The sequence below is a fragment of the Lepidochelys kempii genome, chromosome 6 (genome assembly GCF_965140265.1).
Source record: "Lepidochelys kempii isolate rLepKem1 chromosome 6, rLepKem1.hap2, whole genome shotgun sequence".
NCBI lineage: Eukaryota > Metazoa > Chordata > Testudines > Cheloniidae > Lepidochelys > Lepidochelys kempii.
The window spans coordinates 66,749,080-66,893,258 of record NC_133261.1 but is presented as its reverse complement, the minus strand read 5'-3'; the positions used below and the strand labels follow the sequence as shown (position 1 = coordinate 66,893,258).

General features: G+C 44.1%; 3 protein-coding genes across 3 annotated transcripts; 2 read left to right on the top strand and 1 right to left on the bottom strand.

Moving 5' to 3' along the window:
- The first annotated feature begins 682 nt into the window (after window positions 1-682).
- On the top strand, window positions 683-16,457 carry SYNJ2BP (synaptojanin 2 binding protein). Its single transcript, XM_073348499.1, has 4 exons — window positions 683-894; window positions 8,833-8,969; window positions 13,138-13,233; window positions 14,611-16,457. Exons 1-4 carry the CDS (start codon window positions 831-833, stop codon window positions 14,749-14,751), a joined length of 438 nt encoding a protein of 145 aa, XP_073204600.1. The 5' UTR covers window positions 683-830; the 3' UTR covers window positions 14,752-16,457.
- A 24,120-nt stretch (window positions 16,458-40,577) lies between these two features.
- On the bottom strand, window positions 40,578-44,963 carry LOC140912978 (uncharacterized). Its single transcript, XM_073348496.1, has 2 exons — window positions 43,749-44,963; window positions 40,578-41,957 (listed from the first exon to the last, which is right to left on the bottom strand). Exons 1-2 carry the CDS (start codon window positions 44,472-44,474, stop codon window positions 41,421-41,423), a joined length of 1,263 nt encoding a protein of 420 aa, XP_073204597.1. The 5' UTR covers window positions 44,475-44,963; the 3' UTR covers window positions 40,578-41,420.
- A 15,653-nt stretch (window positions 44,964-60,616) lies between these two features.
- LOC140913860 (deubiquitinase DESI2-like) lies at window positions 60,617-138,995 on the top strand. The gene is made up of 5 exons (XM_073350669.1): window positions 60,617-62,082; window positions 97,871-97,943; window positions 101,700-101,793; window positions 102,884-103,025; window positions 136,441-138,995. Exons 1-5 carry the CDS (start codon window positions 62,044-62,046, stop codon window positions 136,681-136,683), a joined length of 591 nt encoding a protein of 196 aa, XP_073206770.1. The 5' UTR covers window positions 60,617-62,043; the 3' UTR covers window positions 136,684-138,995.
- Window positions 138,996-144,179: the final 5,184 nt, after the last annotated feature.

Below are 144,179 nucleotides of genomic sequence, written 5' to 3'. Positions count from 1 at the left end.
TTTCAGAGTAACAGCCGTGTTAGTCTGTATTCGCAAAAAGAAAAGGAGTACTTGTGGCACCTTAGAGACTAACCAATTTATTTGAGCATGAGCTTTCGTGAGCTACAGCTCACTATGCTCACGAAAGCTTATGCTCAAATAAATTGGTTAGTCTCTAAGGTGCCACAAGTACTCCTTTTCTTTCTCCCTAGTGTTACTCACACCTTTTCAACTGTTTGAAATGGGCCATCCTGATTATCACTACAAAAGCTTTTTTTTTCTCCTGCTGATAACAGCCCACCTTAATTAATTGGTGTCGTTACAGCTGGAATGGCAACACCCATTATTTCATGTTCTCTGTGTAGCTATATCTTCCTACTGTATTTTCCACTGCATACATCCGATGAAGTGGGTTTTAGCCCACGAAAGCTTATGCTCAAATAAATTTGTTAGTCTCTAAGGTGTAGGGTGACCAGACAGCAAGTGTGAAAAATCAGGACAGGGGGTGGGGGGTAATAGGAGCCTATATAAGACAAAGCCCCAAATAGCGGGACTGTCCCTATAAAATTGGGACATCTGGTCACCCTACTAATATGCCCCAAGTACTCCTCTCTTTTTTCCCAGCAAGAATGAAAGTGAGCGGTAATTCCAGATAAGGACTACAAATCCCAGAGATCTTAGCAGGGTCTCCTCCCGCCCCGTTCAGAGGCTGATGAAACTGAAAGTGCCGCAGTAGCGGCGGCTGCTTCAGGCCCGAGAGATTCTTTCACCTTCAGCAGCTGTGCGGAGAGGAGGGGAACCAGCGGGTGGCGGGAGGCAGGCAAAGAGCGTGAGCTTTAAAACGGTGCGACATGAACGGAGGAGTGGATTGTGCCCTCTCGGAGGAAGTGATCGATCTCACCAGAGGACCATCAGGTACAGAGTTAAAGATGGGGGCGGGAGGTTGGTTTGCTGGATGTGTGTACTTGTGATCTGGCGAGGAGCCTGGTCCTGTGTAACTCACTTGGCTTCACAGCTGCCAGGAGAGATCCGGCCTGAGGCCTGTATAATCCTGGCACTAGTTTCTAGTAGCAAAGTCATTTGCAAACACCTTCGGGGTGGAAGAGAAATCCAGGCAGAAGGAATCTGTCTTGTTTGGTTTTAATAATACCCACGAAACTTTGCTTTTTAAAACGTACTTGCAGCTTCTCTGGATGCTCTGGGGGAGGGGCTAATGGTGCATTGCACTTTGATTCATATGCTTATAAAGAGATTTGCTCATTGCTCAGTTATATTAGCCTTGTACAGTGGTGTTGGCTTGTGCTGCAGCTGAAAAGAGTCTATAAATACAGTCCCCACAATTAAAAGGGGCTGGGGCAGGGGAAGAGAATGCAGCTGGATTTTCTTCCATGGAAATACAAGTATGGCTCTGCTTTTTTGAAAGGAAGAACTATGGGGTACTTGAGGTTTAACCAGATACTGACTCTAAACTGCAAAAAGAAAAGGAGTACTAGTGGCACCTTAGAGACTAACCAATTTATTTGAGCATGAGCTTTTGTGAGAAGTGAGCTGTAGCTCACAAAAGCTTTTGCGCAAATAAATTGGTTAGTCTCTAAAGTGCCACTAGTACTCCTTTTCTTTTTGTGAATACAGACTAACATGGCTGTTACAGTTTACAGTCAGGTTTCAGAGTAATAGGGTTCCCCCCCCCCCGGGAGATATATTGTTTGTTTTTATCTCCTAGAAAACAAGGCTGAAAGGGAAGCCCTGGTGTTGAGCAGGCATGTAACTGTGTATTTGTGCTACCAAGCCATTAATGAAGGGGGGAGGAACAATCCTAGAGCTGTAAGATAATGCAGCCAGTAGTGAAGTAGTCCTACCTTGCTTGAAGAGATGGGAGAGATGTTGCTGTTCGTTAATTCTTGGCACTTTGGCCCTGGTTTTTAAAGGTATTTAAGTGTTACTGTACTCAGTGTTATGCCTAACTGATTTAGGAGTCTAAATCTCATTTCCAAAAGGGATTTAGGCACTGTCAATGGGATTCCTGAATGTGTAAGTCATTGGCAAATGAGATTTTAGGCTTCTAAATCAGTTAGCACAACACTGAGTGCAGCAACAGTCAAGTGCGTTTTAAAAATTCAGGCCTTTGGCTTTGTCCAGACAAAGACCTGGTCTATGCTACACAGTTCGGTCAGTGTAAGTTGCCTTGTGTCAATCAAGCTGTGGAAGTGTCTTCACTTAAATTTGGCTCCTGCTGATCTAAGTGTCTCTCTCTGACCATTTAGTAACCCCACCTCCACAAGCAGCGTAAAGTCATGGTCGATGTAGTTAGGTCAATGCAGTGTCAATGCCTATGTCGCTTGTTATTGGCTTTCAGGAGCCATCTCGCAATGCCCCACACTGACAATACAATCGATACAAGCGCTCCTAGTGTGGACGTGCACCGTGGATGCAAGGAGCCAAGTGTGCACACATACAAACAATTTAATAATTGCGGTGGCAATTTTTCCACTCAAAATTGCCCACCAAACTCCTTGTGGTAACCGTACAAAATACCCTCAGACACGCTGACTGTTGGGCTTTTCTTTTTTAAAGCCTTTATTTAAAGAAATTTAATAGTGTGGCTGAAGTGTCAATTGCAGACAAATTCACCCGTAACATACTGGTAGCATAAAGAACGTGGTGAATATTGAAGCAAAACATGACTGACATTCCCACAGCAGACAAGGCCCAGAACTTTCAAAAGTGGCCCCTGCTTTCGGGAAAACAGCACGGGTTTGTCTCTCAGACGTGCGGCGCACCCCCAGCTCCTGTGGAATTCAGCTGGCTGCACAGTTGCTCTGCATTTCTGAAATGGACACACTGGGCACCCAAAATCAGTGGCCACTTCTGAAAAAGTTGGTCAGGGTGACAATGTACCACACTAGCTACTTTGTGTTTACTGTTGCTGTTTGGTGGGTTAACTAAGTAGGTAGCTAACTGTAGTGTGGGTAGTAAGGGAAGGGACAGGGAGTGGGGTGGAGGATACAGAAAAATTAGCTTTTCTATTACAGCCCTGGGTGCTATCACTGGGTCAATCAAACTTTTTTTTTTTTTTTCCCCTTCAGAATGATTTTTTTAATTGCATGATCAAAACTGCAGTTAGCTATGTGCCTGACTCAAACTCCTTAATCCAAAGAGTCACAAATATTGGGGGAGTCTTGACTCTGGAACTGGACTGCATAGCTCAGGGCTCATCTTTAATTAACATAAATATGAATGAAAATCTGCCAGACCTTCAATCCATACCAATGCTGTGTATGGCTAGTGACCGGTTTTGGCTCCAGTCATCCTTTGCAGAGACTGGAACACCCACATCTGTTGCAGGTGTCAGTGTTGTTTTTCATAGTGAATCTAGTTCCAGTGAAAGGTACTGTCTTGACACCCTTGAGAGATGAAGTCTTCTAGCTATCCCTAGAACAGGTACCACATAAGCAGCAGTAGTGAAAACTTCCCTCATCTTGTCCTTCTGGTATGCTGTGATCCAAAACTGAAGTGACTGACTACAGAAGGTGGTACTTCAGTCTCTGCAGTCCTCCCCTCATGAGGGGATCTGAACACTTCAAAATCTTTTTTTCTTGATTTCTCTTGGTGGTACCATCCTACAGCCATAAGAACACTTCATTGTATAGAATTGAAGGGGAACAGAGTTTAGGAAGACTATAGAAAGCAATCATAATTTCTTCATGAATATATCAGAGGGATAAATACGGGAGAGGGAGAGGAATTATTTAAGCTCCGTACCAATGTGGACACAAGAACAAATGGATATAAACTGGCCACCAAGAAGTTTAGACTTGAAATTAGATGAAGGTTTCTAACCATCAGAGGAGTGAAGTTTTGGAATAGCTTTCCAAGGGAGGTAGTGGGGGCAAAAGATCTATCTGGCTTTAAGATTAAACTCGATAAGTTTATGGAGGAGATGGTATGATGGGATAACATGGTTTTGGTAATTAAATATTCATGGTAAATATGTCCAATGGCCTGTGATGGGATATTAGATGGGGTGGGATCTGAGTTACTCCAGAAAATTCTTTCCTGGGTATCTGGCTGGTGAATCTTGCCCATATGCTCAGGGTTTAGCTGATTGGCATATTTGGGGTCGGGAAGGAATTTTCCTCCAGGGCAGATTGGAAGAGGCCCTGGAGGTTTTTTGCCTTCCTCTGTCGCATGGGGCACGGGTCACTTGCTGGAGGATTCTCTGCTCCTTGAAGTCTTTAAACCACAATTTGAGGACTTCAATAGCTCAGGCATAGGTGAGAGATTTTTCGCAGGAGTGGGTGGGTGAGATTCTGTGGCCTGCGTTGTACAGGAGGTCAGACTAGATAATCATAATGGTCCCTTCTGAACTAAATATCTATGAAGTTAGTTCATGAGCACCACTATTTTCTGGATTTCCTTAAAGTAGAGGAGATGTATATGTTTTTTGGGATTTGATTTTTGTGTTTTTTAAATGAGAGAGAGAGAGAGAAAGGGGAAGAGGAAATCTTAGGTTTTTAAACTCCCTACTGAAGGTAGGTATGACCTGAGTCTAACAAGTTTTCACATTGACTTATGGTAACAACTTGTTGTCACTACTAACCTGTCTAATATTTCTGTCCAGGACTTTGTACTCTGCTCATAACATAATATCTAGGTACCTGACCTTGAATATGGGCAATCTGATGGTCAAAAGATGAAAGACACCATATCTCCAGCTCAATTCAAGTGTGTGAGGCTGGTGTACAGTTGTTAGGCTTCTCCTTATCCTGGTTTTGCTTCAGATGTCTTAGCGCTGCTGCTTTGGTGTCAGCATCAGGGCATGATTCAACCTGCTGATCAAATTCTAACTTGCTAGATGTATGCCTTGGGGCTCATGCTGACTTGCAGTTATTCTTGTACATTAGAGAACACTCTGACCTGAATTTATTTGCTAGCACTTGGTGTCTTAGGGCCTCTGGCTCTTAGCTATGATTGTTGATCCACTTATAAGGGATAGATATTTTAGAGTTAAATAGCAAGATAATCTGTAGGGTCCAAGGTGTCTTCATTTCCTCATAATATCAAAGCACTTATCACATAGTTGATCATTCACTTATTTGGCAAAGTTCAGGTGCCTGTACAGTTTAATCCTTCTCTAAGTATGAATGTTGACTGTGCTTGCAGACTGTTAAGATGGGTACAGTTGCATCTCTGGCAAAAGTTTGTTGAATAGGAAGAAGTAGTTAAAATGGCAGAGCAGTATGTTTACACTGCTCAAAAATCACATTTTATGGAATGCCAAATTATATTCTAGATTCATCTGGCAATATTTTGCCATTTGGTGTCTTTCTTAGCCTGTAGATCAATGTCGAATTTCTCTTCTTTGAAAAGGAAGAACTGTGAAACCTGCACCTGTTATGAATACAGTAGATTCTGCTTAATAGCAACCTGGATATTAACAACTTCCAGTTAATAGCAAAATTTTCTTGTGAACCAGTTCTCTTCCGTTGATTATAATGCTGATGGGATTCAGATACAATAACTTCTCACTTAACATCGTCCTGGTTAACGTTGTTTTGTTATGTTGCTGCTTGTTTAAAGTTGCGCAATGCTCCCTTATAACGTACTTTGGCTGCCTGCTTTGTTCACTGCTTGCAGGAGTCTCTGAAAGAGCAGCCCGTCCTCGTGGGGGTTTGGAACCAGGGTGGGCCAGCAGCCCCCCATCAGCTCCTCTAATTTCCCTGTAAGTAGGTGTGTGGCTGGGCAGGCGCCAGCAGGCTATCCATTGCGGGCAGTTCAGGTGTCCCTCCCCCCCCCCCCCCCGCTGCCATGTGCTGCTCCTGCTCTCTATCTTGGAGCAGCTCCCGGGGAGCCTCCTGCTTGCTGTGCAGAGGGGAGAGGGAGGAGGTGCTGATGTCAGGGTGTTTCTCTTCCCCCGCTCCTGTACCCCATCTCCACAGAGCTGGGGGAGGGGCAGGGGACACAACAGGCTGCTGCTTTGTCTGAACATGCTGATCTACTTAAAAGGGCAGCGTACTTAAAGTGGCGTCAGCGTACTTAAAGGGGCAATATGTCTCTGTCTCACACACACAGAAAAACACACATGCACCCACTGGCACTTTAGAAAGTCAGCGCCTAGGCAGCTGTGTATATGCTGCCCAGAGGAGGGAGTGGTGCGCTCCAGCAGGATAGCATGGGTTCATCATCCCTTTCAGTTTCCGCAGGGAAGTGTTTGCAGCCACTGCCATGCATCTATTTGTTTCCTCCCTCCTGCCTGACACCATGCTGCCTTGTAGAGCATAAGGCTACATTAACAACAACGTGTTAAGCCTTGAGGGCTCAGCTGAGAGCTAGTTCATCATTTAGCAGCAAGACATTCCCTGGGAAATATCCCACCCTGTGACTCCTCCAGCTCAACCAAGCTTCACAATCATCATCACTGTGTACAGTATTAAATTGTTTAAAACCTATATAATGTCTTTTGTATGGCGAAAAATATTTCCCTGGAACCTAACTCCCCAATTTATACTAATTCTTATGGGGAAATTGACTTAGCTTAACATTGTTTTGCTTAAAGTAGCACTTTTCAGGAACATAACTACAACGTTAAGTGAGGAGTTACTGTACTGGCAACAGCATTCTACTTATTAGCAATTTTTTTTTTTTTAAGAAAGGCTCCACCTACAGGCAGGTTTGTGGGGCTGAAGGCAGAGAGGGGAGTACAGGGACCACCTGGCTGCCGCCCCACAAACCTGCTTGCTGCTGATGCTCAGCTCATCCCAGCACTTCCTTCTGGGAGAGCAGGCCTGCAAACTTGCCAGCAGATAGCTCTTACCTCCTTTTGTGGTCCCTATGCGTGGGCAGGATTGGGGAAGGGAAGCTGTGGGCAAAGGGGGATAGCTGCAGTCCAGATGCTGGAACTGCATGGTACCTCTTTCTGTCCCTGTGCTCTCCCAACTGCACCCTGCTGTGGGACTCCATAAGGAGGGAAGTACTGGGATGTGCTGAGCTCCCTCATCTAGAGAGTACATGGAGAAGTATCATGCAGCTCCATGGGCCGCCAGTGCTCCCCATTCCCTGGAAAGCCCTGGCGTTTCAGCTGCATCTCTGCTCCCTGCTGCTGTCCTACTCACAAGCAGGTTTGTGGGGCTGCAACCAGGGAAGGCCTGTCCCAGCACTTCCTTCCCTGGCTACTGCCTCACAAACCTGCTTGCCACTTATTGGCAACTGCTGGTTAATAGCAACTTTTTGCTGGCAACTGAGGAGCTGCTAATAAGTTGAATCCACTGCACTTGTTTCTGGTCACCAAAAATATCCCTCCTCCACATTTCCCAAACTGTGTCCTCTGATAAAAATGAGTCTTCTATATTTTGCCTTGATTGCTGAAAACCTACAAAAAATCTCACTTTTTTTTGTTCATTAGTGTTTCTATCACTAGAATGGGATCCTCTGATGTTTCTGGTAAATCTTAATTTCCTCTCAAATTTTCTCAGTCACTGATTTTTCTCTGTTCCCAGATTACTAAGCTTCAAACAAGATGACAAAGCATTTCCCATGGTTTTTGCCACAAAGTGTGCGGTATCTCATTCAAGTATCTTTTAAACCAGACGTTAGTGCATTAGCAACATCATTGCCTCGCTTCTCCCAAACCCTGCTAGCAATTCCATCCTCTCCCCCATTTGTCTGAAGCTGACAGAAAAGGGAACAAAGACTGGGGAATGTCAAGGCTGCCATTAGTGTTGCTGTATTTATCAGCCTGTAAGGGCACTCTCTGAACACTATGGCTCACCCCAGACCCTCTGATCTCCTATAACTGAGCTAAAAAGCCACTTCCAAGGCGGAACAAGCTAGCTTTTATTTGCCATTCTGTTCACCAGTCTCCTGTCTCCTATTCCTCTACCCAGTGCATCGAGGGAGAAAGCATCAGCCTGGTTAAGTGTGCATCTGGGACTTGCTTTCAGACCATGCTTGGAGTAGCTTCTAAGTAACAGGATCATGTCAGAAGGAGACTGTTTTCTCCCTTTCCTCCCTCAGATGTTTGGTATGTCTGCTCCTGACTTCCCAAGTTTCATGCTGCTGGATCGTCTCTCTCCTTATTTATTTACAAATATTTTGTTGCATTGTGGTACAGACTGTGCTCTAGCAGTCTATGGGGCTCCAGCCTTTGAGTTCAGTCTGTTCTTCTGGATTAGACTAAACAACAAGTCTGAATCTTCCGATGCATTTTAATCTACCACCTGGTTACAGCTAGAGTTCTGTAATCAACTCTATTTTTAACAAACAAACAAAACTCCAAACTGCCTCAATCAGGCCATAATTTCCATTTCAATTTTTTGGTGTGGTTTGTTTTGTTTTTTTTAAATCCCCTAGTCCTTTGAATTGATTTCCTGTCCTGTTTCAGATTCCAGGGACAATACAAAGTGCTTGCACAGTTGCTGCTGATGCTTACATAAAATGTGAAGTGGCTAAGAAGTCTGTCAATTCAGTATGTCCTTGGGTAAAACTCTGCACTCCAATACCCTAGGGCCTGATCCAATGACTTGTAAACATTAAATCATGGTTAAATACAGGACTGTAAGTTGAGTGATCTAGGCTCAGGTAACCTCTTGGTGCCTCAGCTTCCCCATCTATAAAATGGGAATAATACTTCCTCCCTCACAAAGGTGTTGGGAGGCTTGATTCATTATTGCTTGAAGCTAGACCTACAGAAGGGTCTATTGTGAAATGTAGAGTCTTTTTGTTGAAAAACAGTTATTGATGAGAAGGTGTCCTGGGAAGTGAGGACTGGAGAAGGTACTGCTGCATTTCCCCCCCCCCCCCCAACTACAAGAATGTCTTATCTACTTGACATTCTCTATTTCCTGTGTGTCTCAGGATTGGGCTTTAACATCGTTGGTGGGACAGATCATCGGTACATTGCTAACGACAGTGGCATCTACGTCAGCCGGATCAAAGAAGATGGGGCTGCAGCCCTTGATGGCCGATTACAGGAGGGAGACAAAATTTTAGCGGTAAGTCACTCCCTGGGAGGCATGTGTTTGAGGGATCAGGGAGAGTTTTGGCCAGCAAGGAGATGAGATGGGACATTCTGTGGATCAGAGACCATCCTCATCCTGTTTTGCCAGAAACATTCCTTGGCCTCTAGGCTTGCATAGCTACGTGATGTGCATCTCAGTGTTTTTTTTTTTTATGGTACTGATGGCCTAATTATTTCCCCCTCTTCCCCCCCCCCCCCCCCCCCATTCTGGTATTTCAGTACTGTAGCTCCACTGACTTTTCTGGAGTTGCTTGTGATTTATATCTGTGTGGATGGAGAATTCATCTTTCAGTTGCTAGGTTTCTCTCCCTGGCATACTAATCAGTGTTGTTTGGATTATTAACCTCCTTTGCTCAGGAGGAGCTGGGCTTCCTATGAAGGGTTTCACTGGCTGCTTTCCTTGCTGGCACCATGGTTAAGGTGGATCAAATGTGGTCTGAAGATTTTCTTCTTCTATTGTCAGTGATACGAGGTGATAGCACTTTAACAAGCAAAGAAGAACAAAGAATTCGGCTAAAATATGATGCATCATTTGTATGTTTAATGGATTTTCATCTTTTTAATTTATGTTCCTGTTTTAGGTTTATATAAATAAACTGAGTGGCTTGTGTAAGTTGGCGCTTGATTGCTGAACCAAAGAGTGATGTATAAGTACTTTATCTTAACAGTGTAATAATTCTGGATAAGCAGTTGAAGATGTAAATTCCGAGAAAGGGGAGGAATAGTTCAGTGAGATCCAATGGGGTATAACTAGGAGTAATGGGATGAAATTTAGCAAAAGAAAAACTTATGCTAAGTATCAGGAAATACTTCATGATGGTAAAATCCACAAGGCTTTGAAACATTCTTCTGTGAGAAGTAGTAGCAGCCTCATTACTGTAATTATTTGAAACTGGACAGGACAAAGCACCATGGAATATATTGTAGGTAGTAATTTTGCATAGATCCCCTGGTTGGGTTGCTTACCCAGTGGGTCTTATCCATTTTTTTTCAAACCTTTTTTCCAATAAAAGTGTTATCTGTGAAAGCCAATAAAAGGGCCAAGGCATTCACTAACTGAAGATGCAGGTTTTTATTTCAGATTGCATGTTGAATTTGTTAATCAATATTCATCCATTAAGCATTAATACATCACATGCCACAGCATTTGACAGTAGATTAAGGTCACTGTATAGGGCATTCAGTGATCCAGCAAGACCACCTGCTCTCAGGCCTCCAGCTTCCTAGACATTGCCTTTCTTAAGAGAGACAGGGGTCTCCATCTCCTTCTGACCTAGGTATTTCCAGACTGCATAGTCCCCTGACTATACTGTGGTGGTCCCAGTACAAACCGGTTTCCCAAGCATTCCTGTTTGCTTTCTCTTCAGAGATGGTGGACAGTGTGACTGCCCACAGTTATAGGTACCCCACAGCTCTCTTTGTGTAAGCCTACTTGATTCTCCGGATAAGAGCACTAGAGAGAGAACCTACACACATACTAATACACTTACCAGAGATCACCCCAACCCTAACATGGGCTTTGGCTGGAGCAGTCCTTCTAAACCCCACCCAAGGGATTTCCTTGTGCTTCCAAGTTCATCTACAACTCTGAACAACCCCCCGTCTTATGTGGCCTCCATAGGCCTAATCCCTCCAACCCTACCCTAAGGACTGGAGCTTTCCATGGGTCCTGTCCATTAGCTGGATCAGGAAAAAGGCCCTGAGCCAGTTTAAAACCAGGCTGTTTATCCAAAAACATTTTCTGTGTCTGTGGGTTCCTGGAGAATCCAGTTTGAACTGGTATGTGTGCATCTCTCCAGGGGTATGGCTTCAAAGGGCTAATTACAGAGGGATTACATTCATATCCCCTTCCTCCTAGAGGAGTTATGTACATTTTTCACAACACATACACAGTTGTATTTTTAATACACAGGACCCCAAAGATATTAAACCCCATTTAATTAGGTTTAACTTTATTGAATTAAGTTCATTCAGGACACTGCAGGAAATTGTCCGTCACAGGTACGCTAAAAGTGTGCACATTCTAAAATTGGCAAATACTAACACATCTAGTCGACTTTCTTTTTAAAACTGCATATTTATCAAATGTTTAGTGTAAATGTGTATCTTTTGTCTATGCACAAATATCCTTAAATATTTAACTCCTTTTTTAAACATGGTCTATCTTGAAGGAAATTTTCCAAGAATGGATCTGTCATAAATATAAAGGGAAAGGTAACCACCTTTCTGTATACAGTGCTATAAAATCCCTCCTTGCCAGATACAAAACCCTTTCACCTGTAAAGGGTTAAGAAGCTGAGGTAACCTTGCTGGCATCTGACCCAAAATGACCAATGAGGGGACAAGATGCTTTCAAATCTGGAGGGGGTGGAAACAAAGGGTTTAGTCTGTCTGCGTGATGCTTTTGCTGGGAACAGATCAGGAGTGCAGCCTTACAACTCCTGTTAAGTTAGTAAGTAATCTAGCTAGAAAATGCGTTAGATTTCCTTTTGTTTAATGGCTTGTAAAATAAGCTGTGCTGGAGGGAATGTATATTCCTGTTTTTTGTGTCTTTTGTAACTTAAGGTTTTGCCTGGAGGGATTCTCTGTTTTGAATCTGATTACCCTGTAAGGTATTTACCCTCCTGATTTTACAGAGGTGATTCTTCTACCTTTTCTTCAATTAAAATTCTTCTTTTAAGAACCTGATTAATTTTTCATTGTTCTTAAGATCCAAGGGTTTGGGTCTGTGCTCACCTGTACCAATTGGTGAGGATTATTATCAAGCCTTCCCCAGGAAAGGAGGGTGTAGGGCTCGGGGGGGGCATATTTTGGGGGAAGACGTCTCCAAGTGGTCTCTTTCCCTGTTTTTGTTTAAAACACTTGGTGGTGGCAGCATACTGTTCAAGGACAAGGCAAAGTTTGTACCTTGGGGAAGCTTTTAACCTAAGCTGGTAGGGACCTGCATGAAAGACCCCCTATCTGTACCCTACAGTTCAGCGTGGGGAAGGAACCCTGACAGGATCAATGAAGGATAAAATGTGAGGATCAGTCTTAGGGTAAATTAACACATTCTGTTCCAGTTCCTCTTTAAAGGTGTGGTGTTCGTGTGGTGTGGGTTTTTTTTTTTTCTCCCCCTTTTTTTTGTCTTAAGACTTTTTAGAATCACAAAAGGGGGGTGTATGTGAGAGAGAGAATATGTAGCTTTAAAATACATAACTTTAAAAAAAAAACAAAAAACCAATGTTAGGCTGTCATTGGATTCATTCCATCATAACCTTCTGTGGTTGGTTTGTTTTTTCTTTTTTCTTTTTTTGCTTCCATATAACTTTTGCCACATCTCTTCTCTTTGGGTTGAAATTTCTCATGCTCCATCTCAAATCTATGTTCAGGTTATTTGCAAAGTTTGAAGAAAACAGGTTGAACTGTTTTTTCGGTTATGCCAATGTGAAGGAATCTATATTTAAAAAAAAAAAAGACTTTGATAACTCAGATTAGCTCTTAAATTTCATACTTGACATGGATTTACTTCTCAGTGTTGACAAGGGTTTGTGAGGAAATTGGAGTTACAGGCAGATTCAGAATGACATAGCCAGTCTGTGTTGTACTTCATTTTCAGTAGATCCAGTTCTATTAGTTCCCCTCCCCCCTCAAAATACCACAATTCCTTTGACATTGCTCTGCTCCTCCAAAAGATTTTTAAAAATCACTTACAGTAGAACCCATTTTATTTCAAGATGTTTCAGACCACTCAGCCTCAAAAACCACTCAAGTAAATACGGGGTTGGATAAGACAGGTAAGCAAATGGCAAGTAACTTTATAGCTGGATTGGATAAATGGAATTCTATTGTATTAAGCCCCTGCCTCAACTGTTCTATATCAGAATTAGAGGTAAACCCAAGCTGCAAAAGTTCAGAACCAACTTTGAACTTAGAAAAGTTTTAGCAATGCTTTGATCTGGGGTTTCGGTTTGGGATCCTCTCTAATTAGAATATACTGAGGACCTGCTTAATTTTCCGGTAACGGAAAGTGACTTTAGTGCCCTCTTGCATTTAGAATAATTCTGACTACCTGAACACATGGCTGTTGTTTTGTTCTGCAGTGCAGAGAGAGAACTTTTGATCTCACAGCTACTAGTTCTCCTTTTTATTCCTGTGTTTAGATTAACGGCAGGGACCTGAAGAACTTGCTGCACAAGGATGCTGTGGAACTATTCAGGAATGCAGGCTACAACGTTTCTCTGAAAGTTCAACACAGGGTGTGTATTGCCAGCTCCTGGTGGTTGTCCCTGAGGCCCTGCTACCATGGCTTGGGTCAAACTGAAGGAGAGTCCTTGTAGATCCCTGTCTGCTTTGAACCTCTGGGAATTCTGCTCTGCTTTCTACAGTGTATATGGTGATGGGGGGTGGGTGGGTTAGAGAGCATTGGTTTTGTATTTATTTAATGAATGCACCTTTCTGCTAGAGTGAACATTCAAGTTAATGAACATCAGCAGTATCCACCCATCATATTTAGTGATGCTCTGGAGGGGGCTGGAAAGTGTAGTATGGTGGAGTCCTGTGATCTTTTCTTTCCCACAAGGAGTTGGAGTGGTATGGTCCTGCCCTCTTAACCAGTCATTTTAACAGGCAAAATATGTCTCACTGGACAGTCAGATGAAGTCCCAAGTTTTCTCCCACCATCTTACATCCCTTCCCCCACAGACAACATGGCACCAGAGATTAAGGTATGGGAGAAGAGGCTGGGGCCTTGTGTGACAAGTCCTGATTCAGAATACAGCTCTATAGGTAAGGAGTAAAATCCCTCTAGAGGAGGGCTGGGTTGCACAGAAATTGGTGGTTGGATACTGAGCCTTTCATGATAGGCCGCTGATTCAAATCTGGCCCAGTCACTGGTGGTGGTGACGCTACAATCCACAGGCTATTTAGTACCTATGTGAAAAGAGTTACTGGACTCAGTGCAGTTCTAGTGGTCAGGTGTCAATGTGATTAAAAGCCCACCATGCTTGACATTCATTGTTTCCCTTGTTGGCAGTCTCGGCTGAGAGGCAAAAGATTCTCCAAAGGGGGGGGGAGAGAGAACGCCCTTCTTATCCCTAGCTGTCCTCTCCAGGGTAGAGGCATATTTGTAGTGTCAGAAAAGAAGCCACTGCTGCTCCTTAACCTGCACTAGTACTAGCTCTGGAGACCGAGGAACCCAAAATCCACTGCTGCCAGACTGGCACCGCTAGCCATCACTAAAGTTGATTAAAGGAAGTGCTGAACCATCACTAGGGCAGCTCTTGTGAAATAGTATGTGAACAGGTCATGCTGAATTGTGGTGTGTGTACCACTACCATCTGCTGCATGGAATCTTACCTGTCCCAAGTGTGTGTTTTCTCTCTAGTGACTGGCTTACAAAGAGGATATGGAAGCATCGATACTACTCCTAGCTAATGGAGGTTTTTCTTTGACTCTAGTTGCAGAGTCACGCCTTTTGGAGCAGAAGGCTTCTGCATTCTAACCCTCCCAGGCCCCAAGTATACAGTATGCTGATGACCATGTGGTTGTGCGTGTTTCTAGAACCACACATTCCTCACATAAGGTTGCTGTCTGTCTTGCCGCAATTACCACTGATTCTCCTCTTTCTGTTTTAGTTGCAGCCACAGAATGGTCCAGCTGGTCACAGAGGAGATGGAGAACCAGGTGGTATTCCCCTAGCTGTCATTTTGGTGCCAGTGTTGGCCATTGCGGTGGCTGCAGCGTGGGCCTTCCTGAGATATCGACAGCGGATGTGAAACATTCCCCTCTGAAGATCTCTGTGCATATATGTATAATATACACCCACACACAGCTACGTTATAATTTAAAGAGAGAATCAACAGTTGTATCGTGGACTAATGCCAGAAAGGATTGTTGCCTCTTATAAAGCTGCTGCTGATGTTCACTATGTTCTGATTTTCTTGTGGGGTTGATAGAGGAAGGAAGTAAATGGGGAGGTGAGATTATCGTGTGTAAACAAATGTGCCATTTTCACTGATCCCATGGCATTTTTGCTATCTCCTTTCTTGCACCATGAACTTTCAAATACTTATTCTGTATTTTAAGATGTGACTTTGGGTGTGTTTTAAGAACAAAACTTTTATTTTGAGAATTTCCTTATTCTCCTCTCATTCCTCTTACAACCAATGATCCACCTCTCTGAATCAAGAATGAAGAGGAGTGTGGGGGATAGCTTATCGTTTGGGTAGGGTCGGTAGCGGGCTGGTTAAATAAATGCCTTTGAGAAATGTATACCATCGGTTCTGGTTTCACAGTTAAAGTTCCCAGAGGAGCTGCTGATGTAAAACAAATTATGCAATATCAGTGAGGTGTTGTACTGGTCCTGGAAAGGCAGGAGGCCACATCAGGGAGAAGGAGAGAGGAGTAAGGATAGAAGGCTCAGGAATGAAGAACCAAAGAATTGTAACAGGAGGCTTTCAACAAAGTGCTAGGATACTGGAGAGAGACACCCAATAGCATCAGAAATGGCCCAATGAGGGGAGAGAGAGGCCTCTAAAGTAGAGGTGAACCAACAGCATGTTTAGTCTATGGAGCTACCAGAAGCCCATCTGTCAGGTTACAGAATAATTTTTGGCGGCAGGGGGTGGGAATAGAACACTCATTTTACCCAGACTTATTGCAGCAGCTGACCTGCTATCTGCAGTGTCGTGCAGCCTGGAAGATCTTAGCATGACTTGATCTGTGGTATGGTCTTGGTCCATCTAAGCCATTGCTTGCTTGCTGAGGCTCTGACATGGCTGCTGGGGAGTTACACCAATGGGCAAACCAGGGGATGGAGGAGGAAGATGCAGGCATTCTGTAGCCACACTAGATTCTTCTTTTGGGGGGCAGAAGGCAGACAGGGAAGGCTTGGTAAGAAAGATGAATTGGCAAAAAGTCATGCCTTGCCACAAAGGAGAAAAACACCCCAGAAGGCTTTGTTGAACAGGCTGCTAGTTCTATAGTAATGCTGCAGGAAAATGAGCAATACCATGCTCCTATGAGAGAGTAAAGCTGGCTGGTTTCTAGACTGAAGGAAGCCAGAGTGTCTCTATTGGGGTAGCAGGGAGGAGAATACACACAGGATGTCAGTGCTTCAAGGCACTTTAATCTTTTTGTTTTTTAAATAGGCTGTAGAACAAGCCACTTCTAGGTATTTGATGTGGCCTCTGAACCGTGCTTGTTAGGCCACAGTGCCTGGAAGAAGCGTATGTGCTAGTGTGTTTAGTGAATAAGACTGTGCAGCAGGAGAGCATCTTTTGAAAAGCTGTGATTGAATTTTATCCGCAGGATTGTAACTCCTCGCTCTGTCTGGTTTTAAACACCTCAGTGGAGTAAGACCTGTTTTTCTTGTCTCACAGAAAGAATGTATTCTTTTGCAAAAAGAAAAGTGATATGTATTATCTGTATAAATGCCAAAAATCACATATGCAATATATGTATACAAACAAGAGAAACTGAATTGATGGCCCTCTCCACTCTTTACTTCTCTCATCCCTAACCTTCTTCTGTTTTTACAGGACACTTTGTTATACAAATGTTTAGAATGCCACAGTATGACTAGCTGGAGATGTTCTCCTATAGTGATTAGATGAAAGCCCATGTGCTGTAGTATTTGACATTCCCATAGCATTGTGAAGGATCCTAGAGTGCTACACCAGCTATATACATTAAGCATCCCTTACTTCCTTGCACTCTCCTCCTTGCTGTGCCTGGAGAACTTTGCCCAAGGTTCCTAAGGCGAACCTCTGCTCTTGCCAAAAGTACTGCGAGATTGATTGATATTTATTTGTTGGCAGCTGTATGTGCAAAGAAGATGGTTTGTGCCCACAGTTCCATGGTTGATGGCTTGATTATGCATGCAAAGCAGATAAATGTGATTATCCACAAGAAGATGCCCAACTAACTCTTTGTGTGCACAATCAAGGCTGTACATTTTGTGAGTCTAGGTCTCTACTCGAACATTTGGCCACCTGTCCATGCAGAGGAAATGGAACCTCTTGTTATAAGGTGACACTTGCTGTCAGAATAACTTGGCCGTTTTGAATTTAACAGTTCTTCAGACAAAAATGTCCACTAGTAACTGGATTGATTTTTATACAGCACCGTTTACAAGTAGAAGCTACCCATGGAAAATGAAACTAGAACATTAAATAAGTTACAAACTCTCACCAGGAAATAGAACCCAACTTTTCATATTAGATTGAAAAAGCGACAGTTTTATGTTTGTGAAACTTGCAGAGAGCATGAATCTATCAACTGGATGCTCAGAAGTTTGGTACTTCCAAGATAGAAATGGAAAAGCAGATGTCAAACCATTGCTGGAACAGAAGAAAATATATGGCCCTGCATCATCTGAAGGTAAGATGGTGTTACAGTCCATCACTTGCAGGAATTGCAAAATAATTCTTAGTTTGACCGGCATTTGTGTCAGCAGTCAATAGCATAACAAGGATCTAGATCACTAAGGAAATAAGCAAATAAGGAGATTATGTAGAGCAAAGGAGCTCAAAGTGTGACACAATGCCCTTCCTTCTCCTCCCTGTGGCCAAATGTGATCTGTGGAGTCTGAAATATGTCCTATGACTACTCTCCAGTTGTGTATCCAATACGTAGACTGGCTTATAGAGAGTAATAGGGCAAGCTGAAGTTACACCAGGCATGAATTGGACCCATGAACAGAGTGCTGTGCACCGCCAGTTCCTGTGGCAGTTGCTCTTTTTCCTTTTGGCTATTTTTAGTGAATTCCACCAAAAAGCAATTTCTGTTCATAAAAGATGAAGCAACTAAAAGCAGGTATGGGGGGGTGGGTCTTTAAATATGTGCCTTTGTCAGTTAGGAGCATCTATCTGGCTCCCAGTTATCTGCTAGGGAGACCTATCCGCTTCTGAATACCCCAGGGGTATATTTACACTGCAATTAACCTGTGGCTGGCCCATGCCAGCTGACTCAGGCTTGTGGGGCTGCTCAGTTGTGGCTCTGGGACCCTGTGAAGTGGGAGGGTCCCAGAACCTGGGCTGCAGCTCAAACATTTACATGGCAATTAAACAGCCCCTTGGCCTGAGCCCTGTGAGGCTGATTCAGCTGGCACGGGCCAGCAATGGGGGTTTGACACCCTGAGAGTCCAAGGTATACATCTTTATGTAGTAGTCAAGAATGCTGACTGACCATCCTGGAGAATAGAATTGCTTGTCTATCCCCCAAAACAATTGCAACATGGATAGTGCTTGTTCAAGCTACACCTCCACTGACCTTTGCCAGTATGTGTCAAGCCAGAACTGTGGGGGAAATCTCTAAAGGGAGCGAGGCCACGAGAGGAAACTGGCTTTATTTTCTGTCAGCCCTTGCCCTCTCTGCTGAGACTGGCTTACAAAAGTCTGAAAGTGGTGTCAGTTGTGTTAGGGGTGTTACAGAGGACTGGGTGGAAACCAGCAACTTCTTCTATGGCTGCTTACAAATTGAAGAGGTGTGGACTACATTTAAACTGAGACTGAACAAGCGAATAGTAGGAGCAGTGAAAAAGCAGGCATGTGAAGGTCGTCTGGTATCCTCCCCTCCCCTCCCCTCCCCTCCCCTCCCCTGCATGCGTGCAAACACACGAGGTGAGCTTCAAGACAGTGAGTGTGTGGGAAAGGGCCATGCAGAGTGAGGCACTGAGGGGAGTGTCAATGCTCATTTGATCTAAGTGAGGCACCCAAGGAGCCGATGCTGAGAGAAGGTGCCCTGTTTATGTAAATTGTAAAGAATTTTTTTTATGCTGTGTACGAGGGACTCTGGCAAACTGTAAAGAAAGTGCTGTGTGTATTGATTCACAGAGTTAAAAGGGGTGACGGAAGAATACTTTCTTAAAATGTTTTTAAAACGCAAGAAAGAGGAATTGATTAGGGGAAATCCAAGGGGGCACATCTAGGAGTAATGCCAAGAAACAAGGCAACAGAAAATCTAAGGTTGACTATCATGACCAACATCTCAGTAAGATATATTCGGCTCTAGAATAATCACTCCAGCTGTGGTGGAAACCTGCTGACTGGAGTCATGTGACTTCTCAGACTGGGAGTCACTTGTTCATTTCCTTTATCAGTGAACAGGAATCTTGCTTCTGCCTACCTGGCTGTCAGCTCTGTCAGCCCCTGAAGCACTCTCTTTGGGGCTAGGCCAGCCTTTACTTTGCCTTGCAGGTTAACAGTAGGTGCACCCATGTCCCAAAGTCTCTTTGAAGCATTCCCCTGTGATAGCCAGCTCCTGGTGCTGGCTTCTCACAGAAGTACCAGACTTCTTGTTCCCAAAGGAACAGTGTACACACCAGCTTCTGAGATTCAGCTGAAGGCTAGCACTTATCTTAACACCACAGCACTGAGTTATATTAATAGTAAAAACACCATTTATTATCAAAGTCTAGAGTCAGGAGATAGTAAAGAGATTGAAAACAAGTGGCTGCCTATAAAACAATCACTCTTTCCAGAGAGTAAACATAACTAACAGGTTAACTTTTTGTATAAAGATTATCTCACCCAAAGTCCTTTTCAGCATTTTCAATCAAGGTTGAGATTCTTTTTTTCATAAAGGTAAATGCACTGCTCATTTACTTCGTAGATGAAGGATAAGGGAGTGTAGTCTTTGTCTCTTATTACCGCCCCCCCCCCCCACAAGTTCATTGTACTCAGACAGGATAACCACCCATAGCTCGTTTGGTTTTTTTTGGGTGGTTTGCTAATATCTGACTTAATATGTAAATTCTTTGGTGAACGAGCATGTGCAGACCAGTATTGGGATGTTCCTGTAACCTCCCTTGCCAGCTGGCATTAAGGGCCTATTGGGTCACGTCATTTAAAATGACTGCACAAAGCACTGGAGCAGGTTGCAGGACCATTTTACCTCTGCCTCTAGTGGAATAACCCCTCTCTCTCTCTGTAGAGTTGCAGCCAGCTTCCTTTAACTTCCCTCCATCCATCCAAGCATGACTGTTACTGAAGCCAGTGGAAGAAGTGACAGAATAATTTTTATCTCCATCCAAACTGGAGACTGCTGCTTTCACAGAAGTGAAAGGAAACACTCTGAGCAGGACAAGTTATTGCTCTACACGCTCTTTGCCCACGTTTCTCCACTGCCTACAGGGAAATTCAGCCCTGTGCCAGCAATAAGGCTGACCACAGGACAGAGGGGAGGTGGCTTGTGCTTCCACCATTTAGGGGCAGTCTCAGCCCCAAGTGGCCTAGAGCAGCCCTCAGGGCTCTCCGAACTGGGCCTGTGCCGCAGTGCGGAAGCACTGGAACGCAGCACTGCTTCAGCCACTCCTCCTCCCACTTACATGCGCCTCCAAAAGCCCTCTGCCCCAGCACACCCTGCAGGAGAGAGGGTGTGGTGCTGGCTCAGGCCTCTTACACTGGGAATTTTCCCTGTGTCTCTGGGTAGCTGTTTTGTGGCCCCTTAGCTGGTGCAAAGGAGCTTCAGGGCCACCATCAATGGGATTCCCTGAAGGAAAATGTGCACAGGTTTATAGTTCAGACTCAAAAAGTTACCCAGGAAGCTTGATGCAGAGCTGGGAACTTATTCTCAAGGATGGTGTAGGCTGGCAGGCTGTTTTACCACCCAGGGAAAGGAAGCAAACTCCATGGCCAAGTCCTCTTTAAAAGCCCTTTCCTCTGAGCCAGGTTTATTTATAACAAAGGAAAGAAACAGCTCAACTGAAAAGATGCTAGTCACAATCCCCAGAAGCTTTTCCTGGTCATAAAGAGCTGAGGAGGGAAGAGGTATCCTCTCCCCTGGACCCAGCTTCCTCTGTTTTATATACCCCACCCAGCCATGTGATAGGCAGGGATCCCTTAACCCTTTCCAGGCTACTGCTTTACTTTGTCTCGTTTATATATTACTCAGAGCATAGAGCTTCTCAGATACCTCAGTTCAAATCTCTACATCATTTACCCAACTCTAGAATGGGGATAGTAATGCTCAAGGTCCTTTGTCAAGTACTTAGATATCTATAAATAAATAACCACTATTGAACTCCAAAGCACTCCAAACTCCATTTTGTTTTTGTTTTGTTTGTTGTATTTTTAGAAGCGGCACTTGGGGTATTAGAGCTGTGTAGTGAAAGCTAATTCTGTCTCATGGAGGATTTTGGAATTAGATTTCACTCTGATTATGAAGGGAACTCTCTAAATTTTGAATTTCTCCATTAAAGGGAATGGAGCCCTGGCTCAGGGATGGTCTGAGTGGCTGGCTGCTCCAGGGCTACGTACCCTTGAAGCCTGGGCTACCAAGGAGGTGGGTGCACAAACTGGCAGCAAACCAGGCAGGGTTCTGTCAGCACTTTTAGCAAAACTAGGAGTGGCTACAAAATGGCCCGAGTAAAACAATGCTCTGTCAGAAATTTTCTGTTCACCTTTAGTAATCAAGGTTCAGAGAGCTTGGAGGGGATGCACTATGGCTTTGGAACCAAGAAATCTGGACTGTAGATTCAGCTCGGAGGTTTACTCGGGGTTTATTTTCTGCACTTTTTACCAGCACTTAAAAGTGAAGCTAGATTGTGCACGTATAGCAAAGTTTTGTGTAGAGACCACATATATTTTTGTCAAGCTGTGCAGGGATCATGATTAGCTTAGGCCCTGCTGCTCATGCCTGTGATTGTTTGTTTGTTACTCTGGTGACCTGTTCATCCAGTGGTGTGTAGGTTGTCCTTTTTTGTTTGTTTGTTTTGTTTAAGTATATGTTTACTGATCCTCACTAAATTAAAAAACAAGATGAACAGATAAACTTTGAAATCCCAACACAAACTTGGCTTCAAAAGCCAGTTAAGGTTGGTAAGGCACTTTTGCCAGGATAGCTTATTCCAATACAGAACCACACAACACTATAAAAGAAACAGAAATGACTTAGACAAATGCAAGTCATACATATAATTGTATTATAAGCTGATGTGTTACACTTTTCCTGTTAAACTACTTGTGATATAACTGAAAGCCCTTGCATGGGTGTAATTTATAAAGTTATATATGGAAAAGTCTAAAAATTGGGCAGTAACAGACTGCAGATCTCAGGGATGACTGAAGCGGTGATATTCTAAACAAAAAGAGCTCTCCACCATGCTCAGGGCTGTTTTCTTCACTTCAGGCTGACTCCATGGATGTTCCAAGCTTCATAGTGACACAGACCAAATCCTGGAATGTTCTTATAGCGTCTCATGAAATAGCAATTGATAAATAGGATATATCAAGGGTTACCATAGTTGCTTAAGACAATATTTAGATAGTATAAAACAAGCCCCATAATTAGTGAGACAGTTGTGCTGTGATAAAATATAAATCTCTTGATGAGCATAAAAGCTAGGAAAGGAATAAATTAAGGACATCAGATTTTAAGTAATTGAGTTTTGTAAATAATGCTTGCGACGGGTTCGGTCAGAGACCCCCTTGGGACTGCCACCTGATGGGCTCAGAGTTAGTCTCAGCACATTTTCTTGGCCAGTTTGGGCCTCCAGAACCCTGCGTTGCTGAGCCAGACACACCAGTCTGCTCCAACACAGACCCAAGGTCTGAATCACACACCCCAAAGCTGCAGACTTAACTGAAAACAGCTTAAGAAGTGCTCCTGTCTCCAGCACCCAGATACCCAGCTCCCAATGGGGTCCAAACCCCAAATAAATCCATTTTACTCTGTATAAAGCTTATACAGGGTAAACTCATAAATTGTCCACCCTCTATAACACTGATAGAGAGATATGCACAACTGTTTGTTCCTCCAGGTATTGATTACTTACTTTGGGTTAATTAATAAGCAAAAAGATTTTATTTAAGTATAAAAAGTAGGATTTAAATGGTTCCAAGTAATAACAGACAGAACAAAGTAAGTTACCAAGCAAAATGAAACAAAACATGCAAGTCTAAGCCTAATACATTAAGAAACTGCATACAGTAAATCTCACCCTCAGATGTTCCAATAGTCTTCTCTCATAGACTAGACTCCTTTCTAGGCTGGGCCCAATCCTTTCCCCTGGAACAGTCCTTGTTCCAGGTCAGGTGGTAGCAAGGGGATTTCCTCAGGACTGCCAGCCCCTTTGTTCTGTACCACCCCCTTATATAGCTTTGGCAGAAGGTGGGAATATTGTCTCTCTGGGTCCCGCCCCACCTAAATAGAAAAGCTTCAAGTTTTAGATGGATTCCAGTACCAGGTGACATGGTCATGTATCCTGTGAGACCCAAAGCCTTCATTCTTCCTGGCCTGAGTCACAGGAAGGCTTGCAAGTAAACAGAGCCATTTGTCATTATGCAAGGCACTGCATTTAGCCGTATGGAGTGGAAATCTATCAACTGCATGAAAAAACTTGTACAGATACAGACAGACATCATCTTCCTTTCCAAATGCAAACAGATGGACATAGTACCAAAAGGACTGAAGGTAAAAAAATCCATTACAATCTACATACCACACAGACTATGCTGACAGCTTGTGCCACACGCTCTCAAAGAAACTGCAGAACGACCTGATCAACATCCTCTACAGCAAACAGGGAAAGATAAAGAATGAGCTCTCAAAAATGGATACTCTCATAAAAAACCAACCTTCCACACAAACTTCCTCGTGGCTGGACTTTACAAAAACTAGACAAGCCATTTACAACACACACTTTTGCTTCTCTACAAAAGAAAAAGGACACTAAACTTTCTAAACTACTACATGCCACAAGGGGCCACAGCAATGGTTCCCTCAACCCACCCAGCAATATTGTTAACCTATCCAACTATACTCTTAGGACAGCTGCTTCTGCTGGGCTATCTTGGGACCTCTCCTTCTGCCCCTCCACCCCCACGAACGTGATACGGTTCTGTGGTGACCTAGAATCCTGTTTTCGACTCAAGGAATATTTCCAAGACACCTCTGAACAACATACTAATCCACAGAGACGTCCCTACCACCACTACAAAAAGAAAGATTCTAGGTGGACTCCTCCTGAAGGTCGAGACAGCAGACCACACTTCTACATAGAGTGCTTCCGCCAACGTACACGGGCTGAAATTGTGGAAAAGCAGCATCACTTGCCCCATAACCTCAGCCGTGCAGAACACAATGCCATCCACAGCCTCAGAAACAACTCTGACATCATAATCAAAAAGGCTGACAAAGGAGGTGCTGTTGTCATCATGAATAGGTCGGAATATGAACAAGAGGCTGCTCGGCAGCTCTCCAACACGAGTTTCTACAGGCCATTACCCTTTGATCCCACTGAGAGTTACCAAAAGAAACTACAGCATTTGCTCAAGAAACTCCCTGAAAAAGCACAAGATCAAATCCGCACAGACACACCCCTGGAACCCCGACCTGGGATATTCTATCTACTACCCAAGATCCATAAACCTGGAAATCCTGGGCGCCCCATCATCTCAGGCATTGGCACCCTGACAGCAGGATTGTCTGGCTATGTAGACTTCCCTCCTCAGGCCCTACGCTACCAGCACTCCCAGCTACCTTCGAGACACCACTGACTTCCTGAGGAAACTACAATCCATCGGTGATCTTCCTGATAACACCATCCTGGCCACTATGGATGTAGAAGCCCTCTACACCAACATTCCACACAAAGATGGACTACAAGCCGTCAAGAACACTATCCCCAATAATGTCACGGCTAACTTGGTGGCTGGACTTTGTCCTTACCCATAACTATTTTACATTTGGGGACAATGTATACCTTCAGATCAGCGGCACTGCTATGGGTACCCACATGGCCCCACAGTATGCCAACATTTTTATGGCTGACTTAGAACAATGCTTCCTCAGCTCTCGTCCCCTAACGCCCCTACTCTACTTGCGCTTTATTGATGACATCATCATCTGGACCCATGGAAAAGAAGCCCTTGAGGAATTCCACCATGATTTCAACAATTTCCATCCCACCATCAACCTTCAGCCTGGTCCAGTCCACACAAGAGATCCACTTCCTGGACACTACAGTGCTAATAAACGATGGTCACATAAACAGGACCCTATACTGGAAACCTACTGACCGCTATTCCTACCTACATGCCTCCAGCTTTCACCCTGACCACACCACATGATCCATGGTCTACAGCCAAGCTCTGCGATACAACCGCATTTGCTCCAACCCCTCAGACAGACAAACACCTACAAGATCTCTATCAAGCATTCTTACAACTACAGTACCCACCTGTGGAAGTGAAGAAACAGATTGACAGAGCCAGAAGAGTACCCAGAAGTCACCTACTGCAGGACAGGCCTAACAAAGAAAATAACAGAAGGCCACTAGCCGTCACCTTCAGCCCCCAACTAAAACCCCTCCAACGCATTATTAAGGATCTACAACCTATCTTGAAGGATGACCCAACACTCTCACAAATCTTGGGAGACAGGCCAGTCCTTGCCTACAGACAGCCCCCCAACCTGAAGCAAATAATCACCAGCAACCACACAACAGAACCACTAACCCAGGAACCTATCCTTGCAAGAAAGCCCGTTGCCAACTGTGCCCACATATCTATTCAGGGGACATCATCACAGGGCCTAATCACATCAGCCACACTATATCAGAGGCTCGTTCACCTGCACATCCACCAATGTGATATATGCCATCATGTGCCAGCAATGCCCCTCTGCCATGTACATTAGTCAAACTGGACAGTCTGTACATAAAAGAATAAATGGACACAAATCAGATGTCAAGAATTATAACAGTCATAAACCAGTCGGAGAACACTTCAATCTCTCTGGTCACACGATTACAGACATGAAAGTTGTGATATTACACCAGAAACTTCAAAACCAGACTCCAGCGAGAGACTGTTGAATTGGAATTCATTTGCAAATTGGATACAATTAACTTAGGTTACCTTGCATAATAACTTGGCCACTCCCAATCTCTATTCAAGCCTATTTCCCCTTGTTTTTTCCTACCCCCCCCCCCCAGACGTTCTTGTTAAACCCTGGATTTGTGCTAGAAATGGCCCAACTTGATTATCATACACATTGTAAGGAGAGTGATCACTTTAGATAAGCTGTTACCAGCAGGAGAGTGGGATGGGGGGAGAGAAACTTTTGTAGTGGTAAACACCCATTTTTTTTTTCATGGTTTGTGTGTATAAAAAGATCTTGTGTACTTTCCACAGTACAGATAAAGTGCATCCGATAAAGAGAGCTGTAGCTCACGAAAGCTTATGCTCAGATAAATTGGTTAGTCTCTAAGGTGCCACAAGTACTCCTTTTTCTATTTGCAACAAATTGTCCCAGTTGATGGGAGCCATCAAGATTCCAAACCACCTTAATGGCCCACACTTTGCATAATTACAATAAGACCTCAGTTATTTCATATTTCTAGTTTGATACAAGAATGATACATTTATACAAATAGGATGAACACACTTAGTAGATTATAAGCTTTGTAATGATACCTTACAAGAGACCTTTTGCATGAAGCATATTCCAGTTATATTATATTCACACTCATTAGCATATTTTAATAAAATCATATGGAATGCAATATCACAATGCTACCTTGTTTTCATTTATCAACTTTACCTGTGTGTGTGTGTGTTTTGTTTTTAATTAAGGTCTATGTTGTGGAAAGAAATCTAGATATGAAAACGCCTCTTAGTTTTCTAGGCAATCCTCTGCTAATTGCACCATTATTCTCTACTGGGAAGGCTAATAGAGAGTATATCTGGCTGTAGGACCCTAAACAATCTGCTCCAGAGGTAGTTTCTATTCTGAGAGAGTGTCAGAAGTTTAACATCAGACCCTGTGGGCAGCTGCTGCTATGTAAGGGCATATCTATACTAAAAAGGGGTGTGGTTCCCAGCTGGAGGAGACATAACCACCCTAGCTCTCATCAAGCTAGTGGACTAAAAATAGGGCAGCCATGGTGGTGTGAGTGACTTGCTGCCCTGAGTACATGACAAGAATGGGGGCGGGTGAGTCTTCCAGCTGTCTGTTACTCTGCTAAACATTCTTTCCCCTGCCTAATGTGTGTGCTTGACCTACATTTTTTCACTATGTTACAAAAGCAGTTGCCTTTGGAAAGCTGCTGCTGTTTTTGTTACTTGTCAGCAGATCATGATTTTCATTCATTCAGCTCTGTTCCCCCAGTGGGTTAGAGGCCGATCAAATGAAGGTGGTGGATTCCCAACCCATACTCTCAATAGGCTGCCAAACTTGTTGTCTCTAGTTTCTTCCTTTTTAGTCTTCCCCTTTGGAATGTACAAATGGGTTTGGCACTCTCTGCTTTCACACGAGCTAGGCTACATTTAGCTTTAATCAGTTATTAAATGACCACTTGAAAGGCATGAGTTCAGTGCAGCTGCACTCTGGGGCTAGGTCTACACTAAAACATTTTGCCAGCACAGCTGTGTCAGGAGGGATGTGGAGAAAAAAAACTGCTTTCCAGCCAACACAGCTATGCTGGCAAAGCCATCGTGGATTTGCTGCTTATACCGGCAAAAGAGCCTTTTGCCAGTATATGCTCAGTCTCCACTAGCATAGCTGTGCTGGTACAGTGTTTGTAGTTTAGATTAGCCCCTAGTCCATTTAGGACCAAGCCTGAGGCTACTTGATCATTATTAGACAATCAGTCTTCTCTGGAAGGCCTCATCCTTATTATAAACTTATACAGGGTGGTGGCAGAGATCCACTTTCCCTGGGCTAGGTGGCTGCCAAGGCATGGAACGTTTTAGGCCACAGCCCCAGAGAAGTCATGGTCATGTGTTTGATGCTGCCTGACTAGTGCTCTGGTGATGGGCCTGGGGCGAGTTCAGTGGCTTTGGGTAAAGATGATGGATCCAAGTAGTATGGAGGAAGTGGGGTTTTAGAAAGGCGACTGCCCTGCTGCTTTCTTCTACCACCTGCAGGACTGCGGTAAGGGCTATCCAGTGTTCTTGGATATTTGCCAGTCCTTATATGTTAGAGGATGAAAACCAAATAGTGAGAACCATGGAATTCAACAGGCTTATAACTGAGCGGAGTTTGAGATATACCAGAAACGATAAAGTGGCAGCTGCTGCTAACTGCCCCTAGGCCTCCTGAGACCAGCCTCCTGATGGTTACTGACCTTGGAGAAATTGGGGAGGAGTATAAGTAGCTCTTATTTGCACCAGCCGTGGCTGCTGGTCCTGGGATTCCTGCGAGTCGCCAACATCTGCTTTGCGAGATGTGGAGAAAGCGGTACCTGTGTCCACTTCTTCCAGCCTAATCATTGAAGTGGAAATGATGTGCAGGAAGTGAGGGTAAGGGGAAATGACAAGTATTTTGAAAAGTTTCAGAGTAGCAGCCGTGTTAGTCTGTATTCGCAAAAAGAAAAGGAGTACCTGTGGCACCTTAGAGACTAACCAATTTATTTGAGCATAAGAAAGGATATCTTTGTAAACATTTGATCCTTCACTTCCTTTCACCTTGAATAATCACTTACAGCAGTGCAGAATGTATAACTCAAGCCAGTCAAAAGGGCAGTATTTTCAAATACACACTTTCAGATGTAAATCAGCATGTAAGGTATAAGGCAATGAAGAGTAGGACTTATACCGGGCAGGTTAGCAACTCTTTTAGGTAGGATAATTGAGATATTAGGAAATCTGACATTCAGCAGTTGTGAGTATTGGGGATTACAAGAAGGAACTGAAGATCACGTTAAAGAAATTCCTATCTTAACTGATTAAAATAGTTATTAAACATATAACTTCAGTACAAAGAATATTTTGGATCCCAAAACAGCAAGATTAATTAGTAGGGTATCAGCAATGCAAAATAATTTTACAGATTAATTATGTCTCGTAATGTTGTAGGGAAGTGTTTCCCCCCCATATGGTGAAAAGAGGGAGAATTAAAAAAATTGTATTTTCAGGGCATTGTGTCCATCTTTCTAAATGTGCAAATGCAACACAAAATAGACTGTTATGGGGAACTCATTGAAAAAGGAATGTAATTTAATTGATATTCCATGACCATAATGGTTGGTGTCTTTTACTATGCAAATTTACACTCAAGCTGTGACAGTAAATGTGATATCTTCTTTGATTTTGATGAAAGAAAGCAATGTTTAGATCTAAGATGCTCTGAGGCTAGATCCTGTGGTTTAGCCAAGATCTGGGCAAAGGAACAATTTGGGATGGGAAAACAAAGGTCCCTAGTGTAATTAGAGCAGCCTTCAGACTGCTCTATTTATGCTGTGCTGCTTCACTGAGATCAGGGGCATACAGTAGCATCCTGGTCCTGCCACTTTTACTAGCCCTACTCCCTGTGGCAGAGGCGGTGATACAGGAGCTGCTAAGGTGGTCCTGCACTTATGCTGCTCAGTTCCATAGGGTATATAGCTGCTTTGCACCAACAAACCTACATAAAACAGTGTGTCTGAGAGTCCGGCCCTTGATGTTCAAGAAGAAGAGGGGAGAGTACCTTTTTACTCTTGCAGAATTAGTACAAAATTCAAATCTGCCACAGCTGAATGATTGTGTCCTTTTTCCTCTCTGAGTTTGTATTTTCTCTAGATGCTATGTCAATCTTGTGATTTAATTAGCAGTGATGGATGAAAATTCTTTGTTTAAATTATTTTAAGGGATATGATCAAATTGTACACTTCTTCCCACTAACTTTAATTAAATTGGAATGGAGTTGAATCTGTTTATAGTGAAATGATATCTTGTGAGGGTCCATGATCTCCCTTGTATCTTTCTTCTAATGTGCAAATATTTTAAAAATCCATTAACATGAGATATGAGAGCACCATACAGTTGAGTTAGATCAAAAACTCAATTCTGAAGTTGCCCCCTGAAACTAGAAGGTAAAAATCATAGACTCACTCTCCCGCAGCACACACACTCTCTCCCCCCAACCCCTGCTCCTTGTCACACACTTGCTCCTCCCTCCACTTCAGTTGAAAAGTGGCTGGCAATCTAGTAGGATGCCCATGGAACAATGGGATTGAGAAACCTGCATCATGTGATGCTATACCTGCCCCATGAGGCATTGCAAACCCTTCGCACCCTGTGGCTAGTTTCATAGTGGGATAGCTACCCACAGCACACTGCTGTCTGTGCCTATGCAAGAGCTGCTAGTGTGGGGGCAGTCTGCCAACACAAGGAGCATAGTGTGGACACGCACCAGCACTTTAAGTAAAACGCTTTAATTTAAATGGCATAACTTTTGGTGACAAAACTCTGCAGTGTAGATTAAACAATCTGAATGAAATTATGTTGCTCAGCCATATTATGATATGCTGATAGCTGTTATTGTTGGAGGAGCCGTTTCCTAAATGCTAGCTAGCACAGGTGCTTGCTTTCTCCCGGCCCCTGGGGTGCTCAACCCCCTGCCCCCCACTTTGTCCCAGGTCTCACCCCCTTTTCCCCAAGTCCCCACCCCGTGGCTTCCTGGCCAGTTTTGCCCCCGCCCCTGAGTGGGCTCCATCCCTGCTCCTCCCTCCCCCTCCCAGTGCCTCCTATATGCCACGGAACAGCTGATGGGAATGGGTGGTAGGTGCTGGGAGGGAGGGGGAAAACTGGCTGCTGGTGAGTGTTAAGCACCCTCTAATTTTTTTCTGTGGCTGCTCCAGGGCTGGAGCACCCATGAAGTCGGTGCCTATGGTGGCTCATGCAATTAAGGGCTATCATTTGAAGGCCCTTTTCTTTAGCCACAGGTTTTCACAATGCAAACTGTTCAGTAGTGGAAGATCATTGCCATTCATTCACAGCTGCCAATACCCATTGCAATGAAAGGGACACAAGTGACTGGTCACTAAGCCAGCATGCAGCGATGAGCTCTGTTGTTTTCTATTGGCCTAGCTGATTCATATGAAGTAATGCAACTCTATCTAAAAGAATGGATAGATGATGCAAGAATAAGTGAGACCGAAGTGTTTGAGTATCTTATCATTCATATATCTGCAGCTTTGCATCAAAATTCTCTTTCCTCTTCTCACCCAGCCTCCACTATGGCAGTTAGGCTGTGTCTATACTGCAGAGAGTATACCAGTCAATATGCTGGAGCTTAGATGCAGCCTGCTCTGACAGAAGGAGTTTTTCCATCAGTGTAGGAACACCACCTCCCCCCTTTCCTCACCCAAATTAGCTATGTTGACGTTCTTCTATACTGGGGTTAATCAACACAGCTGTGTCAGTCAGGGAGGAGGGCTTTTTACACCCATGACTGAAGTAGTTATGTCAACCTAACTTTTAAGTGTAGATCAGCCTAAGATACCATGGTGATGGGCCTATTAGAAATAGCCAGTTGGCAACACTGTGGTGAAAATCCACTGGTCTCTAAGCTATTTTATTTTCAGGGGAGGGAGGATTCCTCTCTGTCCCCCTTCCCTCAGAATTTAAACAAATTTTAAATAAAATTTCTCCCCCTCTGAAGGGCCTGTATTGGGCTGATCAACCTCTCAGGCAGAAGAGGACTAGCTGTGGCAATTCTCTCAGTAGGAACTGGTGGAGAGGACAACTGCAAAATAGAGATTTGGGTTCAAACTCTGCCCAAGTTCAGGTATATTTGGATCCAGGGTTTTGGTCAAACCCATCACTAAACTGAATAAAAACTTTAAAAAACTAAATAATGCTTCCAAACTGTAGCCTGGAAAAAAAATGTTTTTGACCAAAACTATTTGGTAAATTTCTGTCAATTTGCAAATAGTTTGTTGACTTCCAATTGCATTTTTGGCAAATTAATTGTTTGTCCAAAAAATGTCTCCCAACTGATTTGGAGGTTTCTTGTGTCAGGCAGGACACTGGAAACTCTACTTCTGGGCAATCACAATAAAAAGCTGATCAAGTAGCCCTTTAGAAGCTGCACCAAGAGAACCTATGCCCAAGAGGACAGAGATTTAAACGTGTCCTTCTAGAGCCCATCTCTGGGGTGGGAACCCTACCACAATAGCAAGTATTATGTATTGAATCTGGGGAACATCTTCAGGCAAGTTCTACAGTACGAAATTTCTGCTAGATACTTGCAGGTCATTCTCATTAACAACGTAGGCTTTAAGAAGACTCCTGAGGGGCCAAGAACTTATGTTGTCTGCTGAAGCCAAATTATGAAATACATCAGACACCATGAACTTCTCCATTTCATTTCCCCAATGAGGAAAACAAACCCTAGATTTTTCAGGCTTTGGAGGCACAAATTGGCTGTAGAGTCAAACCAGAGTATTGCTACTAGATAGGCTAGCTACAGAGAGCTGTTCTCCAGTGAGACTAACCAATTTATTTGAGCATGAGCTTTTGTGAGCTACAGCTCATCCGATGAAGTGAGCTGTAGCTCACGAAAGCTCATGCTCAAATAAATTGGTTAGTCTCTAAGGTGCCACAAGTACTCCTTTTCTTTTTGCGAATACAGACTAACACGGCTGTTACTCTGAAACCTGTTCTCCAGTGTTTCAGGAAACACAGCCATCCTTCAAAGTGACTCTTGGTTACAGCCCATTGCTATTAAAAATACAAAGCTGTATTGTGTTCAGAAAGTTAAGGGGGAAGCTTATTCAAACCTGTTGGATATTTAAACAGCAGTGTCCCCATTAGAGAGAGTTAGTGGTTGAAATGGCTAAGCAATCATTTCAAGAAGGCTATAGACTTAACAGAAGGGAAAATTAAGTCTTTAACTGGAAAACCTGTTAAGAGACTTGTATATTTTTAGCTTGCCTGCAGTTTGAGTGGTGTAGGTACGTAAGCCAAATTGTTACCTGTCCCTTTCTTGCTGTGCTCCAATTTCTATTGACTTTCAAGTTAACTGATTGCTCAATAATGAAACTGAATGGAACAACTGAGCTGTGGATGCTCATTTTAGAGTTGATGTTTAGCAATACAGAAAATAGTTTTCTGGTGATTGGTGGAGTCGGCTTCTGAATCCTGAACATTAGTTTTGTTTAATAACTAGGCAAAGTCATTGCCAAATTGCTCACTTAAAGCAAGTGTGATGGTGGCGAAAGTTTGTTTCAGGGAGGGGAAAAGCCTTCTCTCTCTCTCTCATTCTAAAACAAATTCTATTTAAAAAAGGGAGACACTGTGGTATATGTTGCTATGACACTGAAAGGAACATAGGATTTGCTATACTGGATGAGACCAGTCGTTCAACAGTGGCTAGTACCTGATGCTTCAGACGAAGATTCAGGGTCCCCTGCTGTAGGTAGCTGTGGGATAATCTTCCTCAGGGATGTTTCCTCCTACTCCCCAAAAGGTAGAGGTTGTTTTATGCTCTGAAGCATGAGGGCCCTACTACAGATCCTCTAAGTCTTTTCCAGGATTGACCTACATAACTTTGTGTCATCTGCAAATTTTGCTACCTCAGTGCTCATCCCCCCTTCCAGATCATTAATTAATACATTAAATGCCACTTGACCTGATGTGGAAAGTTGAGGCACCCCACTATTAGCTTTTTTCCATGATGACAATTAACCATTTATTTCTATTCTTTGTTTTCTGTCCTTAGACGGTTTCTGATCCATGATGATACTTTGCCTCTGGCATCATAACTAACTACTTAGTAACATTAGTAGTCTCTTATGAGGGAATTTGTCCAAGACCTTCTAAAAATCTAAATAAATTATATCAACCAGTTCTCCTTTATTCATTGTTTTTTATTGAGACAGTCAAAGAATTGTAATAGATTAGAGAGGCATGATTTTCCTGTGCAGAAGCTGTGCAGGTTAGACCCTTTTCTATCATGATCTAAGTGTTTTATAAGTCTATTTTTAATTATCAGTTCGACCAGTTTATTAGGAAGATAAGTCAGGCTCATTGGCCTGCAGTTCCCCAAATCACTTCTAGTGCCTTTTTAAAATAATGGGTACATTTTCTACTCTCCAAGCCTCTTGAACAATAGATGATTTTAATGAGATTGCATATTTCTACTAGCAGCTCAGCCACTTCATACTTGAGTTCCTTCTGAAATCTTGGATGTATAAAATCTGGGCCTGCTGACTTTGTTGCTTTTTAAATGATCAGTTCATTCCAGTACCTTCTTTTTTGGTAGCTCAATCTCTGATAGTACTGTCTCTCTGTTGTTGAGCTTGATGTTAGCTAAACTTATCATGTCTCATGAAATGAAATATCTTCTCCTGGTTGAGAGTGCTGGTCTCTCCCCCTATGAAGATCTGCTCCCGCTTGAGATTTGTGATCCCTTCTTCTCTCCCTGAATGCCTCCACTTGCTGGGAATCCTCTTCTGCCTGCTTTTGGTTGAAGTACTGAAGGAGGAGAACCTATAATGTCAGGAACTATATTTTTCATTGACATTTTATTGTATGTCAGGAGTAAGATCAAAAAAGTCCCCCTCTGAAAGTCAGCGTGTTTCTTTTTAAGGGACTCTTTTGAGCGGCTGGCAGTGATCACAGTGGGAGATCACAGATCGGTTTTGTGTGACTCTGTCAGCCTCTTGCAACTGTATTGCAGTCAAAGACATCCTTTTATAATTGACAGTGCCTGCAAAAGCCCAGTAAAATGCAATCTAATAATCTCACAAAGAAGGGAGTGGAATAACTCCCATCCTAATAGCTTGTGCTTTGCCTACATAGGTGTCAAGGTTCCTTTCCCACTCTGAACTCTAGGACACAGATGTGGGGACCTGCATGAAAGACCCCCTAAGCTTATTCTTACCAGTTTAGATTAAAAACTTCCCCAAGGTACAAACTTTGCCTTGTCCTTGAACCATATGCTGCCACCACCAAGCGTTTTAAACAAAAAACAGGGAAAGAGACCACTTGGAGACATCTTCCCCCAAAATATCCCCCCAAGCCCTACACCCCCCTTTCCTGGGGAAGGCTTGATAATAATCCTTACCAATTGGTACAGGTGAGCACAGACCCAAACCTTTGGATCTTAAGAACAATGAAAAATCAATCAGGTTCTTAAAAGAAGAATTTTAATTAAAGAAAAGGTAAAAATCACCTCTGTAAAATCAGGAGGGTAAATACCTTACAGGGTAATCAGATTCAAAACAGAGAATCCCTCCAGGCAAAACCTTAAGTTACAAAAAGACACAAAAACAGGAATATACATTCCCTCCAGCACAGCTTATTTTACAATTTTATTTTATTTTATATATTTTTATTTATTTTATTGGGGCCGGCGATTTAAAAGGGCCCGGGGCTCCGGATGCCGCTGCCACTATGGCAGCAGCGGCGTCCGGAGCCCCGGGCCCTTTAAATCAACATGGGAGCCCTGGGCGGCGTGGGCCAGCCGGACTGGAAGGGCTGGCCGGGGGACGCTGACCCCCCCAGCCCTGCCCCTTCCACCCAAGGCCCCGCCCCTTCCGGGGGCCAGAGCCACCCCGTACCGGTAAGTGGCCTCAGTTACTTTCACCCCTGCCTCTAGGCAAAACCTTAAGTTACAAAAACAGGAATATACATTCCCTTCCGCACATCTTATTTTACCAGCCGTTAAACAAAAGGAAATCTAACGCATTTCTAGCTAGATTACTTACTAACTTAACAGGAGTTGTGAGGCTGCATTTCTGATCTGTTCCCGGCAAAAGCATCACACAGACAGACCAAAGCCTTTGTTCCCCGCCTCCAGATTGGAAAGAAACTTGTCCCCTCATTGGCCATTTTAGGTTAGGTGCCAGTGAGGTTACCTTAGCTTCTTAACCCTTTACAGGTGAAAGGATTTTGCCTCTGGCCAGGAGGGGTTTTATAGCACTGTATACAGAAAGGTGAGGTTACCCTTCCCTTTATATTTATGACAACAGGTAATTTAAAAAAGCCATAATAATACTGTAGCAAAAGGGGTCTGGAACCCATTACAGGTACTGTAATCTGTTATGAACACAGAGCATGAAGTAATTGGGGCCAATCTGGTTATCTGCCCTATCTTAAGATTGTTCCATTATCGTCCCCAGTGCAAGGGAGGAGAGTATTTAAAGATAGTGGCATATAAAATCCTTTTATTCACAGAATGTCCTCTCGTATTCCTTGACTCAATCTATCCCTCTTTCAAATATCAAAAGTCGTGGTCATGGGAAGGCTGGAGGAAAATAAGCAGCTGGTAACCTTCCTAATGGGCAGGAATGCACGCTGAAGTCTCCATTGAATTCAGCAGCGCTGTGGAAGCTTGCACTCGAATGGATAACATTTGTGTAGAGTACAGTTTGAGCTTATAGTGTAGCTGGATTTAATGATGTGAGATATTACTCATGCTAAGTTCTCTATCAGCGCCAAACAGTGTGGTGCATATACACCAGGACTAGTTTTTAAATGGGCTTCACTCATTCTTAAAAAATCATGTCCAAGCAAAGACATTGATAGAGACGGGCCTGAGCTGCAAAATTTAGGCATAAGTACTAATGGGGGTTTGGGGATTCTAGTTGGCTCACACATAAAGTGAGGCCCTAATTGTAAAACTTGGATCTGGATTCAGGTCCAGTTTGTAAAACTTAGATCTGGGTCAGGATTTCAGACTTCCCAAGAACTGAGGGGAATTTGGATATGAATATATTTGTTTCAGGGCTTGGTTGCAAACTCTCCTCCATTTCGGTTGCTTTGGGATTCTGTGTCAAACCCAGGACCCTCTCTAGATATAACAGCTGGTTTTTCAGAAGGCAAGCTGCATTATGTTATAACACATCTGTTAGTGTAACTACTGAGAGCATCTTCGTTTTGGATTGATCACAATTTTGTTGTGTATATATAATGTTTTACAGACAGTAAGCTAATATAGTGGAAATATTTGGTATCCTGTCAAGATGTTTTCAGCCCCAAATTTAGGTTTTGTTAAAATGAACAGGATCTGAGAAAAGTTATTCATGATGTAATTTTACTAACTTTGATAGAAAGAATGAGGCCTTATATGATTTTGTGAGTGTGGCACAATCCAAAAATCTGATCCTAATCCCAATTTTTGCCTGAAATGTAGGGGAAGTTTGGATCTGGATTTGAATCCAAACTCTCTTGTTTGGCTTTATCTGTCTAATAGTCTTGAAGGAGACCCTGAATCCAAATACCTCCACATTTGGGGAATTCCAGTTCTGAACTTCAAGGCCTTCTCTAATTATTGACAAGATTTTAATGAAATAAAAAAAACAAAGCTGCATGACTACAATAACTTGAATTAACTCCTAGACTACTTAGTAGTGATGTTAGTCAGCTGAGATCTATGCTGGACGTGAAATGCTTTGAGTTCTCCGTTTTCATACAGGGTGAGTGGGATGGGAGCCATTTTTTCCCCTTCTTTTTTAGTAAAAGTTAAGTTTGGAGGAATACTAATTAAAGACCACAATTTCAGACTCTGTCTGAAAGCACAGCCTGCAGCAGAGCCAATCTCTGCCTCCGAGCCTGATTGGCTACAGGACCCGAATGACTGGAAGAGTCAGCAGACCAGCTCTTAAGTCCAGCAGCAGAGGCGATTCAGCAGCTGCTTGAAGCATTTGCCCATGACTGGGATAGCGCTGTCTCCTATGCCTGCTTATTCCAACCTCTCCTCTGTGTTGCCTCACTCCAGGTAACCCAGGTCTGACCCTCAGCTGTGAATCCTGACTTTGGCTCTGATGCTGGTTCAGGCTCTAGTACCTGACTACCAACTCCTACTCCAACCATTGGGCATGACTCCTGCTCTAACCAGTGGGCATGACCATCCACATCCTAGTCACGGGCTGATGTTTGCCTTGCCTCTATTTGCATGCACACAATTTACATGTAAAGCTGGCTTGCATCTGCAAAGAGCAGGTGCACACAGTATAAAAATAGTAACACCTCTGTGCACCAGTTGCAATTTGTACCTGCAACCTCCATTTGTCTGAGAATTGTTCCAATCAAGGTATTAGCATGGGCACAATGTGGGAGCAAGAGAGCGTGGGGGTATAGGCATGTGTGCACATAGAGTTTTGCAGTTGCACCAGTGGAAGCTGCAGGACATGGATTTAACCCTAAAGCCATATTCATGCTGCAGTTAGACCCATGATTTGTGTAACTGCTTGTGGACATGACCAGCTTAACTGGCTTCCAGTTATATGGCTTGGTTTGTGTCAACAGAACAGCTCTTCTGCCATCACAACACCTAGTACTCTGCCTAATTGTATTTTTTTAAGAATACATTCTGGGCAGCTTTCCCGGAGTGCCCCAGGAGCTCTTGTCAGCAGTAAGGGCTATGGGCATTTTAGCAGGCTCCTTCTGCCTCTGATCAGAGGACTTCTTACTCCAAACCCATAATCCCCCCTGCTGCAGGAGTCACAGTGGCCATCTGGTATCATGGATCCTTCCTGTCACTGCAGGTTGTCTCCAGCTTATCGATTTTCATGCTTGACAGTCTGGAAGCAGAGCAGGGCAGAAAAGGTAACAGCCTTCAGAGCACTCTGAGGTGAGACCTGAAAAGGAGATTGAAGTTTGTGCCTGATTCAACCTGAACTGTGAGAAGTCCAGACTCTGGGCCTGGCCAAGTTCCCTCCACTCGTGGGACAAAGTTGGGGTTGTCTGGGGACCAGTGTGCAATCAGTGAAGCTTTTACCAAGTGGGGTTTCCTTGGTTTTCTATAGAAAGAGCTGTTACCATACAACAGGGGGGATAAACATTTCAAAATAATTAATAACATTTTTAAATTGCACAAACTGGTCCAAAAAGCTGGGTCAAAGTGCAGCTATGCTGCTTGCCTACAGCTGATGGGTCCCAATTGGTGGTGGTTCTCACTGTGCTCAAAGTACCTACAGGAAGCAGATTTGTGATTTTGGGGCTGGTAAGAGCCACCAGTTTGGGACATGAGGAAATAGAAATCATTGCTATTGCACAGGGGGTGCTGGTGACAGGAGATAGGGCTAGAATGCAGCCTTGCATCTGTGGCCTTGGACCAAATGGTGCCAATGTCTCCAACACCACTTGCATTGTATAAGCTGGGAACAAATGGTCATGCTGCTAACACCCCAGCCAAATTACCTAAATACATTAATTGACTGTATAACAGTGTCCTTATAGATTTTGAATACTCTATTTGTATGAGCCGTAATGAGGAAATGGGTCATATGCATTTGTAGGGTTGAAGGGCCCTAATTTATCATCCTTGTTGGCGGAAAGGTGAAGGATTAAGTGGGTAACAGTGAGAACTCCCTCTTGCTCCTTGGGAGTATTCCTCCAAGTTAAGGTTGAGTCACGTTGTGGTGCTACTGTGGAAGGGAAGCTTGCAGAGTTGTTGCTTGGTCTGTGGACTTCCTTTTATGCAGCTATCACTCCAGCTTCTTTCCTGGCAACTGAATTCACATTTAGTAATTAACACCCAGAAACTTTTAATACGTGAATTATACCCTATTTTCTTGATTTGCAAAGCCTTATTATTACCCATGCCAGAGGTGCTATGAACTTGTACATTACATCAAAGCTTCAGTCTACCAGCAAAACAATCATGTTTTTTTTTTCCACGGCTGTAAATGTGGCACAAAAAATGTCCCTTCAAAAACGAACAAAAAAATAAACAAACAAAACTTGCAAGTGGTCTTCGTTGTAGGTAAGATCGTTTCAGACAAAGTCAGTAAGAAGAATTTACAAAAATATCTTTAAATCCGGCTCCATGCTTCAAAAGGATTTGGTAAGTAACTCCAGAGCTGTTGGTTAACTCAGGGTATACACTCTTTTCCCCCGCGCGTTAAAGGGGTCTGAAAAAGTAGGTGGTTCTGCCGCTTTCGATAGAAATGAAAGCGACCTCAGTTCTGTCCCCAGCTCTGAGATTAGTTCTGCCCCCTCAGCCTTCCCTCCGCTCCACCTGCAGCCCCTAGGGTTCTTCGTTCCCTTTTCCCAGCCCCAGGGTGCTCTGGGAGACACAGAGGTTCTCTGCTGTCTCTGTTCCTCACAGGAGGGGAGGAGGGAGCTGTTGTGCTCTTTCTGCTCCCCCCACCCCTCCTGTGAGAATGGTGTGGGCTCCTAAAGGGATGCGGGGAGAGCTCTGCCTGCCTCCTGCAGCAGCCCTGATTGGCTGCTTTCCCCCACTGCTCCACCTCTTTGGGAAGAGCAGCCAGTTGGGGTTTTCCCTCAGAAAAGGCCAAAATGTGCACCCCTCAGTGACTTGGACTAGAGTCATATAAATGTTACTTGCTGGTCTGTGACCCCTTTTGACCCGGCGCTTTTTGAGCACGACCTTTCCCAATATCCTTTTCCACAAATATACAGGCTGGTGGTGATCCAGCTTTTCATAGTGGGAGCAGTGCCATTGCAATTACCCAGGTGCCATGGAGAGCCGTGGCTGAGACTGGTTAACTGAAGGAGTGTTCAAAGTAATTAAGAGGCACTGAGGACATGACCCTATTTCTGATAACAGGGGGTTTCAGGGAACTGCTGTTTAGAAAATCAAGGTTGTATTAATCAAGTGACATTGATTTGCTTTGATATGATGTTGTGCAATGTACAGTACCATAATTGTAGCCTGAGTAGGATCACTTTATGATTGCAATGAGGAGTTGATTGAGGGAACAGAAGTCTAGAAAAAGCAAATCACGCAAAAACGTTTTAAAAATATGAAATGTGCAGAATACTGTGGATTTTAGGGGTGGAATGTGAATTTGTGTAACCCAACATAACCCAATCTGCTCAGCATCACTCAGCTAACAGATCATCTCCTGGTGTACAAAAATCACATTTGAAAAATAAACACCCTAAGTGAAGTGTTGCGGTTCAGTGATGAGACAGAACACAGCTTTTTGCAAGCAAGCAGGCTGGTCAGCGGAGATGGGCTGTTCTGCCCCCCCTGCCTTCCACCTTCTCCTTTTATTATATTTCTCCCCCTAAGCATTACACACTGCTACACAAAGGAATGTATGACGTTGATTCATATGCTTAGTTACCATCCTCTATCTACTACAATCCTGGTTCTCAGGCCTTGAGCCCAGGCTAAAGAAACCTCCCACAGTTGCTGTCCAAACTATCAAGTTCTCAGGGTTCATATCTAGCCCTTGTCCTTGGATAGAGCAATGTGTGCATTGCTCCTAGGAAACAGTCAGGGTGTGCCCCGCCTGCTTCCAGGTGGAATAGCTAGACATTAACCCTTCATCTCCCCTTTTTTGTTTATTGAAGTTGGCCATCTCATGGTAGCCGCCAATTTGTTTGTCATGCTAATTAACTCCCAGACAGACAAGGACATAACCTGGGGAGCTTTCCAGGGCAAAAATTTTACAAAGTCTTAACAAGAAAGGAATACATTGTACACAGCAGCAACAAAAAATAAGCCCAATAATTACAAACACAAAATAACCAAAAACTTAACATCTGCAATATAATCATCTAAAAGGGGTACACTTCTTTTACTACAATTGTAACCAGCAAAAGGCAATATAAGTATCATTCTACTAAGACAGCAAAGGGTGCCATCACTTAAATTTGCAGGAATATAATTAAAGGTGCATGAACCACAAGTAAAAACCCATCCTGATGGTAGGATGATATGGCCATAATTATATGAAACATTAACAGCATGGGAACAATTTAAAAGGGATTGAGAAATTTTTGACAGCCCAATGGCACCTTTGTACTAGTGCAGTTAACTACACGCGCACAGGTGACATTGTGAGCCCCGGCCGGGTACGGTGTGTGAAGGAATATAGCCGTGCGAGGCAGAGTATAGTTGGCCGGGCCCCAATTAGCCATGCTAAAATACTGGGAGAAAAGATTAGCATAAGCAAAGAGCAGTATCTTATTCTCCTTCGGGCTTGTAACGGGGGAGGCGCTTCCGAGCCAACCCCTACAGAAAATAGCAGGCACAAAAGGCACACAATCATCACAGAATTAGCAGTGATTTGGGCGAGAATCGCCACAAACAAAGTCTTAGGAGTTTCTGGCTGCTGATCTGCTGCCAGTTTTCGTTGAGCCGTGGCGACCAATGCTTTTACTGCTCCCCCTGTCACGGGCTGGCTTGGGACGTTACGCCTCCTCCGTTTCCGTCCCGCCGTTGTCGACTCGGGGGGCAACGCGGTCTCCTCCAAGGTCAGCTGAAACTCTGGTATGGGATTCGACAGCCCCTGGTGCCATGCCATGTTGTTTAAGTGCTGGTCGCACGCACCGGGCTGGAACCCACAACGGTCCTGCAGGGAGAAACACAGCAGCATATCCCCGACCCCAAGTGATTAGAGGTGCTGGGCCCAGCCACTGTGGATCGGGCAGCTGACGGTAAAAGACACGCGGTCTTTCCAGTACCTCAGATTTGTGAAAATGCCGATCCGCAGGGGTCTGCTGATCTGCATTCAGTGTTAAATTATTTAAAGTAAACAAGAGGATATACATTTGTTGTTGAATGTCTCCTAAGGTTCGGAGATGCAGCTCCCCTTGTTTTAATTGTTTATCTAGCAAGGTTTTGAGTGTGCGATTGGCACGTTCAACAATGGCTTGGCCCGTGGAATTATAAGGGATTCCGTGTTTAAGACGGACGTCCCAGTGGGCACAAAAGGTGGAGAGGGCTGCAGAGCAGTAGGCTGGGGCATTATCTGTTTTAATTTGGCAAGGGCGACCCATAACAGAAAAGCAGGCCAGCAAATGGTGAATAACTTTGTTAGTGGCTTCCCCACGTTGTGGGGTTGCCCAAAGGAAGCCTGAATAAGTATCAACGGAAACATGTAAAAATGAATAGGGGCGGAATTGTGGCACATGAGTAACATCCATTTGCCACAGCTGATTTGCTGCGGAACCTCGGGGGTTAACGGCATAAGAAAAAGTAGGAGCAGCAGCAGCACAGTGGGGGCAGGAACGAACAATGGAACGTGCATGATCAGCAGGAATGTGAAACTGCCGGGCCAAAACAGAGGCAGACTGATGAAAAAAGGCATGGCTTTCAATGGGGTCAGAAAAAAGGGAATTTACCTGACCACGCAACGCGTGATCGGCGCGTGCATTGCCCTCAGTGAGTGGCCCAGGCAGAGGGGTATGACTGCGAATATGAGCAACAAAGTAAGGGAAATGACGAGTGGCAAGAAAATGCTGTAAAGACAAAAACAGGTGAAGGAGGTCTGCATCAACCTGAGGGGTAATGAGGGCAAGGGGTAAATGATCAATTACCTGATAAACATAATGGGTATCCACAATTAAATTAAAGGGACAATCAGCAAAAAGTTGAAAGGCCAAAATAACAGCAGCCAATTCTGAACGCTGTGAGACGGCGAGTGAGACAACGTAGATCCAAAGCCTCCTCCGCCCCGAGTTCGATCCTCGGCAGCTGGCACCTGATAGGGGACTAAAATCAATTGTGCAATTGACCGTCCACGCAGGAGCGACTGTGGAAGATGAGTCCACACCTGAACCTTAATAATGCCAGTGTAATCAGCATCAATGACCCCTGGAATGACAAAAAAGCCCTGTTTCCCAGCATGTGAGCGAGGGAGAACAAGACCTACAAAGCCGGCAGGGAGAGGTCCCATCACCTGTGTAGGTATGGCACAGACCTCCCCTGGCAGCTGAAAGTCCGTGTCCTCCTGCAATCTGTTGGTAAAATCCAAAAAGGACTCTAAGGCACCCTGACGGATACTGACAAAGCTTTTGGTAGGCTTGCCTGAATCCGGGACCTTCTTGAAGGCATGCTGGGCACAGGTGGAGATAATGGGGAAGACGGCCTGAGGGAGTTGAGACTGCATCCCAATAGTAGCAAACTGGCCCTCCCCTGCCAAATGCTCATAAATGATACCTTGCTCTCTATATACCTGGGCTTGGCGTTCTGCCATCTGCCGATACTCACTAAGCCAAATAACATACTGACTGGGTGACAACATCATGCGCAGCAGCGTTTTCCAATCCTCAGGGATTAGGGAGTACCCAGCACCCATCCCTTCAATGAGACCACGCACAAAGGTGCTAGTCAGGCCAAATTCACGAATTGCTTCCTTTACCTCTCTAACCACCGAGTATGGCAGAGTGGTCCAGGTGCCCACGGGGTTGCCCTGGTCATCATTCTGCCAGGTCACTGGGCAAACGGAGACCAGATCAGCCAGCTCCTCTGCTGTAAGATCTGATCGAGCTTTCGCTGCGTGAACCATTTGTTGCACCAGCGAAAGCTTCTGAGCAGATGCAGATGACTCTCCGGGGGGCCCCATGGGGGGAGGGTGATCACACACCGGCTCCGGTGGGGAAGGCCAGGGAGGCGGTGGTAATAGAGGCACTGGGGGCGAAGCAGGGGGAGGGATGGCTGCAGGAGCGGACGGGGGTGGCAGGATCGGCAGCTCCTCTGTTGGTGCTGAAGAGGGCCTTTCCAAGGCGACACGCTGTGTCGCATCGCCAGGAGGGGGGATGACTGCAGGGGCGGACGGGGGCGGCGAGAGCACCAGCCTCGCGAGGGAGGGTCTGTCTGAGGCGACACGCTGTACCATGTCGCAGCAGAGGTGCCAGGCATGTAAAGCCTGCACGGGTGCCCGAGGCTCTTTGTGCAATGTCTGGCCCAATCGCTCCCAGTCCGCTAACTTAAGGCTTCCAGCTTCAGGATACCACGGGCACTTGGCACGCACCTCCTGTAGCAGGAGAGTGAGTTCTCGAGCCGGGCAGTCATGCTGAGCCTTACGCAGCAAATACTGCAGCTCATTACGGTGTTGCACTTGCAAAGCAGAGAGGGAGCTTCCCATACTTACCACAATGAAAAATACTCACCGGGATCCACGAAGTGGATGAGTGACGCGTCTGAAACCCTTGCCGGGCGAGGTGAGTGCTGAGGGCCCCACGTTTGGGCGCCAGTTGTTGCGGTTCAGTGATGAGACAGAACACAGCTTTTTGCAAGCAAGCAGGCTGGTCAGCGGAGATGGGCTGTTCTGCCCCCCCTGCCTTCCACCTTCTCCTTTTATTATATTTCTCCCCCTAAGCATTACACACTGCTACACAAAGGAATGTATGACGTTGATTCATATGCTTAGTTACCATCCTCTATCTACTACAATCCTGGTTCTCAGGCCTTGAGCCCAGGCTAAAGAAACCTCCCACAGTTGCTGTCCAAACAATCAAGTTCTCAGGGTTCATATCTAGCCCTTGTCCTTGGATAGAGCAATGTGTGCATTGCTCCTAGGAAACAGTCAGGGTGTGCCCCGCCTGCTTCCAGGTGGAATAGCTAGACATTAACCCTTCAGTGAAGAAAGATGGTGGCATAGGATGCAGTCTTTAGTCTTATGTTTTGCCTCCAAGGGTAGGTATTCAATGATTTCTGGGTGGGGAGTCTTTTGTGAGTTGTTTTAAAAGAAATGTATTAAAGGAGTATATGTGCCCGAGATTTCAGTGATCAGGAGCTTGATGTTGCAAGGTGCTCAGTACCTCCTGACAGATGGTGAGTGTTCTCAGCTCCCTCTGAGGGGTCCTCAGTACTTTGCAGAATTGGACCTCTGAGGCATCTTGGGCCTGATCTTAGACTCATAGACTGTAAGGTCAGAAGGGACCATCATGATCATCTAGTCTGACCTCCTGCACCTTGCAGGCCACAGAACTTCACCCACCCACTCCTGTAATAGACCCCTAACTTTTGTCTGCCCCAAAACATGATTTAAAGACTTGTACCACTGTAGTCAGTGTTGGCTTTGTCATTCACTTTGAGTACTGCAAGATTGGGCCTTTAAATTTAAAAAGAAAATAAAGATCAGGGGCTACAATCAAGTAGAAAAAAGATAGTTAAAAATGTTACTATTTCATAGGGTTGCCAACCCTCCAGGATTGGCATGGAGTCTCCTGGAATTGACATTGATCTCCCAGTGACTATTGAAAGCAATACGAGAAATTTTAATAGGATATTTTAAGAAAATATTATGTCATGTTGGGGGGGGGAGGGATCTCCCGGAACAGCTTCAGTCAGAGTTGGCAACCCTACTATTTTCATTATTAAATACTTTAAAGCTATAGATATAAAAATAAGTATGAATATAATTTTTTTAAAAAAACCCAAAGCATAAGTAAACTAAGCACCTTAACTATAAATAAGTGCTTATGCACTAGAAGCATGCTTCCGTCTGATATGACATTTATTTTTTACTCCTGAGGAGACAGGTGATGAATCACTCATGATTTTTCCCCTTGTGAGGTACGTATAAGTCTCCTCATGAGTGAACGTAAATGTTACAGACTACTGTGTTGGAACAAGATACAAGTATTTTGTCTGGTGGGTATGGCTGATTCAGGAAATAGGCCTGTATGTGGTACACACACACACAAAATCTACTCTGCTCCTTTTAACGCATCAGTTCCTTGGGTCCCAGTCCTACAGGGGGAGTGGCTAAATATCCTCATCTCTCATTGAGATCTAGGGTGTTTACTTGGGGGGTTAGAAGTGGACACCCTACATTTGGCTCTCTGTCAGCAAACTGAGGTAGAAAAACACCTTTCTCGTTTCACCTCCAAAGGTTCAGAGGCACAATGTGAGCTGTTAGAATTCAGCTGCCCCAGGCAAAGGGTTTGTGAATATCCCCTGCTCTAGGACCAAAGGGGAAAGAGATTCTTAAAAGAGATGGCTACAGAAATGAGCATGTATCATTATCACCATAATTAAAACTCTAGGTGTGGAGTGTGGTGGCTTTAGTGTTTCATGATTACAATGGGGAACTGATAGAAATGGTAAGCTTCCCCATGTCTCTTAAGCCATGCAACTCCAGTCTCTTCTTCTGTGTCTGATTTGGCCCTCTGAAGGCTGATTTTTCACCCACAACTTAACACCCACAACTCTAATGAAAGTCAGTGGGAACTGTGGGGGATCAGCATCTCTGAAAAGCAGGCCCATCTTGACTACTCATTTGGGACTGAGCTTTCAAAATCACAAAGTAAATTATGTGAGTAGGCCCACTGATTTTTCAATGGGATTAAGTATGAGAGTAAAGTTACTTGTGGGTGTATGTGTGTGTTTTTTGTAGGATTTGGCATCTTTTGTACCTTTAATGTATCCACTAGTTTTTTGTTAAGAACACCAAACTCACTTCATTCATCCTCATAACAAAAAGCTAGTCCATTAGCCTATAGTGCCATCTAGCCTCCTTGTCTTCTCATCTTTTGGAAATTTCGTAAGTGTGGTATGAATATTTGGGAAGAAACATCTGATGATATTCATGGGGCCATTTCTTTCTTAATGAAAATATATTTATTAGTGCTAGTAAAAAAAATGTTTTATCAATATTTTGAAAAATGTTGACGCTCTATTAGCTGGTTGAAAAACAGGAAAAAAAGTGAGAAATTTACTTCAAAACTTTGAAATTTCTTGAGGAGCTCCTGTAATTCTCAAACTCCACAAATCTGAGCAAACTATAAGGAAGAAAGCGGACAAGGTGTATGACTATTTTATATTTCCAGTATGATTAATTCCTAAGTGCTTTACAAATGTGATAGGAATCACATCAGAAGCATCCATCTCTGGAGTGGAATGGTGCAGTTGTTAGTAGCATACAACCATATTTCATAGCTCTTCATAACAAAAAAAAGCAGAATAATATTATATGTGAGTTAAAGTGAAGGGAGAATGTAGGGTGGGGGGTCCAAGATTAAAACTGTCAGATGACCCAGATTAGCATCCCTACTCTTGGGGGGGGGGGGCGGCAAGTGCCACAAATCTTTTAATAAGTGGCCAGAAAAAAAGTGGGTCAAATATGGTGAAACAATCCACTTCTCTTCAATGCACTTATTTACAGTTCCAACGTGTCAGAATTAACTTTCACGTACCAATTAACAACATGTACATTTAATCAAGGATCCTTAATTTTCTGCAGTCCTGTGGGAACAGACATACACCTTTTCATCTTGTCTTCATTAGCCATAATGCTCCTCCATTCAGAATAGACAGAAATTAGCACACAGCCCTTTTCTGAACAGCTGCAAATGAAGGCTAAACCTGGCAGGGGGGCTGCGTCATATTTTGATGTAAACAAAATAGATAGGAACAGAAATCATGTGTGCACTGCCGCAGGCCCTCTCTGTTCTGTGGACTATCTTCCAATTAGTTTTATATTGCAAAGTAACACTGCAAAATGATCTCATGAAAAACCGGATTGTATGAGACAGTGTTACTAGGACTCTTATACAAATTTCAGCTTCCATTATAGTGGTATCCACTAATGAGTATAGACAAATATGCTATGTACACCTGGGCACACAATTTTAACTTCCTGAGGACAATTCTTCCTTTGTTCCTCATCAGGCTCTTCTGCTGGATCTGTTCCTCCTGTCTAACTCTTCCTCCTGTATTAGTGGTCTTTCTGTATGGAAGCAAATCTAGCTGGTGTACTTTGGGTTGGCAGAGAACATCTATCAGACAATCAATGTATGCATTTGCAAATTATTAGCTATACACCTGTCCACTATCACTGATTATACGTAGGCATCTATTAGAATTTCCATTATAAACCCTAGATGGCTCACTGGATTAATACAAAAGCCATTCAAAATTCTTGTAAAGCCAGACTAGTGCTGTATGCCCTGAGAGATGCTGTGAATCAATTCAAGGAGCTAGAAAATGAATGCATAATCTCATTTGTTGCCCCTAGGGAATGAGCTGCATGCTTTCTGTGGGTAACTAATCAGAAGGTGAGGTACTTGTTTTGGAGGGAGATTAAACGAGGGCTGCCACTTTGTAAATATGGATCAGTATCTCATTCCCTAAAATTAAAGTGGTTTTTGTTTGTTTGTTTGGGGTTTTTTGGGGTAAAATTGGAGGAAATATATGCACCAATTGCCTTTGACACAGGTTTACCAGCAGGTGGTGTTGGATAGGATATTTTAGCAGTCTTTAGTACATTGAAAGGCTTTTCTACAGTTTCTCTGTAGAGTGGCTAGTGCATCAACAGGGGTTCAATACATTATTGACCAGAGTCTGCAGCAGTTCAAAGATTTTTCATGTTATCTGAATGATATAACAGCTTTGTAGAAATCCATGGAAGGGCAATTGCGTAAATTGGAAAATAATCATTCAGACTAGGCTATGGGATGGTGTCACAGGGCTTCTCTGTCATTACCCTGTGTACTTCACTGCCTGGCCAGTTCATGTGGCTGCATGGTCACAAACACAAACCAGTTTGTTATCTTTCACCAAGGTGTGTATTCTTTTCTTACAAAGTAACACAGTATAATGCAGATTTAGGGCAGAGGGCTTCCCTCCAGCCTTTACTTGTCAGCCCAAACTCATTCTCTGAGCTTCCTTCAGAACTATCCCCTTTGCTGCCTATTCCTTTCACTTAGAGTCTCACAATTACCTGGTTAGCCCAGTGATTACCACCCAGGTGCTCATAATACCCCAAGGGAAAAGTTAACTCTGCCATCTGGGACCTGCAGACTTCTTTAGGCTGCAGCAATGTCAGGTGATCAGGGTGCTGCTGATCATGCCCTGTTAAGAAAGGTGAAGTAAATTGTATTATCTTGAAAAAATGAATTTGGACACCAATATGATTGTCAAGAAACTTATTCACTAAAGGGGAAAAAAATGGAGCTAGCATGCTACCTACCAATCTTACTGGACTGCAACATTTCCTTGCAAAATGCTAAAGAAAAAAATCATTTTATGCTTGCCTGTACTGGTAAAACCTCTTTCTCATACGTAAAAAATGAAAGTTAGGAATGGTCATGAGAATGCAAAACAGCATTTAATCCAACTAAAATGTTATCATCTGCACTCATGTTTTATGCAGAGATTGCAAGAGACTTTAGATGTAGTATTTGGACTAATGAAATTCTATTAATACAGCATAATACCTGAACACACATCCTTATATTTCTTGACTCAAGACTTGGTATTTTTTTCTAGAAGCTACTAGACAGTAGCAATAGTGTATGATTTTGTTTCCATATCGCTATGATGTTGATTTAATAAATTAAGTGTCCTGTCTTCTGGAGAAAACACTGGTCTTTAAAATTACAGGGAAGGAGGATAAGGAGGAATTTGCTAATAAAGGAAAGTTTAGCTTGGCCTGATTCTATGCTCAGAAGAAGAAAGTGGGAAACATGTAGAGAGTCAAGTATAGCAGATGCTAGCTAAGCAGGTGGGAGACTGGTAAATCTGCAGAGATCAAAGGGACAGTGTTAATTTGAGAAGCTTCAAACACAAAGTCTCTGAAAAGGGGAAAGGATGGTTTTGTGGGTTTGGCACTGGGCTAGGACTGAAGAGATCTCTGTTAATTTGCTGCCTGTGCCACAGGCTCTGTATGACCTTAGGTGGATTACTTAACCCCTCAGCTCCACATCTGAAAAACAGGAAGAATACTTCCTTTCTCCCAGCCTTTGTTTGTCTTAGACTACCTTTACTTTACTACTTAGCTTTACTAGCAGGAACTGTCTCTTCCTGTGTATTTGTGCAGGGCCCTTTACAATGAGGACCTGATCTTTTCTGGGGCCTCTGGGTGCTTATCCGAAGAAGCAAGTGGTGAAAGACCCTCTAGAAATACTAAAAATATATCTGCTCAGCCCAGGGGTGGGCAAACTTTTTGGCCCGAGGGCCACATCTGGGTGGGGAAATTGTATGCAGGGCCAGGGCAGGGGGTTGGGGTGTGGGAGGGAGTGCAGGGTGTAGGAGGGGGTGTGGTGTGCAGGAAGGGGCTCAGGGCAAGGGATTGGAGCAGAGAAGGGGTGTGGGGTATATGAAGGGGCTCAGGGAAGGGGTTTTGGGTGCAGGAGGGGTGCAGAGTTCAGGAGGAGGCTCAGGGCAGGGTGTGGACTGTGGGAGAGGGCTCAGGGCAGGGGTGCAACAGGGGGCTCGGGGAGCTGGGGTGCAGGAGGGGTGTGGCAGGGGGCTCAGGGCAGGGGGTACAGGGTGTGGCAGGGGGCTCAGGGCAGGGGGCTGGGGTGCAGGAGGGGTGTGGGATGCAGCAGGGGGCTCAGGGCAGGGAGTTTGGATGCTGGAGGGGTGTGGGGTGCAGGAGGGGTTTGGGCTCTGGCCCAGTGCCGCTTACCTAAAGTGGCTCTGGGGTGGCAGTGGCGCTCACCGGGGCCAGGACAGGCTCATTGCATGCCTGCCCTGACCCCACGCCACGCCGCTCACCACGTCCCTGCACGGTGCTCCACACACTGCCCTTGTCAAGCCTCCAGATACCTCCCCTGAAGCTCCCATTGGCCATGGTTCTCCATTCCCAGCCAATGGGAGCTGCGCGGGGCAGTGTTTGGAGGCAAGGGCTCAGCCTCTGTGATATGTAGTGTGAATTATTGTTACCATGCAATCTCTTTATCCATGAATTGTGATGGCTCCTTTGAAACCATTACAGTTTGTGCTGTGAATTCATAATAATTATAATATAAATTATATAAATATACATTATAATAATTCATAATAATAAGCTGTATGTAATTTTGGTGTTCAGGAGTGGGTGTTAATACAAAGGTTCAGCATTTATATGTCTATTTTCAGATTCAAAAAAATCACTGAGACCCCTTTTCATTTGGAGATATATATCTATTGATTTACAGCAACCTTATTACAATGCTGTGTTACAAATGAAAAGATAAAAGCCCAAACCTTGAAATCAGGAACCTGTATCTGGAATTAAAAAACAAAACGGAAACATCAAAGTCTGGAACTACTCAGTGCAGGTTTCAGCCAGTGCTTAAGTTGTGATGAAAGAGGTGCTGGGGCTCAAGCAATTTTTTTACATTGATAACTGACACGGCAAGCCCAGAGGTGCCTGGGCTATGAGCTGCCAAGCTTAGAGGTACCCTGCAAAGCCCTGGCACAAATTAAGCACTGGTTTCAACACAAAATTAATTCTGCCCTCTTATCCTCAACCACTGTCCTTCATTTAACTTTAAGCCACAAAATGTATCCCGGATAAAACCCTGCAAATTGACCCATAAACTGTGAAACCATCCAATAATAAAAGGCTGGGGACCTTTTTGGTATAGACCAGAGGCCACAACGTTTTACATATTGCCTTTCACAATGGTCTAGACAAACCATCCCAGTCCTTGGCTGGATATCCCACTCCCATTCACCCTTCCAATATTGGTCAGAAACCCCATACTCAAGATTCAGGTCAGAGATCAACTAGCTCCGTAAGAGATATATGGTTACACAATGGGAGGTGAATATAAACATCTCTTAAATAATCACAGTGAAGCCTGTAACACTCCAAGGGCCAGTCTACAGAGCTCAAGCACTGATCTATGAGGTGATTTACTACTGTAGATGGAATAAGTGAAACACAACATTTTGCTCCTTCACAAACACTGCAACCTTCCTCAGGAATCTGATGAAATCTTGCCTCCAGTTTTTAAACTCTATTTCATGCTGCTTTTAAAAAAATAGAATCCTGGCTAATGTACTTAGAATGGAATAATAATGACAGTTGTATGTAGGCAAGAGTATTACGTGGAATCCAAAATGACAAGTTGTCAAAAATAGTCATGGACAACTGAGAGGTGCACCTGACATGGTTATAAGACACATTAATGGTGGCTTGGTGGAACAGATGTAGAAAATTACTGAAGGCATCTTTTGCTACTGGTAACTGAGACACTATTATCTTCTCTGGATCTATGCATAAAGTCTCCCACAATGTTATGTTGTCCCTTTAGTTCCCAATGAAATAGCACACAAGTTTTTATAGTGTGCTGTAGTGCCATCTGGAAGGAACCTGAGGAAGACATCAAGTGAGCCAAATATTATTGTTCCTCTTCTCTCATCTACACTGTTAATCAGATTAATAGGTAATTACTGAAGTTCATTGTCTGATTCTTGTTTTTCTAAAGAATTTGTTAGATGTTGAGATTGATTATTGTTTATTAATAACACCTTGGACTTCTTTGATATTCATGAATGGATAGTGCTATAGCAGTTTATAAATACTGTTTCAGTTTCAAGATACAGAAACTGAACCACAAAGTCAAATTGGCAAACTTGGCTGACTAAAGTTAAACACATAAATACAATTTTCCTGTTGGGGTATATCTACACTGCAATAATAGAGTGGAGGCACAGCTGAACTGCCTGGGTCACTTGACTTGGGCTGCAGGGCTATAAAATTGCAGTGTAAAATTGCTGGAGCCCAGCTCTGGGACCCTCCCCTCTCCTGGTGTCTAGGGCCCAAGCCCTAGCCTGAAAGTCTACACTTATTACTGGGAGAATTCTGTGCCACTGCACATATGCAGAATTGATGTCCCCTGCAGATTTTTTCCCCCTGCAGAAAATAGATTCTGACAGGGAGGCACTGCAATTATATCTTTCAACCACCAGGGGCTGCTGTGGCACCAGGACAGAGGGCAGCCAGCCAAGGAGAGGGAGGGGGCAGTGGCTGTCTTCTCACAGTGCCCTGGCACAGGATATGGCATGGGAGGGAAGATGGACAGAGCAGAGTACATGGGGCTGCTGGGAAGTCACCTAGACTGGGATTCAGAAGGGCTAGTGGGGGGACAGACTGGGGCAGGAGCTCAGGAGTTAGTGGGGTGACAGTATTGAGCCAGAGGCTGAATGGGAGTGGGGGTGCAGAGACACATGAGGATGGGGAGAGGAGAGGTGACTGAGTGGGGGTGCAGGGACACATGGGGATGGCTGAGTGTGGGTGAAGGGGCACACGGTGACAGGAACAGATGTGCCTGACTGAATGGGAGAGGCCAGGGTCTGCATGGGGAAGGAACCCCAACTGCCTAACAATCCCTACCCCCCAAAAAAAACTACTCCATATCTCTCCCACACCCAACAACCTCCAGGTTCACTCCCAGGCTCCTTCCCAGCAATTACCCCTCTCCCTCAGCTCCTCTGTTACCCCGACTCTCCTAAGTCTTTGCACTACTTCTGAGGGGTGCAGGAAATATGTTTCTGTATTGTAGTTTAAATGAATTATTACTCAGAGTTCTGTATTAATATGCCTAGTAAGGAATCTATTTATCAAAAAACATTTCCTGAATCTTTTTTGTTGTCTGTATTGTTACAGACATACTTGCTTACAGGCATTTTGAAATAAATTACCAAAATTGAAAATCGTGTGATTATATTGTGTTATTTTAGCCAATAAAATATGCAGAATTTTAAAAGATTGTATACGGATATAGGGGGGCAGCTACCCCATTCCAGTAAAGAGGGGTTAAAAGCAGTCCTGGAGAGGGCTACGGCTGGGAAGAAGAGTGAAAGCAGCTGAGGGAGTGTCTGACCACAGGTGTGGCTGGCCCAATCAGGGCCCAGCTGACCCTGATAAAAGGAGCTGCAGGGCTAGGTTGTAGGAGTTTTACTCTAACTCTAGCGTGAGAAGGGCTAGCTGCCTGGGAGCAAGGTATCTGGAGCAGAGCTGTGCTGTGCTGGGGAAGGGCAAAAGGGAGCTAGGGAGCTCCAGCCTGGTAAAACCCCATTTTGCAGACCTTGTTGAAGGGCTGCAGAGATAGAGCCTGGGGATAGGACTTGCTGCCTTTGCCTAACCCCTTATCAATGATGAGTGGCCATTACACTGCAGTCTGCTGCAGTGAGCGGGGGCTAGATGATGACTGGCGGTAGCCACTGAGGCAAGGTGGGTATAGAGGGTTGGGGGTTCCCCTGGGAGGGGAGACCCAGAGTGTGAGGGTCCTGCTGGGGAAGAACCCCAAGGTAAAGGGCACTGGGGTCAGTGGCAGGTGTGACACCAGCCTGCAGAGGGCATTCTGGGATGGAATCCTGATAATTCTCTGGATAACCAGCAGGAGGTGCTGTACCGGTGAGTCTCAACCTCACTACGACAGAATTTAATGTTTTGGCGGAGAATTTCTTGCAGGAGTACACACGGCAATTTTATAGCCCCACAGCCGAAGTACCATGAGCCCGAATCACCTGACCTTGATCAGCCATGCATTGTTTATTGCAGTGTAGATGTACCCTTCATGTAGTATGGGAACTCTGGCTGCTCGGCAACTCTGAAACTTGGGTATTCTTTATTTGCCTAGGTGCCTAACTATGAATTTATGTATCTAACTTTAGGCACATTTGTTTGAAAATTCTGGTATAAATTATTTGCTTGAGGTCAACGAGGCACAAACCCAGATCTCTTGAGACCCAGTCTCAAAGGTCCTATCCATGAGTTTTACTATCTCTTCATATAATACACACTATTCATCTAAATCTTAATGCATTCAATGGGCCCAAATCAGACTCTGGTTTTAGTGAGCACAATTCTATTGATTTCAGTGTTAATTTGAATTCAACCTGAAGTCAATGGACTTGCATCCATTAATAACTCCTTCTTGGACCAGCTAGTCCTGGAACCCACAAGGGGAGAGGCAATTCTTGATTTAGTTCTAAGTGGCAGGTGAATATCGCTGAACTGCTTGGTAATAATAATGTAATTAAATTTATCTTCCTTGTGAAGGGGAAAATAGCAAAGAAACCCATCCCAGTAACATTTTACTTCAAAAAGGGGAACTACACAAAAAGGAGGAGGCTAGTTAAATGGAAATTAAAAGAAACCGTCATAGGAGTGAGATGATGGCAAGCTGCATAGAAACTTTTAAAAATCACCCTACTAGTCTCAAACTAAATGTATTCCAGAAATAAAGAACAAAACAAACCCCAAAATGCCACCATGTCTAAACAACAGAGTAAAAAATGTGGTTGGAGACAAAAAGACATCCTTTAAAAAATTCAAATCCTGAGGAAAATCCTGAGGAAGTCAAATCCTGAGGAAAATAGAAAGGAGCATAAAGTCTGGCAGGTCAAGTGTAAAAGTATAATTAAGCAGACCTAAAAAGAATTTGAAAAGCAACTAGCAAAAGACAAAAATTAACAGTAAATTATTTTTAAGTACCTCGTTTGGCTGGTTTCCTGCCTCTAAGTAGTGGGGATACTGGATGCTCCAGATGCTAAAGGACTACTCAAGGAAGACAAGAACATAGTGGAGAAGCTAAATAAATTCACTGTAGAAGATGTGAGGGAGATTCCTACATTTGAACCATTCTTTTTAGGTGATGACTGAGGTGCTAATAGAGGAGGTTTTGTAACAAATTGATAAATTAAACAGTAATACATAACCAGGATCAGATGGTATTCACTCAAGAATTCTGAAGGAACTCAAATATGAAATTGCAGAACTACTAACTGTGTTACGTAACCTATTGCTTAAATCACCTCTGTACCAGATGACTGGTGGATAGCTAATGCAACACTATTTAAAACAAACAAACAAAAAAGCTCCAGAAGCAATCCTGGCAATTTATAGGCCAGTAAGCCTAACTTCAGTACCAGACAAATTGGATGAAACTATAGTAAAGAACAGAATTGTGAGACATATAGATGAACATAATTTGTTGGGAAAGAGCCAACATGGTTTTTGCAAAGGGAAATCATGCCTCACCAATCTATTTGAATTCTTTGAATCAAACATGGGAACAAGGGTGATCCTGTGGATATAGTATACTTGGATATTCAGAAAGCAGTTGACAAGGTTACTTACCAAAGGCTCTTAAGCAAAGTAGGCAGATATGGGATAGAGGGAAGGTCCTCTCATGGATCAATAACTGGTTAAAAGATAGGAAACAAAGGGTCATTTTTTACAGCAGTGAGAGGTTAATAGTGGTGTTCCCTTGGGGTCTGTACTGTGACCAGTCCTATTCAGCATATTCATAAATAATCTAGAAAAAGGGGGGGAAAGAGTGAGGTGGCAAAGTTTGCAGTGATACAAAATTATTCAAGACTGTTAAGTCCAAAACTGACTGTGAAGAGTTACAAAGGGATCTCACAAAACTGGGTGACTGGGCAACAAAATGGCAGATGAAATTCAGTGTTGATAAATGTGAAGTAATGTACATTGGAAAACATGATCTCAACTATACTTACAAAATGATGGGATCTAAATTTGCAATTACCACTCAAGAAAGAGATCTCGGTGTCAATGGGGATAGTTCTCTGAAGACATCCACTCAATGTCCAGCAGCCATCAAAAATACTAACACTGTTGGGAACCATTAGAAAAGGGATAGATAAGAGGGGGAAAATATCATGTCACTATATATATATCCATGGTACACCCACACCTTGAATACTATGAGCAGTTCTGGTCACCTCATCTTAAAATATATATTAGAATTAGAAAAAAAGTACAGGGAAGGACAACGATTATGAGTGGGGGTATGGAACAGCTTCCATATGGAGGAGAGATTAGAAAGACTGGGACTGTTCAGCTTGGAAAAGCGATAACTAAGGGGGATATGATAGAGGTCTAAAAATCATGAATGGTGTGGAGAAAGTGAATAAGGAAGTGTTATTTACTCCTTCCCATGACATAAGAACCAGAGGTCACCCAATGAAATTAATAGGCAACAGGTTTAAAACAAACATAAGGAAGCACCTCTTCACAGTGCACAGTCAATCTGTAGAACTCATTGCCAGGGGATGTTGTAAAGGTCAAAAGTATAACTGGATTAAAAAAAATTAGATAAGTTCCTGGAGGATAAGTCCATCAATGGCTATTAGCCAAGACTGTCAGGGATGCAACCCATGCTCTGGGTGTCCCTAAGCCTCTGCCTGCCAGAAGCTCGAACTGGATGCCAAAAGATGTGGGTCACCTGATAAATTGCCCTGTTCTGTTCATTCCCTCTGACGCATCTGGCACTGACCACTGTCTGAAGACAGGATACTGGGCTAAATGGACCATTGATCTGACCCATTATGCCCATTCTTATGTTCTAATTTAAATCAAGCCCAAAATTAGCCCACATTGATTCCCATTAAAGTCACAAACACCTTCTGTTTGTTAGTAAGATGTTTTAGTACAACTGGAAAAAAAACACAAGGAAATGAAACAATAATAACTGTTTGAAGTCATTTTACGGAACTGATCTCAACTTACAAATGCAGGAAACTCAGTTCTGAGACTGGTTTCAGAGTGGTAGCCATGTTAGTCTGTATCAGCAAAAACAATGAGAAGTCCTTGTGGCACCTTAGAGACTAAGACATTTATTTGGACATAAGCTTTCATGAGCTAGAACCCACTTCATCAGATGCATGGAGTGAAAATACAGGAGCAAGTATAAATATATGAAAGGATGTGGGTTGCTTTACCAAGTGTGAGGTCAATCTAACGAGTTAATTCAATTAACAGCAGGATACCAAGGGAGGAAAAATAACTTTTGAAGTAGTAAGAGAGTGGTCCCTTACAGACAGTTGACAAGAAAGTGTGAGTAACAGTAGGGAGAAATTAGTATTGGGGAAATTAAGTTTAGGTTTTGTAATGAGCCAACCACTCCCAGTCTCTGTTCAGGCCTAATCTGATGGTATCCAGTTTGCAAATTAATTCCAGTTCTGCAGCTTCACATTGGAGTCTGTTTTTGAAGGTTTTTTTGTTGAAGAATTGCCACTTTCAGGTCTGTTATTGAGTGACCAGAGAGATTGAAGTGTTCTCCTAACATTCATTGTATCTCAGTACTACAAAGGTCTGTAAAGAGCAAATAACCTTTCAATTATATTTGTTCACTAAAGGCAACCACATGAGATTAAGGATGGACTTTTAGCTTTAAATCTGACACCCCGCACTTCCCGTTTTTCTGACCCTTAATCTAATTTAAAAATAGAACCATTGGTTTAATTTAATTACAAGATTTTTAAAATCTAAATTATTGTTATCTTTAGAAATGTCTTTAGGATAAAAATGAATCAAAGATTGCAAACCATGATCAATTTACTTTAAATCAATTTTAGTATTTCTAATAACCCATCTCTGTAATATGGCCTGCTCCAAAGTCTTTTCATTGACTTCAGTGGACTTCGATTCAGGCTCCGTGTGAGCAGCAGATATTGTGTATCAGATTATTTTATTAAGTAATATAGTATAGTGTGTAGATAAGCTATGTTACAAGGTGATGAGCCCATTTAAGAGGAAATGGGACCAGCCCCTTCTGTGCCATAAAATTAGCTCCTTCCCAACCTGAGGGGGTGGGGCTAAGAGGGATCAGTTGATGCTTTAATGGGCCTTAAAAAAGGACTCAGGGAATTCACTCTGGGAACAGAAAGATAGTGAGTAGGCATGCTGGTTCCTGTGGAAGGCTTTGAGGTAGGGTCCTGGTAATCTAGGAGAGCCAGTCTGATGCTGGGTGTTTGATACCAGAAGAAGGGGACATACTCAAAGGTAGCCCAGAAAGGGGCTGAGAACAGTGTGGTTTTAAGAACTGTTTTGTTTCTGGGACCTTCTTAGTGGAATCTTGCAACCCCTGCCAGGGTTAAGTTTGGTTGATGTGGGTGGAGGGCTAAGACACATGTCTAGCACTAATCTTTGTGTGGAGTTCATTAAAGAGCCCTGAACAAGAGGCACCCTAAGGAAGGGTGCTTACAGCCCATGAAGGGGTGCTTGAGTAGCAGGTGTCTTCCCAAGGACCTGTTGCCAGTTTAGCAGGAGTGTGATGGCTGCTTTTTGGGCCCTATCTCTTGTGAGGTTGAGTAAATAATTCTATTTGGAGCTTAGGATATGCAATAACTAGCAGGATAGAATCTTTAACTTTCATTGCATGATATTTAAAAATTTAAAGGTAAAGGGGAAATCCATATCCAAGCTCTCAAACCAAGAATCGGAACTCAAGGAAGAAATGAATGGGGGAAGGAATCTCTCTCTCCCCCCCCCCCATGGAGTAGCTGCTACGGCAGTCCAGAGGATGCAGTAGGCCTGTGGGGTGTTTGAGTGCCAAAGGATGCAGATAAATGCCTATTGGGATTTTCAAAAGTGCCTAGACTCCCATTGAAATAAATCTGGACTCTGATTTGCCCTTTCTGAATGGAGTGAAGACTTCTGCAGAGCAGCAGGTCGTCTGACTCTAGGCCTTCCTGTGCTCTGATACACAGGAAGCTTTTATGGATTAAAGGGTATCCGTCCTCCATCTAGCCTGCCCTTTCTTGCACAGCAGAGGTGCATGGGTTCTTCTGCTAGGAGACTCTTTGAAGTGTAGAGGCAGGACCAGGATTTGTCCCTAAAGGCTCACAACTCTATTTGCTTGTACTTGTATCTTTCTAGAGGGATGACTAGAAATTGCTTGTTGGCTGAGAGTTTACAACTCATCAACTCTGGCCTCACCTCTAGTCTCAGCCAGAGGGTGGCAACAGGTACATTTTAGGAATCTGCCTTTAGGCTGCACTCTTGAGTTCTTGTGCTATAGTAAAGCTGATTATATTTTAAAAAGTCCTTACTGCAGCAATAACAGGAGCAGAAAACAGCACCAACAATACCCCCTTGATGTAAATTATCCTACCCAGAGGGAAAACGGTGGGGACTTTAAAAGCAAGGCTGCTGGTGTTGCTAGAACAGGCCAGTACTTCAAACTGTCGGACGTGTTCTGTCCTCCCTTGACAAGCTGGAACGTTGTTGATTTCCTTGCAAGCACTGGGGTACTTGTGTGAAATTGATAAGCTCAGCAGTCCTTAAACACACACTGAAAATACAACACTTCCCCTTTAAAATACAGTCTGGAAAAGGTGTTAAACATTAGGCACCTCTACTGAACCCCGTTTAACACAGAATTTGTGAAAGTTTCACCTCGAAAGAGAATAATGAAGGGTGGTTAAAAGATTTTAAAAGCAAATTATTTTTTCACCCCCCCCCTTTCCCTAACACACACCGGGTTACTAATTAATGGCATAATGAACCATCTAGGCAGGCAGGTGCAGTACTTTGACTCCCAGGCCATCAGCACTGGGGATATTGTCACCCCAAGAGACCTTCTCGTTTATTGAGTGTTTCCCATGCGGCGGAGGAAAGCATTCAGCTGTTGCCTGTGGAGGGCCAGGGAATGCTGGGCTTTGCTGATGTAACGGGCTCCTTGCACTTTTCATTCAGATCTGGTTGGCTGCAAGCTGGCAGAGAGCCTGAGCGACGCCTCCAACTCCGATGAGGTCATCCCAGCTCCCTTTTTTGGCTACTACAGGCAAGGTCTGCGCTGCCTCAGCATTAAGGTCAGCTCGCTGCTCCCCCGGGAAAACTGATGCCTCTACGAAGCCCCCTGCCGCCCTTCCCCCAAGCCCAGCCCCCGCGATTCCCTTAAAGCCGGAGCCGGAGGGGATTGACCGCAGTGGATGTTCTCGTTTGCTCGGATTTGAACGCTGTTTGCGAGTCGGTTGCAAGAAATCGCGGAGCTGGTAGTGCCCGGGGCCCGCCTAACTAGGGCCAGGGCTGAGGCAACTCCCGAGCTCGCTCAGCCCGCTCCCCAATTCGTATCCACCCCACCCCATCCCCGGGCGGGGATGCATCGGCCGCGCAGGGAGCGGCGCGGGCTCCATCAGCTCTCGGTCCCCGGAGACTGGCCCCTCCGGGACAAGCGGCTCCTGAAGTAGGGGTTGCAGCTCGCCCCACACTCTGAGTGGCGGGAAGAGCAAGGGTTTCCCGCGCTGGGCGCGCTCCAGCCCGCCCTTCAGCACTCGCGCAGCTCCCTGCACGCCGGGCCGGAGACAAACTCCTACGGATGCGGTGGCAGAGTAACTCCAGGGCTCGCTGAGCAGCCCAGTGGCTGGCCTGGCCTGCGGCGCGTCCCTCTCCTCACCCGAGAGCCGGGCGGGAGCCGGAATCCCGCCGCAGCTCCCTGCCGCGGCTTCCGATGCCCTTTCGGCTCCGCAAGGCTTCGCCGCCCGCGGCCCCAGAAGAGACCCAGAGAGAAACTTCAGCACCCGGACAGCTGCCCTCGAGACGCGGGGACAGCAGCACCGCGGCGGGCTCCGCTCCCCGGCCCCGCCGGTGCGTCAAGCCACGCCCGTCCCGGGTTTCGCTCCCCGCCTTTGGGAGCGGGGACCCCGGGAGGGTGAGGGCAGCGACCTGGACCTGGTTCCACCCGCGCCAGCACAGCGATGGGGAGCTGACCTTCCTCCGCCGGCCGCGCGGCTCCGCATTCGGGTGCTGCATGTCAATGCCTTCTTCGGCCGGGAGTCTTCGTCTCTTTCGCTAGTTCAACCCCCCTCTCCCCGCAAATTTTCTGGAGAAAGGGGGGCTGATATCTGTGCAAAGAGCCTGCCCTGTCTGTCGTTTGGATTGGCAGTGCCAAGGCTGGAGGGTGCCTGGGCAGTGTATTGTACCAATGCAGCAACCCCGATGAGCTGCAGCGTTAGAAAGAAACCCAGGATTGACGCTGCTGTTGGGGGGTGAAAAAAACTTTGGCATCCGGGAAAAGCGTGTCTCTTCCCCCCTCCCCACCCCCCAGCCAAGCTTCTCTCTTCGGCGACCATAGAAAGAAATTTCCCCTCCTATGTAGCTGAGGGTAAAAGCGTACCCGGGGGGCAGCGCCACATCTGGCAGGGATTTGGGGGTTAAAATCCAGTGTCCGCCGCAATCAACAATGGCAAATGAACCGGTGATTCTGAATGTTTATGACATGGTGAGTATGAAACAATCTTAAGTTTGGGGGTGGGGGTGAGGGAGGGATGACAGCGTGCGATTGGTTGCAGAAAGACTAAGATGAGGAACGGGGCATCTAGACCTGGAGAGAGGCTGAATTTTCCAAGCTTGTCTTGTTCTGGATGACGGGGGTGGTGCTGGCTCTGGCTTTTTTTGCAGCACATCACAGCAGATTAACAGTAAAACTGTGCTGGATTTTCTGCAGATTAGGGAAATTGACTTTTCAATTTACGAAGCCCCAGCTAGAGAGAGAGAGGCGATCGCCTCTCCTATTCCTAGAACTAGATGCCCTTGACTTTCAAGGCTATCAAGCATCAGGCTGGAGAGAGAGCCCTGGGGGGAGGAAAAACAGTTTACAAAATATTCCTTTAATGTTGTTAAAACTAACAACCCAAATCCGAATGTCACATGTTTAGAACGGTTGAACAGAGGCTGTCATTAGGAAAAGGCTTGAAGAAATGACCTGAGTAATTTTTTTTTAAGGTGAATAGTAATTGCTTGAGTAATAAGCAATTTTAACTGATAAAGCTTCGGCAAGGGGGCATAGGAAGTGAAGTATTCTGCACTCCATGATCATGCCTGGGAATGTTCTCTTAAAGTTCACAGCATATTTAACAGCTCTCCTTACCATCCCTTTGTGGCAGGGGGAGGGAATTATTTGTGTAAAATCAATAAACAAAGCAGAAATCTCAAATACAACCTGTGCTACAACTCAAAACCATAAGAGGGCTTTGAAGAAACCATTTTATTTATGGTTCCCCCATACACTCATGAGAGTTGTACCCAGCTCCCTCTTAAATGATTGGCATTGAGTAGCATGCAGAGTGGGGACATTTTGATGGGGAAGCATTTCACTTGATTTGTCCTTTATAAGCCAAGAATGTGAAATTCCATCAGTCCCACAATTTTTAATCAACTTTCTGTGGAAAATACCACTTTATTAGGCCCAACATCTGACTTGATATTAACTATCCAATCCCATATTTTAAGAATTTATGGCATGACCCTTCATTTTAACTCCATACAGTGGTAATTAACACTAACTTTTAACAGAGTCCATGGAACATATAACACTCATATGCCAAATGAATTATGATGAGGAGATTCATAATGAATGCCAAAAATAGTAATAATGGAACACTTTAAGTGTTGGCATTTACAGCAAAGATTAAGTGATTCTCTGTCAGCTGGGAAGCCTTAAAGTACTCCTGTTGGGGGAGAAAAGTGCTATTTAAACTGTAACGCCTAGATCTAAGGACACAGAGGAATCCAGCTAGACTACCTTGGCATATACAATACTGAGCCTCACCTGAAGGCTCTCTCTGTTTTATGAACCACGCTGACATAAATTCATTTATTTTGGAATGCACTCTGCTGTAATCCATGTTTAATTGGTTGGCAGCCCAAAACAGTGCCTTATTTGTGAGACTGTAGTAGGCATCATTCTATCTAATGCCTTGGAAAGGTGATGTGTCAGAGGATGGTTCATTCCAGAAAGATTCAGACCAACACCACCTCCATTTTTTGGTTCCTTCATTTTTTTTTAGTAAGTGAATTCCCTGAGAAGGGTGTCAGCTTGACATCCCTGCAGGGTGAATTCTGCTGATTCTCCTTCCCAATGCTACAGCATGGGCAGCAGTGTAAGGTTTCCTTTGGTGCCCCATTCTCAGTATGCCTCAAACCTGAGCTGAAAGGATCGCCTCCAAAAGTGAGGGGAACCCAGTTTCCATGGCCCATTCAGTCCTTGATTGTTCTCCTGTGATTGTCACCAAAGATGATGCCTATTAAGGGCTTTTTTTTCCTCCACCAGTTTTGCATTGTGATGTATATATGCCTGTCCACAGGGAATTGGGTTGAGGCCACAAATTTAATTCAGACTGAACAAGTTCTGATCTCCACCAAACTGTGAAAGTCTCCATACCTCATTGTTAATCCCCTGGGTTACCCCTAATTTAATGACTTTACATACAAACCATTCTGATTTCATATTCCAACTGTTTGCCTTATTACTGAGTTGCATACAATTCCGTTTCTATATTATAACTGCTGGGGCTACATTCTTTTGACTGGTGCTATGATTTTAATGCCATACAGCATGGGATATGGCCATGCAGTTCATTCCATTGTGGTGGTAAGTTATGGTGCAGCAGGGAAACAATTGCACACACAAATAACTGTTTTAAAATTGGCATTAATAAAAGGGAGGGGAAAGGCAGCCGTGGATAACAATTAACTATAATTTAAAGCTCTGCTTTCCTGACAAAGAACATGACCCCGGTATGGCATCAGGGAGCACTTTAGCTACAGGAAAGCTTAGCTTTGGGGCAAAAGTTCAATTAAGAACCCCCTGTGCAGATATGAAATATCCACTTTGTGCAGTCTTGAGTATTGAACGATTATGGCCATTTATCTCTTACCCATTGTATATATATAGGGTGTCTTTTGAAAGTAATGCTGGTATTTAATGAGGTGCTTTGCCAAATAGCTGCAGTGTGTAGCTACGTTTAGAAGCCTTATTTTTTTCCAGCACAAAATAATTGAGCAAACATTGTTCAGTGTTTCCAAGTACTCAACTTACTATCAATAAAAGCAATTCTATCCACCTACAATATGGATGGGGATTGTATTATATTTTGTCTCTGCCTAAAGAGCACAAAAAATAGGAGGATGGAGAATGTACCTATTGAGACAGAAAACTTTAAAAATAGAATAGGTGGGCTGTTGACGTAGTGATTTAAAAACATGAATCTAAAGTGATTGCATGGCTCAGCGCCTGGTCATGGGGTTCAGAACCTTTTAACCTCCACATGCCCAGTTTGAATCTGTTTGAGAGTGTAGTTGATGGATACATGAAATGAGTTGGTTTGTGCAAGTTCTGAAGGGGTTGGCTGCTGCCTAGATAGTACTGCTCCTTTAAAAGGGTAAATCAGGGCACCTTTCAGATTCAGATGGGGAGAAAAAAAAATAAACTGTGTAGTGCAGCCCAAACATTAGTGAGATTATAAAATAACTTGGTTCAACCAGTCCATCTCTGGGTCTATTGACTGTCTGGGAATTTCCTTTAATTATTTGTGGTTTATTTTGGGATGATCACCTAAATCAACATAACTAACTTTTAATAAAGATCAAGATACTAAATCAAAGATGTAAGATTGCAAATATTTTAAAGTGTTTAACTCTAACAGGTTAACTACATTGACATGCCAAAGCATTTCTCTAAAGAATAGTCAGTTTTGCACAGACTAAGGTCATCAGACAATCTCATGATGTTTTCAGTCAGTTACAGGGCACATGTCTGCTTTTAAGTTAACAGCTGTTCATGTATATCATTGCTCTCTTGCTTTATCTTTAAAATTGTCATGATTCTCCACTGCCTTGCACCGTGTGTCTAGCAGAAAAATGCTACCAATCTCGCCTGATGGCATTTGGTACCCACTGTGCCCTGGTGTCAATGATTCACCATTGCACTGCACCTGGTGTAATCAGGCCTGGTGGCTGCAGTAAATGTAGAGCTGTAACACTTGATCTCTGTATTTCCTGAGAGCGGGCCTGAGTTTCCTCTCCGTTACACTAGTGCCATTCCACCAATTTCACTGGAGTTACTCCTGATTCTCATGGGAGTAAATGAGAATCCAGTGTGTTCTAGGCAAACTTGATCTTACATTTTCCCCATAATGAGAACCTTCAAAATGGTAGCCAGAATGTAATTATTTCACTTTGGGGACCAATTGGCTTCTTTGCATTTTCCAGATATCCTTTAATCAATTGTAATCCAAGTGGCTGATAGTCAATTGATAACAAGGGGCTGACACTGAAAATCTATGCATAGGTCTCTCATTTGCTTAGCTGATTATAGAATGACAGTGTCTTTTATCGATGTTCTTATATGGCACCCATCACTTTATTTGAGTGGCTCATGAAATTGCAAAGCGAACACACACGTTTTTTCTCTCCACTTCAGTCAGCCAGGCCTAGGGGTGTGTGTGTGTGTATATATATATATATATATATATATATATATATATAATATGTGTATATAATATTTGTGGTATTCTTGTGGGAAGCCATCACTGAAGAAGGGATTGCATATTGCTCTGAAGATGCTGAGGTTTGTGGTCATCCTCATCTTTTCCAGGAGTGAGTTCCAGCGTCACAGGTCAGTTGCCAAGAAAGCTCTGTCTTCTGTACATATGAATCTCACTCTTGTGTTCCATTGTTCCCATGAAACGCAGCTGTTGTGGGAAGTCATGATTATGCAGGGTGAGGCAGTTTGTCAGGTTAGACTTGAAGATGAGAGCCAAAACTATGAGTGATGTGGTATTCAAAGGAAAGATAGTTAAGAGATTAACTCTGGGGTGATGTCGTCTCCATGTCCTGCCTTACTGAGTAAGGAGCTGCTGTTCTATACCAGTTGCTGCATTTTTAAGGTTGTTGGTTTCATATGTAGGTACAAAAAAATGCAGCAATCAATTCTAGAGGTCACAAATGCATCAACTACTCTGGCTAAATCTGAATTTGACAGCATCGGGTGCAGTCTCCTGGCCAGCTGCAGGTGGAAAAAGGCATTTTTTCACAGCTATGGCTATTTGTGTCTTCAGAAGCCCTGAAGGGTGCAGGTGGAGACTGAGGGTGTAGACTGTCTAAACAATCTGAAGGCAGATGCCTCCAGTGGAGGATAAGTTCTTTCCACACTACTCTTACCATTTTAGTCTTTCCACCATTCAATTACAGCCAGATATTCTTCATGGATTTGCATTGGATAAAATGATAGAATGGAACTAGACATCCCTCTTCTCTCGTATATTTGAGGGAGGAAATCAATCAAGGAAAGTAAAGAGAAAGCAATGTAACTGCGTCCCTTAGTTCAAGTAGAAGGAATCAAAAGCATGTTGGGTATCTGATCTAAACCTTACAATAATAAACCAATTAGAAGGCTAAAAGAGTAAGTGACATGGTCTGTGTTAATGAGTCCAACAGCAAAATGTGTCCCTTTATGCAAAATAAATGGATTTTTGTTGTCTTAGCAACTGCCAGGAAATGTGCCAACTATCAATGTAACAATCTGTTTTGTCAACAGGGTGACAAGTTAACTACCTGTCCATGGTATATCCAGTTATACACATATCTTCTAGCTGACTGCCATAAGCTTGTACACCACCTATTTAATTTCTTGCAACCGTTCAGCTTGTTTGGACACACGCAAGCTAGATCCACAAAAGGATTTAGGCACCTAACTACCACGTTAGGCCTAAATCCAAAAGTTAGATCCTCATACCACCCTGCTCCCACCACCCAACCCAAGAGGTGCTTAAATTTCTGCCAGTGGGCATGTGCAAAGCCATCTCAGTCCTGATGCCCAGCACCTAATCCCTGGCAGAATACTCAAACTAGGTGTTACCTCTACCTATATCACCAGAACTTGCACTAAACAATGGTTAGAGCACTCACCCAGAATGTGGGCGAGCCAGGTTCCAATCCTCACTCTGTCTGATGTGGAACAGGGACTTGATCCCAAGTATTCCACACCCTAGGAGAGCACCCTAACCCCTGGGCCATAGATTGTGTAAGTCAGCATAGCTCCATAGAGCAATGGGGTTACATCAATTTACCCCAGCTAAGGATCTGATCCCATATCTCTTTGATGGGAAGAAGAGAACTCAACTCTGAACTTCCCCAAAGTTTGGAGTGTTTGGATTTGGCATGTTAGAGAGGGAGGGGTTCAGGTGGGGATTCAGATCCAGGGGTTTGATTTTGGCCCATGTGTAATGTAGAACTTGTATGAAACACACACAACCTGAGCATCTGGCCCACAAAGTTGAGCTCCAGATGCAAAATTCAGGCCTGGGTTTATGGTTTGGATCTCCCTCTTATAGTTACTTTCATTTATATCAGCATCTGGGAAGGTAGAGATTCTTTGAACATATGAGACAAATCCATGAAAGCAAGACGGACTTGCTCATACTCCATTCAATCCTTAGCTTCTGTGCTATTCAGCAACTGGTAGTATTCTGCAGAATGGTCACCTGCCCACTAGCAACTGAACTGAAGCCACCAACTCATTGCCGATGGGCCCTGAAAATCATCGGATCTATCTCTTAATATGGTGATGTATGGTATATCTGGGTATTATCTGATAATTACATTGGGTCACTAGTGACCTGGGCTGAATTTAATTTGGTGTCCTAGCCTCTGTTAGCTACTCCTCTATCATCCAGTTTTCTCTTGTTTGATCAAGGCTGGATTTTTTTGACCTTCTTGTGCTCATCAAGAACAGGATGATGCAATTGTCTGAATCTTGAGAGATGGTTTGGGGAGGTGAGAGGGAGAATCAGCCACCAAAATGGATTTATTTGTCTGTCCAGGAAGGGGAAAGAGAAAAGTAAAGTTCCTGTGTTTTTTGTATCATTTCATTACTGAGCTAGCCTATATTGCTGGAAAAAACTGATTAACCATATCCTGTGTAAATCACGTCTTCATGAAGCTGATAGATTTATTAGCAGGGTGAAGGCAGACACTTCCTTTTGTGGGTTCACATAGCAAGCCTGTGAATCGATGGCATTCCTTATGCCACAGCAAACTCTATGGCTGTGCACAATATGGGCTTTTTTTCTAAGAGTAGAAAACTGTTTAACTGATAGCTGGTAATCTAGGGTTCACTGCTGGGAAAGCAGTATTTATTTATTTAGCATTTTGTGTATTCACCGAGCCAAGCAATAGCATTCATAATGGCCAAATGGAACTCTTGGAGCCCACCGCTGAATTTGGTTCCTTGACAACGTGTATCATTGTTAGATCTGTACCATAGCTTGGATTGTCTCAAAGACCCCAACAGTGCTAGTTGGCTGTACGGAGGCCTCGCCAAGTTTAGAATGGGTTAAGAAGGGCCCACTGATGACATGGCAGGTCGAAGCTGAGTGGGTGAGCAGTAGGGTCTGTGACGAGGAACTGATTGGTGGTTGGTGAGAAGCACCAGTCTTCCTGCCACAGGGACTCTGCTATCACGTCCTGGCATGGCAACCTCAACCACAATGGGTGTTGTGATAAAAGATGTGTAGCTGGTGGGTTTAAAAGGTCTTTGAACAAGGGCAAGTTTGGATTAGCACGTATCTTCTCAAGCAGCTTGTCTGTTGCAATTTCCTTCCTGATATAAGGGGGAGCAATGTGGCTCAGAACTGGAAGTTCTGAAAGATGAGTCAGTTGGAGAGTTTCTGTGATATGCATTGTTGAGTTACATATCAACAAGTTTTGGTGTGTACCAACTGACTCCATCCTGGTGCACAGTACTCTGCTATTGAGTATAAGATGGCAAGGGCCGAGGCCCTTAGGGTTGGAGCATTTGCTCCCAATGAAAAACCTTCCAGTTTGCTGAGAAGGTTGTGGCATGTCTTGATCTTTGCTGCTATCTTGCTCAGGTGGCTTTTGTATGTCGGTGTTCGTTTGGGGGTCATGCCTAAGTAAACTGGGTAGGCTTCATGCTTTAGCCTCTGGCCATTCATTAGAATGCTTAGTTCTCTCTTAGAATTGGCATGGTGTAGGAGGAATGTGCTAGAGACTGTCTTGCTGGTGCTAGGCTGAAGGCGTCATGTCTTGCAGTAGTCGGCCAGCTTTGCAGCGTCATCATTCAGGGTCTTCTCCAGCCCAGAGGAAGTTGGACCCTGTAGCCCGCAGCAGATGTCGTCTGCATAGATGAACTTCCATTACTGGGTTGGTGGCAGGTTCGTTGCCATATAGATTGAACAAGGGAAAGCAGTACTAGGGAAGGGCAAAGTGCTGCTGTGTTAAAATGTTCTCCTAGAGCCCCCCTCCCCCCCACATTTCATTCTGGAGAAAAGCAGGCTTAGGGTGCTCAGAATGACAAAAGTATTGCAGCCTGTCTGGTAAGTGGCCCACTCCCTCAGTCCAAAATACAGGGCACTTATCAGACAGCCATGAAAGATCTGTCATTGGGAACAGGCTGGGGCAGATCTGCCAAGTAAAGACAGCATGCTGTGAACTGTGTGTAACATGGCTTCCTGGCCTTCAATCCCAGATCTGCCACTGTTTTTTAGCCTGGGATATAAGATTTCCTTTTCTACTCTCCTCAACACCTTCTGCAAGCAGTTTTTATAAGATCTTGATGTTTTAAGAAAAAAAAGTTTTCATTACCAGTACTAATCATCACTGTAGGATTTTGAGTGTGTGAACAATTGGCCAGGAACTCTTCTTAGAATATAGCATGACCTGCATCTCAATAGGTCAATAGAAAGAATTTCCCCGGGATTTGTGAGAGAGAAAATAACTCTAGTTATATACTACCAGAGTCAGTTATTTGCCCAAGGCCAGAGAGTTTGAATCTGGTCTGTTTTTAGGAACTTCTGGTACTTCTTGGATGGGGCAAGCACTTAAGACCCTCCCTTTCCCTTTCCCTGTAATTATCTCCCCCACCACACACTATTTGATGGCTTCCTGAGAGAGAGAGAGATGGGACAGGAAGCCAAGAAGTTCTGTCTTCTGACCCTGACCCTGAGTGATCTTGGACAGTTCATGCCTTGTGAGATAGTTCCTACATGTTCTAGTGATATGAGAACAGGCCTGGGAGCTAGGCACTTCTGCGTTCCAATCCCAGCTCTGAGAAACTCTCTGGCCTACCCCACCCTGCCCTCTGGCATGCTTGCTGAGTTTAGTTTTGGTTTTAATGCTCAGTGTTCTTGGCTGTAATGTCATCCGCTATGCTGTTCATTTTAATTTTGATGGATATCCGTTAGCCAAGACAGCTGGCAGTTTTCCTTCTGGTGGCCACTTGGGATGCAAAATGGAGCAACTCCAATTTACCCCAGCCAAGGAACTGGCCGTGTGTGTGTGTGTTTGTATATATATATATATACTTGCTCAGTTTAAGATTAATGAGGCCAACGCCAACCCTAAGTCATCCTTTCTACTTGGTTGCATAAGTTGCCATATGACTGTTGGATGCTGACGAGCTGCCTTATGGGCGCTTAATCATGTGAAATTGCAATAGAGTGAGTAATACGCACAGTATGTCATGATGGTTGGGAAAACTTAAAAACTGTGGGAGCATCTTTGTGATTGTGACCTAGTTTGCTGTAATTTATTGTATATGAGTGGGTTTTTTCCTCCTTTACTTCAAGAACTCTGTCTTGAATGAGTGTTCTAGTGTGGGTGACACTGCAATGCCATTCAGTGGCCCGTCCGTCATTGAAAGAGAGATCACGCTTAGCAACACTGCCTGGCAACAAATCAGCAGCATTGTGTGCTATGGAAATGTCATTTCTGCTGAAAATAATTTGATATTTAAAATCATATGGGGAGGACTCTTTCAGATATGCAGCCCATGTACTGGCTCTCCCAAAACTGCACAAGCATGTACCACACGTGCAAAAATAGGTTGTGCACAAACAAATGATGTGTGTGCAATTTCCGTAGGGCAGATGTAGAGACTTTTTTTTTTTTAAGTGTATGTGTGTGAAATAAATATTTGATCATCATTTGGGCTGAACTATGCAACTCCCTGCTGGATTAGCTGTTTATCCTGAGTAATGCAGCTATTTCAAACTCATGCCAATAAAGCTTCCAAACCAACCCACTGTATATTCTCTAAGTGTAAATACTTAGAAATATGTCTGAAATGACTCCCCTAGGAGTGACCAATCAGTTTCTTCATGGACGGGTTCATCTAATAAAGATACAGCAGAACATACTCATTATGTTGGGGGATACTTTGGTGTGACTTCTGAAGACCGGAGGTTGCTTAATGGTACCTTGTATAAGTTTCACTGTGACTATTTCTCTTCCTCTCTCATCATTGTGTTTCACAGTGTAACATGATTTTATATATACAAACTATATGTTCCATACTGTAGATATATCTTAGCTCCTGTTTATCTTAGTGTAAAGGGGCTGGCCTTATATTCATACTATGGTATGTAAATTGCCCCATCTGCCAGTTCTGTCAATACCTGGCCAAAACCAGCACCTGCGTGCAGACTAAATGGCTAAACTGAACCCCAGGGAGATTTCAGTGATGGCAGGAGGAAGAGAAAAGATCTTGGAAAACCATGTCTCCTCTAAAGCATTCCCCATTATTGAAGGCATCTACCCTCAGAGGAAGTCAGTCCACAGTTTGGAGTCTTTTTGGCCTCCTTAGTGCATCTGAATTCCCAAATGGCCATGTCAGGAAACGAATGCCCACTTCAACTGTGTCTGGCCAGGCAACGGCGCCTCATCTTATGGGCCAGGGCAGACCTACCCACAGTGATCCATGAATATGTGACCCCCAGACATGATTACTGCAACTCAGATCTAGGGATGGTGCTGCACACCCTGAAAAAGCTCCCACTTTTGTTGATACAAAACATAGTAGCCCATTTGCTTAGGAACAAGTTACCAGGCACACATCGGCCCAGTGCTCCGCTCTTGATGCTGGTTCCCTATTGAATGGTCTCTGCCCTGATGTCCCTCTGTGGGATTGGCCCTTGCTCTTTGAGGGATCACCAATCTCTTTCCATAATCATGGTCTCCACTGGCACTATGAAATTGTCAACCAATAGGGGAAGCTCCTGAGCGTGGGAGAGACAACTTTCATGTAATAATATCAGGGCTGGACCTAGACTATGGAACTCGCCCCTAGAAGAGATAAGAATGGCCATAGAAATAACAGCAAAACTAATTTCTTCCACTAAGCTTTCCCTCACGGAGTTCACACCCACCCACTCTCTGTTTGCGTTTACTTGCTTATTTGTGTGTGAGAGACCAACACAATCTATAAACTAATTAAACTATTTAACCTACAGAGTGGGAGGGAAGAAAGAGAGATTATTTCTATTTTTATATACTTGGGAGGTGCTCTGACAAAGCAGCAGTGGGAGCCATGTAAGTACCTAGTGAGATGGATAGATCTGTGCCTGGTCTCTATTCCCACACTATGTTTCTGCCTCAGTTAGATGAATGTTTGCTAGAGATAAACAATTTATCATACAAATAAGCTCCCCTGATTACTGTATTTCATCTTTCGAGACACTTTTTCTCGTGCTACCAATTTTGCATTTGGTACTTTGTGAAATTTCTCTGATCGTACTACCTATTAATACCTCGCAGCCCTGCTCAGCCTCTCTTCCAGTAAAAGAGAAACAATAGTGTATGCAGCCACTGACGTGTAAAATCAATTTATCCATCTCTACAGAGAGAATAGACTATATACAGGATAATACGTTAAGGACAAACTCCTATCTCTGCATCTGTGAGGCACATCCTTCTTGTGAAGAGTGGGGGTTGGTAGAAAATGTTATGACATGAGCTTCTCCCTCTCTTTGCATTCTTCTGACAATTCAGTAGCCTTAGCCACTGGTTGAAAGAAATTAGACTGTAAACTGTTTGGGGCAGGAACCATCTTTTAGTTCTGGTTTGTACAGGACCTAGCGTAATGGGTCCCTAGGCAATACCTTGGGGATTCCAGATGCTTTGGTAATACAGATAGTGACAGTTACATTAAGAGAGATATCTGAGTACAATATTTCTTGCATACTGTAAGTAGGAGAGGGGGGGTATCGTCCTCTGGGAGCAGATACACTTAAACAAAGATTGTACATATTTGTATGTGCATATATATCATATGATGTATAATTCAGCTTTGGACAATATCAGTTTGTATAGCTTTCTATTATATAATGTGGTGTTCAACTAATGATAAGCAGGGTGTTGAGGCTATATGAGCAAGAATGACTTGGACACCTGTTTGTCTCCACTCCTCCCCCTCACCCCATCCCCACTTCTGGAGTAGCTCCCTGGACATTAATGGAGTTGCTTCTGAATTACACTGGTGTAACTGACACCAGAATCAGGCCCAAAGCTATGAGTGAAAGAGGTTTAGAAAGGTGCAATGCCATGGTTTAACTTTGCAAATATATTCATGGAAACAACTTTCTCACAACCTTTCTCTTTCTCCCAGCATAGCCACTCATCCTCACAGCAACAGTGGAGAGTCACTGGAATCATCAAGCCCATCTCTCTCAATAGCTTATGTGGAAGACAGTGTCCTTAGGAGAGGTGAATGCAAAAGGGAAGTGCATCCTCCTCTTGGTTCATCTCCTCCCTTGTTTTGTATTTATCTTTCCTTTCCCTTGTGTTTGTAAGACGTGAGCCAGTGAGAACAGGTGCAGCAGCTGGACCTGCCCCAGCATCAGCACAAATCTCCCTATAACCAGACACGAAGAGAGATTGCTGAATGTATAAATACCAGCCGCCTACCAAGTTGCATTTCTCTCTGGCAAATGGTGATCTCATCTTCCTTTTTAACCTGTTTATCTCATCATTGCGTTAGTGTTCAAGGGAAGTACTGATTTGCACTGGGATTCGTGGGCATGTGTTAATCTGGAACTGCCTTGCTGCCTCTTCCAATTCACTCCCCTCTTTCCTTCTTCCTTACTGAAGATATATGTTCAGAGGCTTCCTCTTTGCAAGATGGGAGGGAGGAAAGAAGATGTGAAATGTAAGTGCAAGGAGCCCAAATCTGAATTAGCAGATTGGGGAGGGCATGTGTGTTCTATACAATGGTGGTGCTAATTTGTAAGAAAATGCTTGTTTTCAGGGGGAAGGAAGGGCCAGAGAGACTCAACATATTCAGTGGAGGGGTGGCAATAAGGAGACCCTCTGGAAGATGTTTGGAGGGGTGCTGAGGGAGAACCCTTTGGAGAGAGTGTGAAGGTTTCTATAATTCAGGGACTTTTTGGGGGATGCCCAAGCACTTCTGTACATTTTGGATTATGAGCGAGTTTGCCATGGTAGCAGGCCTCCACTTGAGCACAGGGACAGAAAAAGTTAAGAGTTGTGTTAAATAGTGTGGCCTAAAAAATAAGGATGGGCAAACCTCCAAGTGTTTGAAGGCTCAATTCAGAGAGACCGGGCATGTCTGGGATACTTATCTGACCTCGCCCAAGTGTTTGGGTCTGAAAAACTGTGCAGGGAACCTGGGAATCTCCTGAGGACATTGTCTCTTGTGTGGCTTCTGGTCAGTCCAGAGATAAAGTAAGAATGGCCTCTCTGGCATTTCTTATAGTTGGAGAGCTGAGACATGTAGTAAAAACATTAAAAAAGGGGCTTGCTGTCATTCAAGTATTATGTGTAACCTAAGCAAAAATATATAATTTTAGGCAAATGAATTCCCTCATCTGCACCTGTGGAGAAAATGGCAGGAGGAATTCCGCAAAATGGCAGGAGGAATTCCCCCCAGAAAGGAATGGGCAAGGAAAGCTTTCATTTCAAGCTCCCATCTGGTAGACCACATGTGTGTTCTGTGGGTGGTTGAGAAGGAAGCTGTCCCTGTCATCAAGTAGTCAGGATACAGTTTGAGCAAAGGTTTCTAGATGAAATCATAATTGACCAATTAGCTCTTGCTTGCAAAAGGGATTTTCTTGCAATTATCCATGTCCAGTGGGGTGGAAATCCAAATCTCTCTGCCTGCTGTGGATTTACTCTTCTAGTTCATCAGGATTTTTTTTCACCACCCACATAATTGTCAGGGCCAATTTTTCCCTGTTGCCACATGCTAAGGTTATAAAGATGATTGGTACTTCCTAGTGGCAGTGAAAAACATCTTTATCCATATCACTGTGTACTGACAGTTGCATTTTTTTCATTACAGTACTTCCTTCCCAAAGGGTGCACTCTAGTTGCTATTTCCAGAGCAGGTGTCTGCACGTAGCCTCGGCTATTGCACATCTCCAATATGTCCTCCCCTGTAATGCTACTATGTAAGGGCTTGTCTATACAAGCATCTTGGTTCCCAGCAGGCTGCTGGGTAAATCTATCCCGCGCCAACCGACAGTACACTAACTGTCCATGCTGCTGCTGCATACTGAAAGTTTACTAGTCCATTTTGATCTACTCCCATTTCAAAGTGCAATTATCTGTACAATGGGGATAGTAGCGTTTTCCTATCTCACAGGGATGTCGTGAAGATAAATATATTAAAGACTGTGAGGTTCTCAAGCCCTGTGGTGGACAGGGCTAGCTAGTGCTCTATGTTGTATTCTTCAATGATTTATCTTCATAGTCAGGATATTTCCTGACCACATGGCTTTGAAATTGGTCACCATTTGAATGAGTATTTTAACATGTCTCTGTGTGTGTAACACATGCATATATAAAATTTGCAGGTAGCCATCTATAGTTACTTGGGCTTTGCTAATGAAATGAAATATGCAGTGAGTTGAAACTGTTTCCTCCCACTTCCTCTACCCCATCTCATCTGGGTGTAGTGAAGTAAAAAGCTCCCCCCGAAATCAAACTTCAGCTGTCACAAAGCCAGCAGTCCCCATGCCCTAGTGAATCTCTCTGCTAATGAAAGAAATAGAGGCTGCAGCTAAATGCTTCATCTGCCATATGCGGCCAAAGGCCAATGAAAACAAGGGCCAGGAGCAGGTGTGGGGGTTGCCTCCCAGAAAATTTGATATTGATAAAAGGAAGCTCTAGTAAAAGAGATCAAAGCAGCAATGCCAAGAGGAAATGAGAATCCCAAGCTCAAGTGGTGCTATATCAATCTTCCCACCCCTAGGCAAAACTGTGGGTGGGGTGGTGAGCTCTAGTCAAAAGAATGAGTAGCAATTGCTAATTAGAGAGCTTGCTCCCATGTCACAGAGTTGGAGTAGAGTTTTAAGGGCCTGATTCTGCTCTCATTAAATTCAGCTGGAGCAGGACTGGCCCTCAGAGTGCGGTTTAATTAAGAGCACTTCTATTCTCCAGTCTGGTAAGAACTGGTGGTATGCACTGGAAAATTAGCAATGCTTTGCATTTGCAGAATCTCTGAAGAAAGGGAGTGGGAGGAGAAGAGCCACTGCCTTGCATGGCAGGCAGCTGTAGCACCTGATTCTTATGAGAATTACATGGATTTATGCAGGTATATTTTATATGTAATAATAGATAGTACTCAGGTAGCATTTTTAATCTTTAAAGCATTTTACAAATGCCCATCCCATGAGAGAGGGAAGTATTTTCCTTCCTGTTTTACAGGTGGGGAAACTGAGGTAGAGAGCGTTCCTTGATTTGCTAAAGGCATAGACTGAGTTGGAGCCAGCCTGGATTAAAACTCAGGAATTTCTGGCCCCCAGGTTTCATTTATTTTAGATTAAGGCCCAAGTATGAGTTTCATCAGTGGGGTGACACAATCTAATAAAGATTAGTAGTATTCAGAGCCATTGATTCACACACATTCTAAGCACTTGTATTTTTCTCCAACAGCCATTAAAGACAATTTTGTATTTGAAACGGTGGGAGGAAAAACATATAGCTTGTGTATATGTCTGTCTGTCATTACACACAAATTAAGGCAGATCTCTGATTATGACATTCATCTTGACTAGAGAGGAAATATAAGAGTGCTCATTTATGATTATGCCAGTCATTGGATATCTGTCATCTCTTCACTCACAAAGATAAATGTCCTGTCCGAGATCATCTATCATGGTTTTTTTTAATACATGATGATACATACAGTGTAGCATACAGCTAACTGGAGACTGTGTACATCTTGGGATCCTAATAACACCATGGGAACAATGTAGAGTGAAACCTAAATTCTGTGCACAGCCTTATTTGCAGTGTGATCATTTTATGTACTTGATGGATCACCCAAGTAGTTAACAAGGAGAATCTTTTCCCCTCATTTAAAATCTGGTTCTTACCAGAGATAGCCTTTTGAGGTGTTCTGGCAAACTTTTAAAAATGGGTCAGAGGATAAGTTTGTTTAATTGGAGTTTCTGCTGTGACAAGTGCAGACTTCAGATTACAAGACTGTTTGTATAATAAAGGTGAGAAGTTCTGTCCTGCTGTATCATCTAGGAGTATGGCATACCCTCCCATTTTAGAGTGCTTAAAAATGTACCATGTTATGAAATGATCCTACAGAGAGAGACAGACCGGGGAACAAATTCATCCCTAGGAGGGCTTGCCCCAGGGATAAGTGCATAGGATTTTAGTCTGTTTTATACATGCTTCCATGCACCATGGGGGTGTCTCCTCTTTCTCTCTTCTCCACTCCTCCAGAATAGTCCTAATTAGAGATGAGCCTGAACCGAACCAAACCAAACCACTGCATCAAAAAATACCCAAAGTTTGAGGAAGTTTGGATCTCAGTGCAAACGTTGTGGCTATTCTCTATTTTAGAGTTTACTAAATTGCCCATCTCTGCTAAATCGCTGTCTCTCTAGTGGGCTCAACCAGAACCTGAATCTGAACTCTGCGAAGGTTTTAGATCCATATCTGGATCTGAAATTTCTGGCTTGGACCCATCTCTATTTATAATGGAATGGTTCAGTGCTGGAGACAGCATTTCTGCCAAAGGCACTTGGCAAGGGCAGTGCAGAGGGGGACTTTTGGGGGCTATAGCCACCCCAAAATTTGCCTTAGCCCCTCCATAGCCAGACCTGCCAGTAAAAAGGTCAAACATGATGCAGAAATAAGGGTGGCACGGTATGGTATTGCCACCCTTCTCTGCTGCTGGCGGTGGTGCTGCCTTCAGTGCTGGGCACCTGACCCGTAGCCGCTGCTGTCCAGCTACCCAACTCTGAATGTTGGTGGTGTCCACGGCTGGTCTCAGCAAAAATGGTGCAAATGCGGGGTGAGGGGGAAGCTCCTTGTATAGTGACGACTGGAGTACGTACAGAGAAAAATTAGCAGGTGCTTAGCACCCACCAGAAGCCAACTCCCTCCCGCCCAGCGCCTCCTGCCAACCGCAGATCAACTATTCCATGGTGTGCAGGAAGAGCTGGGAGGGAGGGAGGAGGATGAGATGTGCTTGGGGGAGGGAGTGGAAAGAGGTGGGGGAGAGAGCAGGGTGGGAGTGGAAAGAGGTGGAGTGGGGCCTTGGGGAAAGGGGTGGAATGGGGGCAGGAAGGGGTGGAATGGGGGCAGGAAGGGGTGGAATGGGGCTTTGGGGAAAGGGGTAGAGTGGGGTGTGAGCAGGGGTTGAGCACTCCCAGGGAAATTTGGAAGCTGGCACTTGTCACTCTGTGCTGTTGCTACATTTTTGGGGGTCTTTTTTTGGTAGGGGGCTAAGAGGTTACAGTACTGGTCTCTTCCTAGTAGCGAACTCTCTGGTTCAAGGCGCTTGGCCGTAGACTGCACGCACGCCTTCTTGTGAAACAATCTCTCTAGGTATTTACACTGTTTTCATTGCCATGGGATCCGAGTGCCTACAATCTGTCGCTTCATGGGGCCAGCTCACTTAGCTGGGATGCATAGTTGGGAACTGAGTTCATGTGTTTAATAAACTTTACAAGCATTTTTAATGGTACACCTCTGAGTCTGCCTGGAGGATAATGATGGAGACAGTTAGAAGCACTCTTTACATTCTTATGTGCGTGAGAGGTGGAATTAAAGTTCCAAGTGTAATTTTTTTTAAAAGTGCCTGTTAGAGGCTATGAAATTGTTCTTTACATGAACTTTTAAAATTTCCACCTGCATAAATTTGTTTGATCCAGTAACAGCTTTAACTACATCTAAATTGACACAAATTGAGACAATAAGCCTGGAATTACATATTGCCAAGTAATTACGTATTACAAAGTGACATCTTGAAGTAGATCAGTAATGTGCGATATTATGAAATGCTCCTACAGAGAAAAGAGAGACATATACACGTGCCAAGGGACCAAAATCCCCCCGGCATAATGTCATTGGCTTTAATGGCACTTACAACAACAGTTGAACTTGGAGGACAGGGTTTTAGCTGGTTTTTAGTCCAATTTGCATTTTTAAATTAAAAGGAAATAGTCGCTGGCCTCTTCCCATCACTTTCTTCTCTCTCTCTCTCCAAAAAGAACTGAGGCACAGGAATTAAGTGACTTCCCTAAAGAGAGACACACAGTCTGTGGCAGAGCTGGGAACTGAACATCGGTCTCCCAAGTCTCAGATGAGCACCCTAACTACTCAGACATCCTTTGTCCCCTCTACACTAATGTCTGAACAGGATTCCACTTTCTGAATGATTCCGAGTGCTATTTCTTCCAGAGGAATTGTCCTCTATTCCCATTTATAATAATGAATGGAACACAAGAGTTGTTCAATTGCCTGTGCAATTCTTATTCCTTCCTTTAACTCACATGATGATGGAAGGGATTTCTTATCCTTTTGTGATGACTATAGTCAAGACAACTTGGTTGCTATCTAAACTTTCTCCAAGTAGTCACTCCTGACTTCTGCTGAGTCCTTAGGGAGTTGCTTTATCTGGTTATCTTCTTTCCATGGTGTTGACAGGTGCCGCCTTTTTGAAACCTTAAGAGAGACTATTGTCCCTGATGAAAATCAAGGTGAATGTAGTAAGGCATGCAAGATGAATGCTGAGGCTAATGCAGGCTTGTTGCTGAGAGACTTGAATCTTTTCTTCTTCACTAGCTCTTTTAAGGCTAGTATTCCACCGATGAAATTAACAATCTCAACACAGCTGATGAAATTGAGTTTTTTGCTTTTTACTCGTACGCTCTTTTACTCTTGCCATCTGAGGGAGGCAAGTACCCTTTGGATGGGATCATGATATTCTTGGCAAAGGAGGCCAATATGGTGTCCCTTTTTGAAAGGGTAACTACAGTAGATTGACTTCATTCTTTTGGACTTTATAGAACCTCATTATGTGTCTGTGTAAACACTTTCCCTTGCTGAGGCATTCAGTTTCCTTTTGACAGACAGTATGGATGTGTAGGTAAACACAGGCCTTTGAGTCAGGACGTCTGCTTTCTGTCCCCAAATCTGCTCCTGACTCACTGGGAGACCTTGGTCAAGTTGCAATCTCTCTGTGCCAACATTTTCCTGTTTTTAAAGTGGAGATTATAATGTTTTCCTGCCTCATGTGAATGTTGCAAAGCTTAACAAATTAATGCTTGCAAAGTGCTTTGAAACCCACAGATGGACTGCAAAATAGAGGTGAAAAGTGTTTATTTAATCCCCTACTCTGAGTGAAAAGAACCACTGACTCTCTCAGAATTTATAAAGAAGCATTTACTTCAACATTCCTCTTTTCTGTCCAGGCTGGGAATTCTCCTCCTCTTTATGATTTCTCAGTATCTACCTTGGAGTAGCCTTCCTTTAGTGTCTCCTGAGAGACTAAATCAGAGAGCTCTGCTCCTCCTTTAGAGAGAGGCAACAACCCAGATGAGGATGAACCTGCACCTTCTGTCCTTAGCACACTCTATCTTTTTATCTGGTTTTTCTTTCTTAGGTATTTGTAGCTCTGAGTCACTCGTTGCTGAATTCCCTTGGTTTAGCTGGTCTCTTTTTGTGACTCACCTCACTTCCAGAAATTCTCTCCTAATCCTCTCACAGGCCCAGTGCAGTGGTTCTTCAGAGCGAGGCTCTTCAGACAGCGTGTCTGCAAAATAATGCTGACAGGGACTTGTCCACAGTGGATCTGCATTTACCCACTCACTCCATAGGAAGACCAACTTTGCTGTAGCAGATAACACCATTGGTCTACCAAGTCCCATCCTCTAGCACTGGTCACAGCCTGATGCATGAAAGTGCTGCCTTCCTCTCTCCCCCACAAACACCTGGCTAATTACACAACTGTTTTTGTGGATGGTTTGGGGGACAGTCTCTTCTGATCCTGGCAGGTGAGCGCTGATGCTCTGAAGTGTGAGATTTGATTACACTTCCCTTAGTACAGTGTAAACAGAGGTCAGAGTGTGACTGAAAAAATCGTGAGGCAGGAGGCTGAGCAGGTTTTCCATTACTCCAAGCCATGAAACTAATCTAGATGTCAATGGGATTGCAAAGGGGCAGGCTGCTGTCATAAAAAATAGTTGAGGAGGAAGATGAAGAAATCTTCTCTTAGAGGGAGACTTCAACTTGCCTTAAAAATAGATAGCCCCTACTGATAAGATGTTACGTTAATTGTAAAACACTGGTCAGATGACAGCTCAGCTGACCGTAATGGTGAATAATTCAGTTCCTCGAGTCCAGTATCTCTGTGCTGTGGAAAGATGGGGGTGCTGTGGAGCAATTACATGATGGATAATCCGCCTGTACCAGCTATAAATTCCCTCGTTGGCTGGCCAAATTTATTCTCCTGTCTTCCTCAAACTGCAAAGGTAATGTAGTGACGTCTAATAATGGTAGGCAGGACCCATCATCTGCCGGCACTGCTCATCCGGGTCTGGGGAATGAGAAACTGCTTAGAATTGCAACAAACGCTATTGTTCAAGGGCTTCTGAGTGAACAACCTGAGCTTGAGAGGAAAGTTTTCACCTCCACCCACCACCATGACTGTGCAGAGTTCCTGGCTTCCCTCGCCTGGACGGTTCAGTGTCTGTAGCTTTGAAGGAGAGAGCTACCCTCTGAATAGCTAATGTCTCAGGTGGGCCTGCTTTGTCACTGGATCAGACGATTGGTGTCCTTTAGTTCAGCATCCTATTTTTGACTGATGCTAATACCTGAAGCTTCAGAGGAAGGCCAGAAGGCCCCATCATGTACCTATGTATGTGCATGGTAAGTGGCAGGGAGAATTCAGTCCTGACCCCCATTGCTGATCAGCCTACACCCTGAAGCACAGTATTTGATTACCCTCATTATAATACATAACCACAAATGGTGGTGGTGGCAGCCATGAAATATCCCAGTTCTTTTAAAACCCAAGATCACTTCTGTGGCCTACAGTTCCAGAGGCTGACTACATTTCTGCACAAAGCAGGAGTATTTCATTTCACTTGGTCTAAGTTTACTGACCTTAAATTTCTTTAGATGACTTTTTTTTGTCCCCTTTTTAGGGGAGCATAAAAAGAAGGATTCAAGGTAGTTTTCACTCCGCCCTTGAATACCTTTATCAAGTCCCCTCTAACTCTTCTCTTCTTCAGTCTTGGGGGTTTACAATCTCTCTTCCCATGTAAATTTCATCCTATTGCTACTCATTGTCATTGCCTTCTCTGGACCTTTTCAGTCTTTGCTGCATCTTTCTTAAGATGAAGTAACCATGAGGCCTGGACACAGGGCTCCAAAAGAAGGGAAAAATAGCATTTTATTCAATAGGAGGTAATACTGCTCTGGCCTCTGCGGCTATGGATTTTCCCTTGGCAGCAGAATAAGTACAGTTCTGTTTTTCAGGAAGGAGGGCAGGTTTCATGCAGGGGATGTACACTCTGTACAGAGCATAGCTCAATTTCACAGCAAGTGGGGCCAGGACCCACGCAAAGTCAGGGCTGCGGGTATTGTGTTATTTTCTATCCCATTTTTAAAGTGCCCAGGTATTCCATGTTTTTTAAAAGTACTGCAGCTCTGCACAGTGGTAAACACTCCCTTTGGAGTGACAGAAGTTGATAACAGTGGTGTACAACAGGAGGCATTAAGCCTGAGTCCCAGTGTCCCTGAGCCATGGGACATTGCCCCTTCTATCACAGAGATTGTTCAGGATGCACATGATGGCCCTGTTAAGCAGTACTTCTGGTAGAATCATGGAACTGTAGGCCTGGAAGAGACCTCAGTAGGCCATCTAGTCGAGTCCCCTGCACTCAAGGCAGGGCTATGTGATAACTAGACCATTCCTGACCAGTGTTCTCTCAAATTTTTCCCACCCATGTGCAGAATGAATTTTATGTGCAACAATACGGAAGAGATGTGTGACACATAACAAAATTCATGTGGTGGGGGTGGGACCGAGGGGTTTGGAGTGTGGGGGGAGGCTCAGGCCTGGGGCATAGGGTTGGGGTGTGAGGGCTTCAGCTGGGGGTAGAGATTCTGGGTTGAGGCCTTGGATGAGGGGTTCAGGACTGGGGCAGAGGGTTCTTGTGCGGGTGGGGGGTGAGGGTGAGGGCTTTGTGGTGGGGCCGGGGATGAGGAATTTGGGGTGTAGGAGGGTGCTGGGTGTTTTTTGTTGTAACAGAATGGGATCTTAAACTAATGTGATACCAAACCAATGTCAAGGTGGCCAAACTTGCATCATCACTAAACACTTCTTGCATCTGTTGGTTTGGAAAGGATTAATTTATGTTTACCTTGGGTTAAGGTTCTGAAAGTGTTAGTGAATAACCTGCTGGACACCTAACTTGTGTCAAATCCACCACTATATTAGGCCAGCAAGTGCAGCCTATCTAAGTAAAGGCAGAAGAAAGTGTTTCTCATCTTTCATCTGTCATCCCTGTTCTCTCCAAGAAGTTTCTGTGTTTATTATGTCAGGTTCTAAGGAAGTAGTCTGACACCTTTCTCTTTGCTAACATGCCCCAAATAAGAGGTGAGTGGCCAGGGGCCGATCGCTAGCAGACTCTGTCTGTGGCTCATTCTGCATTAGGGACCTGAGTGCCTGCAAAAATCTACCCCATAGCAATCACTCCTTTTGTTCTACTCCCACCTTTTATGTATGGTAACGAGTAGTTAGTCAAACGAGTTGAGATTTGGGTTCAAGGTGAGCCCTCTGGTGCTAATCAATATAAAGCAAAATACATTTGTGCCACTATTTTTTCTGCTGTCCTATTATACTGGATAATTGCAGCCTGGGTGAAAAGCATAGGTAGGGTTTATTCAAGCCAGTAAAGACCCTTAACGGAATGGGAGGGAGTGTTAAACTCCTGTGCTAGCTGTGGGGAAGAGGGTGCAGGACCTAGAGGGTTGCGGAATCTGGGTTGGAGACTGGGTGAGAGCCTGAGCAGAAAGGCCAGCTGATGCGTTAAAGCTTCTTTCATCAGGAATGTAAAGTTTTAAACAGCGCCAATGTGACTTTCACCACTATCCCTGTCCTTTGTATCTCACTCGCTCCATTCCTGACATACCCAGCTGGTAACCATGAAAAGTCTTCATCCACTGCTCTAAGTCCTAAGCAGGGACCTCCTATCTTCCCCAGTCTCTTCCTTGTCTATTGCCACACCTCCATTGCCCCATCCAGTTTTCTTGTAGACTAAGGCCTTGTCTCTATCTGTCAATAGCTCTGATTCATCAAGGAGTGTAAATGCATTGGTGCTGATACTGACCCCTAAATGCCTATGTGCAGCTTTGCACCTATTTAATTAATCAGGATTTTTGCCTTGCTTCAAGTCCTTAATTTTTTAAAAGTTTTTCCACATGGGGAACAAGTGTGTGCATGTGTGTGGCCGCGTAAGGAGGGGAGTTTGAGATGTCTAGGAGTTGGTTGGTTGACTCTATGATGCTGAAAAAAGATGACCCCTTAAGTTAAATTTTTGAAAAAGCTGATTTGTGAGGTTTCATAGTCTATTCTAGGAGCATTACTCAGTGCTCCAAATACCCTCAAAAATCCAAGGGATCCTTAGAGCTCCCCAGAGCTGAGTTGCACAGAGTTGTGAATACCCCACCAAAGCCAAATGCTTGCTGCTGTTGGGGTCTCCATTACAGCTGGGCCTAATGTCAAGTTTCTGCTACCGCCTGGGGAGGCACTAGCAATTCCTAAACAAATTGCAAATGTGTGTTGTTTTTTTTTTTTTTTTTTTTTTTCAAACTGCAAACGCATATATCTATTTTTTTCTCCTTTCATATAATTCTCAAAGCCAGTTGACTCATTTTTGCTCTGTCATTCCAAAAATTATATCCAGATTCTGTGATTCCTTTGCACATGTAGCCCAAAACTGCATTGCTTTTTCTTTCATTGCAAAATTCCATCTAATTTCCTGTACTGTGGAAATTAAGTGTAGACAAGGCCATTTTAAATTTTCTTCCCAGGTTTCTAAACTTTTCAGGTCCCTTTGTATTATTTCTCTGCCCTCACTGATATCTAGAAAACCTTCTCATAAATGAGTCAGAGAATCTTGCAGCTCTTCCTTTTCTATACCTTGTCTCCCAGTTGGATTAAAACCTGTAATTGTTAAACCTGTTACTGCTAAATTAAACCAGTTTTTTGGATTAAAATGTGTTATGAGTAGCTTCTATTATAGTTCAGAAGTGAATTCCGTGAATGGTACAGGATAGAGAGCCCTTCAGACTGAAGTCTTATATATTTATCCACAAAGGTTATCAATATGCTTCAACCCAAACTTGAGAAGTCCGCCTTCCAGGGCTGCAAAGGGAATTCAGTGTCCCTGGGATTCTCAGTAGAGAGGCCAAGAACTAACTGGACCAACATCCGAGCCAAATTAGCGTGAACTGTGGTGGTTTTTCGAAGGTGGACTTGTCTCCACTAGAAGACTGGACTGAAGCCATCAGCTATTCTGCATATACCACCAACTACCTATCAGATGTCATTGACTTTGATTCATCACTTGAACCTGAGGTGAAAGGCTCTGCAGCCCATTAACAATCCTTTCCCAGTTGTCTGTTGACTTCTATTTCTGACATTCTAAAAGTGTGGTTCCCAAGGACAGCAGAAGAGAAATAATGTTTCTGGGCCACCGACAACCAGATTTAATGTGTTCACCTTTTGTTTACAGAGAAAGAAATCATATAATGGTGGAGATCCTGGAAATGGGGTCTTGATGTGGAGCAATGAGCTTTCCTGGCTTGTCACCTGACTTAACACTGGAACTTCCCATGGCTTCTCGTCTAGTAGGACAGGCGTTTCTGTTCTTGTGTGACTGAACATTTTGGTGAATTCCTGTGGCGAATGAAGTTGTAAGAGTGGTGGTGATTCGGTTTGTGTGGTGCATTCTGTGTGGCAGAGTTCTAAAGACCTGGTAGCTCTTATGACTGCAGTTGTTTGGAGGCTGCACTCAAGAACACAGCTGTGGATGTCATTTGTAAATAAGGACCCACATATTTATTTCTTTGTTGTGGTTTGATGTTCTGATCCAGTGAAAGTCATTGTAACAGATTTTTAAAAGTATATTTCGCTTATGGGATTTCAGGAGACTAAATAATTCCCAGTTGGAATGCTCCACTGAGGGCTAACATGCCTATGTCATGCAGCAAAAGCACTGTAGAGTACACCATACATTAGGAACCATGTTGAAGACTTAATGTTGGAAGTTGTCCTCCAACCAGGTAAAATCACATTTAGCTGTTGCATTGTGATAACAGAAGCAATTTTTCCCCAGGTAAAAATACCAAAAGGAGATCTCAGTTGTCTACTCCCTCCCGAAATATTCTTTTTTTTTCTTTTTTCTTTTTTCTTTTTTTTGACAGCAGCTATTAATAGTGTCTTACAATCTGTTCCTGTTTTCCAAACCATTAGGGAAAACAAGGTTTTATACTTGGTTAATTCACAAGCTTTGTACCGCTGGAAATCTGAGTATAAAAATGACATAAGTCAGAGATGAAATGAGCCTTGGATCTCACCCAATGGCTTGAGAGAACTTGCTAACATCAGACCTGCTATATAATACCATTTCACATAATGGTAAGTTTCTGCTCCTAGGGCTTCTGTCAGGATTCCTTCCCCAGTCTGAACTCTTGGGTACAGATGTGGGGACCCGCATGAAAGACCCCCTAAGCTTATTCTTACCAGCTTAGGTTAAAACTTCCCCGAGGCAGAGATTTCTTTCTTGCTTGGGATCACTGTCACCACTAAGTGATTTAACAAACAATCAGGGAAAGGACCAGTTGGAGTCTTATTCCCCCACACTTACACCCCCTTTCCTGGGGAAGGCTTGAGCATATATCCTCACCAATTGGTTACAAAGGGACTACAGACCCAAACCCCTGGGTCTTAGAACAATGGAAAAATCAGTCAGGTTCTTAAAAAGAAGGATTTTATTTAAAGAGAAAAAGGTAAAAGAATCACCTCTGTAAACTTAGGCTGGTAGTTAATCTTACAGAGTAGCCGAAAATTCAAAGGAACCCCCTCTAGCCTTAGTTTCAAAGTTACAACAAAATAGGGATAAACCTCCCTCTAGCAAAGGGAAAATTCACAAGTTGAGAAAACAAAGATAAACTAATATGCCTTGCCTGGCTGTTACTTACAAGTTTGAAATATGACAGACTTAGTCCCAAGAGCCAACAGCCACAGAAACAAAGAACCCAAAACAAAATCTCTTTCCCCCATCTCCCAGATTTGAAAGTATCTTTTGTCCCCATTGGTTCCTTTGGTCAGGTGCCAACCAGGTTACTTGAGCTTCTTAACCCCTTTACAGGTAAGGAGGAATTTAGGCTACCCCCTATGGTTATGACCGCTTCAGGACTGGAATAGAAATAATGGTAGGATTGAAGCATATTAACAGAACTGTGTGCAAGCCCAGGACTGGAAAATTAGTGGATGATGCACATCAGGGCTGAGGTGTTTTGGCCTAGGTTTGTGAGGTAGCTTGTGTCATGCCTGCTTATAATCAGGGTAATCTTGCCCCTCCTTCAGAAGCATTACATTTATATCAAGGAAGTAAAATATTTTGTTTGCTTTTCTCTGTTTCCTCCTTCACAGACATAAGCAAGGGTTCTGGAAGCCATTAACCTATGTTGGAAATATACACTGGGTGAAATCATGGCTCGGGTGAAATCAATGGGAGTTTTGCCATTAATGTCAATGGGGCCAGGATTTCACTCAGTGAATTCCTGAAGTGGTATTCCCCGGTTTCCCCTCTGTCATCTTCTTTCATGCCATCATATTTCACATCTGGATCAATACAGCCTAAGAACTGAATGTCAAGACATTACTTTAGCACTCCCTTGACTGGCCTACTGAATCAAACTGGTGCTGCCTTGACTAATGGCTTTTGGTTTTCACCTTCATGTCATTAATGGATTTTCCCATGCTTTGTGGTGTGTTTGTGACTACATCCATGCACTTAAACATGCAAGCATGTATATACACACTTCTCCCTATGTATACCACAGCATGTGCTAAATATCCTCCCATCCTTGCACAAAGCCTAAGCAAGTGAACTTTGCACAGAGGATCTAAGAGGGGCTGATGTGGGGAGAAATACTCCCTGCCAACCTGGTACCTTTCGTGGAACATCTGTGTAGCCAATGAACTCTAATAGCAGCTGGGAACCCCTGTGTGGCCCTACGGGGGAGAGGTTAAACCTTTGTATCTGCATATTGATAGGTTCTTTCTCAGTTTGCCCTTATCCAGGGGTGAAAGTAAAATTGAGCTCTTATGGGTACAGGGCATCGGGCAGAAGGGATGGGCCTGGGGTCAGCATCCCCCGGCCAGCCTATCTGCGCTGCCTGGCTCACGCTGCCCGGGGCTCCAGTGCCAGTTTTAAAGGGCCATGGGCTCCGGCCGCTGTTGCTGTGGTAGCAGCGGTCGGAGCACCGGGCCCTTTTAAATCACGGCCCCGGGGCAGCTGCTACTTCTCCCCCCGCCCCCTCCCCGTCAGCGGCCGCGGCAGTGCTTTAACATCACTTCCCCTTTTTGCACCTCCATTGGCGGCCCTGTCGTTAGGGACCCAGCAGGGCTGCCAGTGGGGGGCACAAAAGGGGCAGCAACTAAAGCGGGCAGGTACTGGTGGCTACTTTTTACTGGTATGCCGTACTGGCGCATACTGCCTTACTTTCACCCCTGCCCTTATCATGCTACTGACTCCCGGAATTCTTCTCAACCTCACCCCTCTTTGTGATGCACTATGGAATTGTATAAGACCATCTATGCCTGCAAAGGAGGAAGGCTCAGCATTTGGCGCTCTCTGTGATTTGGCTCCTGATAAAAATGACTCTAAAACAAACCACAAACAGTTGCACGGATGGAGTCCATTTCAGAAGCTTGTGACACTTAGCAGGAAGACTCCAGAGGCTTAAGATCACTGGAGTGCAAGGTGGTCTGCCCAGGCCCCTCGTACCTCTACATGCTCCCTGCTCACCTCCAACATCCAGATCTTAGCCTTAGCTCTGCTCCCCTTTGCCCTTACTTATTCTCCACTTGCCACATGAAAGAAAGTTAAGGCAACCTTGTTAAATTACATTTGTATTGCCCCTTTAGTGTGAGGGGAATTTGACTGTCCACCAAACATGACTCTCCAGACAGAGAAATTCAGCCCATGGGATTTTGGGATACTTTTGGTGGACTCCCAGAACATGAGTCTAGTGGGGCTGCATCTACAATGTAAAGCAATAGGGCTTGAACCGTGGGTCCCAGTTTGACTCAGGTTTGGACCCTCCACCCCCAGGGCATCCTGGGAATGAGCCCTGGGTTAGCACAATTTGCGTGTAGACAGAAGGGGGGTTAGGCTTCAGCCTGAGTTTGAACCCTCGGCTTACATTGCAGTATAGACAAACCCTAAAGCAGGGGTCAGCAACCTTTGGCACGTGGCCCATCGGGGTAATCCAGTGGCAGGCCAAGAGACATTTTGTGTACATTGACCGTCCACAGGCATGTGGTTCGCTGTTCCCAGCCAATGGGAACTGTGGGAAGCCATAGGCCACAGGGATGTGCTGGCCGCCGCTTCTCGCAGCTCCCATTGGCCAGGAACAGTGAACCGCAGCCACTGAGAGCTGTGGGGAGGCTGTGCCTACGGACGGTCAACGTAAACAAAAAGTCTCACGGCCTGCCAGTGGATTACCCTGATAGCCACGTGCAGAAAGTTGCTGATCCCTGCCCTAAATAGTTAGCTAGCCAGACCATCCAGCATAGGAGGGAAGGAAATATTTCTCAAAAAGAAAAGGAGTACTTGTGGCACCTTAGAGACTAACCAATTTATTTGAGCATGAGCTTTCGTGAGCTACAGCTCACTTCATCAGATGTTTACCGTGGAAACTGCAGCAGACTTTATATACACACAGAAATCATGAAACAATACCTCCTCCCACCCCACTGTCCTGCTGGTACCAGCAGGACAGTGGGGTGGGAGGAGGTATTGTTTCATGATTTCTGTGTGTATATAAAGTCTGCTGCAGTTTCCACGGTAAACATCTGATGAAGTGAGCTGTAGCTCACGAAAGCTCATGCTCAAATAAATTGGTTAGTCTCTAAGGTGCCACAAGTACTCCTTTTCTTTTTGCGAATACAGACTAACACGGCTGTTCCTCTGAAACCTGGAAATATTTCTGTGACTCATTGTTGAACATTAGATGCCGGATGGGGGGTAGTGGTCTGAGGTAAAAAAGCAGGGTTAAAGTCCGTGATCAAAAATTGAGTTGCTGGCAGATGTGAGCAATGGTGTTAATGGGCAACTACTCCTGGGACCGGACCCCATGGGTGCTCTCATTTCCTTACACCTTGCAAAATGAGGTAATCTGTACTCACCTTCTCTACTTCTCCAGACCAGTCTTGTCTGCAGCGATCAAAATGTTGGTGTTTCTCAGTTTTTTACTTTTCTGAGATGCCCTCACGTGGCTCAGATCATGTCCCATTCAGATTTCCATTTCACGTCTGTAGCTGCAGACTAGAGTTGGGTACAGGGATAGGATTAGAATAAGAACCAGTTTGAACTTTCTCCCCAAATTTTACCAAACCAAATCACACTACAAGGCTTTTGGCTAGAGCTGGTCTCAAACCCAGCCTCTGGAACCAAAAAAATCCCTGAATTTGGACAGTGTTTAGAATCTGAATCTAGATCCAGATCCTATATTTACAGTTTGGTTAGTTTTCTCCACTGTCTCGGTTGTTCATTTTCAGGCTTTTCTCTGTGTCTTAGTTCCAGATGGGACTGAGACTGAACTGCCTAAATCCATTCACTTGGGATTTACTGCCCAATTTTGCAGACAACATGTAATAAAAGTATGAGAGAGCAATGTGCTAGTCAGAGACCAGTGAACATTATTCCCTTGACCTGGGGTGGGGTCACTGTGATGCTTCTCTGGACACTCAGGGCTGTTAGTCACCTTGATGCCACCTTCCTCCAGCATTAGTTCCCTAAACAACCAGCCTGTCAGCCACTCAAGCCTCTTCTCTGGGCTATATCAACGCTGATGATTGACAATAGAGGTACCCCAGCCTCTGAATCCCTTCACAGTGTCCCCTTGTGGTATCCAGCCACCAATCACTGGATATCCATAGAAATCCTAGATCCTCCATGCCCAAAGGAACAGTGTGCCCCAGTTTTACCTTAGACCAGCACTCCTGCTTTACACCAAGCACTTGAGTTCAATTATAAAACAAAAGGAAATTTATTTTAAGAAAGAACAGAGATTCAAATAGAAACAAGTGTGAGTGGAAACAAGTGGTTACATACAAAACAAATAATAAAACACAAACTAGGGCCTAAGCTTACTAAATTACCTTTCCTGGCTAATGAAATATATTCTCACCCCAAAGTTCAGCCTTTTGCAGCATTTACTGGCCCCAAGGAGCTAGGACCCAGTCTTTCATTAAGCAACCCCTGCTTATTCAAGGTGCCTCCTCAGTGAATGGATCCAGAGCGTCTTTCTTCACCCTGTTATATACTGAATCAGTCTTTTGTGTTTATTCCCAGGCAGGGCCATCCCCTTGCTGTCGTATTTTTCCTTTTCACTCCCAAGTGGTTTTGAGGTTTAGTTTATCTTTGATGGTTCTCCATTGACTTTTCTGGGTTGTTGTCAGTGCTTAATTTGTGCTAAGGCTTGCCAGGACTGAGCTGGTCTGGCACCTCTAGGCTTGGCAGTTCATAGCCCTGGCACCTCTGGGCTTGCTGCATCAGTTATGAATGTAAAAAAATTGCTTGAGCCCCAGCACCTCTTTCATTACAAATTAAGCACTGGTGGTTGTAATGGTGGATAACTGGGCAATACATTATGTAATTGACTGACCATGCAGGGGTGACAGCTGCCTCCCACCTGAATGGTCCATCACCGAGATATATGATTTCCTGATGACTCACTGTCACTCCAAGACCATAAGGAAATAATTTTCAATATAGTCACATTATTCCTTAAATATTACCTGTGCATGCACCTCCCAATGACTATGAGTATCACTAAGTTGTAAGCTTTCAGTAGAGCCCTCATAGGCTACCTCTTATGGATAAATTCCATGAAAGTGGTGTATTAGGTGTTGTGAGTTTGTCTCTTCTGAGGTAGGAGTTACTAGTAAAGAACAGGGAACACTTTGCCAGTTGGCACTACTGGGCCTTTGTGTCAGTTACAAAGACCAATAACCCTGTCATCTGACGGGGATCAGTATTTGCTGACTTAATTGATAGCTGTGCTCAATGGTTTGATCATTGGCCTGCTAAACCCTTTGTGGGTTGTGAGTTCAATCCTTGAGGGGGCCATTTAGAAATCTGGAGCAAAAATTGGGGATTGGTCCCGCTTTAAGCAGCGGGTTGGACTAGATGATCTCCTGAGGTCCCTTCCAACCCTGATATTCTATGATTCTGTTACACTCAGAAATGCAGACAGAATAGGCAAGTTTCTGTGTGCTTGTACAAACCAGATTTCAGATCTGACTCATTTGCTCAGCAGGAAAATAATCTGACTGATGTGCTCAGTGTAGAGCAGTCATGTCCCGAGATCTCCTAAGGACTGTGCCAAAGTGCCGGCAGGTGTTTGCTGCATGTTCAGCATAGCCTTGAGACAGCTTCTGCAGCTCTCTGGAGACAGGGATGAGGTGAGGACAATGGTAACCCTTGCTGCAAAGCTGCTTTGCTTTTTGGTGCCTCTGATGACAATCATGGGGATGTTTTTTGTATCTGAAATAGTCATGGGCCCAAACCCAATCCCCATTCCAATAAACATTCAGGATTGAGGGTGTTTGAAATCTAAAGCTTGATGCAGATTCAGCCTCTTCAAATGACTCCTACTAGTATAATAGGCAGAAGCAAAGCACCAGGGCCAAGTTGCTGTACTTCGGGATTTTCAAAATCTTTATCTGAATTTTGAGGTTTGAGCCCATTTCTAATTTAAAAACTTCCCCCTACTTCCAGGTTCCTTATTCCTCCAACCATCTGGGTTGGCAGAGCCTGCAAATGCTATGAGGCATTGTTGCTACTTAGCCTGAGGTGTGGAGGCAACACATGCCGTTGGACTGTGTGGCGAGTGACCCTCAGAAGGTTCAGAAATCAGGCTCAGTTCCAGGCCTCCTCTGAAGCTTAGCAGAATGAAGTGAGCATGTGAGCAGCCAGCCAGTGAGAATAGAGGAAGGCAACTGGGGGAAATAGGGGATGAAATTATCAGAGAGATGAACAGCAATTAGAGAATGAGGATAGCGTCACTTCCTAGGGTGCAATCCAGACCATTGAGGGGTTGTGTCCTGCAATCTTGGGTGCCTCACAATGCTTTGCTGTAGCTCCTCACCGGGGCCACTCACAACCATCCTACTAGCAAGTAGGTCACACCCTGAGTGTCTGTGTGCTAGACAGCCCTGGTTCAGCAGTTCTGACCTCAGCAGCCAGTCTACAGCCCTACTCTGGCTTCTACCAGCCTTCGTTACTACTTTCAGGGTGACCCCAACACACTCAGTCCTGAATTTTCTCCAAACTGTGTGCTCTGCAATGTCCAGCCCTGCACACTTCAGAGAAATAATATGGTTTGTGTGCTCCTTTAAGGAGTGAAAACACACCACTTTGCCACATTATCTGGAGCTGATGTTCATTTTAGTATGAACAGAACAATATTGGTTTAATAGTGAAACAAGTTTATTAATAAAAGCAGATAGGTTTTTCAGTGAGTTGAAGTATAAGAGACAATGTTAGAAAGGGTTACAATCAAATAAAAATGAAAACTCATCGAAAAGCCTAAAGATTTGATTCAAGGCTTTATTTAAGATGGTGTTTCTCACCAACAGTCTTCAAGCAAGATGGTGAATGATCCATTCCTTGGTCAGGATCTCTTCCAGAGGCCCATATGCTGGCGCCTTTGTCACCTTAGGTGAAAAGGTTTTTGCCTAAGCAGGTTTCTCACCTATATTCGGTTCCAGAGACTTCTGTCCGCCCCCGCCTTGGTTTAAGGACCCATCTTTCTCAGCCTCCAAAAGCTTTGGCCCCTTCTGTCTGTCTAGTGATGGATGCCAAAGATAGCTTCTGCCCTTGCTTATATCTCCCAAGTTCAGTGACCTTGCTTCATGAGGCAGGATGAGTAATTTTCTCTCTGTTGATACTCACACCTTCTTGTCAACTGTTGGGAATGGGCGACTTCCACCTTGATTGAATTGGCCTCATTAGCACTGACCCTGCAATTTGGTAAGGCAACTGCCATATTTGCATGTGCTGTAATATATATACTGCTACTGTATTTTTCACTCCATGCATCTGATGAAGTGGGTTTTAGCCCACAAAAGCTTATGCCCAAATTAAATTTAGTCTCTAAGGTGGCACAAGGACTCCTTGTTGTTCATGCTGGTCTGTTCTTCCTGTGGGCTTCCCATCTCCCTATATGATTTCTATGTAAATGGGTCTTCCATTGTTTCTGATTCCACCATCTTAATGTATATAGGAGACAGGTAGATAACTGTGACATTCCCCACTGTCTGGGCAGACAGTACAGCCTAATATCAATGAATATCCATAATTCCTTACATTGTGTTAATACATACATTTCACAATTATATTAATCACCCGTGTGTCATCAGATTTCTGAAAAGACCTCACTCTCTATACTTTTATAATACAGTAATATTGTGTACAATCAGTTGATTATCATTTGAGGTTAACCTGCCTCTCCCCATCTTTATAGCCCAGTAAACCTTTGAAATGAATTCTTCTGAAAAGTAAAACCCAGACCAAGCTTCTCTCTCCTGCTGGAGGTAGACACCATGCGTCTTCTCCCCCACTTGTTAGTGTCCTTTTGTTAGTGTAGATTTGCCTCCATCCCTTGTTAGCTTGATGAGTCTGTTTACTATTTATATGTAAATTGAGGTAAACACACATTCCTTTGTTTAAGATAGACAGGCTTAACAACTCCCTGGTTCACACATGCTTTAGTTATAATTCCAGCATAGATTTGTAACTCTTAATACTCATGGTGTACATACGTTGCACACAAATATTAGTAAGTTGTTAGTTTTCAAATGGTACCTCACAAGGCATATTTTGAACAAAGATTATTACAATAGTGTGTAGGGTGTGAATACAGGGCTGCTTGGTGTCACAGACAGAAACAGAAATTGGTGGAGAAGAGTAGAAACTGTGGAATGGGACCACTACTGGGGGATCCTCCCTTCCTTCCCTGAAACAAGGTGTCTGTTGCTCAAAGGGAGGGTTTGCTGTTAATTGAGACCAAGGGGCACAGGCAGAAGTTCCCAACCTTCACTTAGCTCCAATCCCATGCTCTTAGGCCATCACTTCCATAAACACTGCACTTCACAAAGTTCAGTTAAAAAGCCTGCCTAATGAGGAGACAAATGGGGATTTAGTAATGGGAAAGGTAAAAGATGGGCTGAAGGACTACAGAGGCTCATGTAGTTTGCCAGCTGCTCTCCTGAAATGGGAGCATATGTTTTAAGGCAAAGATCTGCAAAGAAGGAGAAGCACTAGGGGCTTCCTTGCAGGGGAAACAGACTTGTAATGCCTGAGAAACTGCTAGCGAGGCATTTTGGAATTAGGGGTTTATGGTATTTGGGTTGAACCTCCTCCTAGTCACCTTTGGGACTGCACCTTGTATAACAATGCAACACTTTATATAGAGTTGCGGTCAAATGCATCTCGGGATATCTTACAGAGCTAATACAGTCAGTATTCAATCATCGTCAATAATCCGTAAACAAGTAGAATTCAGAATGTGGATTAAGTGTAACAAATCTGTGGTTACCTGCCAACTGGGAAGTGCCTACTCTGCTGCACATCATGGCCATGCAGACCCCACAGAGACAGAAGGGATACAATTTAAATATTCTGGCTTCAAAAGCACAGACTCCCTACTATGTGAGTTGAGAGAGAATCTCCTTAGGTGCTAGCATTATAGAATCTGTGACAAGTTGGGGGCAGTGGTACACATATACAAAACAGTTCATTACAGGATTATTCAGGGAGAGTGACAAATGATTGAGGCTAACTGTCCTAGCAGTGCTCAAAAAAACTCTGACCATGATGTTCTGAGTCACTAGGAAGTATCTGGAGGAGGAGAAGAGAGAGTAAATATGTGCTGGACTGTAGAATTCCTCTGCCCTTGGCGGAATGAAGATGTCCTGGACTTGGAAGCAATGATCTCATTTTCACTGAATTTTCTGAGGTTGATCGCTGATTTTGGGAATCCGTATGAGACCCCATTGGGCTGGTTTTGGAGCTGCAAATGCTCAGCCCTTCTGAAAATGGATGCATTTCATATGAGCTGGCACTATGTAAAATGTTGACCTTAACCTCACTGTGTTTTTGTTTCTCCATTTGTTCTGCAAAATTATTACCTATGTAGTAGCACAGATAGTGGGGAATGGTGCTTTATGGACATGTGAGAAGAGATGTTCCCTGCTCCAAAAAACTTGCTACCTAAGTGTAAACACAAAAAATGCCTTAATACAAAAAATCTAAAATGGGGAGCGTATTTACCTAACTCACATGGGTGTTGTGAGCCTAAATAAATTGGTGTTTGTAAAGTGCTTTGAAATCCTCAAATGGATGGGTGGTATAAAAATTGTTGTTAACAAACTTAACTCTGTGTTTACTAATGTTGTTAAAATGCAGAGAGATAAATGTCCCCCCCCAACATCCGCTGCTGTAGTAGGTTCTTGGTGAGCTCATAGTACAGAGCGTATATTTACATCTAAACCCAGGGGAAAGTCCCATACTGTGAAGTCCAGATGAACAGTTTGTTAGGATATCACCCCATCAGTTGGGCAAGCACAGATCCCACATCTAAAGGGGATGGTATTCTGTCAGTGGAGAGAAAAGGAGTATTTGTGGCACCTTAGAGACTAACAAATTTATTTGAGCATAAGCTTTTGTGAGCTACAGCTCACTTCATTGGATGCATTCAGTGGAAAATACAGTGAGGAGATTTGTTTGTTTGTTTGGTCCTTGCTAGACTCCAGAGAAATAGCCTTGAGGAAAGGACACCAGGGTATATAATAGACCAAGGTCCTGTGTTTAGTTTATGCTCCACTAATGCTTCCAAATTTACCTTTCTTCTTACTGTAGTACTGGATAAATGAATACACCTCTACCTTGGGGATTGGAGTCTTCCACTCCGGCATCGAGATCTACGGCAGAGGTATGAAGCTTTCTTTTTAGTTACATCTGAGTTTGGGGGACAATCCTACTGATCTTACGATTTTTTATAAGAAATCCTGGTGTCCTGGTTTGTGCCTTTTGGGATGAGGGGGCTCTGAGGAGTGGAAATTCAGTCAATTATTTTTAGACTGGGGTGTCCAAAGTATGGTATGCATCTCATGCAGTTCTATCGTGGACCTTGCAAATAATCTCCTTTTCAATGTAGACGTGCTGTCTGCAAAGCTAGAGTACTGTTTCTTGCCTGACATCCTGCTACAGCTTTGAAGAAGGGACTGGGGAACATTATAGGCAAAAGCTCTCCAGTGAAGCAAAGCAAGAGACACGCAGAGAGTAGCTTTAAGGATAATACAGTTTCCCTTATTTTAATACATTTCCTAGTTCAGTGTCTGAAGAAAGAATCCCAGAAAAATGGCTTTCTCACTGTCCAATTACATGGTCTCAGAAACTCAGTCATTTTGCATCAGCGAGAAAAATAAAATGTCAAAATTCAACCTTGCCAAAGACTTTGTTTCATAAGCCCCTGGAATGGCCTAAGGGGAAGGAGCACTTTACTAGCTATTTAAGTTTACCACAGAGTTTTTGGTAAAATATAAGTCAGCTCATTAATTTATGCAGTAGGGAGTGAAGCTAAAAATGTTTAGAAATCACTTGCCTTCACTGAGGAATCAATCAATATGAATAACTATTACATTGCCTTTTAAAAGGGCAGTGAGTATTTAATTCCAAAAAGGAAAGTACTATATGAATGGCTATGCTTTTATGGCATTTCTAAAGGTCTTTTATGAACAAGCAGAGCATCGTGACTTTGGTATCTGTCAGGGAGAGCAGGTAAGAGAACATCTAATAGTTGAGATTTTAAACAAGGAGCTTTCAAAAAAATCACATCTGAGGTCCTCTGGAACAAGGTAATTCAACAGATATGGCCATCTGAACTAGTCAAAATGCAAGTCACCCGGCAAGGTAGCAGTCAAAGCAATGTGAAAGAAGTAGCAATGAAAAAATTCCCATGCAGGGAGGGGGAAAGAAGCCTCATAACAATGGCTTTTAAGAATGCTGAGTTCCTGGACAGAACTGTGGCAGGTGTGGCCGAGGAGAGCACAGGACAAATTTATTTATTTATTTATTTATTTGTGTAGTGTCTAGGAGCCACCGGTGGAGGTACATACAGGTTGTGCAAGAAACAGGGATATTAGCAAAACAGCTATCAAAGCAAAGGAATCAAGGAGTACAAGCAAGAGTGAATAATTTGTGTTTCTTAGGATCTGTGTCCAAAGGCAGCGTTCATGAATAGATTTGGATCTAATCTCAAGATTTGCAACATTTGTTAAATTTAAAATTAATTTCAGGGGTAGAGGTGATTATTTTGTAAAGAGACTTAAGAAGATAAGCCTTAGTCCTAATCTGGAGTAGCCCAGGACAGTGTTCAATAGCCCAGGGGAACAGATCCATTGCTTCAGTCCATTCAAAACTTACCTACAAAGGCAAGGAGCCTGTGGTGTTAATGAGACTACCGCAAGTAAACTAGACCAAGCCACAATCATTAAGATGGCCCTCATAGAACTGGATGTTGGCATGGTGTTCAACAGACAGAGCCTGCTTAGAACAGAGCCATTCCAGATCCTATTGGAAGAGGGGATGTACCCTATGTGTGCAGTACCACCTGGAGAGTGCCCATCCCACTGCTCCTGAAAGCGAAAGAAAAACTGGAAAGGATGGAGAGGAATGGCACAATAAAGGGCAGTAATGAACCACTGGAGTGATGTGCCCCTGTAGTGTCGTGAGGCAAGGGGGAAAACTATTAGCACAGATCTAAAGATGCTCAATGAAACAGTAAGAAGGAAAAGAGAGATTCTTCTCACCACAGAAGATACTATTCCCAAGTTAATGGGTGCAACAGTGCTCTCTTCACTAGGTTTCAGACAAGTTCCTCTCCACCCCAACAGTACCAACTTTTCTGCAAAGCCATTCAGAAGATATTGCTCTTTGCTACCTCCCAGTCAGGGTCACAAGCACCCAGAAATCTTCATATGGAAAAGGAGTGGGATTCTACAAGGCCTGGAGAGAGTGGAAGCTTTTCTGGATGATGCTATATTTAACTCCTAGGAAATCACAGAAAGAACATAGCATAATACACTATTGCAACAAGTTCTGATGGCAACGTTACAACAAACCCAGCAACAGTTCTGATTGATAGAAGAGGGGGGAGGGCAGATCCAGAAAAAGTTTTCCAAAATTTTATTTAGCAAATTGGAGAAAATTCATACTTAACCCACCCTCAAAAAAACAAGCTCTTTATGAACTCCTTAAAACAAAAGTCTCTATGTGGATCTGGAGCCAAGCATAAAAATAAGCTTTTGAGGATCTAAAGAATCTATTAACCACATCCCAGGTACTGATATTTTATGATGTTTCCAAGTCTACAGAGTTCAGCTGCTATTGTGGGGTGCTAATAGGAGCCTTTAGCATATTGCTCCTGACGGCTTTCAGATCCTAAAACCGAAACAGGGAGAGAACATTTGGCAAGTATATGGGCATGTGGGAAGATCAAATGGTACATATAGGGTTGTGGCAGTTTCATGCTCAAGATGGACCACAAACCACTCAGACATTTAATAAACAGCAAAGATCTAGGAAAGGTGCCCCTTACATGCCAGAGTTTTCTCATGCATTATTTGAGAATTAAAGCTATTGTAGATATGTACCATGGAAATACTTTGCGGTGGCTGAGAGTTGCCAGATCTAAGAGGCTTTCTTCTCTAACTGTTGGAATGCAGCCCAAAGCTTATCCAGCCTTAAACCAGGAGACCCAATCCTGATAAAACCATATGAGGAAGAATGTTGGACAACACCAGCTGTTGTCACTGGACGTAGCTGCAGCTTGAGATCCCACGTGACTGAAACTGATGAAAGTACTCAGTACAGAAGAAAAAGGCAGCACCTTTGGCTGTTGGAAGGAAGGTTCTAGACTGGAGCTCTGCAGTGAAGCAGAGAGAGAGAGACAGAATAGCGTTAGGGGTAATTTTGTTTTTCCTTATATGAATAAAGCTCCTTGTTCAGTGTTAGAAGAGAGTGTCTTTGTGATTTTTTTTCTTTTACCATCGCCACATGACGATTACATGTTCCAGTATGCAATGGTCCATCTTGAACCAAGCAGCTTTTACAGTTGACTTGAGATGGAGCATGACATGATGGGTCCTGTAGTTTCCATAGGTCTGACCTGCATAAAGTGCAGTTGCAATTAGCTCAGTTTTTCTAAAAATCAGGTGGAGACTTTTGACTCCTGGTAAACTGCCTGTGTATCCTTCTGCTGGGCAGTGTTTGGTAACCCTCTGCTCTACTGAAGAATAGAGGAGTTTTCTTAACTGGGTGTCAGTCCCATCACCTTCCTATATTACTTTAGGATTTCTTCACCTTAGTAATAAGCTTTGCTGCCACCTTGACTTGCTGACCAAATCCATTCAGGCCAGCTCAGAGAGCCCCACACAGGGATTGCCTAGGACTATGGCCAACTAATAGCATTAGCAGAGATGGAGTATGATCGGGAATTGGGGTTGTGAGGGTATCCTGGGGCTGATATGTAACTGGAGTAGGAGGATGGATTTTAGTGCCTGACTGAAACTGACTCTGGCAATGGCCCTAACACCATTGCTGATGTAAGCCATGCAGACAGCTGCTGTGTACTTTCCCTGATACAGCCTTCATTTGATTACTCACAGTCTCTTTCTTTCCTTGTCAGAATTTGCCTATGGAGGGCATCCTTATCCTTTCAGTGGGATTTTCGAGATCACACCTGGCAGTGCGGTAGAGCTTGGCGAGACCTTTAAGTTCAAGTAAGGGCCCTTCTTCACACACCCCTCATCTTGCCGTCATCAATGAGCCTATTTAGGGTCAACAGATCAGTCCTGCCTTGCCATTTTGAGTCTCATCTTCCTAGTACCTGCTCCCACCCCCACCATGTTTCCACCTGCTCCTGATTCAAAAGCAGTCCAACAGGACTCTTGGTGTGGGTTACGGTTGTGCACAAGGACATAGGGCAGGATATCTGAGAGAGTGCTCAGCGTTTTCCTCCTCTGTTTTCAAGTGCAGTTTGACATGAACACAGTTCTTTTTTGTAATTTGGTTGTTTTCTTTTTGTGCTCCAGTTTTGCCACTCAGCAAAATTCTGAGACTAGTACCTTGGTAGCTGCTGCAGAGCCAGTAGAAGGAGCACAAGAACATCACACATTGCTTTTTATGCTTTCCACAAAACCAGGAGCTATTGGAAGTTTTCTCTTTTGTCTGCTTCCTATTGACAGAGTGGGAATACATTACTTTCTAGAGCAGAAGTGGGAGGATTTTAGATGCCCCATTATAAAATATTCAAGGTGATCAGATTTTGGGACTGTGGCTCAGTTAATGGAAGATGGAGCCTGTCTTCCCTAGATCACTGATTCAGATTTGGCTCAGAAGAAATTGACTGACTGCAGGATTTTACCCTCTGAGATCCATGGCCTATGTCAAATGAACCTTGTGGGGGTGGAGAATTTTCAATCCAGTTCTTACCGTCAGGAGTCCACATCACAAAAACCACCACCATAAATGGCACACTTCTTGGTGGTCTCAGCTGATGGACCTAGGACTGAATGGGTAGAGAAGTGTTCCCTGCAGCTCGGAGTTAAGGCAGTTTTGCAGAGTAGTGTGTAGGGAAGGTCTCAGTGCTGCTGTCTGGGCTGTACCTATTTTTGTGGATAAATAGAGGACATTAGCTTGCAGAGTTGTCATTCAGGAACTTTTCACTAGCACTACGTACATGTAAACCAATCCTGCCAAATTTAAAGCCTAAATGACTTGCCAGTATCTTGTTTTCTCTCTCTTTAGCCTGTGTCTATTCAACCTTTTTCACGGTGTCTTCCCATGTTTCCTGTTTTGTTTTTAAACTAGAGAGTCGGTTGCTTTGGGCACCACTGATTTCACAGAAGAGGATGTGGATAAGATTATGGAGGAGCTGGGCAAGGAGTACAAGGGCAATGCATACCATCTCATGCACAAGAACTGCAATCACTTCTCCACTGCTCTGGCAGAGGTTGGCACAGCTATTTTCTACTTATCTTTACTGTTTCAAGACCCACAGCAATGCTCATGTGGGAACTGGGGCCAGCACAGCCATAACCAAATCTCTGATCTCTGGCTTTAACCCTCCTTGTGATGTTGCAAAAGTTCTTTGCTGTTCTTAAGCTTTCAAAAGCATGCAATCAGGATGTAGTGAGGTCCAATACAGCAGGTTAATCGCAAGTAGGTATTGTCTGTATTGCTCACCTCTAACTTATGTATCTGTGGTAAAGAGGTGGGTGCTGAAATAGTGCTGTAGGGCAGGAGTACCTGCACTCTGGCACATTGTATTGGCTACTCAACAGAAACTGGAAGGCCATACTTAATTAGCATTGTGATACAGGAGGGCCAGGGACCAGTGGTAGAGTGCTAGAGGGGAAATATATAAGCTCAAGGCTAATTAAGGTGTGGTTCCCTGTAGACTAGGGAAGGTGGCTGCAAGTTAATTGGAGCACCTGCAGTCAATTAAGGCCCTGTTAGGAACCTAATAAGACTCCCTGCTTCAGGCAGACAGAGAAGAGGAAGAAGGAGAGAGGACTGGAACTTGGAGGTGTGCTGTGAGACTTGGAAAATCAGAGAACTGAAGTAAGGGGGACCCTGCCCAGTAGGGGAGGGGGACAGCCTTATGATAGTATGTAATCATGTAATTAAAGCCTGTTTTTTACTACAGGACCCCAGTCTCATTCAGTAAATGGGTAGTTACTCAATATTTCTTTTTATCCTCCGCATTCCATGTTTGACCCCAAGTCTTATTTACCACACACCATCCAAACCCTGCAATGAAGACTGATTTACTGATTTCCTCATGGACTTTTCTATGGCACTCAACACTTTAGTATCTGAGTGCTTCACACATATTAATTAATTAATGTTCACAACACCCTTATCTCCATTTTACAGGTGGGGAGCTGAGGCACAGAGCGATTAAGGTAAAACAGCACCCCCTAATTGTGGATGCCTGATTTGAGACCCCCAGGACTTGATTTTTCAGAGTACTTAGCATTATAGAGCGCTTCATACGTTCAAAGCACAGCTTCAGTTACAGCTGTGAGTACTCAGCACTTCTGCAAATCAGACCCAGGGTCTCAAGTCAGGCACCCAGAAAATGAGAAACACACAATTAGTGCCCACTTATGTAAAGTTTGGTTTAACTGACTTGCCCAGCACCATACAGGATCTCTGTGGCAGAGGCAGAGATAGACTCCAGTTCTGCAGTCAACTGCCTTAACTGTGAAACTTCTCTTTCTCTTCCTGCAATCCCCTACCTGATTCACTATATGCCTTCCAACTTTTGCAACAGATGAAGCAGAGATCCTATAGACAAAAGTCTCTGTCACTACACAGTTTTGATTGATCCCCACAGCAGGTCCATCTTGTGCATTGAATAAGGCAGGGGTCTTGTGGGAAAATGGTATAGAGTCATAGATTTTAAGGTCAAAAGGGACCATGATGATCCTCTAGTCTGACCTCCTGCACAACGCAGGCCACAGAATCTCACCCACTCAGTCCTGTAATGAACCCCTAACCTATGTCTGAGCTATTGAAGTCCTCAAATCATGGTTTAAAGACTTCAAGGTGCAGAGAATCCTCTGGCAAGTGACCCGTGCCCCACGCTGCAGAGGAAGGCGAAAAACCCCCAGGGCCTCTGCCAATCTGCCCTGGAGGAAAATTCCTTCCCGACCCCAAATATGGTGATCAGGTAAACCCTGAGCATGTGGGCAAGACTCACCAGCCAGCCACCCAGGAAAGAATTCTCTGTAATAACTCAGATCCCACCCCATCTAACATCCCATCACTGGGCATTGGGCATTTACTGCTAATAATCAAAGATCAATTAATTGCCAAAATTAGGCTATCCCATCATACCATCCCCTCCATAAACTTATCAAGCTTAGTCTTGAAGCCAGATATGTCTTTTGCCCCCACTGGTCCCCTTGGAAGGCTGTTCCAGAACTTCTCTCCTCTGTTGGTTAGAAACCTTCGTCTAATTTCAAGTCTAAACTTCCTGATGGCCAGTTTATATCCATTTGTTCTTGTGTCCACATTGGTATTGAGCTTAAATAATTCTTTTCCCTCTGTGGTATTTATCCCTCTGATATAATTATAGAGAGCAATCATATCTCCTCTTAGCCTTCTTTTGGATAGGCTAAACAAGCCTACCTCTTTGAGTCTCCTTTCATTAGACAGGTTTTCCATTCCTCGGATCATCCTAGTAGCCCTTCTCTGTACCTGTTCCAGTTTGAATTCATCCTTCTTAAACATGGGAGACCAGAACTGCACACAATATTCCAGATGAGATCTCACTAGTGCTTTGTATAACAGTACTAACACCTCCTTATCTCTACTGGAAATACCTCGCCTGATGCATCCCAAGACCGCATTAGCTTTTTTTCATGGTCATATCACATTGGCAGCTCACAGTCATCCTGTGATAGACCAATACTCCGAGGTCCTTCTCCTCCTCTGTTACTTCCAACTGATGAGTCCCCAGCTTATAACAAAAATTCTTGTTGTTAATTCCTAAATGCATGACCTTGCACTTTTTCACTATTAAATTTAATTGTATTACTATTAGTCCGGTTTACAAGGTCATCCAGATCTTCCTGTATGATATCCCGGTCCTTCTCTGTATTGGCAATACCTCCCAGCTTTCTGTCATCTGCAAACTGTATTAGCACACTCCCACTTTTTGTGCTGAGGTCAGTAATAAAAAGATTTAAATAAGACTGGTCCCAAAACTGATCCCTGAGGAACTCCACTAGTAACCTCCCTCCAGCCTGACAGTTCACCTTTCAGTATGACACGTAGTTTCCCCTTTAACCAGTTCCTTATCCACCTTTCAATTTTCATATTGATCCCCATCTCTTCCAATTTAACTAATAATTCCCCATGTGGAACCATATCAAATGCCTTACTGTGCTCATGTAATTAAAAGCGGTGTCATAATTGTGAGAACCAAAGGTTAATTTAGGAGGGAGCTGGTGATTGGCTGACACACACCCAGATTCTCAATGGTTCTGGTCCATGTTGCCTCTTGAAAGAGAGAAGATTCAGTATCCATTATATAAATTTTATTAGTATTAATAAACAAAAATAAAATCAAGAAAGCATATTGCTAAAAGGGAACTTCTATTAACACTGCTAAATTGAATTAAGAAATACAATTACCAAATCAACAAATTAACAGCAATATTGGATGGTAGTCAAATCATCAGATTTATTTTATACAACAGCTAATCTTATAAGTCATAAAAATGAATCTCAGGAGGTGGTTGTCTGTTTGGTTATAAGTTCCAACTAAAGAACTTCATCCAAGGCAGCGCAAAAGAAGAAATTTGACAACTCTTATTTACCAATTTACAGCCGACTGTTTTAGTTCTCTCTACAGAACGTGGAACATGCATTCAATAAATAGCTTTTAAGAGACTGAGTTCAGGGATGTTTAAACTTTCTTTCCAGTTCCTTCTCCACATGACCTTTCTTGGCACTCTCACACACACACGCGCACAGCCACGCTTCCATATTCTAAAACGCTAAAAAAGGCCTGGGACATCTTCCAATTAATAAAATAAGACAAAACCAGGAAAAGGAAAAATAAAATACTTAACAGGGTTTGAACTCTGTAGCGCTCACGGGCCTTTGGACTAGGATGGAATAGGAGCTGGAGCTGCAGTCAGGGAACCAGATGATGATGTAGCTGGTACAGTGCTTGGTGCTGGGAGACTGGGCAAAAGTTGGTGGAGTCTTTGTTGTTCTCGTCACTTCCTTTTCCCAAAGGTGGCCTGCTTTGTACACCAGGAATGTCAGTCTTCCCTCGGCTGGCTCGTTGAGCTGGTGGACAAAGGCCCATGGCTTTAACCTTCATTCTTATAGTTTCCGATTTTTGCTCACTCCACCTTACAGCACCTCCCCCTAAGGTCTTTCGACAAATCAGGCATGAAATATACCTTGATCAGAGGTTAGGTAATTTTTAGGCCAGCATCAGTTTGAAAAAGCGCTGCTTAAGCCAGCAGTTTTAAAAATATTTATTGTTGCATACCACAAGCACTACAGGGGTGAGTTTGTCACCCCCAAAAATATCCAAAATGGAAGAGGCGCAAGACCCTTTTTGAGGAAGTTAACCTATCTCTCTCCTCCCTGACCCTTCAGGGCAGAAAGCCTTCGCTGACATCTTGTACCAACTTACCAAAAGTGAGGGCTCAAAATTCAGTAAAAATAGCTGGTTGCAAAGACCCGAGCAAAAACACCAGCCTCTCAACATCCATCAGCAACATTAAAATTACATGTGGACATCATCTGACAGATGTCTCTGACTTTTCTGGTAAACATGATAATTTGGCAACCTTCCTATTTTTAAAACGGGTGACAGGTCATGCAGCTTATCTCTTTGGAAATTTCAGTCTTCTAGGGGAAAGACTTTAAAGCTTCTTAAGATAAATCCCATTTAAACTAAAAATAATTAAAGTTTATATAAAGTCTGTATTTTCATATATGTTGTTTCTCTCTCAAATTGCACACACACAAGGGGGCCAAATTAAGGTTGTGCAGGCAACTTTTATTTTGGCATTTCCTAATTTTTGACTGCTTGACTTAATATTCATTTTATGTGGGTTTTAATGTAACTTCCTATTAAAGTTTAATAATTAAACAAACAAACTGAAAAAACTAATTCTATCATGTGGAACCATACTGACCACCCACGGGAGTCATCAGCAGGGTTTGGATCTTTGCATTCACAGCAAAAGGCAGTAACTAGTGGCAGTAGTAGGCTGTTATCTTCTGTATAGACCAGTCAGTGGAGAGTGGCAGAGAAACACGCTTTGCCAGTAGGTGTCACAGACATTAAATTGTCTGCTCTCAGCCAGAGACTCAGGATTCCTGGGTTCAATTTCAGGTTCTGAAGGGGTATGTAATCTAGGTATTATAGACCCTTATGCCCCCAGCCTGTCTCTTTCCACCGTACTGCTATCTATCACACCCGAACTCTCACCCTTCTGCTCTTATCCACCCCCAAATCTCCACCCACTCTCCTTCTATGCTCCTACTGCACCTTGCCTCCAGCTCTCCTCCCCTTATTCAAGCCCCTATCCCCTGGCTTCTGTCCCCTCACTCCTTTGAGACTATGTACCCTCCAACTTACCCCTTTTGCTTCATCCATCCCTCTCCCCTTCTGTTCTTATCCAGCCCCACCCCCACAGAGGCTCTTCTTCATCTGAGGCAGACCACAGCATCTATTTAATAATGCATAGCTACATTATGCAAAAGTGAAGGACTGGAAGTAAAGAAGAATATACAAGAAAAAAATTGATGTGGGGATTTAGGTCAGCAGAATGTAATTACTTGTTCAAACTGGGATTTGACTAGGGACACCAGGTTGAACACACAGCCCCATGCAAAAAATCCCCAGGGAGCTCAAGTGGGTACATGTGGTCAGGACCTCTCTTGATACCTCTCATCCAAGAGATGGCACTTTCAGGAGTACTGTGCCTTTACACCGCTCTTGGCATTGACTCACTTCTGACATGGAGGGAAGAGTGCTACCTACTGAATCATCAATGCCACTTCCTACAGCAGCTTGGCATTCCTTGGAGGCAGTGTGGCCTAATGGATAGTACATTAGACTGGGATTCTGGAGACCTTGGTTCTATTCTTGGTGCTGCTGCTGACTTGCTGGGTGACCTTAGGGAAGTCTCTTCACTGCTCTATGCCTCAGTTTCCACATGTATACAATGGGAATAATGATACTGACCTCCTTTGACTGGCACTTTGAGATCTACTTATGTTAAGAGCTAGATATTACTGCTGCTTCTACTACTGCTTCTATTATTGCTATCTGTCAGGCCAATACTACTTGGGATATTTGATGAGATCACAGCCTGTGGTGCTCACCGTGCATACAAAATCAGGGGTAGAACTACGAAGCTAGGGAAAGAACTATCTTATCCAGAAGGAGTGAGCTGAGACAGCCTAAAAGCCAGTTGGCAATGTAAGAGTTAATATTTAGTTTTCACAAACACAGCTGGGTGAGATGGACAGCCATGTGCTAGCTGACTGTGTCTGGCCTTCTTAATTTCCTCATTTGGCTGTGGCCCTGTTAATTAGTGTCCATACAGATGTTACTCAGTTGGCTGATTGGCTGGAAGTTTGGAGGCTACCATCTGGTCACGTGGACTGAAGGCAGACTCCATGGCACGTTAAGCAGACAGAGGTCATGTTGCCACAGAGAGAGGACAGAAAGGAGTAGGAGCTCTGTTCTCCCCATGGAGGATGGGTTAGGTTCTGAGTCCCATCTTAATAAAACACCCACTCTTCCCATTGTTTGGGCTCAGCTGATTGATTGGGGTCCCTCAGACAGAAACCCAGTTACAATCTGAGATGGGCTTGAGCTACCACATTCAGATTTGGATCCAGTTTCTGAACACTCGATGGTTGAGAGAGAAAGGCGGTATGTATGTTGATTTCAACCTCTCTTATTACAGTAGGACAGATTTACTTTTAACAAGGCCTCAGCTTGGCTTGCCTTGCCTTTTCATGCCCACGGTTGTTGGTGGATGCAAATAACTGTGGATGCGGTTGATGTAGATGTTAGGGGGCTTATTCCTTCACCCACTTACTTCCCTGGTCCTTCTCGCATGAACAGAGAGCAACAATACCCGAAGTCCAAAGGTGCAAACAATTCAATGTTTATTGGGGTGAACTTCCAGCAAGCATGATTCCAGTTTCCTTCCTTAGTGTCCCCCTTCCCAGCTCTGGCACCACAGAGCCTTACCTGTGGCCCTGTTCCCATTCCTGCCCTTAGCAGGACATGATTCCAATTTCCCCACCCCCATTCCCTGTTCCCATTCTCCCCCCGCACCCCCCTCCACTTCCTGATTGACTGCAGACTATATAGTAAAACTTGAGTTCTGCTTAGCTATACCTTAACCAATCATTTTACTGAAACTTAACTAACCAATCCTAACATATTGTAACATGATTATTTAATCAATTAGTTCACACCCAGCAAAATTAATTATACAGCAGACAGAAACAATCACAGAACCAGACAGAGATTATACAGACAAACAATAGGGAAATGGGGACTACAGTGATAGAACAACAAAGAAATGAGGATTTCACATCCCAGCTATTGATAAGTGAGTTCTTGCCAGACAGGATGCTATCAAACTAAGTTTCCTTTTACATCTTCTAGGCACTTCCCTTTCTCTGGAGGCGATAGGCGTTATCAGGACAGGATTGTATTCCTAACAGCCCAATAGCACTTTATTTCAATGTGACTAGTTTGGAATGTGAGGATGTGACCATTCGCTTCCCAGCTTATGGCTGCCTCTGCTGCTTAGCCAAAGATTTAGCCTAAGCACAGGGCCTCAGACTGTCATAGTAAGAGAAGGACCTTACACCGGCAGACAGTGATTTTGATTCTTTCTTTTATACCTCTATAACTAGCCAAGTGGTAAGAATACACCTACATTCTTAGAGTATAGGCCTTTACAGACAGGCCTGAATATACCTCTGAACAGCATACTAATCCACAGAGGTCTCCCTACCAACACTACAGAAAGAGGGATTCTAGGTGGACTCCTCCTGAAGGTCGAAACAGCAGACTGGACTTCTACATAGAGTGCTTCCGCCGACGTGCACGGGCTGAAATTGTGGAAAAGCAGCATCACTTGCCCCATAACCTCAGCCATGCGGAACGCAATGCCATCCACAGCCTCAGAAACAACTCTGACATCATAATCAAAAAGGCTGACAAAGGAGGTGCTGTTGTCATCATGAATAGATCGGAATATGAACAAGAGGCTGCTCGGCAGCTCTCCAACACGAGTTTCTACAAGCCATTACCCTCTGATCCCACTGAGGGTTACCAAAAGCAACTACAGCATTTGCTCAAGAAACTTCCTGAAAAAGCACAAGATCAAATCCGCACATACACACCCCTGGAACCCCGACCTGGGATATTTTATCTACTACCCAAGATCCATAAACCTGGAAATCCTGGGCGCCCCATCATCTCAGGCATTGGCACCCTGACAGCAGGATTGTCTGGCTATGTAGACTCCCTCCTCAGGCCCTACGCTACCAGCACTCCCAGCTACCTTCGAGACACCACTGACTTCCTGAGGAAACTTCAATCCATCGGTGATCTTCCTGATAACACCATCCTGGCCACTATGGATGTAGAAGCCCTCTACACCAACATTCCACACAAAGATGGACTACAAGCCGTCAAGAACACTATCCCCGATAATGTCACGGCTAACCTGGTGGCTGAACTTTGTGACTTTGTCCTTACCCATAACTATTTTACATTTGGGGACAATGTATACCTTCAGATCAGCGGCACTGCTATGGGTACCCGCATGGCCCCACAGTATGCCAACATTTTTATGGCTGATTTAGAACAACGCTTCCTCAGCTCTCGTCCCCTAAAGCCCCTACTCTACTTGCGCTATATTGATGACATCTTCATCATCTGGACCCATGGAAAAGAAGCCCTTGAGGAATTCCACCATGATTTCAACAATTTCCATCCCACCACCAACCTCAGCCTGGTCCAGTCCACACAAGAGATCCACTTCCTGGACACTACAGTGCTAATAAACAATGGTCACATAAACACCACCCTATACCGGAAACCTACTGACCGCTATTCCTACCTGCATGCCTCCAGCTTTCACCCTGACCACACCACACGATCCATCGTCTACAGCCAAGCTCTGCGATACAACCGCATTTGCTCCAACCCCTCAGACAGAGACAAACACCTACAAGATCTCTGTCAAGCTTTCTTACAACTACAATACCCACCTGCAGAAGTAAAGAAACAGATTGATAGAGCCAGAAGAGTTCCCAGAAGTTACCTACTACAGGACAGGCCTAACAAAGAAAATAACAGAACGCCACTAGCCGTCACCTTCAGCCCCCAACTAAAACCCCTCCAACGCATTATTAAGGATCTACAACCTATCCTAAAGGATGACCCAACACTCTCACAAATCTTGGGAGACAGGCCAGTCCTTGCCTACAGACAGCCCCGCAACCTGAAGCAAATACTCACCAACAACCACATACCACACAACAGAACCACTAACCCAGGAACTTATCCTTGCAACAAAGCCCGTTGCCAATTGTGCCCACATATCTATTCAGGGGACACCATCACAGGGCCTAATAACATCAGCCACACTATCAGAGGCTCGTTCACCTGCACATCCACCAATGTGATATATGCCATCATGTGCCAGCAATGCCCCTCTGCCATGTACATTGGTCAAACTGGACAGTCTCTACGTAAAAGAATAAATGGACACAAATCAGATGTCAGGAATTATAACATTCATAAACCAGTCGGAGAACACTTCAATCTCTCTGGTCACGCGATCACAGACATGAAGGTCGCTATCTTAAAACAAAAAAACTTCAAATCCAGACTCCAGCGAGAAACTGCTGAATTGGAATTCATTTGCAAATTGGATACTATTAATTTAGGCTTAAATAGAGACTTGGAGTGGCTAAGTCATTATGCAAGGTAGCCTGTTTCCTCTTGTTTTTTCCTACCCCCCCCCCTCCCCCAGATGTTCTGGTTTAACTTGGATTTTAACTTGAAGAGTGGTCAGTTTGGATGAGCTATTACCAGCAGGGGAGTGAGTTTGTGTGTGTATGGGGGTGGGGGGGATGTGAGAAAACCTGGATTTGTGCAGGAAATAGCCCAACTTGATTGTCATGCACATTGTGTAAAGAGTTGTCACTTTGGATGGGCTATCACCAGCAGGAGAGTGAATTTGTGTGGGGGGGTGGAGGGTGAGAAAACCTGGATTTATGCTGGAAATGGCCCACCTGATGATCACTTTAGATAAGCTATTACCAGCAGGACAGTGGGGTGGGAGTAGGTATTGTTTCATATTCTCTGTGTATATATAAAGCCTGCTGCAGTTTCCACGATATGCATCTGAGGAAGTGAGCTGTAGCTCACGAAAGCTTATGCTCTAATAAATTGGTTAGTCTCTAAGGTGCCACAAGTACTCCTTTTCTTTTTGCGAATACAGACTAACACGGCTGTTACTCTGAAATATATCCTAACAGTCATTTACATGTCTAACTACTGGACTGCACCCGCATATTAGGCATCTAAATGATTCTAGCTGCAACTCAGATCCCACCTAGCTGCCCCTAGTGGTACCTTCATGGTTCATCTGGGAAGGGAGTGGGAAATTAGTGAATGTGGCAGCCTCCAGCAGAGACTTTCAGATGTGAATGTGCAAGCAAACTGCAACGTTATTGTTAATAACCTAGTTCCCTTTCAAATTCTTCTAGGGCAGAGGCAAGTCTTAAACTGTACAAAAGTGTGCTCTGTGATCCCTATGACAGATCATGCATGACTGCTCCAAACTGTCCCTTTTGATGATACATCCTCAAGCTGATGTCCATATAATTAGGTACTGGATTGAGAACCACAAACTGGTTTTAATTTTAAAGGGCATTTATGTTGGAAGTACACTGCAGGGCTGAGGTGACAGAAGGGCCAGTGCTCGGTTCACGTATTGGTTCTTTGCTCCCTGCTCTTGAAAGGGTAATGATTTTCTTTCTGATTTGTGTGCGTAATTTATCTGAAGTGCCACAGAAAAGGTCACAACCTTCTGCATCTTGTAGCAGCCTCCCAGCCTGGAGTTATTTATCTGTCTTACAGTTGCTCTGAAACCCTCCTGCTGCTGCTTTTTTTAAATAATGGGGACAAGCAGGAAAAGGCTGAATCAGTCAATGCAACCAGGTCAGGTCTCCTGGGGCACAGACAGAGAATCCCTGATAGCTATTGGGCCAAACGCTGCTCACATATGCCTGTGTGAATGGGCAATAATTCTGCTTAAATCAATGATAGCAGAATTCAGCTGCGTGGTTGAGAAACTTGTTCTGAAAGAGCTCTCTGGGATGCTGAGGTGAGAGTTAAGCATCCCAAATCGCCTCCTAAATGATCACATAATTTTTTTTTAAACCTAGAGAGACTATTTAAAGAGACTGAAACTGATCCTGAAGTTAGCACATTTGGTTCAAACTCCCATGCGATTATTCTTCTGAAGTCTCTATATTTCTAAGATTATCTAGATTTGATTGGTAAAAATCACTTGTGGGAAGCAGTATCATCCCAGTGCCAGATTCCCTTCTTACCATGCTTGTTTTTTCCTTCCTTTTGCACCTGCTGCTGCCTTTTTCCTCCTTTATTCCTCCACTCACAAGCCAGTAGGTTCCCCATCTGTCAAGCATCATTACAGCGTGGGCTAGTGGAATGATTAAGTGGAACCTGGCAAGGTTCAGAAGTTTGGTTTGGATTAGCACCTTGAGGCTGAACTGATTATCTGAGCATGTTGGGACAAATTCATGCACCTTCACAGACTTCAGTGGTGTTGCACTTCCTGACTCTATCCTTAGCAAAAATTCCAGTATGCTCCTCTGAAAGTTTCCAAATGCTCCCTCTTCTGTCTCTATTGGATTTTTTTGGAAATCTAGGAACCAGTAGACCAAAGAGCTGCTTTGCTTTGTTCCAAAATTGGCCAAATGGAAAAGTAGTGTGGGGATGTGGAAAGCATCCATTTCCTTCCCATGTATGCCTTGGCCACCTCTCGACAGTCTATGGCAGTGTTAATTCTCCCCTCCCTATCTGAAATTCTTCATCATGTGATCACAGCTCCCTCACACCCAAATTGGATCAGGAAGTGGAGCCAAAGAGTAGTTTCCTAAATGGGCAGTGGGGAATGGTATTGAGGAATTAGTTCTCTGCTGATGCCTGATGACTCTCGAGTTGGACAGGATCATGGAGAGGGAATTTAGAAAGATACTTTGGTTGGTGGGTCATGGGTTTATGGAGCTGGTTCTAGGGACGGTCAACATAGTGCCCACTTTGGTGATCAAAGCTCTGGGACTAAGAGTAGTGGCAATAGTTACTTTTTTTTGTTTTGTTTTTTGTTTTTTAAAGGGTTGAGAGTGATGAAAATCTCATGGATGAGGAGTGTCTTCTTGGGGAGAATAAAAGGAAGGTGACTGAAGAAACTTGTGTCCTACTAGGCAGTTCTCACAATGTCACGAGACAAAGGTTGCTCAGACATGTTTGGGGCCATAGCTACTGGCTCATGCAGACTCTGGATTCTCACTATTAATTGGTAATGAGACAATACCTAGAGTTCAGAGGTCTGATTTAAAGAAGCATGCAAAAGCTTGGCTGCTTATCCGCCAGCCTTTGGGTGGTAGCTTCTTTTGTTTTATCTGTCTTATTCCATAAAAGGAACTTAATTGCTTCTCCTATTTAGTCCGGCTAGCACACTTCTCAGCCCCAGCTAGGTCCGTGGTTGCCCACAGATCAAAGACCGGCTTGCTGGCAGCTACCAACACCAACAGGAATGGAAGGAGAGTGCGTATGAGGTCAGCAGTTAGAACGGGAAATTGTGAGCTAGGATTCCCGTGTTCTATTTCCTCTGCTGCTGACTCACTGTGCGACAATGGACAAGTTTGCTAAACCTCTGTGTCTCCATTTTCTCATCTGTAAAATGGTGATGCTAATACTTCCCTCTTTCATGGGCATAGTGTGAGGCTTAATTATCTGCAAAGTGCATCAGATCCTCTGATGACAGGTGCTGTAAGGGGCAAAGTATATATTTTTTATTAGATAGCCTTAGTTGGCTGCCAGAAGAACAAAGAGAGAGACTCCTAAGCCCCTGAGCTGGTTTAGTTCAATCTGCAGTAAAATAGTTCCATGTCCTTACTAGGGCTGAACTGTATGGTGAGATTCCAAGTTTGTCAGAACCAGTTACCACTGAGCTTCGTAGCTAAAAATCTTTTTTGTGTTCTGGTTCAACAGATTCAGCATCACCTCACTCAGAGCATCCTGCTATGAGGGTTAGCCCAGAAGCTCACAAAGGCAGTTGGGTTCTCTGAACTTTGGTAAACATCCAAACCCCAAATGATTTGGGGTTGTAATCCTTGGCAACGCTTACTTTGAAATTGCTAAGATAATGGCAAATGGAGTCTGAATGAGGGATTATGCAGGGTATTGCAACCTGCGGGCTAATGTGAGTGTTAGCATGCAGGAGTTAAGCTAGCAGCCTAGTGGATAGGGTGCTGCTAGTGGCTGGTAGCATGTTAAGATTATCAAGATTATGGGGGCAGATGGAGCCAGCTTGGGCAGGCACATCTGATGAAAGCATGCAAATAGAATCTTAGTAGGAGGAGTCTGTATGCAGTGTTGTAGCCATGTCGGTCCCAGGATATGAGAGAAACAAGATGGATGAGGGTCCAATAAAAGATATTACAACTTCTGTTGGTAAGAGGGACAAGCTTTTGAGCTACACAGAGCTCTTCTTCAGGTCTGGGAAAGGTACTCCGAGCATCACAGCTAAGTACAAGGTTGAACAGATAGTTTAGCATAAGCAGTTATCACATATTCTAAGGGACCATTCAAGGTGAAATGGCTCATTAACGCCTGTGTAATCATAGCACAGAAAGTGGGGTTAGTGGGTTACAGATTGTTATAATAAACCATACATTCAGTGTCTGTATTAAGACCATGATTTTTAGTGTCTAGCAAAGTTATGAATTTAAGCTCCCAGGCTCGTCTTTTTAAAGTGTTGTGCAGGTTTCCTCTATGTAGCTGGAAAGCTTGTCTCTCTCGCCAACAGAGGTTGGTCCAATAAAAGATATTCCCACACTTACCTTGTCTCTGGGAAGTATCTGGCGATTCCAGATGCTACATGATTTTCAGGTGGAGCCATATCCAGATAGGATACAAGATTTTGTATCCCACCCCACCCCTGTAATTCTGGGCAAAGGTCTCTCTATTAATAGGTGGTGGTGTGTGGCAGGGAGGGGGGTGTAGGTCTGTCACTGGTTGATAGAATCATGCTGGACAGGTTTGTGCCCTATGTAATTGAAGCCATGGTGGAATGGGGGTTAAGGAGTCTTAAGATGCCTGTTATGTGATTTACAGCATTCCACAGAAGCTCATTAATAATGACATTCTGTATCCATAAATTCCTCCTGCAGTTTCAATTGGAGGTGATTTTTCTTTATTTCCTGCCATAAGGTTGTGTAGTTTTTCTGTTGAATACAGCAGCTGTTTTATTTCAGGTCTGGCCACAGTAAAGCAGTGAAATGAGCAGATTTCTAGGAATAGCTTCTATTATCAGTTTAAGTTTATGAAGCATTTTAGAATTCCTTGGGATGAAATATGCTATATAAAAGTCTAAAAGATTATTCTTTCATCACTAATCTTTACACTCTTGGCTGCACTGAATGATTCTCTCAGCTCAATGAAAATGATTAACAGATAAATGGTTCAGAGAGGGCAACAAAGATGATTAAGGGTATGGATCAGCTGACGTACAAGGAGAGACTAAAAAGATTAGAGCTGTTCAATTTAGTCATAGACATGAGGGCCAGAATGGACTATGTTTCAGAGTAACAGCCGTGTTAGTCTGTATTCGCAAAAAGAAAAGGAGTACTTGTGGCACCTTAGAGACTAACCAATTTATTTGAGCATGAGCTTTCGTGAGCTACAGCTCACTATGAAGTGAGCTGTAGCTCACGAAAGCTCATGCTCAAATAAATTGGTTAGTCTCTAAGTGAGCTGTAGCTCACGAAAGCTCATGCTCAAATAAATTGGTTAGTCTCTAAGGTGCCACAAGTACTCCTTTTCTTTTTGAGAATGGACTATGATGATCACCTGGTTAGACCTGCACATTGCAGGCCACAAAACCTTACTCACTCACTCCTGTAATAGGCCCATAACCTCTGGCTGAGTTACTGAAGTTCTCAAATCTTGATTTAAATACTTCAAGTTACAGAGAATCCACCATTTACTCTAGTGCAAACCAGCAAGTGACTCGTGCCCCATGGTGCAGAGGAAGTTGAAATTCCCCCAATATCTCTGCCAAGCTGGCCCTGAGAGAAAATTCCTTCCCTACCCCAAATATGATGATTAGTTAGACCCTGAGCATGTAGGCAAGACCTGCCAGCCAGACACCTGGGAAAAAATTCTCTGTAGTAACTTGGAACCCTCCCCATCTTGTGTCCCATCTCTTGCCATTGGGGATATTCGCTAATAGCAGTTGTGGATGGGCCATATGCCACTGTATGCAATCTCATCATGCCATCTCCTACATAAATTTATTAAACTCAGTCTTAAAATAAGTTAATTATTTTGTCCCCACTTCTCCCCTTGGAAGATTTTTCCAGAACTTCACTCCTCTGACAGTTAGAAACCTTTGTCTAATTTCAAGCCCAAACTTACGGATAGACAGTTTATATCCATTTGTTCGTGTCAGTTTTGGTTCTTAACTTAAATAACTCCTCTTCCTTCCTGGTTTCAGAGTAGCAGCCGTGCTAGTCTGTATCTGCAAAAAGAAAAGAAGGACTTGTGGCACCTTAGAGAGTAACAAATGTATTTGAGCATAAGCTTTCGTGAGCTACAGCTCACTTCCTCGGATGCATTCAGTGGAAAATACAGTGGGGAGATTTATATACACAGAGAACATGAAAGAATGGGTGTTACCATACACACTGTAACGAGAGTGATCAGGTAAGGTGAGCTATTACCAGCAGGGGTGGTGGGGGGAACCTTTTGTAGTGATAATCAAGGTGGGCCATTTCCAGCAGTTGACAAGAACGTCTGAGGAACAGTGGGGGTGGGAATAAACATGGGGAAATAGTTTAACTTTGTGTAATGACCCATCCATTCTCAGTCTCTATTCAAGCCTATGTTAATTATATCCAGTTTGCAAATTAATTCCAATTCAGCAGTCTCTCGTTGGAGTCTGTTTTTGAAGTTTTTTTTGTTGAAGAATTGCCACTTTTAGGTCTGTAATCGAGTGACGTTCTTGTCAATTGCTGGAAATGGCCCACCTTGATTATCACTACAAAAGGTTCCCCCCCACTCTCCTGCTGGTAATAGCTCACCTTACCTGATCACTCTCGTTACAGTGTGTATGGTAACACCCATTGTTTCATGTTCTCTGTGTATATAAATCTCCCCACCGTATTTTCCACTGCATGTATCCGATGAAGTGAGCTGTAGCTCACAAAAGCTCACGCTCAGATACATTGGTTAGTTTCTAAGGTGCCACCACAAGTACTCCTTGTCTCCCGTCCTGGTGTTTTTCCCTCTGATGCATTTCTAGAGAGCAACCATATCTCCCCTCAGCCTTCATTTTGTTAGGCTAAACAAGCTAAGATCATTAAGTCTCCTCTTGTGAAGTAGGTTCTTCGTACCTCTGACCATCCTAAAAGCCTTTCTCTGCACCTGTTCCAGTGTGAAATCATCTTTCCTAAACATGAATTGCACACAGAATTTCAGATGAGGTCTCGCCAGTGCCTGGATAATGGTAGTAACACTTCCCTGTCTCTGCTGAAAATACCTTGCCTGATGTATCCCAGGATTGCATTAGCCTTTTTCATGGTAACATCACATTGGCAGCTCATAGTCATCCTGTGATCAACCAATACACCCAGATCTTACTCCCTCTCTGTTGCTGCTAACTGATACATCTCCAGTTTATAGCAAAAAAGTCTTGTAGTTAATCCCTAAGTGCATGACCTGCACTTTTCTTCCTAGCTCTTTTACTACAGTTTTCAAGGTCATCCAAATCTTGTATGATATTATGGTTCTCCTCTGTATTAGCAGTACCTCCCAATGTTGTGTTATCTGCAAATTGTATTAGCACACAGCTACTTTTATGTGCCAAGGTCGTTAATGGAAGTGTTAAATATGACCAGTCCCAAGACCTATCCTTGAGGAACTCCACTCATAACCTCCCTCCAGGCTGACCGTTCACCTTGCAGTATGACCTTTTGTAATCTCCCCTTTAACCAGATCCTTATCCACCTTTCAATTCTCATATTAATTCCTATCCTTTCCTATTTAACTAATAATTTCCCATGTGGAACTGCATCAAATGCCTTCCTGAAATCAAGGTAGATTAGATCTACTACATTTTCTTTGTAGAAAATTGGTTATCCTCTCAAAGAAAGAGATTGTGGCAGACCAACATAATTACCTTTTGTAAAACCCTATTGTATTTTATCCTGATTACCATTTACCTCTATGGATTTAACTACTCTCTCTTTCAAAATTTGTTCTAAGTCCTTGCTTGCAGTTAAGATCAAACTCATGGGTCTGTAGTTTCCCAGTCACTATTTTTTCCTTTCTTAAATATATTTTTCACTTCTCCAGTCATAGGGTATGACCTCTCCCACAAGTTTATATATTCATTAAAAATCCTTTGCTATTGGGGTGGCAATTTCATGTGCCAGTTCCTTTAACATTCTTGGATGGAGATTATCTGGGTTCCCTGATCTGGTTCCATTAAGATGTTTATGTTTGGCTTCCACCTCAGATGTGATGATTTCTGCTTCCATAACCTCGTTGTCATTAGTCATGCTGCCCGTGCCCCCAAGCTCCTCATTACCCTTATTAAAAAAAGGGAAAATATTCATTTAGGTGTTTGGCAGTGCCTAGATTGTCTTTAATCTTCACCTGATCCTCAGTGCTTAGAGGTCCCACTTCTTCTTCTTTCCTTGTTTTCTTTTTATTTAGTTGGCTAAGGAATCTCTTACTATTGGTTTTAATTTTCTTTGCAAGGTCCAACTCTCCTTGGCTTTTGGCAATTCTCACTTTTCCTCTACACTTTCTGACCTCCAAGAGGTAGCTTTCCTTGCTGATCCATCCTTTCTTCTATTCCTTATAGGCTTTCTGCTTTCTCTTAATAACCTATTTGAGATGCTTGTTCATCCAGTTTGGTCTGGACCCTTCTCTACAAATTTTCCCCCTTGCTTGTGATGCAGGCTTCAGATAGTTTCCTCAACTTTGACTTAAAGTAATTCCAAGCCTCCTCCACATTCAGAAACTTGAGTTCTTCAGTCTAGTCCGCTTCCCTAACTAATTCCTTTAATTTTTTTTTAATTTGCCCTTTTGGAATCAAGGACCCTAGTAGCAGACCTCTTATAAAAGAGATGATTAAGGGGAGGAGGGGATATGACAGAGGTATATAAAACTGTGAATGATATGGAAAAAGTGAATAGAGAAGTTTTATTTGCCCTTTTCCACAATACAAAACTCAGGAGTCATCCAATGAAATTAACAGGCAGCGGGTTTAATACAAACAAAAGGAAGTACTTTTTTCACCCAATGCATCATTAACCTGTGGAACGTGTTGCCAGGGGATGTTGTGATGGCCAAAAATATAACAGAGTTCAAAAAAGAATTAGATAAGTTCATGGAGGATAGGTCCATCAATGGCTGTTAGCCAAAATGGTCAAGCATGTAACCCCATGTTTGCGGCAACCCTAAACCTCTAAGTGCCAGAAGCTGGTAGGGGAAGACAGGTAGAACTTTCCAAAATGGCCCTGTTCTGTACACTCCTCCTGAAGCTTTGGTACTCCCATTATTCGAGGAAGGATTTTGGGCTAGATGGACCATTGGTTTGACCTAGTATGGCCTTTCTTATAATTGCCTGTGCTCACTCTTGGTCCAGCCTCAGTCCCCATCTATCCGCACTTGTGGGTAAGAAATTTGAATTAAGAACACAAACCCCTTACATTTCCATTTTAAAGTGGTCCTATTGTCCAGCAAATTATATGAAATTTGCAGGTATCTCATTAAAAACAAAGGCACATGTTCTCAACTGTCATAAATTGGCATAATCCCACTGTAGTCAGAGGAACTATGCCAATTTTCACCAGCTCAGGATCTGGCCTGAATTTTCCTGGTCATAGCAGCATGACATTTTTGCATGTGCAATGGCATGAAAACATATTCCTCTTTTGCACAGCTCTAGATGGCAAGGAAAAACCTAATCCTTATAACTAAGCTTGGAAGGATTGGATTTTTATCAGAAAATGTCAATTTTACCATAAACACAGGCACAAAAATATTTCCATTGATGATAATTGAAATTTACAGATAGGCAAAATAAGAAAAATGCTGCTTGAGTTCTTAGTTTGATTTAAGGATATTTATTTTGTATATTTTGACATGTGATGTTGACAATTTCTGTTTCAATGGCTGTAAAGCTTTAACTTTTTGAATCTCAATAACTACATTCATTAAATAATTTATGGCCTGAGCATCTATTGTTTGGACCCCCCATAATTTCCCACAACTGCGAAAATTTAAAACCATAAAAATAGAAGAAAATGCTTAAATATAAACACTGATAATAACCACCGAAATTACATGTATAAAAAAATCAAATTCTGCCCAGCCGACTTATAACAGAAGCCAGTTGATAAGTAAGAAGTGTCAGAAGAGTAAGCAAATTATCTAGGTGTGGCAGTTAGTTTTTGCAGGATTGGGAGTCTTGTTTGGGAGCAATTCCCCCCGCCCCCAAGAGCTGCTGGATTCTACCTCTGATCTTTCCCTGTCTCCCGCCACTCCACCAACCTGTTGCTTCTGTATAGTTGTTAGAGAAGAGCAGCTGGGAAAAGAAAAACTGGAGTGTCAGAGTCAACCCTTCAGGGAAGAAGCTCATCACAACACACAATGGGATTGGTCTAGAAGACATGTTCAGCATGGAATCCACACTCCAAGGGGTGAAACTCTGAGCTGTGGCTGTTCTGAGACATTGGCCTGGCAGGAACACCCTGCTGCGAAAGAAGAATTCCTCTGTGCCCTTGCAATAGCTTGAGTGAATTACAGTTATTCATCCATTTGGTATGATAACCATTATTCTAAGTGTCACCAGTAGTCCCAGTCTTAATTATACTCAGTCTTCCCTAGAGGGCCTTCTGTTATTAGGCCACTTGTTACCTATCTTGTCATCCTGAATCTTCTTGCTGTACTTAAATCCTAGTCTCAATGACTTTCACACAGGGGAATATCTTCACATGGCAGGCTTGGTTTACAGCTGAACAGGTTGATACCATTGGTGAATCTGACTCCTTGTTTTGTTCATCAAGATGGCCTGTAGTCCAGACTCTCAGCCTTTGAGCATCTCAACTGGAGCCCTGGTTGGCTGGGCTGAAATAGCACTTCCTCACCCACAGCCCTAGAACCAGCTGTTTCATTTGACCCTGATTTTTTTTTCCTGTCTCATAACTTCTCTGCTCATGGATTCCTATGTACATGCAGCTATATCCTCTAGCACGGGGACATAGAGATGCAACTGCCATGTTCCTGCAAGTAGGCAGAGGGAGTATGAGTGATGGTTTGGCAGACCCATCATTTCTTCCTGCTCTTTCCCTTTTGCAACCTCCTTTCCAGGTTCATTTTGACAGTGCAGAGGGCTTGTTTCACTTTACATGAGGAAAGTGACTGGGATTCTAGGGAGAATCTCCATGAGGACCATGTCACACCCAGGGTGGACCAGAAAGTGATTGCACAGGGGCATCTGGGCAGCCCTGCTTGTGCTGATTTTAAAGCTTCTCACCCCTTTCCCCATTGGCCTTAGGATATCAATTCCCTGAAAACAAGTTAACTACTGAGTCCATTCATACTCATTTACTAGTCTCAGCTGTTCTCCACACTGTGAGATGAAGGCCATTCACAGTACTGCTCCTTTAGTGCATGCACACTGAATGCAGTCTGGCCTGAGCTTTATGGTATGTTGCCACTCAGTCTATTTTGTTGATCTATGCAGGCTAGTTACACTCCCTGGGGTGTAAGTTCAAGTTTTTACACGGTAACTATAAAACAAATTTAGTCTAAACAATTAATTCCAAAGTGAAAACTTTACTAAGGCTTTTAAGGAAACTAAGCATTCATGGGATAACAGGGAAGGTCTTCTCATGGACCAGTAACTAGTTAAAAGATAGGAAACAAAGGCCAGAAGTAAATGGTCAGTTTTCACAATGGAGGGAGGTAAACAGCAAGGTCCTGCAAGGGTCTGTGCTGGGACCTGTACTGTTCAACATATTATTTAATGATCTGGAAAAGGGATTTGCCAGTGAAATGGCAGCGCTTGCATATTCAAAATTATTCAAGATAGTTAAGTCCAAAGCTGACTGTGCAGAGTTGTAGTGGGATCTCACAAAACTGGGTGACTTGGCAACAAAATGGCAGATTAAATTCAACATTGATAAATGCAAAGTTATGCACTTTGGAAAAAATAGCAATATATAATGATGGGCTCTAAATTAGCTGTTATCACTCAGGAAAGAGATCTTGGAGACGTCATGAATACTTCTCTGAAAACGTCAGTTCAACGCGCAGCAGTGGTCAAAAAGGCTAACAAAATGTTAGGAGCTATTTGGAAAGTGACAGAAAATAAGACCAAAAATCTCATGCGCCACAATATAAATCCATGGTTTAGTGTGTCTGGTTCTGGTCACCCCATATCTAAAAGAATATAATGGAACTGAAAATGGTTCAGAGAAGGGCAACAAAGATGATCCAGGGTATGGAACAGCTTCCATATGTTGAGAGACTCAGAAGGTTAGGGCTGTTCAGTTTAGAAAAGAGACAAAGGAGAGGAAATATGATAGATATATAAAATCATAAATGAGATGGAAAAAGTGAATAGAGAAGTTTTATTTGCTTTTCCCCACAAACAAAAACCAAAGATCACCCAATGAAATTAATAAGCAGCAGGTTTAATACAGAAGAACCTCAGATTACAAACACCAGAGTTCCAAACTGACTGGTCAACCACACACCTCATTTGGAACCAAAAAAATGCAATCAGGCAGCAGCAGAGACCAAAAAAAAGAAACAAATACAGTTCAGTACTGTGTTAAATGTAAACTACTAAAAAAATAAAAGGGAAAGTTTAAAAAAAAGATTTGACAAGGTAAGGAAACTGTTTCTGTGCTTGTTTCATTTAAATTAAGATGGTCAAAAGCAGCATTTTTCTTCTGCACTGTAAAGTTTCAAAGCTGTATTAAGTCAATGTTCATCTGTAAACTTTTGAAACAACAGCCAACATGTTTTATTCAGTTACAAACATTTCAGAGTTACAAACAACTTCCATTCCCCAAGGTATTTGTAACTTTGAGGTTCTATTGTAGAAACAAAAGGAAATACTTTTTCCACACAGTGCACAATTGACCTATAGAACTCATTGCCAGGGGATGTTGTGAAGACCAAAAGTATAACTGAGTTCAAAAAAGAACTAGATAAGTTCATGGAGGATAGGTCCATCAATGGGTATTAGCTAAGCTAATCAGGGACATAATTCTGTGTTTGAGGTGACCCTAAACCTCTGCCAGAAGCAGAGGGGAAGATGGGATGGATCTCTCAAAAATTGCCCTGTTCTATACACTTCCCCTGAAGCTCTGGATTTGGCTGCTGTCAGAGATAGGATACTGGGCTAGATGGACATTAGTCTGACCCATTATGGCAGTTCTTATGTGAAGTTGTTTTTCACTACATCTCAAGTTATGGTTTCATGCTTGAGTGCATGTTACCTTTCAGGAATGTTGTTTAAAACAAACAAACTCATGTTAGACAACCAGGAAGTACGGAGTTCAAGTTGCACTTGTCCACAAGGTACCCAGGCTCCCGTAACTCTGCCTTCATAGAGATGCGAGGCTACCATCTTCCCTTCTTTGCATGCAGAGCATTAAAAGCACGCACCACAGAGCATTGATTCTAAAATTTAATCTATGAATGCCCAAATGCTAATTGTGCTGCGTTGTCAACACAGTAACTCTTTCTTTTCACATGTTTGCACAATAGCATAATCTGGCATATGAAGTTTGTAAAAGGAGACCTGCCAGTCTGTGTCTTCTGGCATCTGTAGAACTGGTTGCCACATTGAATCACAAGGCCTGGTTCTGAGGGCTTGATGAGAGCCATCTACAATGTACTAAATACCTTCAGCTCCTTGCAGGATTCTGCCCTTAGAGTCTGAGTCAAAGCCCTTGGGAAGACTCACATTGACTTCATGAAGCTTTGGATCAGACCCTTAATGAAGTGTGGGAAATGATTGCCTTCACTGTGTTGTTTGTCTAATCAGAAATTTGTAAAATTCTGTGTGCACTCTAAGTATGATCCTAAAGAAGGTTGTGAAGCAGCGCAACAATTATATGCTTAATGTTGAAGCTTTCTAGTCTTTGTGGTCACTGATGAAAGGAAATTCTGTAGTGGTTGGATTAAGAATTAGGAGTTTCTGATTTCTGAGGGCCCGGGCATGGAGATAGAGTTAAGATGGTTTGGGAGTTGTGTTTGAGAAGTGTAACCGTCACTCTGCATTTTATAATGTGTGAAGATTATACAGTGTTGTTCTTACAAACTCTCATTCTTGAAAGGTAATACACACCAAAACTGCTGAGATGTGCCTGCCTCAAGTGAGTCTAGAGAGTTTATTAGGCCTCCAACAAGGCAATGTAAGTCTGTCAGAGTCTGAAAAGGCTCAGACCTCCTGTTGTCTGCAGTCCCATCCCGCTGCAGGTGTCCTAAGGTTTGCAGGACAAGGACTTCCTTCCTCAGGGCCGGCTCCAGGTTTTCTGCCGCCCAAGCGGCAAAGAAAAAAAAAAAAGAAAAGAAAAATCCGATTGAGCTGCCGCCGAATTGCCGAGGAAGAGGGAATGAAGGACTCGCTGCTGAATTGCTCCCGAAGACCAGGACGTGCCGCCCCTTTCTATTGGCCACCCCAGGCACCTGCTTCCTTCGCTGGTGCCTGGAGTCGGCCCTGCCCTTCTTACAGTCCTCCGAGGTCTGCAGAGGGAGGAGCATATGAAAATTGGATGGGGGGTGGGGTAAGATGAGAGGGGATAGGATGGGAGGAGAGTAGATGAGGGAGGCATTCCTCCTGGGATTTGCAGGATAGAACCTCCTTGCAGTGGCGAAGTTCTCTTTTTCATTAACAAGCCACTCTAGCCATCAGGTTTCACTTTAGATTGTATCACTGCAGGGGAAAGGACCAGAGACTTATTTTTTTCCATTGAAGGGTCCATTGACATGCTATAGTAATCTTGCTGAGGTTGACGTTCCCTGTAGTAACTAAAAGAGAACGTAACGTTAGGTAGGTGAGATCATTATACAAAAAATGTGGTCCATGGTACTAGATCTCAGCTAGGTGACTCCAGTGAAGTCAGTTTTATCCCTCTACTATGTTCTCTCAGTCTATGAAGCTGTGATCAGTAATGTAGCAGAAGATCCTGTGGTCTGTTACTTGCCACTGATTCATAGATTCCAAGGCCAGAATGGAGCATTGTGATCATCTAGTTTGCCCTCTTGTATAACCCAGGCCATAGAACTTCCCCACAATAATTCCTAGAGCAGAGCTTTTAGAAACACTTCCAGTCTTGATTTAAAAATTGCCAGTGATGGAGAATCCACCAGGAACCTCGATAAGTTGTTCCAAAAGTTAATTACCATCACTGTTCAAAATGACAGGTTTCAGAGTAGCAGCTGTGTTAGTCTGTATCCGCAAAAAGAAAAGGAGTACTTGTGGCACCTTAGAGACTAACAAATTTATTTGAGCATAAGCTTTCATGAGCTACTGCCACAAGTACTCCTTTTCTTTTTACTGTTCAAAATGTATTTCCAGGCTTAATTTGTCGGGCTTCAATTTCCAGCCATTGGATCATATTATACCTTCTTTGCTAGACTAAAGATCCCTTTATTAAATATTTGTTTCTCATGTAGGCACTTATGGACTGCAATAGACTCCCTGCTTAACCTTCTCTTTGTTAAGCTAAGTAGATTAAGTTTCTTGAGTCTATCACTATAAGGCAGGTTTTCTAATCCTTTAATCATTCTTGTGGCTCTTCTCTCACCTTCCTGCTAACTGTGTTCCCTCCTTATCCCCATTCTCATGTTTAGGTCCCCAGTACATTTCTAGATATCCCAAATATCACAGGGGTATTTGGAGATATTGGTCTAAACCTAAATATCAGTGATATTTAGGGAACTATTCAGTTTGCTGCATAGTACCATTTAGGGACGATAGTTTCCTGTTGCGTTATTCCAAATGTTTTTTATCACACTTTTTGTCACTCTCCTATTGCATGTGAAGTAGCATTTCTGGCGTATGTGGGTCAGATTACCCAGCTGTCAGTTCCAGCAGTAGTAAAGGATGTGGCTGCCAGCAATAACATGCTTTAAGCACATGATGGATGTTATAAATTTCTGCTATTTTCCTTCATTTAAATGAATTAAACTCTAATACGTTGGAGGATGGGAATTAGGCCTAACTTCAGGGGCTCAGAGGCCCTCTCTATTTCCTGCATAACTTGTAGATTGGTGAGCTGAAGCACTGGTGTGGACTTGAAAGCTCCACAGAAATAGATTCCAGACTGTCAGTTCCCATTTCTCCCTCACTTTTGGCTTCTGCTCTGTATGTCTGAACTGTGTTTCCACTTGGCTTCCCAGACAGCAGCGGGGCCATTTGCAGCTCTTAGCCACACACCCCAGAAGAACTTCTAGTAAAGGGAAGCCACCTTCTCTACTGTAAAATGCCCCCTAGTGGCAGCAGTAAGTACACACAGCTGCTACAGAAGTTTCCTGCCTCAAATGGGGGCAATGCATGAAGTGTGCAGGTTTTAGTGTGAGCCGTTAATCCAGAAGGAAGATGGGGGAAGATGCAGGACGTACATGGGGATAAGCAGTGACTCTCAGTACCTACTCTCGCTAGCCCACAGTGTTGAATCTGTCTGTAGGAGCAGTGAGAGCCCCCATGACACCAAAATGTAGTGGTGCAAGAGGAATAGCTCAGATTGAATACAGAAGCTGTGGAAGGTCCAGGGCCAACAGCAATGAATGGATACAATTCACAGGGGTTTTGTATGAACAAAAAAAACTGTTCCTGGAATGTGTATTTTGGATTTTTTCTCTAGTAGCTGTACCTCTCAAATGGCCACTGTCTACACTACCAATTTGTGTCAACAAAAGTGATGTCAAACACCCAAAAGTCAACCTAATACAAATCACAATTTCATGTTCACACTTGCTCCCTCTGTCGGCAGATCACGTCCACAGTGGGGGCACCATCATTGACAATGTGATCAATGTACTGTGGGTACCTATCCCACAGTCCTTCTGTTGCTAGGTGTTGTGGGATGACAGAGTGGATCGCGGTGCATCTTGGGACAGTGCTAAATGTCCCATGATGCATTACTTTCTTTCCCAGCACTCCATGGGCTTCCAGCTTTCTTTCACGGCATTTTTTCAGCGGCCCTTTGCTGGGCACCCCAGCATCTTTGTGAGAAGGGATCGATCCCCCACTGCTCTGCTAAGCTCTGTTAACGGTCATGAAGATATTGTGGATGGCAGTGCAGTTAATCATGAAGTTCCTAACTGAGGAAGACTCACAGGTGCCTGACATTCTGCGCATTCTGGATAGGAGCAACTTTAGATTGCTTTTGGCATTCACAGAGCAGGTGCATAGGATAGACCATCACTTTTGGGCTCGTGAAACAAGCTGTACCTATCATATTGTCATGCAGGTGTGGGATGACGAGCAGTGGCTACAGAACTTCTGGATTCGGAAAGCACCTTCCTGGAACTGTCCGCAGGGCTGGCCCCAGACCTGCGGTGCAAGGACACCAAAATGAGAGCTGCCCTCTCAGTAGAGAAGCGTGTGGCAATCGCTGTGTAGAAGCTGGCAACTCCAGACTGCTACTAGTCAGTCGTGAATCCATTTGGAATGGGGAAGTCGCCCGTTGGGGCTATGTTAATGCAAGTGTGCAGGGCAATAAATCATAACCTGCTACGAAGGACCATGACTGGGAAATGTGCATGAAATAGTGGACGGCTTTGGAGAAATGGGTTTCCCTAACTGTGGAGAGGCGATAGATGGCACACACATTCTAATTTTGGCACTAGACCACCTTGTAATGGAGTCCATCAATAGGAAAGGGTACTTCTCCATAGTGTTGCAGGCACTTGTGGATCACTGACATTAATGTGGGGTGGTCTGGGAAGGTGCATGACACATGCATCTTCAGGATCACAGGCCTGTACAGAAAGCTGCAAGCGGGGACTTTCTTTCCTAACCAGAAGATTACAGGTGCAGGGGGTTGAAATGCCCATAGTGATCCTGGGGTACCCTGTGTACCCCTTATAGCCGTGGCTCATGAAACCTTACACGGGACACCTGGACAGCAATAAGGAGCAGTTCAACAACAGGCTCAGTAGGCACCGGATGACAGTTGAATGTGCCTTTGGCATATTAAAGGCACGCTGGCGATGCCTTTATGGCAGGTTGGACCTTACTGATGATAATATTCCCGTGGTCATAGCAGCATGCCGTACATTGCATAATCTCTGTGAAGCTAAGGGTGAACTCAGGGGTGGAATGCTGAGGCAGACTCCTTGGCCACTGATTTTGAGCAGCCAGATACCAGGGCTGTCAGAGGAGCCCAGAGAGTAGCTATTTGAAGCAGGGAGGCTTTGAGGCAGCACTTTGACATATCTCTCTGTCTTAATTGCTTTAATGTTACATTACATGTAGTTTTTCTAGGGGGCAATGGTGACATTTGGGGCCTTATATTCCTATAATAAAGTGATTAAAATGCCTGTGCATGTATTGGCAGTGCCTGCAATCTCCTCTTGTACCAAAAAAAAGATGATTTACTATTATAAAAGTTTTCTTTTATTGCACAAGAAATAGCGCACACAAACATACAGATGCTTGGCGGGAAAGGAGGAACCAGGGAAGGGCAGACTTTCACAGCTGTGTGTAGGTCCAGCTATCATTGTGAAAGTTGTCCGAGGGGGTGGAGTGAAGAGGAAACCGAGAAGTTCCAGAAGGTGGAAAGAAATGAGCGGGAGGAGGTTGGCAGGGCATGGAAAAGAGTTCTGAATGTGCTGCAGTGGAGGTCAAGCGCTGATCTACTCAGTCTGCTGTATTATGAAGGACTTCAGCATCTGTATTTGCTCCTCCATTACTTTAAACATCTGCTCATTAGCATCCTTAACAAATGCATTATTCTCTTTTCTGTCATGCTATTTGGCTTCCCAGCACTCCTTTCATTCCCTTTTTTCTGAATTGGAGCACTGCAGGATGTCCCAGAACATGTCATCTTTGCTGCGTCTTGGGCACTATCTTATCTGGTGGAGACGCTCGGCAGGGGTGCGTGGGGTGTTCCTGAAGGCCACATCTGGTAAAGCACAGGGGACAATGCACAGAAGCGAGATTGTTATATTTACACACAGCATTGAAACATTTCAATTAATACACCTTTTGCAACATTGCTGTCACTTTCTCACTGACTCTAGCCAGGTACACATCTCTGCGAACACCCAAAGCATGGTGAGTGTTGGCGGGGGGAAGAAGGGGCGCTCCACATGGAGAAAAGAGCGCACACTCTTTGCAAGGGTCATGGTGCAGCATTCTAGGGAACAAATTCTAAAATTCTCCCATACTTTTCCACAGGTGGGGATAATTCTAGCAGACAACTCACTGCTAAGGGTAAGCTGGGAAACGAGGGTACATCCACTCCATGCTCCCTATGCTGCTCGCCTATGTGCCGCTTTGGTCTCCGCACAAGTGATTTCCATATGGCATGGGAAAGTTTCCTACAATGAGGGAAGGAACAAAGCTGCTTTGCCAGGGAACTTTAAGCAGAGGATTACCGAGTACCTCCAGGAAACTTTCTTCGAGATCTCTCTGGAGGATTCCCGTGAGATCTCAGCATGCATCAACACCCTGTTCCACCATATTGATTAGCTACACAGGGAAATGTCCAGCTCACAGAAACCCAGATAGCCTCCCACATTTCTTTGCCCTGAGCCCACCTGTGCACTACGCAAGCCACAGCCACTTACCAGAAGTCTCATCTCCAGCTTCTGGCTCACTGCTGAGAGCAACTGCTGAGACTGGCTAGGTACCTCTTTAGTGGAGAACAGTTCCTGGCTGCCCGCCTCACTGGGCGACCCTGCTGGGAGCTGCACATCCTCATCTAACTCCACCTCTTCATCAGTAACTTCTTCCTCTGCGTTAGGTCCTCTTTCCGCCATTTTTGTGTCCTCCAAAGTATCCACAGGGCTCTTGGTGATGGAGGTGGGGTCACCAACGAGGATAGCATCCAGTTCCTTATAGAACCTGCAGGTCTTAGGTGAAGCAGCGGAGCAACGAGTTGCCTCCCTCACCTTATGGTACGCTTGCATCAGCTGCTTAATCTTCGCTCTGCACTGCAGCATGTCCTGATCATAGCCCTTTTCACATAAGCCTCGATAAATCTGCCCGTAGATATCCCAATTCCTACGGCTCAAGCGCAGATGGGACTGTACAGCCTCCTCTCCCCATATCCTGAGCAGATCCAACAGCTCTGCTGTGGTCCAAGCAGGAGAGCGTGTGCTGCTATAACCTGCCATGGTCACCTGGGAAGATGCAATGAGGCCTCTCCATGCCGAGCCAACAGGAAATGAAATTTCAAAAATTCCCGGGGCTTCTATGAGGGAGAGACGGATGATTGTTTACCTGGCTGCAGGGCAGTGGAGTTCAAACTGCTGATCAGAGCAGTCAGGATGGGCATTGTGGGACACCTCCTGGAGGCCAATTAAAGCAATGAAATGAAGTGTGGTGTCTACACTTGCACTTTGTCGAAAAAAATGTAGAGGAAAAAGACATAAATCTCTTGTGAGGGTGGATGTATTTTTTTTTTTGCCAAAACCAGACATTGTCCCTGACAAAAGTTGCCCCCCAGTGTGTACGCATTCACTGTTTGGGTTGACGAATGGCAGTTTTGGTGACAAAACTTGGTAGTGTAGACAAGGCCTTCATGTAATGTTCCTTAAATTGAGCCACATTTGAGAGGTACCTTAGTGTTAACTCAAGCTGTATTCTCTCTCAGATGGATGCCTAAGAATCCCCATGCTACCTCTTCAGAGTTCAGTTTGATGCAGCCTAGTCCAGCCCTCGTAGCTCCCTGTCTTCATTTTATGAGGGGGGATAAGCATCTCTACAGTCAACTTAAAGGGCTTGTTTAGTGCAACAAGGCTCCCTGCCCCAATTAGCAGAAACAGCTAGGAGCCTCAACTGCCTTCTCAAAGCTTCAGACCAGGGCCGGCTCTAGGTTTTTTGCCACCCCAAGCGCGCGCACACACAAAAAAAGGGCCAGAGTGCCACCCCTTGAAAAGTTCTGCCTCAAGCACATGCTTGGTTTGCTAGTGCCTAGAGCCGACCCTGCCTCAGACAAACTGGAAGAAGGCAGCATTCCTTATTCCATCCACTTTTCAGTACTTCTGCTCCCAGGGACTCTGTAAAGCCTGACAGGAATCCAGATGAGGATTCACTACAGATCTTTTAAGTTTCCTAGGGCAGCCAGTCGGTACCTTTTGAAAGCATGATGTGTGTTTATTTTGACCTAGAAAAATCAAGACTAGTATTTCTGATACAGGACCGTTTACCTGTTGTGTCTCAAAGGACTTGCACACAGCCCTCCACAGAAGGGAATGCCCTTCTTGGGGGAGAAAAAAGTATTCCGCATTGTCTGGCATGTGTGACACCCAGGAAAGGGTTACACTGCTGGAAACCATGTCTGGCCATCAGGGTAGTTGAGTTGTTCTCCTGATGTAATGTTTCTAACTGATTATTCTGCCTAGGGAGCTACAATAGGCAGAGTTTCCAGGGATTCAGATACTATTGGAATTCTCCCTCTTCATTTTCCTTGTACAGCTTTAATTAAGTTCAGTTGGTCTAATCTCATTTTCTCTATTACCTCTGGACTGGTAAGTACTACTACTCCAGCCACAATACATTGCAAAGCAGGCAGCTCAGACCTAAGGAAAAGGCTGTACCACTGTTCGGATTTCCCAAAGTTCCCTTTGCTAGCTTGTTGAGATTCCTATTCCACTGTGGAATAGTAACAAGATGGCTTTGGTGGTTGTGAAGACCCAGACTGGCGTGTCTCTGACAGAAGGGGAACTACTCAGGCCTGGTCTACACTTAAAAGCTAGGTTGACATAGCTACAGCACTCAGGGTGTGAAAATGTCACATCCCTGAGCAGTGTAGTTATACCTGCCTAGCCCCTGATGTAGACAAGGCTAGGTTGATGGAAGGATTCTTCCGCTGCCCTAGCGACCATCACTCGACAAGGTGGATTACCTACGGCTATGGAAAACCCCTTGGTAACAGGGTGTGCTGAGTCAGGAGCTAACTTAGCACCCTGTCACTCCACTCCCCACCAGTACTGTATATATTAATGGGGACCTTACTGGAAGGCGGGTAGTTGACTGAGGGTGCCACTTCACTGAGGAGAACTACAGCTGAGGGTCTGATTGAGGGGGAAGCAACCCCAGCTCCTGGGATAAGATAAGCAGACAGGAAGGCAGTGCTGGGGAAGAGGACAGAGCTGAAGGAGGCAGAGATAGGCAAGACTGACTGCTGCTAGTACTGGTCCCTGCCCTAGAAGAAAGTGGGGAAGCTGGCTCTGGACTGTAAATGTATGTAAATAACACTGCAGGCTGTAGTCTGCTGGAAAAACACAGTACAATATGGTGGTGGCAAAGGAGACCTAGAGTGGTTTTGGTTTGTGATTAAAGCCTGAAAGGTCTCTCTCTGGATTGCCCCGTGACACCCTCCTGTCACATCTACACTACAGAGCTGCTGTAGCTGCACCACTGTAGCACTCCTAGTGTAGACGTGATCTTAGGCTTCATCATTGCCCTCAAGCTCCATAAATTGCCCTACTTGGTGAGTGATGGCCTGATGACCACGTGTCCTTAAGTACGTTTTACAGTTCCTCCTGGCTTGATTGATTTGCCCTGTGAAAAAGCTAATAAAAGCAAAAGCCCTCAGCATCATTTCCACTCAGGGAATGGCAGGAACAATTGCCACAGTTTTCTTTGAGCTGCTCAGTGAAAGGAATCAAACAAAACAGCTGCTCCAACCACTCCTTCCTTCTGCTTCTCTTTTTCTAGCACTAATTCTCCAAAAGCTCCACTACTGTGTTAATTGTTCTAATGGTATTTTTGTGATTCCTTCTTAGCTTTGATCCAGCACCTTTCCCCAGAATTAAATGCACACTTAAAAAAAAGGCCCCTTATTTTATATATTCATTTTCCAAGGAGGCAGTATGTTACCAGAGCTACTGGGGCTGGAAAAGGGATTGAGGGGCATGCAACCAAAAATGGAGGCAAGGGTACTAGGTTTGGAGGTACTGGTCAGGGTTCAAGGAGATAGATGGGTAAAATATTTGCTTTTCAAAGGTGAGCGTTGGGCTAAATTTATATAATATAATTTAAAAAATGAATTTTCTTAAGATCCTGGATGGAACTAAAGTGACCTGCTGACAAAATCTTATTCAGTGGTTCTGAAACTGTGACTTGTGGATCAGTCTGGACTATAGATCCTTTCCTGTTAACTATTCTTAAATCTATGATGTAGGGATATGGTCCATGAGAAGATCTGGCAGTGGTGTTTAGAAATTTGGGGGGAGTGGTGACTCCATGAGGAAGTCACTGATGTAGGAATTTGTCCCCAAAATGAAAATGTAGAACATTACTGATTCCTACATAATTTGGGTGTTTACAAGTAATTTTGGAAGCAAAAGAACTACTCAAGGGACATGTATTCACTTCTCTGATGCTTAGTACCAGTGCCCTGGGTTTCATACACTTATCTCTAAACTTTAAAGTAGTTCCACATGCTACTGTTATTCAGTAAAAATGTATTTGGACTCATGTCCTAGGGGAGAAAGGGTCTGTGTCACAAAAACAATCCCCTGAGCCATCCCATGCCATCATGTCAGATTTTGCGTGGTTATTAGCAAAGCAAAACAAAACATGGCAGTACACATGAGAGCATACACAAAACAATGCCATGCATGTGGTATGTGTAGGACCCACAAGACACTTGGATTTGTTCTTGGTGGTTTTTTTTTTACTATTTCAGTAGTTTATTTTAAGGAAGAATGGAGGAGCTAAGAGTTACAATAAGAAAAGGACTTCAAGGTGCTATGGCATATATCTACTTTGTAAATTAATCATCCTGACTGCATCAATGTTACAGAAAGTGGGGAGCAGACAGAATAGTTCCTCACAATCATCCATTCACCTGGTTACGGCCAACTGTCAGCTTAATGAAGCTCAGGGCAATGTCGGTCCAAATCTTTTGGCATTACAGAGTGAAAATGGTATCAGCTGTGTTCTGAGAGCTACCCGCAGGACTGGCTTTCTGATCTATGAGCCCCAAATAAGGAGAGCGCGGACCGAGGGGATAGAGCAGACAGGAGTAGTTTTCCCCACCTTCCCCAAACCTGCTGATTGAGGGACAGGTTGGGCTGGCCAGTCACTTGGGAGTTTGCCTTTGGCACCCCAAGAAGAAGCTTACATTGTTTGAGTTTATGGCTGGCTGTGACCTCAAAAGATAGCCCCTGTAATCAAACAGGAATCTTCTGAGCACTGAGGAATCCAGACCATTGACTGACTGGGGGGGAGGAGGAGGAGGTGGTGGTTATAGCAGTCTCCTGATACACCTGCCTTGGTGCTGGTAACAATGTTCCTTTTCTGTTTGCTCTGCAGATCCTGTGTGGGAAGGAGATCCCCCGTTGGGTGAATCGCCTAGCCTACTTCAGCTCGTGCATCCCTTTCCTCCAAAGTTGCCTCCCCAGGGAGTGGCTGACCCCAGCAGCCCTGCAGACCCACATCAACCTCGGCCTCCACAAGGAAGAGCAGGGAGACACGACAGATGAGGAGTCCCCATCCACTTCTGCGGCTCCCTCAGCCTCAGGCACCTCGCGAACCTGTAGGCATACCCGGGTCTAAGCTGTGCCCAACATGCTCCCTTCTCTTGCTCTCTGGGTTTCTTCTATTTCTTTCTCATTTCGTCTCTTACAGCAGCTTTCTTTCTCCCTCTTTTCTTCGCCCACGAACATTGAGGGAAACCCCCTTTAATGAGAAGATGAGCTCTTGATCCTTCTCGAAGGGTTGTCACTACTGTTGCTTGGCAAAATGATGCTGAACTATAGCATTGTGCTGACAAGTGTGGTGGCTAACCTGGATTCTCCTCTCAAGGCCCCCTGTGCTCCTTGATTCACAGAGAACTGTTGACTTTCTGGGCACGAGAGCATGGGACTAGAGGGGAACCATACCGGGAAGTTCCTTGGCTGGAACTGTTTTTATTCTTTTATCTCCCCCTCTCTCCACTCTCCAGTTCTGTCAAGGCTGCCCCCCACCTACAGCATACCTCCTGGATATACCAAATGAAGGAAGCAGAACCTCAGTTTGACTTTCTCATCTCTAAGACCAGCAACAAGCTCCTACCTATCCTCTTTTTTGTAATTACCAGGTTTCTAAATCATTCGAAGGACAAGTGAAAGGTATTGCTGTTGTATGAGCACCAGTTTTCTGTGTTAGAATTTAAGAGATTAGAGGACTGCCCCCCCCACAACAATACCACAATTACCTAGAAAACAAATGTATAATGGTGGTTTTTATTTGGTTACAACAGGGGGTGGGGGTTACTGCTTGGGGGTAGCTACTAAGTAGATGCAAAGGTGGCCTTTGATGGATTGGTTCTCTTAGTTTCCCAACCCAAGTCACCAGTTTCACATCCCTGGTTTACTATTTCCCTTCCTTTTCAGTGGGGTGTTAAATCTGTCTTCTGGCTGGCTAGCCAGCTGCCTCTGGCAACCTGTGTTTTGTGGAGGGACTTCTGGAGTGAGAGGATGGTGAGAGGGAATCCCTTGGGCAGACTGCTATTTCCTGCAGTCTTTCTTCACAGAACCAAACATATGGGTCCCTTGGCAGCCATCTACCCAGTCTACATTTAAAGCCAAGCCAGGAAGGCGAAAACTATCTAGACAGAGAATAAACCAGAAGAATTGACATTTGTTCCCCTGCCTCAGAGGCTGTTTTGGGATGGAGAGGGCAGCTTGGAATCCTGTCAGGAAGCAGAGGTTGCTGCCCCATGTACATCCCCATGGCATCTTTTGTTACATAACACTCTCTTTATTTCAGTCATTTGCAATAGAACAGGGGCAAGGCTGGTTGACCAACCACCCCAGCATTGGTTCATAGATGTATTATGCCCATGATGATGGTTTCTATGCTGAGGGGCAGGTGGAGAAGGGAGCAGGTATGCCAATTCCATTATTCAGTCACCTAGCCAGGAATTATGTTCAGTGACTACACCAGCATGGGAAGGGAAAATCTAGGTCCCTCTTCCCCCACCATGCAGCTATGCAGAAGAGGAAGACAAAAGAGCCTGAGGATGCATGTGTAATGTATTGATTTAGGGCCTGATTCTTAGAAGCGCTGCGCTCCAGCTGAAGGCAGGAGGAGCTATCGGTGCTCAGTGCCTCTGAAAATCAGGCTCTTAGAGTGAATAATCCTGTCTCCAGCCACAGTGAGAATAACAGACTGCTAATTACAAGCAGCTAAGCAAGCTACTCCATTAGCTCAAGTTTACAGAAATTGTGGGCCTGGTATTGAAAGTCCTGGGTTTGATCCCCACTGATATGCCTGGTGTCTGTACATACGTGGTCTCAGTTTGTTACGTGTGTGTGTATCCAGCACTCTATTATCCTGGGTTCCCGGTATAGTTGCATAGAGCCAGCATCACATTCTCTATTACCCTGGTTTGTTCCGCGGTGATTTACTACGATCAGCATCATATTCTCCATTATTCTGAAGTTGCCAGAGCTGCTGCCCAGACACAACATTACACAATACAGTACTGCGCACTCAGTTGTCCTGCAGTGACTCGTGTCACTGCCTAAACCAGTCATGCAATCTCCATTTTTCTGAAGTTCCCAGGATCTCTGCCAAAAAACAGCATTATGACCGCAGGTATGTGCAGTGACTGGAAGGAACTGAGTGGAGGTCTCCCGGAGCTTTCATTTGGCGAGGGAACATTGCAGTCAGATTAAGAGGTAATAGCAAATAGTCCCTGATTGACTGCCATCCATCCATCACCCCAACCTGCTATCTTGCATCTGATCTCATATGAAGTGTCACATTGGAAGTCCCAGGTGGAATCAGGGCACCAGTGACATACCTTTCCTAAGAGAACTGCTTTGTCTAAGGGTATGTTTACACTACGAAATTAGGTTGAATGTATAGAAGTCGGTTTTGTAGAAAGCGGTTTTATACAGTCGATTGTGTGTGTCCCCACACAAATGCTCTAAGTGCATGTAGTCGGCGGAGTGTGTCCACAGTACCGAGGCAACCGTCGACTTCCGGAGCGTTGCACTGTGGGTAGCTATCCCGCAGTCTCCGCCGCCCATTTGAATTCTGGCTAGAAATCCCAGTGCCCGATGGGGCTAAAACATTGACGCGGGTGGTTCTGGGTACATATTGTCAGGCCCCCCTTCCCTCCCTCCTTCCATGAAAGCAAGGGCAGACAATCGTTTTGTGCCTTTTTTCTTGAGTTACCTGTGCAGATGCCATACCACGGCAAGCATGGAGCCCGCTCAGCTAACCATCACTGTATGTCTCCTGGGTGCTGGCAGACCTGGTACTGCCTTGCTACACAGCAGCAGTTTGTTGCCTTTTGGCAGCAGACAGTGCAGTATGATTGGTAGCCATCGTCGACGTAGTCCTGGGTGCTCTTTTAACCGACCTCGCTGAGGTCAGGGGCGCCTGGGCAAATATGGGAGTGTCTCAGCTGGGTCATTTCCCTTTTAAGTTTAATCTCATGGTGATTGAGTCCTACTGGCAGTGCACTGTCTTTTAATCAGCAGCCAGCAGAAGATGATGGCCAGTAGTCATACTGCACCATCTTCTGCCGAGCACCCAGGAGATGACAATGGCTAGCGGTCGTACTGCACAGTCTGCTGCCAGCAAGATGTATAAAGATAGATGAAGTGGCTCAAAACAAGAAATAGACCAGATTTGTTTTGTATTCATTTTCTCCTCCCTTCCTCCGTGAAATCAACAGCCTGCTAAACCCAGTTTTGAGTTCTATCCTTGAGGTTTTGAGTTCTATCCTTGAAGGGGCCATTCAGTTTCTCGCAAAGCCACCCCCTTTGTTGATTTTAGTTCCCTGTAAGCCAACCCTGTAAGCCATGTCGTCAGTCGCCCCTCCCTCCGTCAGGGCAATGGCAGACAATCGTTCCGCGCCTTTTTTCTGTGCAGACACCATACCACGGCAAGCATGGAAACCGCTCAGATCACTTTGGCAATTAGGAGCACATTAAACACCACACGCATTGTCTAGCAATATATGCAGCACCAGAACCTGGCAAAGTGAAACCGGGTGAGTAGGCAACGTCAGCGCGGTGACAAAGAGTGATGAGGACATGGACACAGACTTCTCTCAAAGCATGGGCCCTGGCAATGTGGGCATCAAGGTGCTAATGGGGCAGGTTCATGCGGTGGAACGCCGATTCTGGGCTTGGGAAACGAGCACAGACTGGTGGGACCGCATAGTGTTGCAGGTCTGGGACGATTCCCAGTGGCTGCGAAACTTTTGCTTGCGTAAGGGCACTTTCATGGAACTTTGTGACTTGCTTTCCCCTGCCCTGAGGCGCAAGAATACCGAGATGAGAGCAGCCCTCACAGTTGAGAAGCGAGTGGCAATAACCCTGTGGAAGCTTGCAACGCCAGACAGCTACTGGTCAGTTGGGAATCAATTTGGAGTGGGCAAATCTACTGTGGGGGCTGCTGTGATGCAAGTAGCCAACGCAATCAAAGATCTGCTGATATCAAGGGTAACGACCCTGGGAAATGTGTAGGTCATAGTGGATGGCTTTGCTGCAATGGGATTCCCTAACTGTGGTGGGGCCATAGACGGAACCCATATCCCTATCTTGGCACCGGAGCACCAAGCCGGCGAGTACATAAACCTCAAGGGGTACTTTTCGATAGTGCTGCAAGCACTGGTGGATCACAAGGGACGTTTCACCAACATCAACGTGGGCTGGCCGGGAAAGGTACATGACGCTCGCATCTTCAGGAACTCTGGTCTGTTTCAAAAGCTGCAGGAGGGGACTTTATTCCCAGACCAGAAAATAACCATTGGGAATGTTGAAATGCCTATAGTTATCCTTGGGAACCCAGCCTACCCCTTAATGCCATGGCTCATGAAGCCATACGCAAGCAGCCTGGACAGTAGTCAGGAGCTGTTCAACTACAGGCTGAGCAAGTGCAGAATGGTGGTAGAATGTGCATTTGGACGTTTAAAAATGCGCTGGCGCAGTTTACTGACTCGGTTAGACCTCAGCGAAACCAGTATTCCCACTGTTATTACTGCTTGCTGTGCGCTCCACAATATCTGTGAGAGTAAAGGGGAGACGTTTATGGCGGGGTGAGAGGTTGAGGCAAATCGCTTGGCTGCTGGTTACGCACAGCCAGACACCAGGGCAATTAGAAGAGCACAGGAGGGCGCTGTGCGCATCAGAGAAGCCTTGAAAACCAGTTTCATGACTGGCCAGGCTACGGTGTGAAAGTTCTGTTTTTTCTCCTTGATGAAACCCCCCGCCCCTTGGTTCACTCTACTTCCCTGTAAGGTAACCACCCTCCCGTCCTCCCTTCCATCACCGCTTGCAGGGGCAATAAAGTCATTGTTGCTTCACATTCATGCGTTCTTTATTAATTCATCACACAAATAGGGGGATAACTACCAAGGTAGCCCAGGAGGGGTGGTGGAGGAGAGAAGCACCAGGCGGGGTGGTGGAGGGAAGGAAGGACAAGGCCACACAGCACTTTAAAAGTTTAAAAGTTTAAAACTTATTGAATGCCAGCCTTCTGTTGCTTGGGCAATCTTCTGGGGTGGAGTGGCTGGGTGGCCGGAGGCCCCCGCACCACATTCTTGGGCGTCTGGGTGAGGAGGCTATGGAACTTGGGGAGGAGGGCAGTTGGTTACAGAGGGCCTGTAGCGGCAGTCTGTGCTCCAGCTGCCTTTCCTGCAGCTCAACCATATGCTGGAGCATATTAGTGTGATCCTCCAGCAGCCTCAGCATTGAATCCTGCCTCCTCTCATCACGCTGCCGCCACCTTTTAGCTTCAGCCCTCCACCTCTCCTCCCGGTCATTTTGTGCTTTCCTGCACTCTGACATTGTCTGCCTCCACGCATTCGTCTGTGCTCTGTCAGTGTGGGAGGACAGCATGAGCTCAGAGAACATTTCATCGCGAGTGCATTTTTTTCGCCTTTTGATCTTCGCTAGCCTCTGGGAAGGAGACGATCCTGTGATCCTTGAAACACATGCAGCTGGTGAAGAAAAAAAAAAGGGACAGTGGTATTTAAAAAGACACATTTTATAGAACAATGGGTACACTCTTTCAGGGTAAACCTTGCTGTTAACATTACATACACAGCACATGTGCTTTTGTTCCAAGGTCACATTTTGCCTCCCCCCACCACGTGGCTAGCCCCTCCCACCACCCACCTCCCCGTGGCTAACAGCGGGAAACATTTCTGTTCAGCCACAGGCAAACAGCCCAGCAGAAATGCACCCTATTTCAACCAGGTGACTATGAATGATATCACTCTCCTGAGGATAACACAGAGAGATAAAGAACGGATGTTGTTTGAACGCCAGCAAACCTACACTGCAATGCTTTGTTCTACAATGATTCCCAAGTATGTGCTACTGGCCTGGAGTGGTAAAGTGTCCTACCACGGTGGATGGAATGAGGCTGCCCTCCCCAGAAACTCTTTGCAAAGGTTTTGAGAGTACATCCAGGAGAGCCGCGAATGCCAGGGCAAATTAATCATTAAACATGCTTGCTTTTAAACCATGTATAGTATTTTAAAAGGTACACTCACCAGAGGTCCCTTCTCCACCTGGCGGGTCCAGGAGGCAGCCTTGGGTGGGTTCGGGGGGTACTGGCTCCAGGTGCAGGGTAAGAAACAGTTCCTGGCTGTTGGGAAAACCGGTTTGTCCGCTTGCTTGCTGTGAGCTATCTACAACCTCATCATCATCATCTTCCACGTCCCCAAAACCTGCTTCCGTGTTGCCTCCATCTCCATTGAAGGAGTCAGACAATATGGCTGGGGTAGTGGTGGCTGAACCCCCTAAAATGGCATGCAGCTCATCATAGAAGCGGCATGTTTTGGGCTCTGATCTGGAGCGGCCGTTCGCCTCTCTGGTTTTCTGGTAGGCTTGCCTCAGCTACTTAAGTTTCACACGGCACTGCTTCAGGTCCCTATTGTGGCCTCTGTCCTTCATGCCCTGGGAGATGTTTTGGCATGTTGAAAACTGGAATGGAGTTCTGACAGCACGGATTCCTCTCCCTATACAGCGATCAGATCCCGTACCTCCCGTTCGGTCCATGCTGGAGCTCTTTTGCGATTCTGGGACTCCATCATGGTCATCTCTGCTGATGAGCTCTGCATGGTCACCTGCAGCTTGCCATGCTGGCCAAATAGGAAATTGAAATTCAAAAGTTCGCGGGCCTTCTTCTGTCTACCTGGCCAGTGCATCTGAGTTGAGTGCTGTCCAGAGCGGTCACAATGGAGCACTCTGGGATAGCTCACGGAGGCCAATACTGTCTAATTGCGTCCACAGTACCCCAAATTCAAACCAGCAAGGCCGATTTCAGTGCTAATCCCCTTGTCGCGGGTGGAGTAAGGAAATTGATTTTAAGAGCTCTTTAAGTCGAAAAAAAGGGCTTCGTCGTGTGGACGGGTGCAGGGTTAAATCGATATAACGCTGCTAAATTCAACCTCAACTCCTAGTGTAGACCAGGGCTAAATGTTTTACTAAACAGCATACATAACTAGGTTTATTTTAATCCAGGCAAGCTGCATTCTTCCTCCATTCAAGCCTTTGGGGAGAGGAGACATTCTTGAGGTTGCAGGACACTCCTTTGGTGCAAGCTGTCAGCACTATCAAAAGATTTTAAAAAATTGCAACGGGGACAAGAAGCTGGAAGAGAATCAAACCATCACTGTGGCTAATTCATAGCTCAGAATGTGTTCTAGTCCTCAAGACTGCTGCTTACCTCCCTACCCTGGCCAAGCTACCTGACCAACGGTGACCAGAATAAAGAAAGCGACACTGTGGAAATAAAAAGTATAATAACAATATTGTTACCTGTGTAATTAACCACATTTTAATGATTAAAATGGAGTTTTTAAAATCTAATGTATTGGTCCCCACTGATTCAGTTTGTTTATTTTGGGCACTTTGCTTACCCTTCAGAGTGTGAAATTAGACTGGTTGATTTCACTTTCTGGTTGTAGTCACTTTTACTTCCTATTTCTCCTGCACTGCTCAGTGCTGTTGTTTGGGCTCCTAACACTGTCCGGGAAGTTTCAAATACAAACATTTTCCACTGGAAAAATATATATGTTTGTGTACATTTGGAAAATATTT

What these genes read in the sequence shown, in the direction of transcription:
- LOC140913860 (XM_073350669.1), top strand. Translation starts at nt 62,044, where the DNA reads ATGGCAAATGAACCGGTGATTCTGAATGTTTATGACATG. An exon ending in CATCGAGATCTACGGCAGAG is followed by an intron (nt 97,944 to 101,699) that starts GTATGAAGCTTT and finishes TTTCCTTGTCAG; the next exon opens with AATTTGCCTATGGAGGGCAT. An exon ending in TCTCCACTGCTCTGGCAGAG is followed by an intron (nt 103,026 to 136,440) that starts GTTGGCACAGCT and finishes TTTGCTCTGCAG; the next exon opens with ATCCTGTGTGGGAAGGAGAT.
- SYNJ2BP (XM_073348499.1), top strand. Translation starts at nt 831, where the DNA reads ATGAACGGAGGAGTGGATTGTGCCCTCTCGGAGGAAGTGATCGATCTC. An exon ending in TCTCACCAGAGGACCATCAG is followed by an intron (nt 895 to 8,832) that starts GTACAGAGTTAA and finishes TGTGTGTCTCAG; the next exon opens with GATTGGGCTTTAACATCGTT. An exon ending in CTCTGAAAGTTCAACACAGG is followed by an intron (nt 13,234 to 14,610) that starts GTGTGTATTGCC and finishes TTTCTGTTTTAG; the next exon opens with TTGCAGCCACAGAATGGTCC.
- LOC140912978 (XM_073348496.1), bottom strand. Translation starts at nt 44,474, where the DNA reads ATGGGAAGCTCCCTCTCTGCTTTGCAAGTGCAACACCGTAATGAGCTG. An exon ending in CATACTCGGTGGTTAGAGAG is followed by an intron (nt 41,958 to 43,748) that starts GTAAAGGAAGCA and finishes TTCTCCCTGCAG; the next exon opens with GACCGTTGTGGGTTCCAGCC.